Source organism: Hibiscus syriacus, unplaced genomic scaffold (assembly GCF_006381635.1).
Source record: "Hibiscus syriacus cultivar Baekdansim isolate YM2019G1 unplaced genomic scaffold, ASM638163v2 tig00110299_pilon, whole genome shotgun sequence".
Taxonomy (NCBI): Eukaryota; Viridiplantae; Streptophyta; class Magnoliopsida; order Malvales; family Malvaceae; genus Hibiscus; species Hibiscus syriacus.
The window spans coordinates 1,679,344-1,794,465 of NW_024062668.1; the positions used below are offsets into that span (position 1 = coordinate 1,679,344).

General features: G+C 33.1%; 1 protein-coding gene and 5 pseudogenes across 2 annotated transcripts; 2 read left to right on the forward strand and 4 right to left on the reverse strand.

The window, feature by feature from the left end:
* Positions 1–7,644: 7,644 nt before the first annotated feature.
* On the forward strand, positions 7,645–28,438 carry LOC120116537 (annotated as a pseudogene).
* Positions 28,439–28,851: 413 nt separating this feature from the next.
* On the reverse strand, positions 28,852–29,647 carry LOC120116604 (annotated as a pseudogene).
* A 3,347-nt stretch (positions 29,648–32,994) lies between these two features.
* On the reverse strand, positions 32,995–41,421 carry LOC120116536 (annotated as a pseudogene).
* A 12,859-nt stretch (positions 41,422–54,280) lies between these two features.
* LOC120116606 lies at positions 54,281–84,491 on the reverse strand (annotated as a pseudogene).
* Positions 84,492–106,019: 21,528 nt separating this feature from the next.
* On the forward strand, positions 106,020–108,191 carry LOC120116607 (annotated as a pseudogene).
* Positions 108,192–108,325: 134 nt separating this feature from the next.
* Positions 108,326–112,087, reverse strand: LOC120116538 (serine/threonine-protein phosphatase PP2A catalytic subunit-like). Of its 2 annotated transcripts, XM_039137005.1 has the most exons (11): positions 111,965–112,087; positions 111,725–111,781; positions 111,478–111,561; positions 110,983–111,054; positions 110,186–110,257; positions 110,023–110,063; positions 109,438–109,504; positions 109,081–109,272; positions 108,897–108,986; positions 108,721–108,828; positions 108,328–108,649 (listed from the first exon to the last, which is right to left on the reverse strand). In XM_039137005.1, the coding sequence occupies exons 1-11, from the start codon at positions 112,043–112,045 to the stop codon at positions 108,584–108,586; spliced, it is 930 nt and encodes a 309-aa protein (XP_038992936.1). In that variant the 5' UTR covers positions 112,046–112,087; the 3' UTR covers positions 108,328–108,583. The 2 variants fall into 2 exon arrangements, with proteins under 2 accessions (XP_038992935.1, XP_038992936.1); XM_039137004.1 differs by having other exon boundaries at positions 108,326–108,828.
* Positions 112,088–115,122: the final 3,035 nt, after the last annotated feature.

Consider the following 115,122-nt stretch of genomic DNA (forward strand, 5'->3'; position numbering starts at 1 on the left):
GGGTAATATATACATAATTGTATTGATCCATCTTTCTTTTTAACTAAGAACACGAGTGCACCCCACAGAAACAAACTCAGTCTAATAAGCTCCAATCAAGTAAATCATGTAATTATGCCTTTAGCTTTCTGAATTCGGTTGGAACATTCGGTACGGGACCATTGAGATAATTATTGTACCAGAAAAATATCAATCTTAAACTCCCCTCCTCGATCAGGAGGTAATCCAGGTAACTTATCATGAAATACATATGAAAACTCTCGAACTGTCAAAATATCTTTCAATCTAACTTCAAGTATTAAGTTGTCGATTACATTTACTTGAAAAGCTTAACAGCCTTTTAACGTCAATTTTTTGTCGTTATTGCAAGTATCACATTAAGCAATAATTTTGCTCTTTTTTTTACTACTATTGTTTCGAAACCATTCGCATTTTTTGGAAATAATCGCTTCTTGTGACAATCTACCCAACCATGATGTGGAGATAACCAATCATTTATTAGAACTAAATATTCATGTGTTCCACTCTTAACGGTAAATTGCTACTTTACTACTTGTAATTATTCTTTATACACTTTCTCACTTCTATAATCCTACTCAAATTACTATAATCTTGAAACCCTTCGATTCTTTCCGATCAAAAACTACCCTCTTTCAATCTCATTGTAATTCTTTTAGAAGGATAACATAATTATCATCTAAATCATTAAGAACTTAGCTTTCTTTAAACTTTTAGCGGATAATTTACTTAATGCTTACTCAGATTCTCTAATCCTAAGAATTTGGTCTTTAATCTATCACTCAAGATTAACTCAAATCATACATTTTTAAGCAACCTAATACTTAACTTACATAATTTTCAAAAAATTAAATTTACTTATAATAACTGCAGAATCAACAATAAATTCAATAATATATGGATCCCCATCAGACTCAACTTCTCTTGCAATCCTTTTTAAACCTTCTAATAGATTCCTCTAATTCAGTAACCTCATTAAACGTTGGGGCATTTCTTCCATAGAATGGAGAAAAATCCCTTACAACTCCAACTCTTCTAAGGCAAGATACTAAAGTCCTCCTGGTCTATTTAGATCGATTTCAATCTCGATCTTCTTTTTAGTATATCAACTTTCTTACCCTTATCCTTAGTTTCCAACATCTAACACATTTACATTTTAAAATTTCATTAGTAAAGAGCAGCATAATCGTTAATAAAAATCACCTTACCATACCAAATCAGTAATATCGACATCCTAGTGACATGTACACATTTTTAACATAAAATAAGCTCAGTTAAGGCTGAGAATCGGCTAAACCTACAGGTCTGGTACCAATACATGTATATATCTCGAAATACGAATTATAGATGTCACATCAATATTTCTACTTTCTTTGAATTGAAACCATTAAAATTTTGATCTATTTTAAAAACTCAGTTTAATAAATTATATCCATCTTGATAGTCGAGTAGTGTCGTAAAATTATAATCTATCATTCAAATCAAAATCAGTTCTAAGCAACAATTAGACAATGTAGTGTTGTTTCGCGACACTTATGAAACTGTCTAAATGTTGCTAACTTTAAAATCATTGGGTTTTTCCTCTTTAAAACATTTTATGATATAGTACTATTTAATCATATTATCATATATAATTATGCTAAATAAAATAAAACAGCCTTATTTTATTATTACAAACCATTGTAAATAGAAATCAAACAGATCTACCAAATAGATAACTTATACATGCCACTGAAAATCAAACTAATACTTGAGATGTCTTAATGATACAGTAGGTAGGTTGATTACCACAGAGATGCATCGGAGGGCTCCTCACTTCACATTCTTTCTTTTTTCTGAACCTACGCATGAAAACCATCACACGCTAAGCAAAACTTAGTGAGGTAGTATAACTAATTAAGGTGAGCTAAATTAAAATATCATAATAATAATTCAAAACATTAATATTAAATTCAATGAAATCGTTGAAATTCCAAACCGACTTATTCAAACGGATTTTGCTCGTCAAAAACCTGAAAATCATAATCTCAAAATTTTATGAGAATCATAGTAATCAACATTAATCATAATCAACATTTCAGAGTCATATTCCTCAGAAAAATTTCAGAAACTTTTACATTCGGACACATTTCAGAACTTTCGCTTTCAGATTTCATTTTTCATTTAAATACCTTTCTGAGCTTTTATCTTTCATATTTTTAGCCCAATATATATGTAAGATAATGTAAGGTATGTGAGTCAGACGAGTGTGCGCAATAAGCACTCCAATGTTATCATCAGAATCAGAATATGCACTCCAAGTGCAATCATATCATTTGCACCAACGGTGCTAGTCATAATGTACACAAATTTACCATATCATAATCATAATATCATAATCACTACACCTCATGAAATGCCAATTGTACCTATAATTCTCAATGCAACATACAATGAGTTTTCAGTTCATATCATATTCATTTATAGATCAACATTCCAATTCGGAATTAAATCATACTTTTTAAGATAAAACATATGATATTGACTTATCACAAGTCTTCCTCAATCAGAATAATTAAATAAATAAATTGTACTCACATTAATAATTTATATACAAGTCAAAACATAAGCCTCACTAAGCTTAAAGCTTAATTATTTGATTTATATTCGCTTCTTCACGAGTTATCACAATTTCATATTCCAACAGTTTGCACTACCTTAAAAATAAATATTATTAAGTACTTATATACACATTTAATAATTATTCCTTTTATACCAATAGAAATTAGACTTGAATAATAATCTAACCATATAAGGCACTTCTTCTAGTTCAACTTGTACAATTTATAGTGAATTTTCAAAATTGACTTACAAAAGTTATTTTGAGCAGAATATGTTGTCCTATTTTCTGACCTATCCTCGATTAAAATTTCATATCTTTTTTTATACTTCTCATAATTTGTATACGTTTGTTTTAAACAAAACTAGACTGCTATATAAATCTAACGGTAAAAAATATTCATCCCCTAATCATTTCTGTATAATTTCTGGTGATTTTCTAAACTTAATGTTCAGAACATAAATTCTATGCAGATTTCACCAATTTGCATTTTCAGCTTATTCACTAATTTTATTAATTCCCCAAATGCACTTACATGCATGAATCACAAAGTCACAACACATTAGGAGTCACTTCTTACCATAGCAACTCCGTCACTGGCTTCGCAAGTCAGTGTTTGCACAATAGCATAATTACGAAATAAATATGCACTCACTTTTGCCTCATTATCGAACATTCTCTATGATAATCTTCTTAATCCCGCACTTTTTCCTTTCCTTTCGAGTTACTTGGATCACTAGATTTATCGTGGTATGACGAAGTCATATAACAAAATAAAATATTCAAACTATACATTAGTATCGTACTAACATAATCTAGACTTATTAATATAAAAAGTATATAGAAATAAAATCGATACTTAATCGATATAAAACTAAATCATAAATCCATAATAATTTCAACTTTGTTATAACTCATTGGATTCCATAAATATTTATTTTCATCATTCACCTTTCCTCTTTTGTTAATTTCACAATCAAACCACTAATTATGAATTCTTTTTTAGAATTCATATCAATTTTTCCATTTAATTCATAATAGGCTTTCACCATTATTATCATTTCACAATAATTGCCAGATTTTCCAGCACTTTCATAACGTACTCAATTTAACACCTTAACATCCAAAAGCTTGTGATTTCATCCTCTATTTCCTTAGACTTTTCGAATTCCACCATTAAAATTTACCAAATTTGCAAATTGGTTCCAATCAACTCTCTAACTTAAAATTCCAGTATGTAATCACTATAAACCAATATTGAGTACCTCAAATTGCACATTTACACATTAATGTCCCACAATTCTCAAAATTTGCAAACTAACCCTTTTTCCATTTCATGGTTCCAAATGGATCCAAATTGATCTCCAAAGCTTATAGAACACATATAATATTAATACTTGACCATAGAAAATTTTCAACATTTTTCTTATATTTTTTTCATGGCCGAAAATCATAAAGTAGCTAGGGTAAACTTTTCATTCAATTTCAAGCATGAATTCAAGCTCCTATGATTTAATTCATGCTATTCTAATCTTCATAACATAAAATTCAATCAAAATTAAACCAATCTCCATAAACCCTAGCAATGGCTAAAACTTATTCATGCACTTTTAGATAATTTTAATCATCACTCGTGCTTGGAAATTAATCTACAACCTTAGTTACGCAAAAATCCCCCATCAAATCTTCAAAATCAAATATGTTCTTCAACCACCCAATTCATGAATCTCAACATCTAAGCATGATTTCCATGTAATTTTTATACCAAATGACAGAGAATTTCAAGAGGATTAATTCTCTATCTAATAGCTTAACCCAAATATCAATCGAATAAGTTTAAAAATCAATTTAAAAATTTTACCCCTCTAGCCATGGAGGTTCACGACAGCATTGAAGAAGAAAAGTTGATTTTCCTTTTTTTTCAATAATTATGGCTTAAAACACTTGGCACAAAACTAATATAATTGAATCTAAAATTCAATTAATGAGAAATTCCAACTTTGTCATTAATAAATCATGATAATTTCCAATTGCCATTGGAATATCTTCCAATAAAATATCTCATAGTCAGAAATAAACCAACTTGAAGTTGACATTCTACTTTAACCATACAATTTTCAAAAATTACAATTTAGTCAATTAATTTTTCCCTATTTCTGCTAAATAAAGAAAATTAACTTCAATTTAATTGTTCCACGCCAAATTTCATTGTTATAAAATATGGAAATAATATTTCCAACCTTTATCTAACTTCCTTTGAATTTTTGTAAAATTTTAGTTCGATCCAATTATCCAATTTCTTATCGGATTTTACTACTTAATGACATTTAATACAAATCCTGAATCAAAATTATGATTCCCATGAAAATTCTTATTTTAAGACAAACAATTCATTTACAGGCCAAAATATATAACTTTTAAAATTAGCTTTTTAATCCTTAAACTTTTCAAAATTTATACTTTGGCCACTAAACTTTTAAAACTTACATTTTGGTCACTACTAAAAATTTGAAGTATTGCAAATTTTGTTTAAGTGTTAATAGGAAAACATATAAGCTCTATCTTGATCAGTCGTGTCGACAAAGAACCGAAAGAATACCAAAAGGCATAGGAAAACATGTCATAAAGGCAGATGAAAACGTGCAACACAGGCAGACATATTGAAAATCAAAAAACAAAAGAAGAAAAAAAGATATGATATGATATGATATAGAAAAAGAAAATAAAGAATAACGGCTGTCGACAACCAACATTAAAGTTGGTGCCGCTACCAATCAATAAAGATGAAAAATAAAAGAAATAAGCGGCAAACGAATGAGAGAAAACTAGGTTTTTAGGTATTTTTTGCAATTGAGAGATATGTAATTAAGGTATGATATACCTAAAACATATAACTAAATTATTTAATGAAAATGTAAAATTCAATAACGGTAGAATAAATTTATCTAGTTTTGAAATCAAGTTTGAGCTGTCGAACTCATTAATTATCCCTAAATTATATACGCATAGCATCAATAGGACTTAATTTTTAATTTATTATGAGTTTGCCAAATACTTTTAAGGTTCGATTGGATGAGGAAATTTGATGAGGTGATTTTTTATTAAAATTTTAAAAATGAAATTATTTTTTGACTAAAAATAATGGGTATTTTTTGACAAAAAATAATGGGTATTTTTTGACAAAAATAATGGAAAATTTAAAAATAAATTTATCTGTTTGAGATTATATTGTATAACAACGATTATAACTATAAGCTACCATCTACATAGTAATGCAGGAATTATAAACATTGCAAAGACATAAAATTGTTTAAGGGCCGAAAGAAAAATATATATAACTTTTTATTTTAAATTTATAATTTTATAAATTTTAAAAAAAGTTAAAATATTCAATAAAATCAGATGTTTATAAATTAAAATCTTATCCACTCAACCTCACCCCGCCCGGATGCCAACCAACCAATTATTTTTATTACATTGATTCTTTCTATAATTATTTACTTTCATTTATAGGTAGAGTATAAATGACACTCCGATAATATGATGTTGCTTTGTTGAGTATTTTGTTGAGTCTTCAACTATTAAAAGTTATACAATGGTCATCCAATTATACATTATATTCTAAATTTGTCCTTTTATGTTGAAAATTGATGGAATTATGAATTGGATGTTAATTTTCTATATTAGATATGATAAAATATGATCTTAGGATTTCAAACGACTATCATATCTCAGACAGTATTTAACATTTAGCTCAAATTGTTGTTAATTTTGTAACTGAAATGATGAGTTTGGAACATAATAAATAGTTGGATGACCATTTTATAAGGTATTCAACAAAGTAATATCTTATAGTTGAGGGACCATTTTATAACTTTTAATAGTCGGAGGACTCAACAAAGCAGTGTCATATAGTTAGAGAACCATTTGTGTACTTTACCCTTCATTTTTTAAGGGTAAATTATGTGTTTAATACTTAAACTATCAGTTTTGATCTATTTTAGAACTTAAACGTCTAATTTTTTAAAATCATACGTAAAGTTTAATTTTTGTTTCATTTTAGTACATACAATTAAAAAAGTACATACAATTAAAAAAGTTAATTTTTGTTTCATTTTAGGATCTGTTTGTTTTACGTAAAATAATTTTCGAAAAATAATTTTCTCCTTTTCCAGTATTTGGTTGGAGGAAAATTGATTGGTCTACGTAAAACATATTTCTGATCAACAAAATTTTCTTTGCATTTTTTGGAAAATGACTTTCGGTCTGATTTTTTGTAAGTCATTTTATGAACTTTTCACTTCAAAAAATAAATACTTAAAATAAGTTTTATTTTATATATTAATATAATATTTTAATATCATTTTGATCAAAATATTATTTATAAAAATATTTAAAATATATTTATTAATATTTTAATCACATAATATTATATTTTAAATATTATAATAATATACTCAATTATATTATGATAATAGAAGATATTATTTTTTTATTTTAATAATTTCTAAAAGATTTTCAACTAGTGAAAAAAGATTTACACAAACTCTTCTAAACACCGTAAAATATTTTTCAGAAAATGTAAATCATTTTACGAAAAACATTTCATGAAAAATATTTTCAGTGAAACAAACGGACCATTAATACCCATGTTCAAAATATAAAGTTAAGTTTTAAAAAAATAAAAGTTTAAGTACTAAAACATACTAAAATTGATAGTTTATGTACTAAAAGAATTAAGTATTTAATGGCATGGTATAAAATGAAATAAAAATTAAATGTTATATATAATTTAAAAAATTATAAATATAAATATTAAAACTGATTAAAACTGAGGCACTAAACATCTAGTTTACCCTTCAGGTTTTTTAATTGTAAACACTAGTAGAAGGTTGCAGTCGTGAGTGGTGCAGCCAGCAGAAACAGAAAACCTGGGCCCCACGTAAGGCTGTCGGACGTCAAAATATCATCAATTCCCATTTGTTTAAACGCCAATAAAATACTAAAAAGGCTTAAAAATTGAATCTTTGTTGTATGTTATCTTCTCAGGCTTGAATCCGTCACTGTTCTTCGTGACCATTCGATTTCCCGTAAAGAAATTTATATCAGCTCAGATCTCTTCGTCTTTGATCATTCAACCCATCGGGTGAAAAGATGAGAGAAGTTATAAGCATTCATATAGGCCAAGCTGGGATTCAGGTTGGAAATTCCTGTTGGGAGCTCTACTGTCTCGAACATGAAATCCAACCCGATGGAATGATGCCAAGGTTCTCTCTTTTTCTTCTCATTTGTGATCAAAATCGAAAAACCCATTTTTTATCTACCAAATAAAAGTACTGATTTTGTAGTCCTGGAAAGTAGTGACACTTGTTTTTCCTGTTTGATTACAGTGACACCTCTGTGGGTGTGGCACATGATGCTTTCAACACTTTCTTCAGCGAAACGGGGTCGGGGAAGCATGTGCCTAGAGCCGTGTGTGTGGATCTTGAACCCACCGTGATCCACGAAGTTAGGAATGGTCATTACCGCCAGCTCTTCCACCCTGAACTGCTTATCTCCGGAAAGGAAGATGCCGCCAACAACTTTGCCAGAGGCCACTACACAAGTACTAAACTGTGGTTGTGTTTTGGTTGGTAGCTTTAACTTTTTGGTTGGTTTAAACTGTGGTGCTTGTGTTTTGCAGTTGGCAAGGAAATTGTCGATCTCTTCCTTGACCGTGTCCGGATGTTAGCTGATAATTGCACCGGATTACAAGGGTTTCTGGTGTTCAATGCTGTTGGTGGTGGGACTGGTTCTGGCCTAGGGTCTTTGTTGTTAGAGCTCTTATCGGTAGATTATGGAAAGAAGTCGAAGCTTTGGTTTACCATCTATCCTTCACCTCAGGTAACTAATAATGGATGATGTTTTGCCTTTGGAACTTTTTTGTAATAGCAATTTTCGATATCGAGAATGCTCATTTGTTGAACTTTGCAGGTCTCGACGGCGGTTGTGGAGCCTTAATTACAACCAATCATTTCCTTCTCGATAGGGTCGGAATAGGCCAGACCGGGCTACAGGGGCTTATGGTATGGTCTGGCCTAGCCTGGCCTATGTAATAAAAAGGCTAAAATAGACCAGACTTAGGCTTATTATTAAGCCTTATAAGCATGATAGGTCGATCTATTTAGAGTGATTACTTTGTAAAATGTGTCAAAGTTAGATTGACTTAATAGAGATTTTACTTTAAAATTAGTGACTAAACTGAAAATATTTTGTTAAACTATAGGATCTAGAAAATAATTAAGCCTAAATTTAATATATAAACCTAAAACTAAACAAACTCCCTTTCTCCCGTTTCTTTCTCTCTTCAATCTATCTCACTCTAATCATCTCTCACAAGCGAGTCCCCTACCATTGTTTCATTTATTTTTTTATTAAATGATCATAACAAACAAAGAGAAATATCAACAAAATAGAGCACAAAATAGAGCATAGACAGTATGGATGCCTAGACAGCAGCAGTATTTGATGGTGTGTTAGTGTAGGCGTCGAGAACATCAAGGTATGGTGCTTACCTTTAGTACTGTGCAGACAGGTATATGGGATAAAAATTAGTGTTTAAAATACTTATATTATTTTTTTGTACCAATATAAATATGTTCAACTAAATTAACAGTATATTAAAAATTAAATCAAATTATATATTAAGGGTTTGTTTAACCTATTATAGAATGTGTGTAATTTTTTTTAGTAAAAATAACTATCAAATGAATATTAAATGTTTATTGTGAAATAGGCTTTTAAACATGTTTTTAAACAGGCCAGGCCGAGCCAAAATAAAAATCTTTGACAAGCTACAGGCTCAGGCCTACAAAATTCATCGTAGGCCAGGCTCAGACCTATTAAAGCTTGGCCTGGCCTATTCCTACCCCTACTTCTCGAGCACACGGATGTGGCTGTGCTCTTGGACAATGAAGCAATTTATGACATATGCCGCAGGTCGCTTGATATTGAGAGGCCGACTTATACCAACTTGAACCGTTTAATATCTCAAATCATATAATCCTTGACGACTTCTTTAAGGTTCGATGGAGCCATTAACGTGGACGTTACTGAGTTCCAAACCAGTCTGGTTCCGTATCCTCCTATCCATTTCATGCTCTCTTAGCATACCACGAGCAATTGTCGGTTCCTGAGATCACTAATGTTGTGTTTGAGCCCGCTAGCATGATGGCAAAGTGTGATCCTAGGCATGGGAAGTACATGGCATGCTGCCTCATGTATAGAGGAGATGTTGTCCCCTAGGATGTTAATGTTGCTGTTGCTACTATCAAAACGAAGAGGACCATGCAATTTGTTGACTGGTAAGAAAATTTCATATCGGTTCACTAGCTAGCAATTTGGTTTGGTAGTTAATTGATATTAGTGCTTTAGGTTTGATTTATCTGAACCAGAATTCTGTTTTTCGAAGTTTATTCATGTAGTCTCACATGCTTTAGGATTGGTTCATTAATGCAAGCATATCTTAAAAGCTTTTTTGTTTGGTTGTACAGGTGCCCAACCGGCTTCAAATGCGGCATTAACTATCAGCCCCCAACTGTTGTACCTGGAAGCGATCTTGCCAAGGTGCAGCGAGTTGTTTGCATGATAAGCAATAATACGACAGTGGCCGAGGTGTTTGCACGCATTGATCACATGTTCGATCTCATGTACGCAAAGAGAGCTTTCGTGCATTGGTATGTTGATGAGGGCATGGAAGAAGGTGAGTTCTCCGAAGCCCGTGAGGATCTGGCTGCTCTTGAAAAAGAATATGAAGAAGTCGGTGCTGAAGGCATTGATGACGAAGAGGATGGTGAAGACTATTGATGTTTGTCGTAACCGATTTTCGTCTGGGCACAAAATATTTATTTGGCGGGAAAAGTGATGTGAATAAATGGTTTTGAAAATAATTTGGGAGTTGCCATCGGCCTTTTGGGTCAAGTAGGTCGAATACCTAAAAATTATATTTTAACAGAGTTTTTAAGAAAACATCAGTTAAAAGATGAACTGATCTGCGTTTATAACCAAAAATTCTTCCTTTTTAATAATAAAAAGGGATTCGTGGTCGGTTACGTTTAGAGAAGGATTAGCACCCCTACAATGCCCAAAATTGGTACTTTTTAATTATAAATTGTCTCTATTATTAGAAATTTAAAAATTCAAAATATATTTAATTTATAATCCTATTATTTCAAAATTATAATTATGAGAAAAAAATAATTTATATAAAATATTTATTTAATTAGAAATATCAGAAAATGACTTCTAGGTGCCTTAAGACAGCTCTTTTCTTCGATATTAATAAATATTAATATAATAATTTAAATAAAATTATAATTTTTTTATAATATTTAATTTTAAAATACCAGAATAGGACATCCAGTTGTATTAAGACCGGCCTTTTCTTCGATATTGAAAAATAAATAAATATTGAAATAATTTATGTAAAAAAATATAATTTATTATTTATTATATATATATTTATATGACTATATAATAATAAAAATAATATTTAGATATATAAACAAGTAAAAATACAATTAGAACTATATATCTAAAAGTAGTAAAATAAATGAAAATATTTAAAATTAGTGATTAAATTATAATAAAATTAAAATTAAAAACCTAATTTAATATTAATTATTTAAAATTATAGGGATTAAACATATCATTTTCCTTATTTATTAATTTGGTGACTAAAATAAACTTATACAAAATTCGAATATCAGATTAAAATAAATTAAAAATATATACTCATGATTAAAATATTATTTATTAAAATTAAGGGACTAAATATGTTATTTATCCTAAATATTTATAAATACGGTTAAGGGCTAAAATATAAATAAATAAAATTTAGAGACCAAATTAAAAGGATTATTAATTTGACTTAGTGACTAAAATGTAAAGATTACAAGTTAGGATGGTTGCGGACGGGATTTAACAAATAAAAATTACACAAATAGCCCTCCCCGAAACGACGTCATTCGGGAAGGGCTATTTAAGCTCGAAACCGGCTGGCCCGAAGGGCCAGCTCTCATTTCTTCTTTTTTCTCTCTCTCTCTTCTCTAAGAGAATGCAAATTCTCTCGCTTCTCTCTAAAATAGAGATAAGCTCTCTGGTCGGCAGTCGTTCGCCGGCGTTGACCCCACTGCCGGCCACCGCCTTCGGTGGCCGGAAAATTTTTTTTTACACTAAAGCGTAGATCGGACCGTCCTAATGACGGTTCCGGTGGTCTTTTCTTTTAAATAGCTCCCGATCGGAGCAAATCTAAGAAAATACATTCGGTTTTCGAATGTTTTTGGTGACGTCTAGAGGTCGGTGGTGACTCCGATCAAGGCGGTGGCTTCCACGGTTAGTTTCTCTCCTTCCTTTCCTTGCTAATTTAGTGATTTGCTTTCTGTTTTTTTTTTTTGTTCTCTGCTTTTGCTGGTTTTTCCCCTTCTTCTTTGCAGGTTGGGTGATGGCTTTATAGCCATCACCGGCGCTTGTCTCGGACCGGTCCTAAGGGTGGAGTTCGGTGAGTCACCGGGCTATGTGGTGACTCACCCCTATAGCTTGCAACGTGGGTGGGGGGTGTTGAAGCAGCAAAGCTTCTGGAGTCTTCAGCGAGGCGGCGGCGTCGTGGCTGAAGTGGGTTTGAGCATCTGGCAGTTGACCGTCGGCAACGGTCTCTGGCAACTGGAGAGGCAGCTGCGGCGCTAGGGTTAGAAACCCTAGCTGAAACCCTAAATGTTTAGGGTTTCAGTTTGGGTCTGGGCCGGTTGATTGGGCCTTCGATTTTTGGGCTTGTAATTATTATTATTATTATTATTATTATTATTATTATTATTATTATATTTTTTAATAATAATAATAATAATATATATAATAATTATAATAATAATAAATAAATAAAAATGGATAAAAAGTTAGTATCTTCAGCTGCCCCTCTTTGCTCATTCTTATGTTAACAAGAATAGGGCAAAGACAAAAAGATAAAAAAATTTATCCATTTTGACTTCACTTGATTATGATGGAGATGTTGAATAAATCATTCTCTTTCTTCAGATGAGTTCTTCTCATTATGAACTTTCCACTGGGGATGATGTTGACCTATTTCCTTCTATGATAGAGTCATTCAAAAGATTGAATAAACTCTTCTCATTATGAACTTCTTCTTTCTCCTTCAGATGAGTTCTCATTATGAACTTTCTCTGGAAAGGTTGATGCTAATCTATCTGCTTCTGTGATAGAATTATGCAAAATGTTGAATAAGCTCTTCTCATTGTGAACTTTTTCTTCTTCAGATGAGTTCTTCTCATTATGAACTCGAACTGGAAAAGTTGATACATCAAGTGATGGATTTGAGCAAATGGTTGAACAAATTCTTTTCATTATGAATTTCTTCTTCTTCAGATGATGAGTTCTTCTCATTATGAACCCTACCTGGCAATGTTGATCCATCAAACGATGAATTCAAACAAAAGGTTGAACAAATTCTTCTCATTATGAACTTCTTCTTCCTTATTCAGATGAGTTCTTCTCATTATGAACTCGACCTGGAAATGTTGATCCACCGAATGATGAATTTAAGCAAAAAGTTGAACAAGTTCTTCTCATTATGAACTTTTTCTGCCTTCTTCAGATGAGTTCTTCTCATTATGAACTTTCTCTGGAAAAGCTGATCCATCAAATGATGGATTTGAATCTTTGCTAAAATCTTTGAAATTCCTGTCAAAATTCAACATGGATAAGAATGAATGACAATGCACCTATTTTTGCAAATGCCTAAATATGATGCATGAATGTTAAATTATTTGATTTCAGATTGGTGAACTGAGTATTTCTTCAGTTGTAGAAACCTAATAAATCTTTCTTCTTCAAATCAGAGAATCTATCATCTTTGATAAATGTAGATGTAGATATGCCTGAATTTTTGCATAATGTCACCAAACCACTTGAGAATAAAACTCAATAGTATAGGCTCTTGAAAAGCTCGCACTCATGCAACATGTTGATTCTGATAACAACTCATCTGATTATGAAGTGATATTTCAAGATAATTTCGCAGATATCGATAGTTCTTTTAATAACGAGAAAATCTTGAATTCTGATTCTGATGAGGAGAGTAAACTGTTATACTTAAAAAGAAATGGGATTCTCAGAGGCTGAGGCTTCAATAGCCATGAAGAGATGTGGTTCAGATTCATCAATTACAAAATTGACAGATTTTATATGTGCTGCTCAAATGGCTAATGCTGCTGACACATTTTTTTCGGTAAAAGGTAAGAAGCCATTATGCAATGATCTCAATTACAAGAAAAGGCGAAACCTGGGGTATGATTTTTGGGAAAGGAATAAGCAGAAGAAGCTTGAAAAGAAGCTTCTTAATGAAGACGATCATGCAGTTCATCTTTTAATTCCAATGACTGGTTCTGTGGTTCCTACCAAACCAGATCAGATAACTCAAAGAACACTTCCAGAAGATGCTATTGGGTCCTCTTATTTCTACTATGATCGCATTCATCTTTCAAATTCAATGATTGATTCTGTGGTTTCATACCAAACCAGATCATATAACTCAAAGAACACTTCCAGAAGATGCTGTGAGCACATTCATCTTTCAAATTAAATGATTGGTTCTGTGGTTTCATACCAAACCAGATCAGATAACTCAAAGAACACTTCCAGAAGATGCTATGAGCACATTCATCTTTCAAATTAAATGATTGGTTTTTCGGGGTTCATACCAAACCAGATCAGATAACTCAAAGAACACTTCCAGAAGATGCTATGAGCACATGGCACTTGTTCCACTTGAATCTGATGAGGTGGAAATGCTTCTAGGTTTCTCTAGGATCAATGATACAGAGGTTGCCTTTTACGGTCTTGGCATACTTTTGAAAACAGATGTGCAAGAACTGAATGATGATCGGTTGGAGCAATTGATGAGTAGTTTTAACGGCCTTGACCTTGTTGTCGGTGGCATCCAGTGTAACAACCTTACTGGAAGAAATAAACATCATTCATGGGCTTGAAGATTCTTGTTGGTGCATTTACTTGCAAGGATTGCTACAACAAACTGTCTCTTCTGCTGCTCCAATATATTCCACTCTTTTCGAATCATGGAACGGTTTAGTTGACAGTAAAACTTGTCATCTTCAACTTTTGGAATACTGTAACCAATGTTACCCTATATAACCAGAGTGCAAATAATGACTTGTTCATGGCTTTATGATGGTGATGATTTGCTTACTTTGTATTCCATGCCTTTAAAAGTATTATCATAAAGTGATATTCAGAAATCTTTAACTTATTTCAAAATTATGTTAATTCATAGAAGAATAAATTGAATTTTTGAAAATAAATTGAATCTCAAATAAATTGAACTTGGAATTTATTAATAAATAGATAGAATTGTACTCAAAGTTATGGCAAGCACAAGAATGATAAAAATTCAAATTACTCAACAAATTATTAGCATAAGTATTTCTAAATTAATCAAATTGACACAATTTAGAGTAATGATGTAAGCTTTTGTCTGGAAGATCTCAAACGTTGTCAAAATGCTTGTAGATGTGAAGTTTCTCCCAAACTGTCAAAATCTTAAGAGAGTTCAATTGCCAGATGCCTAATATCAACATGCATTTGAGCCACCCTTTCAGGTTTTCAACTCAAATCCTTCCTTTGGTTACAAGATGCCCTTTGCGGGTTTTCATCTTGACCCCCTTTCTCTTTTCTTTTTTCTTTTCTCTTTTTTTTTCTTTCTTTTTTTTTCCTTTTTTTCTTCAAGCATAATATTTCTTGACAGAATCCAAGTTTATTGGATTTCTCAGAATTTTTCCATCCATTTCTGCCAAGATCAACGCTCCTCCGGAAAAGGCCTTTTTTACAACGTATGGCCCTTCCCAATTAGGCATCCATTTCCCACAGAAATCTTTATGTATAGGCAAAATCTTTTTTAGTACTAGACCACCCTCTTGGAATTCTCTTGGATGTACTTTCTTGTCATGAGACTTCATCATCCGTTTCTGATACATCTGTCCATGGCAAATAGCTTTCAATCTTTTCTCCTCAATAAGGTTCAATTGATCAAATCTAGCTTGGGTCCATTCGGATTCATCTAATTTTGTTTCTCTCAGCATTCAAAGCGATGGAATCTCAACTTTAATTAGTAAGACTGCTTCCATCCCGTAGACTAAAGAAAAAGGTGTTGCCCCAGTAGATGTTCGAACAGTAGTTCGGTATGCATATAAAGCAAAATGTAACTTCTTGTGCCAATCTTTGTAAGTTTTAGTGGTCTTTGTAATGATTCTCTTGATGTTCTTATTTGCTGCTTCAACTGCCCCATTCATCTTTGGACGATATGCCACTGAGTTTGCATGTTTGATCTTAAACTGTGCACAAAGTTCGGTCATCATTTATTTGTTCAGGTTCAGAGCATTATCTGTAATGATCCTTTCTGGTAGGCCATACCGGCAAACTATCTCTTTCTTTATGAATTTGCAGACTGTGGACCTATTAATATTGGCATATGAAGCAGCTTCAACCCATTTGGTAAAATAATCAATTACCACAAGGATGAAGCAATGTCCATTCGATGCTTTTGGTGTGATTGCACCAATGACATCTATTCCCCACATAGAAAATGGCCAGGGTGCTGTCATTACATGTAAAGGAGATGGGGGTACATGAATCTTGTCTGCATATATCTGACATTTATGACATTTTCTTGCATAATCAATGCAATCTGTGTGCATGGTAGCCCAATAGTATCCATATCTCATTATTTTTCTGGCCATGGAAAGACCATTTGCATGTGTTCCACATATTCCACTGTATACTTCTTCAATGATGCTTCTGGCTTCGCTGGTATTTAAACATCTCAATAGCATTTGATCATTGCTTCTTCTATACATAATCTCGCCATCAAGAAAATATCCAGCAGCCATTCTTCTCAAGGTTCTTTTATCAACTTCAGATGCATTTTGTGGATAACTTTGATTTTTGTTATATTGCAGGATATCATGATACCATGGTTTACCGTCTACCTCTTCTTCCACACTATAATAGTGTGCAGGAATTTCATATACTTGCATTTTGATTGGCATCATATCAACTTTCTTAGTTGCCTGAAACATAGCAGCTAATGTAGCCAAAGCATCTGCCATTTGATTTTCTTCTCGAGGGAGATAATTGAAGGTGACTTTCTCAAATTCTTTCACTAATTTGAGGATAAAATTCCGGTATTCCAACAATTTGGGATCTTTTGTTTCCCATTCACCTCGTAATTGATACACCACTAACGATGAATCTCCATATATCTTGAGACCTTTGATTTTTCTTTCTATAGCTGCTTTTAATCCCATGACACAAGCTTCGTATTCCGCCATGTTATTGGTGCAAAAGAAATCCAGTCTACTTGTAAAGGGATAATAAATATTTTCTGGAGAAATTAACACTGCCCCGATTCCTCGTCCCAAGGCGTTGGATGCTCCGTCAAAGTAAAGCTTCCAAAATGCAGATGCATCATTTGTTCCGACTTCTTCATTCATGGATATGCACAACAAATCTTCATCTGGAAAATTGAAACTCAAAGGCTGATAATCATTTGATACACGACTGGCCAGAAAATCAGCTATGACACTTCCTTTTATCGCTTTTTGGTTGACATATACAATATCAAACTCAGATAATAACATTTGCCATCTAGCCATTCTGCATGTCAAAGCTGGTGATTCCATTAAGAATTTCAAAGGATAAAGTTTGGATATCAGCCAAGTAGTATGATATAACATATATTGTCTGAGTCTTCGAGTAGCCCACACCAAAGCACAACATAATTTTTGTATTGGTGGATATCGAATTTCATAATCAGTAAATTTCTTGCTCAGATAATAAATAGCTTTTTCTTTTCTTCCAGATTCACCATGCTGTCCTAGCACACATCCCATCGAATTTTCAAAGATTGTCAAATAGAGAATTAACGGTCTATCAGGCATTGGTGATACTAAAATGGGGGCATTGGATAAATATTTCTTAATAATATCCAAAGTTTCTTGACATTCATCATTCCAGACTTCAGGATTGTTCTTTCGAAGTAATTTGAACACTGTATCACATTTGTCAGTTAATTGAGAAATGAACCGAGATATATAATTTAATCTTCCCAAAAAGCCTCGAACTTCTTTTTTTGTATTGGGTGGTGGAAGATCTTGAATTGCTTTTACTTTATCTGGATCAATCTCGATTCCTTTTTTGCTGACCACAACTCCCAAAAGTTTCCCGGAAGTTACCCCAAAAGTGCATTTAGCGGGGTTGAGCTTTAATTGATACTTCCTTAATCTCTGGGAAAGCTTTCTCAGATTTTGAATATGTTCTTCTTCAGTTCGGGATTTAGCAATCATGTCATCTACATATACTTCAATCTCTTTGTGCATCATGTCATGAAACAAAGTTACCATGGCTCTTTGATACGTTGCCCCTGTATTTTTCAATCCAAATGGCATCACTTTATAGCAGAATGTGCCCCACATGGTTACAAATGTTGTTTTTTCCATGTCTTCAGGATTCATTTTTATCTGATTATATCCTGAAAAGCCATCCATGAATGAAAACCATGTGTGTCCTGCAGTATTGTCCACCAAGGTGTCTATGTGGCGTAATGGAAAGCTATCTTTCGGACTAGCTTTGTTGAGATCTCTGTAATCCACACACATTCGAACTTTCCCATTTTTCTTCGGTACGGGAACAATGTTGGCTACCCATTCTGGGTATTTAGCTGCCTGTAGGAAACCTGCATTAATCTGTTTCATTACTTCCTCTTTGATCTGTAACAACATTTCTGGCCTCATTCGCCTGAGCTTTTGTTGGACCGGTTTATATTCTGGATTGATTGGAAGCTTGTGCATCACTATATCTGTACTCAAACCAGGCATATCTTGATAAGACCAGGCGAAGATATCTTTGAACTCTTGAAGAAGATTTATCAATTCTTGTTTTATATGGATTGTCAGAGTAGTACCAATTTTCACCTCTTTCATTTCTTCATCTGTTCCCAGATTCACAGTTTCAATCTCTTCTTTGTGAGGTAGAATTTGTTTATCTTCTTTTTCTACCAGTCTTAATAATTCAGTAGGAACATCACATTTTAGTTCATCCTCACACCCATTGATTTCTTCTAGACATATGAGCTGCTCTAAATTTATCTCTTGATTAAATTTAGGAATAAACATGCTATTAACGTTGTGACACCTGCAAATTTAAGTCGGACATATTTCCGAAAGAATATAGTAAATTTATGAAATAAATTAATGTAAAAATGTAAGAAAATGTAAAGAATGATTGCCATCTGAAAATTTTAAAGAAAATTTCTTATATTTAACCTAATTTCCTTTACAAGATAACAAAAAGTTTTCATACTTTTGAGCTAAACATAAAGATTAGTTCTGAATATTACTCTGTGTTAATATTAAAAACTATAGGAAGGTCTTCAGTGGTCTAATTATTGAGTGTTTCTCCAGGAAAACATGGGTGAATCCTATCCAAGTATTTGCCAGTCTTGTTGTCATTCCTGATCATGTTGATAAATAATCCATTCGTAGCTTCTTCAATTATGCTTTGATCTTTCGTCAACTTTTCTTCTTTAAAGGCCTCAACAAGCTGTTGTTCTACATTAATTGTTCCCCCTGATCTGAATGTGGTCTTCAACTGTGGGAAAAACATGTGTTCCCAAAGGATTTCTTTTCCTTTCAACCTTGCCTTTCTGTCTTCACATCTTCTTTTCATCTCTTTGTTCTTTTGCTGAAAATTGGGCTTAAATCCAAGCCCAAAACGATCTTTCTTCATCTTTATACTTACAGGAACTGAAATCCCTTGAAGATTCTTTCCTAAACCTTTCCCAGCTTTAGCTCCGATGCCTAAAGTTTGTCGTACCGTCATCTTGGTACAATCAGATAATCTGGGATATGGAATTTTGCTTCCTTCTGCAATAAAGGTTGCATTAAAAAATTCAAGAGCTCGGAAAGAACATTCGAGAGCATCATCATTGGTTTCAATATATGGAGCATCACTTGTTATAGACGCAATGATTTCTTCTTCAGCTCCTACGCATATTAGTTGTCCATCAACAACAAATTTCAATTTCTGATGTAATGAAGAAGGAACGGCTCCTGCTGAATGAATCCATGGCCTCCCTAATAAACAATTATATGTAGGGTGGATGTCCATCACCACAAAGTCAATATTGTACACGACTGGTCCGATTAACAACGGTATTTCCATTTTCCCAAGCACCTCTTTTTGAGTACCATCAAAGGCTCGTACTACATTCTGATAACTCTTCATGTGTGATTTATCCACAGGCATTCTTTGAAGTGTAACTAGAGGCATAAAGTTGAGAGCAGATCCATTGTCAATCAATACTCCTGGCAAAACATGACCATGACAATGTGTAGTGATATTCAAAGCTTTTACTGACCCCATTCCGCCTTCAGGTATTTCATCATCCGTGAACGTTATGTAATTGTCAGCGGCTATATGTCCCATAATTCTGTCAAGTTTATTGAGGGATATATCTTCAGGGATAAATGTTTGATTAAGCATTCTCATCAAAGCATTTCTATGTGCTTCTGAATTCATCAATAGATCAAGAATAGAAATTCTCGCTTGTTGTTTGTGTAGTTGTTCAACCACACTATACTCACTATGTTTCAGGAATTTCAAAAATTCTTGTGCTTGTTTTTCTGTTATAGGCTCATTGAATGCTGGAGGGGATTCATCATCAAATACTTTTTGGGGTATTACCATGGTTTTTCCTTTTGTTTTCACTTGTTCCGAGGCATTGGATGTTTCGGGAGAGTAACATCTCCCACTTCTTGTAAAGAAATCGACTTCACTCACTGCTTCAGATGTCGAACCCAGACTCTATATTTTCTCTTCTATTTTTTCTAGCGAAACAGATCCTCCTACCATTGAAACATTGGTAGTATAATTCCAAGGTACTCGGTGAGTATCCTTGTATGGAAATGGTAGAGGAGTGGTGATAACTACTTTCGGCTTTATTGGTGCAGGAATCGCCGTAGATGATTTCACATTAATGATCACAGGATCACTTGTTCTCTGACTAGGTTTAGAATCCTCTGATGAACAAACATCATCTTCTTTTTTTCCTGGTTCTTCTTCAAATAATTATATCTCTCCGCTATTCATCAATTCTTGCAACAAATCCTTAAACTTAGGACATATTTGAATTTCATGCCCCTTCTCTTGATGATATTCACAATAATTCTTGACTTCATTATGCTTTGGCCTGAATTGTTGTGGAATTATACCGGCTAAAGAGAGTTATTGAAATACCCAAACAAAAGGAGATTTAATTTCAGAAATGTCAGTTTTTGTTTTCTTTCTGTTCTCTTCCTGAATTGCATTCACGTTTTTATCTCCATGATTTGGCAATGGATGATTTGATGTAGATGGTGAATTGAATTCCAACTTTCCAGTGTTGATCAAATTTTGAACCACCCTTTTGAATGCCAAACAGTTTTCAATAGAATGACCCGTAATTCCTTCATGGTAAACACAGTGTGCCTTTACATCATACCATGGAGGGAATGGTGGTTGCATGGAAACCAAAGGATAAGGCCGTATGACATCTGCTTTTATTAACGAATCATAGATCTCTGCATAGGGTACTGGTAAAGGTGTAAAAGACAACCTTTCATTTTCCTTTCGAGATCCTCTGGACTCTGCTCGATTAGTGCTTGTTTCCTCTTTCTTAACCCTTGGTTGGGTTATTGTAACACTTTTCGATGAATCCTTGTTGTAAGAGTTTACATTGTTGATTTCATTCTCTTTTTTCCGGTACATAGGTCTTTTGGAACTAGACCCTTCATTTGATTCAATTTTGCCAATTTTCAAGACATTTTCAATGAGTTCTCCAGAAATGACCAAATCTGCAAAATTTCTGGTTGCATTCCACATTAGATGATTTAAATAAGGAGCTTTCAATGTATGGACAAATATTAATGTGGCCTCTTTTTCTGACAAAGGTGGTTGAACTTGGGCTGCTGTGTCACGCCATCTCTGAGCATACTGTCTGAACGTTTCGTTATTCTTTTTCTCTAAATTTTAGAGAGTCTATCTATCAGGGACCATGTCTGTTACGTGGCGGTACTGCTCTAAGAATGCTTTAGCCAGATCTTTCCAAGATCTAATGTTGGCTTTGGTCAATTGAGTATACCATTTTAAGGCTGGTCCTGTCAAACTATCTTGAAAGCAGTGAATTAACAATTTCTCATCTTTCACATATCCTGCCATTCTGCGACAAAACATAGTAATGTGGGATGAAGGGCATGTGGTACCGTCATATCTATCAAATTCGGGAGCTTTGAACTTGATGGGGAGGATTAGGTCTGGAACCAAACTCAACTCACTAGCGTCAAATCCATAGAATGATTCAGTTATTTCCACGGATTTCATTCGTTCTTCTAAGCTCTTGATCTGTCTGGTCAATTCTTCATTTACTTTTTCTTTTTCATTCAGCTCATTCAAATCTGGGATTAAATGCTCAGTATTAAAATCCCCTATTTTCACATCTGATATAAGTGGATTTTTGTTTGAAGATGCAGGATCCTCTTATCGATTTTCATGTGGTTTGGCTTCTTGAAATGCTGATGTGCGAGCATTGATTTGTATAGGTGTAGTACCAGAGTGATAAATTGGTTCTAGTGGAAAACCTAAAGGATACATAGGTTCTTGGTCGAAAGATACAGGATTTTCATGCATTTTTCCAATGATAGCCTGCCTTTTAAACATGTCTTCTATTTTCTGCATCATGCTGTCTTGTGAATTTGCAATACTGGCTTCAATTTTCTCCAGCTTCATTCTCATTTCTGCTTGTTCTTTATTACGTTGTTCCTCAATACATTGTATTTTATCCTCCATAATTCTCTTAATAGCTTGTCTAGTACCGTAGTGATGTTGTATTTCTCTTTTGGCCAGAATAACTGCGATTGAAAAATCTTCTGATATTATTATAAATTTTTTCAAATTTTAATTAATGAATTTTATCTTAATAATAAAAATTATACATAAAGAAAATAATGCAATGAATAATGAATGTATGCAAAATGCATGTATCCAAAAGGTATTGATCCAAAAAGTTAACTGTCATAGAACAACTTTCATCGGCATACAAAAGTTTCTTTATAATAGTTCATAACTACAGATAAGGCGTAGCTTTCCTATTAAGCTCTATAATTTCTTTCATTAGCCATGACACCTTCTTTCCGAACTTAGAAACTGGATCAACGTGATGCTCAATTATTTTAGCTTCAACAGCTAGTTCCCCAACATATCTAGCAACTTCGCTCATTTGTACCATGGCCTCGAATACCACATTTATTATTTCTTCACTTCTTTCTACATAGAAATCAGTTGACTTTTGCCATTGTTCATTAGTTCCTTCAAGAGTTTGCTCTAACTCAGTGATTCTGACTTGGCAATTGTACAGAGTTTTTTCAAGATCTCTAATGCATCTTCACAGTGAAGCACTTTCCTCATTACTTTCTTTGAGATCATTAGGTCCTAGACGAACCTTTTCTTGAAATAATGACTCTTCAAGTTGCAAAATGTAAGCATTAAACTCTGCATTTTTGTTTCTAGACTGATCCAGATCTTCTTCAAGTTTTGTTCGTGCTTCTTGCATTCTTTGATTAAGCTTCTGGATTTGAACATTCTTGTTTCTGCATCTTTGCATCCAATTGCTAGCCATTTCTTGCTCTACCTCAAGTTTGGTGTTGAAATTCTTTCTTTCCAGCTCCCATTTTTCTTTTTCGACATTGAACTCTTCAATCCTTTGGCCACTAACTTCAAGTTCGGCAATCAGCTGGTTCATTTCAGATTCAAATCCCTTGAACATGATATTTTTCTCACCCTCAAATTTATCAAGAATATCACTCTTCATTTCTTCTAAATCTTTGGCTCGATCCCTTTCTCTTTGCATTTCATTCATGATTTCGCGGTGTTCAGCTTTATGTTTTATAATTCGCTCTCTTCTGTCAACCTCAAAATCTTCCATTTTTTGCTTTCCTTTCTCAAGGCTTTTGAGTAGACGGCTATTCTTTCCTTTCAGATCTTCAACTCGACTTTTCTCGATGTTCAATTCTCTGGTCATCTGTACTGTTGATTGGCTTGGTCCTGATGCTTTCCGGGATTTATATAACTCCTGGTAATTTTTCTTTAATGCTCTAAATTCACCATCAACTTTTTCTTTGTTTTCTCTCAACATGGCACATTGTGATGAATGAAAGTCAATGTCAACACCCAACATAGCTTTATCTCGTCTCATTTGCTCTAATTCTCTCGACCAGCCTTCTCTTTCTGCTTCAAACTCAGCTCTCAGGATTTCAATCTCTGATGGAACCACCTTAATGCGATCTTCCATAGAGATATCCTCATTTTGATCTGGTAGAGGAATATTTTCATTTTTCCTGACAGATCTCCATTCCTCATAATCAGGAGTTAGCATTTCTTTTGCTGCTTTAGCTCGGATACAAAAAGTTGTTTTCCAAGCTGTAAAGGCTTCCATGATCTTTCTTTTATAATTTTTGCTGTGGAATGCGAACTCAGATGAATGTAATCCAGCGGTGACAGGTACAAATTGACGACCCTCATACTGTCTTATGACCAGAAGTGGTGCATATCCAATTCCTCCCCATAATCCGAGCAGCATTATCCAATTGTAATCACCACATTTATAAAAGAATTCTCTTTGGATTTGCCATGGGGCTCGCCAAACAATGTCATTGCTTTGCAGATTTTGAAAGGCATTAATCCACATATCTTTCTTAATTTCTTTCGGTCATTTTTGCTCCAGAAATTCTTTTAATGGTGAGTAATCCGTATTAAAGCACCGGTATGAAACCTTTTCTGTCCTCCAGAAATGGCTACGGATCCAAACATATAACAATTGGGTACACCCTGAGAATCGTCCACCTCCTAGCTTTCTACAAGCATTTAACGATCTGAAAGTCTCTGCTAGAATTGCAGAAGCAGGATTAATCTTTTTTGGTAGCTGCTCAAACAAATCTACTACTGCAGCTTCAATATATCCCAATACTTTTGGGAAGATGACCATACCATACATACCCAGAGCAAATAGATCGAATCGTACTTTAGTGTTGGATGACTCTGAATAAGTTCTTTAATGTTAATCCAAGCAATGCCTTCGCTTTCACCTTTTTGTTTTGTACGGGATGCCACCCATTCTTCTCGTACTCCGGCAATCTTTGCTAATTTAACTCGAAAGGTTTGAGTTTTAATTGACTTTGAATAAATTCGATTTTCCAAAGCCCCTTCTATATGTAGCAAAGTTGTGTATTCTTCAATAGTAGGGACCAAGTCCTCCTTATTGAGAGTGAAGCAATTATACCCTGGATTCCAGAATTGAATTAGGGCTCGAAGTAGGTCATCATCAACTTCAACATAGAGCAAATATGGGATGTCTCCGTAAGTCTGATAAAACTGCAACTTTTTGTTTGAGTCCCAACTTTCCCAAATGCTTCGCAAATCTTGCATATCATTTCTTTTTAGCGAAACTGGAGCATAACTGGCCAAGTTCGATACATAATCATCTTGCAGACTGTCTCCTCCTTGTCTTTGTAAGTCCTCAGCCCACTGTCTTACTTCTGAGTTTAGAATTATTTGATTTGAACACTTTTTATCCATGGATGAAGGCTTTCCAATGAGACAATTAACACGAGGATCAATGCCTTTTATCCTGTATGATGCTATGCAAACAAAAGAAATAAAGAACACAAAAAAAAGAAATGAATTAGTTTACATAATAAAGGAAAAAAAATTGATAATAATGTCTACCTAAATATTTCTATTTAAACATGCTTTCTTCATACTTTAAAAAATTTAAATTCACATGCAATTTATTCAGTAAGAAAATAAATAAATTAAAAGAAAAGTTAGAATTCATTTCTCCTGTGTGTACACCTATTTTGGACAAAATTTCGGCATGGCTTCAGATCGGAAGAGTTTCTAGGGTTTATTATATGCAGGGCTTCAGATCTAAGAATAAAGGTACCCGAATTGTCCTTGTTAGTGCCCCCTTGGGCTGTTAACCCTCAATCCTAGTCCATCACAGACTAAAGTGGATCGAGTTCAATTCGAGAGGATACACTTCTCTATGCCTAACACGGAGAATAAATTCTCACGAAGACATAGAGCATATGAACCCCGAAAGTTACTTACTAGGTCTGACACGGAGAATAAATTCTCACGAAGACGTCGCTTTCACTCCCACTTAAAAGGGACAAACTCAATTATAGAGCTTTATGTTATGCAATGCAAGTGTTGTGTGTGAGGAGAAATGTTCAAACCTCTGACAGAAAAAATAAATAATGAAATAAAATACTTGTAAATAAAATGAAATATAAATAAGGAAATATATAAATACTATGAAAATAATAAGTATATAAAAAATTTTGAAAAGAAAGAATTATAAATCAAATATATGAATTTTTTAATTTATAATTAATAGAGACAATTAATAATTGGTTTTAAAGTTTGACCAGTCCCCAGTGGAGTCGCCAAGCTGTCGTAACCGGTTTTCGTCCGGGCACAAAATATTTATTTGGCGGGAAAAGTGATGTGAATAAATGGTTTTGAAAATAATTTGGGAGTCGCCATCGGCCTTTTGGGTCAGGTAGGTCGAATACCTAAAAATTATCTTTTAACAGAGTTTTTAAGAAAACATCAGTTAAAAGATGAACTGATATGCGTTTATAACCAAAAATTCTTTCTTTTTAATAATAACAAGGGATTCGTGGTCGGTTACGTTTAGGGAAGGATTAGAACCCCTACAACGCCCAAAATTGGTACTTTTTAATTATAAATTGTCTCTATTATTAGAAATTTAAAAATTCAAAATATATTTAATTTATAATCCTATTATTTCAAAATTATAATTATAGAAAAAAATAATTTATATAAAATATTTATTTAATTAGAAATATCAGAAAATGACTTCTAGGTGCCTTAAGACAGCTCTTTTCTTCGATATTAATAAATATTAATATAATAATTTAAATAAAATTATAATTTTTTTATAATATTTAATTTTAAAATACCAGAATAGGACATCCAGTTGTATTAAGACCGCCCTTTTCTTCGATATTGAAAAATAAATAAATATTGAAATAATTTATGTAAAAAAATATAATTTATTATTTATATATATATTTATATGACTATATAATAATAAAAATAATATTTAGATATATAAATAAGTAAAATTAAAACATAAAAATACAATTAGAACTATATATCTAAAAGCAGTAAAATAAATGAAAATATTTAAAATTAGTGAATAAATTATAATAAAATTAAAATTAAAAACCTAATTTAATATTAATTATTTAAAATTATAGGGATTAAACATATCATTTTCCTTATTTATTAATTTGGTGACTAAAATAAACTTATATAAAATTCGAATATCTGATTAAAATAAATTAAAAATATATACTCAGGATTAAAATATTATTTATTAAAATTAAGGGACTAAATATGTTATTTATCCTAAATATTTATAAATACAGGTTAAGGGCTAAAATATAAATAAATAAAATTTAGAGACCAAATTAAAAGGATTATTAATTTGATTTAGTGACTAAAATGTAAATATTACAAGTTAGGATGGTTGCGGACGGGATTTAACAATTAAAAATTACACAAATAGCCCTCCCCGAAACGACGTCGTTCGGGTAGGGCTATTTAAGCCCGAAACCGGGCCAGCTCTCATTTCTTATTTTTTTCTCTCTCTCTCTTCTCTGAGAGAATGCAAATTCTCTCGCTTCTCTCTAAAACAAAGAGAAGCTCTCTGGCCGGCAGCCGTTCGCCGGCGTTGACCCCGTTGTCGGCCACTGTCTTCGGTGGCCGGAAATTTTTTTTTTACACTAAAGCGTAGATCGGACCGTCCTAATGACGGTTCCGGTGGTCTTTTCTTTTAAATAGCTCCCGATCGGAGCAAATCTAAGAAAATACCTTCGGTTTTCGAAGGTTTTTGGTGACGTCTAGAGGCCGGTGGTGACTCCGATCAAGGCGATGGCTTCCACGATAAATTTCTCTCCTTCCTTTCCTTGCTGTTTTAGTGATTTGCTTTCTGTTTTTTTTTTTTTTTGTTCTCTGTTTTTGCTGGTTCTTCCCCTTCTTCTTTGCAGGTTGGGTGATGGCTTTATAGCCATCACCGGCACTTGTCTCGGACCGGTCCTAAGGGTGGAGTTCGGTGAGTCACCGGGCTATGTGGTGACTCACCCCTATAGCTTGCAACGTGGGCGGCGGGTGTTGAAGCAGCAAAGCTTCTGGAGTCTTCAGCGAGGCGGCGGCGTCGTGGCTGAAGTGGGTTAGAAACTGGAGAGGCGGCTGCGGCGCTAGGGTTAGAAACCCTAGCTGAAACCCTAAATGTTTAGGGTTTCAGTTTGGGTCTGGACCGGTTGATTGGGCCTTCGATTTTTGGGCTTGTAATTTTTATTATTATTATTATACATATTTTTTTTAATAATAATAATAATATATATATAATTATAATAATAATTAATTATAATAATAATAATAAATAAATAAAAATGGATAAAAAGTTAGAATCTTCAATGTTCTTATGCAAAGATCTTTACTTTGAAGATCGGTTCAGTGTCCGAGGGTACTCCTACCTCCCTTTCCCGTGCCCTTCCGTATTGATTTATCTTGTGTAGCACTGCCTTCCTGCGTGTCAAATTTTATTTTGTTGAATGTTGTCTTCTTTGTTATCAAGGATTTGCCTACGGCCTGGCCTTCTGTATGCTGCCAATGAAGTAATCTTAAAGTTGTGTTAATTCTTCAATGTTCTTTTGTCATAAATGTTGCCTTCTATTTATGAAAGTGTGTCATTCCGTCTGTCTATATTTCATGAGCAATAAATTGCCTTTAATAATCATTCTGCTTGTATAGTACCTGTCATATTTATGGTTGCTGTAAGACTGTCAAATGGTTCCTAAAATCAACTTATTAGAGTCTGCACTTGTTATGAGAGTGCACTATGGAATTGTCATGAAAATGGTATAGGGACCATAAACTGAAATAGTTATAATTTTCATTTCAGACAGTGAAAATTGTTGTTTCAAGTTCTTCCTAAAGCAACACTAGAAACATACAACCTCAAGTTACTGTCTTTCGTGGTAGAAAGAATCAGCTCTGGCAGAACAAGTGGCAAAGTGTAGGAAGATCCCAGATAGCATCATCTGGATCAAATGCATTCTGGAAGTACTCATTAATCCCATTCATTGCGTATAAAGTTGCCGATATCTGTCTTTCGACCTTCAACCTTTTGAATTCCTGATGCTCTTGATCAATTCCTTGGGGCAATAGACTAGCATCTTGAGGAAACTCCGGTCCTTGGATAAATGGAATCTGATCAAGTCCTGTGGCGATAGGCCTGGTTTGACTGAACTGCGATGGGGCCGGTTCGAATTCCCTAATGAAATTGCTCAACTCCGGCCTATACGTGCCATCGAACATCTGGACCGAATTACATGTGAAACCATCATCCCCGACGCTGGACACGAAGCTATCGGTGCTACCAGCATGACTGATGGTGCCATTACCTCTAACAATAGTACTTGCTTTGATAGTGATTTTGTTGTTGGTGTTACTACAAGCCCCTTACCTCAAACTCTTCTTATGATCAAGCAGGTTCCTAATCTTTAACGAGAGACGAGAATCGATCGGAACATGAGTGGCGAAATTGATCCGCGTATTCGAACCCCGGAGAAGGCAAGCGGCTTCATCATAAGCTCTGGCAACTTCCTTGGCCGTCTCGAACGTCCCGAACCACATCCTTATCTAAAGCGTTGTGTTCTTGATCTCGGAAACCCATTTCCCCGAAGGCCGCTTCCATACTCCGACGAACTTACTCCTATCGATAGCTGCAGCTCTCTCCTTCAGTTTGCCCTTTGGTTGGCTTTGAACTTGGTGTTGCTCCATTGGAGAGAATGCTTTTGGCCATTGAACTAGGGTTTGGTTTTTATATTGAGTGGTTTGAAGTGGTGGGAGGGTTGTCTCACATTTTTGTCAGGATGTTGGGGATGTTGTTTGTTCCATTGTTAGGGACTGAAATCTCAAGGTTAAGTTGACCAAATCATATGATGATGATCTTGTCAAGGCTTGACACTTGGAGAAAGTTGGCTCCCACTAAAGCAGACTGAGTCTTTGGAAGGATCCAATAGGAAAGATGTAACATTCCAAACTACGGTTAATAATTAAATTGTAAAATTTCATAATTTGGTGATTAAAGTAAAATAGTTGAATAGATCAAGAATTTATTTTAAGATATTTTATGAAGGGTTATTAGTAATTATTAAAGGAATTAAAGGACAAAATGATCATTTGACTTAGAAATGATAAGATAAGGATATATATGGGGATAAGGTTGAGTGATTTCTCCAGAAATCTCTTCCTTCTTCTTCTTCTCCACCGTGAACCTAAGGGAATAAAGGTGAGTTTCTTTGTTAGCTGATTATTTATTGATTTTAAGTATGAGTTTTGATCTTTAGGTGATACTTAAGCTTAAAGAAAATTGAAGTTGTCTTATAATCAAAAGATTTGTAAGTTATGAGAGATTAAAGATAAGAAGTTTCTAAATGAATTTTTGAAAAAGAGTTGATAAAAGAACTTTGAGATGAATTTGACTTGTCATAAGTATGAAGAAGAAGTTATAAGTGTTAGAAGTAAGTTTGGATTACATGAAAAATTCAGTAAGATTCTTAGTTTTAGAATCTGAATGAGATAGGGGAGATAATAAGGTGTTGGAATGATAGAAGTTAGTTAAAATGGTTGTAGTTGAGTTGAGTGATATAAAAGAAGTTTTATATAAGCAAATTTAATGAAAAGTTGTGGAATTTTGAGGTGAAAAAGTCTTATCTGGGCAGGGTGTATCGGTACACTATGAATGAGTACCGATACACTAAGACCAATTTTGAAGGTGTATCGATACATTAAGGTGTGTATCGATACCTATGAATTTCAAATTGAATTTGGGTACCGATACACCAGGAGCGTATCGGTGCACTCCTAAAGGAAAATTTGAAGTTTGGTTAATTAAATTAGCTTAAGTTATTAATATCAAGTTATAAGGTTTAGGTTTCTGATAATTGTCTTTAAAAATTATATTTATGTAGATATAGAGCCAAAATGAGTTTCGAAACAATTGACAAGTAAGATTGATCAAGTGAAAGACAAGGAGATATAGGTGAGTGCAATTTAATTTGTATTTATGTTATTGATCAAACATTGGCTTGCGATGAGCCAGTGACAGAGTTATTATGGTAAGAAGTAACTTCTAAAATGTTATGTGATATATGTTATATGATATGAGATAGATGGTTACACATACATGTGGTATGTGATGGAAGAGAAGAAATATGCGAGCATAAGAGCAATGATATGAATCATAATGATAGTGCCCATGTTATGTGATATGAGAGCTAGGGGTATAGTTGGCATGCCAAGAGTCGAGGGTTACCTATGTTCTTCGGGACATATGGACTGATTACCTATGTTCTTCGGAACAAATGGACTGGTCTTTCGGGACATCGATTGAGCTGTGGTGACAACATAATAGTGCATAACATCAATGTACTCACATACCTTAAGTTCTCAATAATGTACATAAGCTTACAAGAGGTATTAAAAGCGTTGTTATTGTTATATGTTATCATGTGATTACTATTTACACTCAAGTACATGTGACATGATTGAATGATTTGTTTATATGCTCATATTTATAGGAAATGCATTATTATTATATTTTATGCCTCACTCAGTCTATGACTTAGCGTGTAAGTAATTTACACGTAGGTACTGAGAAAGGAGGATCAAAGCTAAGTTCAAAGGAACAACATATCTCCGCTCAAAGATCATATCAGAAGTAAATTACACAGTATGTCTTGTTATATGATAAATAGGTTGGCATGTAAATAAAGTCGGTAAATTAAGTATGTATGTTCTGATTGAGTTTTGTAATGTTTTAAACGTATTTATGTAAATGGTAACTTTATAGTGATGAAAGTTTAATAATTTTTATGAGTTTTATACATGTTGGGCGGAAATACTGTAGCAGTGCATCAGTCCACTGTAGCAGTGCATCGATACACATTTTAAATTCGATGTTTTTGTGCATCGGTACACTGTTCACGGAATTGTTCATTACTATTTGCACAGTATCGATATTATTCATACAATATAGTACTATTCATAAAAACATTTTTTGCCTTAGATTTGTTATAACGAACATAATTCAACAGTATATTATTGTATTTTCTTAATATAAGTCCAAATGCTCTGTTATTTTTTAAGAATATTGTTTTAAAAAGTCAATGTGACATCTCAGACTTATATCCAGGTCGGGTACGGGTTGGGGGTGTTACAAAAGAAACAACAAACAGAGTGGAATCTCAACCAGGCTGAATTAGAAACTGGAAAAAGTTAATTGCATCATATGTTCTTAATCTATGACCCTAGTATTAAATTAGTCCCCAAACTTCTAAATATTTTAATTTAATCCTTAAACTATAACTATTGTTCTAAATTAGTACTTAAACTTTTGAGCATTTCATTTTCATCTCCAAATTATGATCTTAATTTTAAATTGGTCCCCAAACTTTTTAAATATTTTAATTTTATCCTAAATTATATATATATACTAATCACATCTCTTGTTAATAAAACCATTGGGCCAATTTATATTACTATATGATTGAAAAAAATATTGGTTAAACTAAGGTTGAAACGGATTACATATTTGGATGAATTTTGGGATGAAATTGGAAGATCTAAAAGTACAGGGACCAATTTAGACTGATATTCATAGTTTAGGGAAGAAAATAAAATATTCAAAAATTGAGGACTAATTTAGAATGATATCATAGTTTAAGGATGAAATTGAAATGTTTAAAAGTTTAGAGACTGATGATGAGGGTTTTGGGCATGTATGAAGCAATTAACTCTTAATTGAATGGTGTTCTAATTTTACTCTTTATGCTGTTATTTAAACAGCTGAAGAAAACGTGAGTATTTTTAGATTTTAAAAATGAGTAAATTTAATAAAACAATTGCTTCCATAATCAATGACTAAACCTTTAGTTCAGGATTCATCCTTACTATGTACTAAAACTTGACATTCCATTATTAACCATAAATAAATAATGAGTAAGTAAATTTCTTGTATTCCATTCTGATAAATTGAAAACTTTTAATATTCTAAACCAAAGGATTTCAGCACAAAATGTCTATAAATTAAGAAGTTCTGAGAGAAGAAAATGGAAAAGGTAAACATGAGCAAACCCACAACCCAATATATTATTGTTTTTTGTGATCAAAACTGCAAACATAATGAAAGAATTACAAATCCAAATCGGGAAATCTTTGAAAAACTGAAACGAAGAAACACACGAGACCAAAACTGCTTCAAGAATAGTCTTCTCAAACCTCATGCTACCCACACCAAATCATCACTCGCTTCTTCTTCTTCTTCTTCTTCTTCTTCTTCTTTTATAGACTCAATACCCATATTATAAATAGATACCTTATACTATACAAATTCCATAATTAACTAAAATAAATAGCGGGAAGAGTTCATCTCGATCACCATGACTTTTCGCCCTCAATCACACCTTCATCACGCAAAAACAAAGGGAAAAGAATTTTGTATAATAATATGGTTCACATGCAAGAAGGATGCCTGTCGAGCAAATTTACTTGAACTATGCGGACAGGAGGGATTGCAGAGCGAGCTGTTGTTGCGGCTGCAAAGACGACCAAGTTAAGGCCAATGCTTCCGGTGGCAAAGTCTGCTGAAGCTGCTTCAGTAGATTCGCCATCCGACTTGAGGTTTGCTCTGTTGCTAAATCCTTTCCACATAAAACCTTCAATATAGTATATAGTTCATCAAATGCACCCCAGATACCGAACTACCAGATAAATAAGACCAGATGGGTAGTGACAACAGAAAATTTTCATTTTCAAGCGCACAGTTGTTCGAGCAAAGCCATTCTAAGAGCCTTTAGGATTTTGAAAAAGCAACTTAAAATTTTTACCTCAGCAAACACCGCAACAATCTTAGGAAGGGAATTATGGTTGGGACCCAAAACTTCATTGTCGGACCTGAACACACATACATTGTCAAATAATGGGCAGCGACGGGATATTGCGGCAAAAAGTGAACTTCTTAAACGAGATCAGCACAGTTAGAAGTTGATTTTACCTCTCAACCATTGAACAAAGTTGTTCATGAACGACTTTGGCTTCAATCAGATCACCTTTTATTGGCAAGCAGTTTAACCATGCAGGAACAACCTATCAAATACAAAGGGTAGCGTGTTCAAGACCAACCAATATTAAGAAAACAGAAATGAAGCATTAAAATAAGCTATATGAGTACACGACACAAGCAACCAGTTACTTTAGTGAAAAATGCAAAGCAGATTGAAAAGTGTAAACACGGAACTACTGAAATTGATCTGAAGTTAAAGAATATCGATATGTGATAGTAATAGAGATGATCCACAAGCCCCTCACCAGTCAAGCTCATGGGTGTCTTTCATTGGTTTGTCTGGATTCAGTTTGCTCATTAGACAAAAAAAGTTTATCGTACATGTTGAGTAATGCTTCAACAAATTATAATTTACTTGTCCATGTAATCTAATAAAAGGAAAAGCTGTGTTCTACATTAATCTACCAGGCATCAGATAATCTACAAGATATACCTCTGTAATTTCACAATTTACAAGAGGGGGTCTGAAAATCAAGGATTATATGTAAAATGTAAAATCATTGCAATGTCCGCATCCATCATACCGATTACTGAACGATTTGCAGTGACAAATCACCAATATTCCTATAACTAGTGGTTTTATAAACTAAATTTTTGGGTTAATTTAGTGACAGAGAGAGGGAAATGTTTGCCAGTGTTATTGAAAACCTTAGGGAAACCCCTCAAGTGTGATCAATCTACTTTTCAGAGACAATGACGCTTAATTTGACACAGCTATGCATACATAAAACTATGTGATACTTTAAAAAATGATTGCATGAACGTATATGAAACCCTTAAATTTATTAAGCAGCCACCAACCAAAACCAAAGAGGGAATAATGTGATTATCAATCTCACCAAGATTCTCCACTACCCTAACTAGAATAGCAGATAATTCTGCAATAGTTTCAGGCACAAAGATAGAGAACAGTGTATGAACCCAAACTGGCACTCTTTCTATTTTGTGCTTAGGGCTCATGGTACTGGTGTTAACAAACAATAGTTCATAAAAACATATTTGTTTTAATGCACGCAACAGATATTCATTTCATATCAAAAGGTCTAATCAACTTGGAAAGCTAATTTTATTGCCTGCAATACCTGAGTTGCATCAATACTGTCGCGGTGGAACAGACATATTTTTCCTAATGCGGAAACAGCATTATCATAAGCCATAACGTTTTCAGGTAGCAAAGCATTTGGATGTCCTATTACAGCATTTAACCTTGATAAAGCCTCTGGAAGAAGTCGCAAATAATATGTTATTCTTGCAAGAAATAATCTCCATAGACCAATCATGCAAAACATTACCTCCAACAACTGGCATAAATACAGGTCCACCAAATTCTGCACAAACGCCAAGTCCATATACTGCTGCCTGAACATAAAATTCTTACATTTATTACAATCTCAACAGTCTATGGTGCTTTGGATGCCAGAACAAGAAAATACAGACCTGTCGCACATCTGGGTTCTCATCATTGCAAGCCTCCAACATGAAAGGAAGATATGTTTCATAATATCTGTTTCAAAAACATTACAGCAATTATATCAAATGATACTCTATGATAATAATTAACATAAGAAAATTAGGCAACCTACTTTAGAGCTGCTTCACGACACTGTTCCACAACATCATCAAAAATACAAATCGCAACCCTTCTTTCTTCAGCTGTCTTATCTTTACCCTGTATTTAAACCCAAAAAGAGAGAGAAACATAAATGAGCATACTTCAGGAAAGAACATTTTTATTCTGGATGTTGCTTGACAACTGATTTTGAAAACAGAGAACTTTCTCAGAACTTACCCACATAGGTGTAAGATATGAAGATAGCTCATCAAAGAAAGGCAAGAAAGAGGTTTTAAACGTTTTGATCAAAGTTCCCAAGATTTCACCCACCTGGAAGAAAAATGCTCGTTAAGGCAAGAAATAGGAGGCTTTAATGGATCAGGACAGGAAAAATCATATAAAAAAATATTGTCCAGCATTAATGTGCTGTATCAATCAGAGATTTTATTTTAAGACTTACTTGGTAGAAAACTTCTTCCTCTTGTTCATTTTCGTCTTTAATTAACTCTCCCTCCTCAGCATCAAAGTCTTCAGCTTTAGCTCTTTCAGCTCTCTCACTTTTTCTGGTCGCACTAGCTGTGATTACTTGTTTTATCTCATCCACAATAGATCTAACCTGACTTTCATCTAGAAGAAGACCAGAGATCTGAAAGAAGAAAATTCTCAGACATTGCGAATAAAAGACAAAGGTCATGAATGAAACACTGAAATACTTTTTCGAGAACTTAGTCTATGTATCAACTGAAAGAAGAAAAACACAAGAGATCAGAAACAACCCAGGAGAATACTGGGGAGCAGTTTTAACAGGCACGACAGGTTTAATTCAGTAATTAGTTCAAATTATTAGCTAATATTAAAATGACATTGAGTTCAAGTAAGCATTCTAGTTTTATTTATTTATTGAGATATTTTTGCTTCTAATCATCAGTTGCCCAATAAAATTCATCCAAAGCAGAATAAATTCAAAAGAGATAAGGGTGAGCAGAATATACAATACAAAATTAACTTTATTTAAAATTAGTACAAACCTGTACACATTCATTCAATGCATCTAGCATGCTTGCGCATATCTCCATATCAGGTTCCTGCAAGAATATGGTAATTCAAGTTTTCATATAAAGAAAACAAAATATCAATAAAGCAAGCTTCAATGCATGAATTCTTTTAAGAAACAATAAGAACCTTATGCAATGCCTCCACTAGAGCTGGAATAATGTAATCAGACAATTGCTTTATATAGGTCTCATTACGCCCTTGAGCTATTCCCTTCTCCACAGCTAATTTTGCAGAACGTAATAATTCTGGCATGGCTACAAACAAAAAAAATGGCCAAGACAATTTGATAAAATCCTAACAAACTTGCAAAATATTTTAAGAGAAGTATCATAACTCTTCTACCTGAAACAGCTGCTTTTCTAACTTCTTCGTGGAAATAAAATTTAAGAAGAGGAACAAGAGTTGGAGCAACCTGCATCATATGTCCACCATTTTGTTATTATCATATTGCTAGAATACTTAACCAAAACAGTGAATAGAACACACCTGATCAATCCATGGAAAAAATCCTTCCTTCAACTCGTCAGCATAGCAACAAAGCATGTTACATGCTGTTGCCTTTTCCTCCAGGACACTAGTCTTGATCCCAATTCTTTTATCCCCAAGGGTAATGGTTTCCATACTGTGAACATAATGCCAGAGATAATCGTAAGATAACACAATATAACTTAGGGAAAAATAACATCCTATTTCTCTAAGCTAACCACTTGACATTTTCGATGAACATAGCTAGGCAGAACTCTGTGGCTCCAAGAGGTGTGGTGTGTTCACATGAGTATAGGCGTGCATTTCTCAGATCCTTTTGAGTTTCTACATAGCATAAAGAGAAGTAGAAAAGAGAGGAAAGAGGAGATAGAGCCTTGGCCTATATACAAATGACGGGGGAGGATAAACAAGATATACGCGAATGTATCAAAATTCAAGTTACTTATTACCATGATATTAGAACAGTAGAACGGTATGCCAAATAACATTGCTCAAAATAAAATCCTAATGCTATAAGACAACCATACACGGATGCTAGGATACTGTGTGTGTCCATGTGGTGTCCATGCACATGCTAGCATGAGTCTGTGACTCTGTCTCTCAGATTGCCCATGTTTGCAAACGTAAGAGACGAGATAAAGAGTTTTTTCACCTATACAGATGAGCGAGGAGAATAGACAAGATATACATGCATGTATCAACATTTATGTTGCTTTACTGGCATAACTAGTTAAAACAGTAACAAAGTATAACCTTTCATCACTAGAATACTCAATATCATTATCTGAATCTGCAGAAGTAATAGTTACATCTGGCTTCAGTTGAGCAGACTGGAGAAGGGGAGGCATTACAACACTCATATAAGGGAGGAAGTCTTGCCCCAAACACTTGCAGAGTCTGGCCCATGCCTGTAATAAGGTGATACAATCATAAGCAAGGACAATTAAATGTGAAAGATATTGTCTAAACATTTTCCGTCCTATGGGCATACTTGCAGCATGTAACTTGTTGTCGGGTCATCTGTTTCCATTTGGGATCCTTGCAATGACATAAGCACTTCCATAACCTTGCAAGAAGGAAAAAGAATAAGATGAAATGTCAGTTTGATTCGAGAACAAGGGAAGTAGGTGTGCATTCTCATTGAGAAAAAAGTCAAACATAAAAGTATGTTTCATCCCATAACAAGTATATGAGAAATGTGCATGTGTGCAATCATTCAATATTTCATTAGACTTAACTAACTACATGTGCTATAATCAGAGTAAAACTTAAATAAGAGATCAACTTGATGGGCACCTTCCTCTAGTGCAACCCAAATACTTCTGAGAAATGAGAAACGCGTATTTTTCTTTGGAAAGTGAAGGCAGATACATGCTCCAAATTGCTCCATTCAACTCCCCCTAACTAATGATATCACTAAACTCAAATACCTCGACCACCATGACTTTTGAGATATAAGAAATAACTAGAAGATGAAAAGAAAACAAATTGATGCATGACATAGTGTTTTCAGTCGTTAACGAACCTGCTTAGCATCATTTCTGAACTTCTCCTTTCCAACAGCCATTCCAACAAGACTAATACACTCCATGGATTTGGCACGAAGCATACGGCTAGATTTGTCAGTTGCATTGACCAAAATAGCTTTCAGGTAAGGCATAACTGCATCATAATATTTTTGGAAGTGCTCCTGCAAAACCCCATATTGTTAATCTGAGTCATCTTGGTACACAATATATAATGTAATAATCAATATAGGTTTCTTTCAGGTAAAATCTATACCTGAGATGAGTCGGCAACTGATGCCAAAGCAGTCAAGGCACCTTCTTGCACCATTTGTTTCCCATTCTGCATGACATAGCATATATTTAGACAAACAAAAAAATTCTCGACTTATAAAGTTAATTCATGCATTCTTGATGTGACATTTATAATTCTACCCATCATACCTGTAAAAGCACAAGCAATTTGCTAACTATTCCATCTAGGTAAGGTGTTAAAATTTCCGGAGTGCAGTTTTCACTGAAGTTGAGCACAGCTGATGCAGCATGGGCCTGTTCAGAGAGAAATATATATAGCAAAATAAACCCTTATATCAAATCAACAATAAAACCTTGAAAATAGAAGTACCTAATTGCCAGGAAAAAAGTTCAAAAATCTTAAGATTATGATACGACTCTTAAATTTTTTCACACAAAGAGAATAAGCTAAGTTTACTTCAGTTTCCTGAATAATATGCAGCATCCACTTCCCAATCAATTAATTCCCTTCACAATGTTATCAGGCTCTTGAAAAATGTATCACCATTTTAGAGGTTAATCAGTAAATATGATGGCAACACCTGAAGTCCAAATTCCATTTTTTCTTCCAAGAACAGGCAAGCAAGGGAATAGTACAATGAAATCTAAAAACTGAAAGATCATTATTTGATAATGTAAGATATCTTTTGGTCATTTAGAAATCTTGAATAATGACATACATGATAGAACCAAATAAGAACATATCCACTCAAACAAATTTTAGTATGCCTTGTCAACTTTAAAAGCAAGAAACTACAGAAACAAGATGGAATATAAAATACATAGGGGAGGGGGGTTATCGATTACATCATATATGCAAACACAGAAATAAAAAGGAAAGATAAGATGAACATTTTTTTCTATGTAAAGCAACAAAGGGAATACTAGCGTGAATCAAACCTTTAGCAACAGTCAGAAGCAAAACCTGGCATCCTGAAAGTAAATTATATATTTGTGACTAACCTGTACTCTAGGATTTTGGAAATCATCAATAGCAGCAGCTAAGGCAGGCAACACTCTTTGGTGATATTGGTTCTGCAAATCTGGACCCAAGTCGGTAGACAATTGCCCAATTGCATTAATAGCCGCCCACCTCACACGGGGATGAGGATCATTAAAGGAATTCAAGACCATAGAAACCACTTGTTCCAGATTTTTAACCATAACCTGCAAGTCCAGCAATAAATTAAAATACAAGCTTCCATCACACTCGAGACTACCATTACAAAGGAAGCAAATTTATTAGTTCATTTCAGGAGCTGGATGAACCAAAAATTTTACTAATAAACACTAGTACTCACAAAGTACATTGAACTAGAATATACCTTGGAACAACCCTCGGCAATCTGAGCAAGGGCAATCAAAGCCGCATGGTGCTTTTGCCACTCAGGAGCAGCCAAATAAGCCGGCAACTGCTCCGATGCAACAGGAACAATTGTATTTCCGCCTAAAGAAATTGCCAGACGGTCCAAACACTCCTGTCCGACAGCATAGTTGCTAGTTTCGACAGCATCCTCATCCTCAGTTTCCGCAGTATGCCAGGCTGCATTATCCTCAATATCCAGCAACATTTTCATCAAAATTGCAAACAACTTACTAATAAATTGCGGCAGCTTCCTCATCATTCCAGGAGCACGTTCTCTCGCTTCTGCCAATGTGATCACAAATTCTATTGCCAAGTGACGAGTACCTTCCTCTAGTGGTTCTGCCTCCGCAATCTGCAGCATGGACCCCACCACATCAACGAGCTGCCTCCTAAGAAACCGAGGCTCAGTCTCTGCCAACTCAATCAACAGCTCCAAAGCCTCCTGAGCGGTAGCCTCGTTGCCGTTATTCAAAGCCTCCATCAACGTCTTCAACATTGCTGGTAAAAGATCCTGAAACCTATCACGGTCAGACGAGCTGGTTAGACACTGAATAAAACTGAGACAGCATTCAAGGCAGCGATTTTGACATCAGCATTCGAGCTTTCACTCAAGCACTTGAAAAAGACAGCATGCAGATCCTTTATAAAAGGAGTCAACACATCTTCGGTATATTGACTCAGCTGCGCAAATATCAAAAAAGCAGACTCCTGCAGTCTAGGAGAATCGGAAGACACGCATTGAAACATAAACGGCAACAGCTCAGGCCAGCCGTTCTCCGGCAAAATACCGGAAGCAAGCTCCGCGATCGTATCACACAGCTTTCTAGACAGAGTCTGACTGGTTTCAGCTTGGATTTGAGACAAAAGTACGGATTTCAGAGAGGAGTGAGTGGCGCCGTTGAGACGAGGCCAAATATAGGAGTCGTCACGGGTCAATAGCTTACGGAGGAGGATAGTGGCCATGGCACGCGTCTGCGGCTGAGCACAGACCTGGAGGAGGTGGGCGAGGCGGAGGCAGAGGGCGTCGGGATCGGATTGCTTGCAGAGATTGAATAAAGCCTCGGCGTGAGAACGCTGTTCGTTGGATGAAGACATCAAGTGGGAGATTAAGGTCCCTAATGGAGCCGAGTCGGATCCCAAGATGATAGCTAGCTGGGATTGCTGGTCCATGGCGGCGGCGCCGGAAATGATGATCGGATTAAAATCAAGAAGATGATGATGTCTCTCTCAATCTGTCTCAGAGGCCGAAAGGCTCAGAGAGGGGTTAGAGGGTGGGAAAAGAGAGTAGCGAGGACTTTAAAGGTTTAAGAGAGAGCTAAGGGTTGGGAAGGAAAATGATTTTGAATTTTTCAGGTAACGGATAAAGAGTTTTATGTGAAATAAATAAAATTTTAAAATTAAATTTATGAGATTTTTATCTTTAATTAGATATTGATTTGATTTGATTTTAAATATATATTTATGATTAATTTTTTTAATATTGCAGTCGAAAAAATTGTTTGAATAGAACACTATCGAAATTATTTCTTTATTGTTACAGTACATCCTAAAGACGTGTTGCAATCCATACTACTTTAATATAAATTTGACCATATTTTTTTCATATTTCATTTTTTATTTAATTTTTAATCATTAGATAAAAAATTGAGAAAGTTAAATTGGGGGGATGCAGTAGGAGTTGCATGGTGTTTCATGCGATCTTGGGGAGACGCGGAGAGTCAGTGTGACTTCGATGTCTATTGTAACATTCATCTCATTCGAGTAAATATCTCTCAGGTGCCCTATTTGAACAATTTTTTTCCCGAATGCATTATTGCAAAAAAATACCCATATATTTAGACTTAATATTAGAATAGGTGTCTAAACTATACTTAAATTTTGAATAAATATCTAAATTGTTTTTGGATTCATCCATGTCTAACGTTATAAATGTTCTATTTATTTAGGTGCATAAGCCATCAACGGCGTTAATTTCCCATGTTAAGTGACATATATCACAATCTTGTGATTTTAAAATTTGTTTTTTTAAATATTTAAAATATTTTGATATTTATAAAAAACACTAACTTTTATTATATTATAAAATGACCCTAAAATCTTAAATCTAATCATAATTTGTCGTTTCCCACGTAGTCTCTGACATACTTCTAGTCATATGTTTTCATATTTGGCGTCGATTGGCCGTTGAAATCACATGGGATCATGATTTTCATCCCAGGGTTCGTGAGGTATAAAACAGTAATTCATCGTCGATCGGTCACGATTACATGGTGTTTTGGTCGTTCGGGTGAGGTGAGGTCGGGTGGAGCTTCGTCGACTGCAAAAGGCGACGACCAGCGTGGATTTTGGGCCTTGAAATTAAGATTTTCAAAGTTTTGGGGTTATTTCAAAATGTTAGTGTTTTTCTTTAAAATATATATATAATTTTATTTATTTATAATTTTAAATAAAAAATTTAAAATCACCATATTATGACATGTCTCACTTAAGCAGGAAATTGATGTCGCTGACAATCCGGGTACCTAAATAGGCAATGTTTGTGACGTTAGGCACCTAGATGAGTCAACAAATAGTTTAGGCGCTTATTCAAAAATTTAGGTATGGTTTGGGCCCTTATTTTGGTATTAAGCCATATATTTATATATATGATAAATTATATGGTAAACTACAAGTTTAGTACCTAATTATTGTAACGTATACGTCTTGTAATACGAGCAAGAGATGTCATATCAACATATCAGATATTTGTTGAACATAAATGCTTAAAATTTTATTTCTGTTTAAAACGCCCCTTTTACCATTTAAAATTCATTTTCTTTAACATGCATAGTCATAACGTGATAATTTATTGTTCCAAATAAAACTGATTTATACAGCAATTAGGCAGTTCCATGTTGTTTCATATTTACTTACTATTGCTTAATATTGCTTAATTTAAAATCATTTTTAATAACATTCATATTTCTCATTCATAAATACAATTATAACTAAAATTAACCATAATTAAATAGTCTTAAATTACTATTACATACCCTTTTTAAAATAAATATGATGAAACAACCCGACGGATCGATATAATGTACATGTCACTAATAAGTCAAAGTTAGGATGTCTTATTGATATTTTTTGTAGGTTTGATTTCCATAAGATGTTGGGAAGCTCTTCACTTTACATTCCATTTCTTTATTTGAACTTACGCATGAAAATTATCACGCGCTAAGTAAAACTTAGTGAGACAAATAAATATATTAGGGTGAGCTATATCAGTAGAATATCATAAATAATTTAGAACATAAAAAATAAATGTAAATAAAAAATTTTAAGTTTTCAAACTGGACTTTCCAAGCCGTTTTTCCTCATCAGAAACCTGAAAATCATGTTCTTATAATTTTATCAAATTTACGATAATCAACATCAGAAATAGTATACTTTGTATAAACTTTCCATTCAGACACTTTTAAGAACTTTTATATTTCATATTCATATTCTTTTCCTTACAATCACTATAAGAACTTTCCTTATTTCATTTTCATAGCCCACTGTATTTTATGAGAATGCAATGTATATGAGTCAGACGAGTGTATGCGCACAAACACTACACTTGTAATACCCCAAGTATTTGGTAGGTGATCATAGTGAAAGGATTTAAAATTTGGTGGTTAAATTGAGTAAATTGAAAAATATAAGGGATGATTTAGGAATTTATGTTTGAGACTTATTAGTAATAATGGAATAATGTAGGGGAAATTTGTTCATTTAGATTGAATAAATTTAATATTCATTTAATTGGGTTATTTAATAAAAGTGAATAGGAGAATATGAGGATAAGTTCTGTTGGTTCTCTCCTCTTCTTCTTCCTCACATCTCGAGCCCCCATAGCAAAGGTAAGGCTTCATCTAATTAGTTTTTCCTTTCGTTTTTGGATTGGTTTTAAAACCTTAAGTGTTATAAAGGCTTAAGGAAAGTTCAAGGAGGATTAAAACTAAACGATGAAGGATTTATTTTAGATTTAAGAAAATGGTTTTTAAATGATTTGATGAAATTTGGTCTGATATTGAAGTTTAAAGGTATATTTGACTTGCCAAAGAGGTAAATAAGAGATTAAGAACCTTATAAGTGGTTAAAAACATGTTTGAAATTTGGGTGTGATTTTAGTTTTAAAGGGTTCTTTGGAATTTTTGGATTTTATAGGGAGATTTATGGATGTAAGACAATTGGTTTAATAATGATGAGTTTAAGGTTATGATTGGTGATAAAAGTAAGAGATTTAGGCGAAATGTGGTAAAAATTGAAGTGAAATATGAAAAATATGGGTTAGGGTTTGGTATTGGAAGAACAGTACCGATACTATAGGGTTAAATTTGAGGAAAGAGGATGAACACGGTGAACAGTATTGATACTGAAGTGGGTATCGATACCAAGAGGAAGGTATTAATACCATTATTGAAAAATGGATTCCAAAATGCGAAAATGGTATTGATACTGAAGGAAGTATCGATACCATAGGAGGGGTATCGATACCATAGGAGGGGTGCCAATAATATTCAGCCTGTAAATTTAAGTTGGGATGAACTTTAATAGAATTCAAGAATAATAGTACTTTGAGTACTATTATTTCGTATAAATGTTGGAAAATATACTAACATTTGTATTGTATGTGTGTGAATATGGATGTTTGTGTAGATCGTAACCAAGCTCCTGAATCCAACAAGAAAAAGGGCAAGGATAAAGTTGTCAAATAGTTGGACATCAGTAAGTTATAATAGTGAGGCATACCAGGTGACTGCATTTATTGTACTTATATGAGATAAGGGTGACTTGCGATGAGTCAACCTTGAATGGTTGATTAAAGTATGTTTTACAGTATTTTGATATGCTTTCGTAACATTTATGGAATTGATACAAGAGTAATTGTAGAGTATGAACTGCTCTAAAATGAATAGATGAATGTTTATGTTAATGTGATCTACAAAGTTGATTGAATAGCCCATTGTATTTGCATTGAGATTCATAGGTGCATTTCAACATACACTGTATGTAATGGTTATCGATCGATTTTATGTAATACATAACAGTGCATTTTCGTAACAATATTGTGTACTTTTGGCACTAGATGTGCAATCATGGTATTATAATGAGTTTGGGAATCACCATTTTGTTATATAATTATGTATAAAAGTTATCAATCGATTTTGTTTAATGCATAATGGTGCATTTTCGTATCAATACTTTGTGTACTTTCAGCACTGTGTGTATCCATGGAATTCATAATAAGTTTGTGAATTTCCATTTCGACACTTCGGTGAAATGCATGTACCTTGCATTCTCATTTGGCATACATTGGGAAAATAATTGATTAAATTGGAAAATACAGATTGATAGGTATGTTGGTCATACTAAATATAGTTTATTAGGTTTTTGAATGAAGATTGGTTCACCAAGCCAGTTTATGTAATGATATGTTTTATACGATTTTCATTCGTATTTTGATATTTTATGATATGTTTATATTTAAGTACAATTCATTTTGTATTTCTATGCCTCACTAAGTAAATACTTAGTATGTGTTGATTTCACATGTAGGAAATAACAAAGACTAACGGAGTAAGGAGTACAGTGAACATCATCAATCAAAGGTTTCCTCATCAGTAACTGTAGGACATTTATGTCTACTTTTGAAAATTAAATGGCATGTATTTGGACTTATGAAAATGCTCTGGAATTGTATTCTGATTTATAATTTTTGTAATATGTTATAACATTAAGATTATTTTAACTATGGAAAGTTGACGAACGTTTTAATTATTATTATATAAAATGTTTTGTTTTAATTTAGAAACAAAATTTTACGGGTTACAAATAAGGAAATGTTTAAAAAGTCATGTAACACCTTGACTTATGTACAAAACGTATATGAGAAATGGGTCTTACAACACCATGTTATCACATAACCAGAACATATAAGCACACATAGTGCTATCACATCGAAAATGAGCACACACAGTGCTATCACGTCAGAAATCATAATATGTACACAAAGTACAATCACATCAAAAATATATTAGTATACTTTCAGGTAACACCACAGTATATCACTTCAGAAACGTAATATGCACACAAAGTGCAATCACATCATAATCAAATTATGAATACAAAGTGCAATCACCTCGAAAATATGCTAGTGTTGTAACACCCCCAACTCGTATCCGACCCGGATACGAATTTGAAGTGTCACATTGACTATTCAAAACATGTACTTTTATAAAAACCATAAAGAATTTAAAACTTTCATTTATTATAAGGTTATTCTTTTACATAAACATGTTCAAAACATTACCAAACTCCATCAGAGCATACAGACTTAATGGCTTTGTTTACATGCCAACATACTAAATTATATAACAAGACATACTTTACAAAATATTTCTGATCTGATCTTCGAGTGGAGATATGTTATTCTGCTGGTCCTACTCTTGATCATCTTGCTTATCAACACCTATGTGTAAGACACTTACACGTTAAGTCATAGACTTAGTGAGACATGTAAATACATAATGTAAACTAACAAATGCATGTGTGTATATATATATATATATATATAATACAACATCATTCTTGTATAAATACTTAAAATATCCTTAATATGCTTATCATTACTTATTTTATTATCACTAATACTTTTCTATCATATGAGCATATACTTGACATAAATATATAATATAAACTCTAAATCCCCAAAATGCATGAATCATTACTATAACCACAACATACACAACACATATCGTCTCATATAACAAATACACATATACATTTATTATTATTATCCTCATTCTTATTATCATATAATCCTGAACTTATCATTTATACACATCATATACACACAGATGTCATTTCACAAAGGAACACACATATTATCATAGAAAGTTATTTATTATCTTTAAAGCCCATGTATATTTTGGAGAACTTAAGGTATGTGTGTACATAGAGGTTGTGCACATATGCAATCACCAAAGCTCATATAATTCCCACTAAGGGCGCGTAGAATTTGTCTTGAATGACCACTATGTCCCGAATGACCACTATCACATATCACTTATGTCCCGAAGGACCACGAAGAACCCTCGACTCTTGGCATGTCAACTATACCTATAGCTCTCATATCACATAACATGGGCATTATCTGTTATATCATTTCATATATTCACATAGGCATATAGTTTATTTTCACGTAGCACATTTCCATATACTTATCATTCACTTTCCATATAGCTTTTCACATTTAATTGTATTCTTTTTCTCATAGCTCATAGTCAAGAGTCTTATCTCATAAACATATATACACATATACATGTTCTCATATAATTTATATCATTTCAATTATATATTTAACATAGCTTAGTACACTGATATATATTCACATAACTCATTTAACATACATAGCATATCATGTAACATTCTACTAGAGTCACATCATTTATCACACATACATACCTTCACACAGACCACATGTACATATGCACTTAACATCTAGACGTATGCCTTCACTCTTATACATTTAACATCATAACATTACCTACTTATGTTCCTGTATCCATATAGCCTAAAATCAAAATTAAACTTATCACAAGTCCTAATTCCCTTACGTAACCAAATCTTAAAATCATGTACTCACCTGGGTCTCAATGGACACTAACAAGCTCTTATTCTTTCTTGAATCTTACTCTGACGACCTATCTGAACTTTGCTTCCGATCGATGTCTACACGAATACACGATTTAATGAATGACGAGATTCAAATTTCTTAATACGATTCATATCAATATAAACTAATTAAAACTCCAATTTCAACTTTCCAACTTAAGGGGTATCGGTACCACCCTTACGGTACGATACCTCTACACTAGGGTATCGATACCCTTCCTAGGTATCGATACCAAAATTAGCTTTGAAGTTCTCTGGGTATCAATACCCTCCACTTAGGTATTGATACCTCTTCCATATTGTATCGATATTGTTCATACATGGATCGATACCCCATGTATCAATCCTCATAATTTGCCTTGTAGTATCGGTACCCCTTCAACAGGTACTGTTACCCCTTGCCCAGATTTTCATTTTTAAGCCCAAAAATTAACACTTTGCCCCCCCCCCAAATTATACTTGTTAACCTCCCCTTATGCCTTAAAACTTATTTATACATATATAAACCTTCTTTAAACACTATAACACTTCATTATCTTTCATAACTAACCATAATTCTTGAATCCAAGAATTTCATCAAACTTTCCATGTGTTCTAAATTCATTTCAAATGCTTAAATCTTCTTAATCCTTCTAATGAAAGTCAAATTTATCAATAGAACTTCAAAAACTTATTATACAAATAATTCACTTGGAAACCCCTTATATTAAATCCCTAAAATTTACCATTCTTTTAAGTTTCTATCACTCCTTAAGCTTCCATACCTTTTCTAATACCCTAAGAAACAAAACCAAACTTAATTTAACAGAAATAAGTAACTGATATCTTCTTTACCTTAAGCTATGTGTCATGGTGGAGAGGAGAAGAAGAAAGATGAAGAGAAGATTCTAGCTTTCCTTTTTCTCCCTTTTCTCTTCCACGTGGTTACTTTATAACCATAACAAATAATTATCTTGGTTATCAAATTACCATTATGCCCTTAAATCTTTTATATCTACAAAATAATCCTCTTAATTAAAATTTCCAATTAAGTCCCTAAACTTATAAATTTTCATAATTTGATCACCAAATTTCAAAAACTTATATTTTAATCACTAACCCAACTTTTGGGATGTTACAAATCTCCCATACTTTAAGAAAATTTGTCCTCGAATTTTCACTTAATAGCAAGATATAACAATCTTTTTTCCTATTAACCTTATACTCATATATAGTTCTCATTCAAAACTCTCTACATAAAACTTCAATGATTACTATTACTTGTACAAAATCTTGTTTTAAAAAGAAATTTGCTCATACTATATACAAACTTAACACAAATAATTCACTTGAAAACCATGCCCTAATAATCGATCTCTAACAGTTCATTACTTATCACCTCCAAATTATTTTCACTTCTTCTTCTAATTGTCATTAGCATGTAACTATATAAATCTCAAATCTATTCAAATCAAAACAACTTTACCACATTATTGAAATTTACCTTCCATAATATATGAATCCTCAAAATCTTCATTTGCGTCCAAATTATAAACTCGTGTAGTTGGATACCATCCTATTGAGTGAATGACTCAGATTGATTCCTTCTAATGCCTCTACCTCTACTTCTCTGAGATACCATAACATACCTCCCTCTCTGTACCGTATCATCAGTCATAAGTGGGCAATCTCGAATGAAATGTCCAACATCCCCGCATCTAAAACAGGCTCCTGAAATCACTCTACAAACTCTTGTATGATTCTTTCCACAATATGAACATTGCCTGGATTGACTGAGATTTGATCTTTTAGCAGTAAAAGCGGCTGATTCCAACATATCCTGAGTTGGAGAATCCAATTCTCTATTTTTCTTTGATGGCGAGGAACTCAACGAAGTACCCATTCTCTTATACTTCTGAATTTTCTGCTCTTTAAATCTCTCACTCTAAACTCTTTCTAGAGCTTTAGCTCGATTAATCATTTCTTGAAACGATGACAAATTCAAGGCTATCAACAACTCTCTTAGCCTAGGGCGCAAACCCTCCACAAACCAATCACATACATCCTTCTCAGTCGGAATAAGCTCAGCAGTAAAACGACTTAACTTGTTAAACTCATATTCATATTCATATACTGTATGTAACATCCTCCACACCGGGTTAGTGATCAAATTGTGAAATTTTAAAATTTAGTGACCAAAGTAGATAAATTGAATAGTTGAAAGATTTAATGGGAATGTTTCATGTAGGATGGATAAGCAAAGAAGGGAAATTAAAGGGGTAAATGAGTCTTTTGACAAGGAAACAATTAAATATTAGTTTATGGGATTTTATAAACCACGTGGAAGCTAGTGAGTAAGACCAAAAGTTTCCAGATTTTTCTTCTTCTTCTTTCCCGTGAGACCAAGCTAAATGTGAGTTTTCTTGTTAATCAAATTCTTGATGAATTTAAGGTTGCTTATTGATCATTAGATGATAACCTAAGCTTAAAATTTCACAATTTGATCACTAACCCGGTATGGAGGATGTTACACTGTATAATTCTCTTGTTTCAAATTCAGAAATTCTTGTTTCATTTCTGATATATTGGTCACCAATGTACTTACGCTGGAATTCTTCCAAAAAAAATAACCATGTCACTTGATCACTTCTTAATCTCATGGTGACATTTGTCCACCATATTCTAGCTTGTCCCCGCAACAGCAAAACTATTACATCCAATTTCTCCACGTCAGAACAGCAGTCTTCTAACATTAACTTAACATCGTTCAACCAAAGATCCGCAACAACTGGATCTTCCTCAGCTTCGCCCTTAACTCAGGTGCTCCCAAACCTGTCAATTCCTTAGCTATATTCATTCGAGGAGCTGAGGGCGTAGAGGGTTGAAAACGCGATAAAACAGCGTTTAACGTCCCGAAAAATAACCCTTGATCTCTCACTGGTACTATTGGAGGTGTTCACTCTTCACCATGTCTGGCCAGGGCAGGTGAATTGCTACTAACTTCAAGTCTATTACTTCTCCTTTCACTTCGAGGACTCTCCCGATCAGACATCTAATACATAACCATATAGCTTTATTAGCAAACAATATACTCATGACTCTATTAGATCAGAAACTTTCACTTTTTGTTGGCATGTATACCTTTTCAAAACACTTTTGACTTCGGTTTAAACCTAGAATCGGATAAACATTAGCTCTGATACCATTAAATGTAACATCCCCAACCCGTATCCGACTCAGATACGAATCCGAAGTGTCACATTGACTATTCAAAACATGTACTTTTATAAAAACCATAAAGATTTTAAAACTTTCATTTACTATAAGGTTATATAAACATGTTTAAAACATTACCAAACTCCATCAGAGCATACAGACTTAATGGTTTTGTTTACATGCCAACATACTAAATTACATAACAAGACATACTTTAAAATATATTTTTGATCAGATCTTTGAGTAGAGACATGCTAACATACTATAGCAGTACTGTAGCAGTGCATCGATACATAATTGATATTCTAAATTTTCACAGTTCACGGTACTGTTCATACGGTACTGTTCACTGTTCATACCATATTTTAATGTTCATAAAACGTATATTTTCTTAAATTAGTTATAACAAACATGATTTAACAATATATTATCGCATTTTCTTAAAAAGAGTTCAAATATTTTGATATTTTGTAAGAATATCATTTTTAAAAGTCAATGTGACATCTCGGACTCGTATCCAGGTCGGGTACAAGTTGGGTGTTACACGAAGGACCACGTAGAACCCTAGACTCTTGGCATGCCAACTATACCTATAGCTCTCATATCACATAACATGGGCATTATTTGTTATATCATTTCACATAGGCACATAGTTTATTTTCACGTAGCACATTTCCATATACTTCTCATTCACTTTCTACATAGCTTTTCACATTTACTTGTATTATTTTTCACAAAGCTCATAGTCAAGAGTCTGATCTCATAAATATATATACACATATACATGTTATCATATAATTCATATCATTTCAATTATATCATTTAGCATAGCTTGTTACACTAACATATATTCACATAACTCATTTAACATACATAGCATATCATGTAACATTCTACTAGAGTCACATCATTTATCACACATGCATACCTTCACATAGACCACATATACATATGCACTTAACATCATAACATTACCTACTTATGTTCCAGTATCCATATAGCCTGAAATCAGAATTAGACTTATCATAAGTCTTAGGGTCTGTTTGTTTCACTGAAAACATTTTACGGAAAATGAAATCTGGAAAATGTTTTACAGAAATGTAAAACATTTTCTAGAAAACATTTTCCACTGTTTGGTTAATTTTCCTGAAAACTGTTTTCAGAATTTGTTTTTAATGAAGAAACTATACATATTGAATATGTTTTATTATTTATTATTTTTTAAAAGTTGCTTTTTTTATATATATAATTATATTTTATAAAAATATGTATTTTAAAAAATATTAATAATTGATTAAAAATATATTATAAAAGTTTATAAATCCTAAGAATGTTTAATTAATAGTACACCAAATTAAAACAACAATAATACATAACATTGTACTAATAATAATATTATCAAATTAAAACAACAATAATATACAACCGTAATAATACATAGTCTAATTCATAATTAGTGCTACAACACATCAATCCAACAATACAAATACTGAAGTCTATACTACAATACATTAGAGTTAAAATGTTGTCCAAGTCATAAATTATTATACACCACATTTAAAGTTTACATCTTAACCTTGGGTAAACTTTTGAAGCCAAATTTTCCTATGCTTTGTTTTTTTAGCCAAGAAAGCTTTGGCCTCAAGCTCATTCTTGGCTAGAAAATCGAAGACCTCACAAAGAAAGTCGTCACCAAATCCTTCTTTCTCCATTGACATAACTTCTTCGTAAAGATATGGTGTCCTATCCTCGGTAAATTTTTTGAGTGCTTCAGCAATCTCACCAAGTTTCTCACCTACAAACTGAATATGATCATGCTCGACGTTTTCTTGGACATTCTTCCTTTTACGTTTTGATGTACCAGATGAAGATATGTTTGCTCTTTCCTCATCGACATGTTGAGTGTCGAAATTTAATGGTATTGATCCTTCATTAATATCATCCAAGTCTATATCGGCAAAAGTTCTAGCAAAACTCCCTGTTTCCATATCTTGACCGACAACAAGAGCCATCTCATCATAAGAATCAATTTTTTTGTTCAAAAATTGACCATATTTCGGGTGTGCCTGTTAAATATTATACACAATTAGAATAACAAGTATAATTTAACTCTCAAGTAAAAATAGTATATAGAAATTACCGTACTATAGCGTCATATGTCACTCCGTCACAGGTTATCATTTTCATGTTGTCGTCCCATCCTAATCCACTGTTTTCATGAATTGTACATATAGTTTTCCATGTGTTTTTTACAGCCCTCAAATGATTTTCCACGTGTTTAGCGTCACATTGGACTCCAAATTTTTCAGAAATAGATGTTTCAACTCGCTTTATAGAAACTGATTTGAAGGTATTAGATGGCTTATTACCTTTTTGTGCCTCCTCTGCAAGTATTTCCAGGAAATGACGTTCCATTGGTTTTGTCCACCTAAAATTTTTTGATGTGCTCATTGCTAATAATCATATAAATTGAAAGCAATTAGACAATGGAACACAAAATTTTAAAACTTACAATAATAATGATTAAATTTCAAACATAACTGAAAACATAACATTATCTATTTCATAGTATAACAAACTTAAACCAACAACCTAAAAATAAAATTGTCAACATCCATAAAATTTAACTTCAATGTTATGTCTTTGCCCAAAAGTGTCGACTATGAGAGCAAGGATTGACAAGTACAAAATCTAACCCAATAGATACAATTAAATACGCTAAATGTTAACCAGAAGTCGTATACATGCATATATTTTCAGTTCCTACGTAATGATGCCATCCCAAAATATACTAAGGTAACAATAAATGATGGAACGCAAATTTTAAAACTTACAATAATATATAAATTTCAAACATAACTGGAAACATAACATTATTTATTTCATAGTCTAACAAACTTAAACCAACAACCTAAAAATAAAATTGTCAACGCCCATAAAATTTAACTTCAATAAAACAGTAGCAAGTTCAATTTCCAACAAACTAAAAACAACAATATCCATCATACGTAATATACAAATACTTGGAATAAATATCAACTAATTACATATTTATATTTATATAATCAATCCACATAGCTTCTGCAATTTCATCTCTTTTACTAGCCCATTCTCTAGCTTCTTCTCTCTCTTCTCATTGTGTAAGCATTGATGTTATCGAATAAGGCTCAGGTTCCTCATACATTCCTTCATTAATTATATCATTAGGATCAACTCCCATTATATGGTTATGAATGATAGTACAAGCCAAGACTACGTCTATCTGTGTTTGAAAATCCCAAAATGGTTCAGCATCTAACACACGAAAACGTTTCTTTAAAATTCCAAACACTCGCTCAACAGTTGTTCGCAATGATGAATGACGAAGATTAAAAAGTTCCTTCGCATTTTCTGGACGATGATTACTGAACTCTTTTAAATGATATCGAACACCACGATATGGAGAGATAATTCCATTTCGGATGCCATATCCAGCATCAGCAAGATAATATTTACCTACAATTTAACAAACTATTATTATTACTTAATATATTATGCGTTGAAATTAATTAATTAATATTATTAAAGCTAATTATTACCTTCTGGAATACTAAATCCTCTTGGGCGTGTAAGTGCATCAGTTAAAATACGAGAATCATGTGCACTGCCTTCCCAACCAGCTAGAACATACAAAAATTTCAGGTCAAACTTAATGGCAGCTAATACATTCTGTGTCGTTCCCCCTTTACGACTACGAAACCTTCCTTGAATGTTAGGTGGAACAGATGCACGAATATGATTTCCATCTAATGCTCCCACACAATCTTTAAAGTATGGGTAAAACCTTGAATTGTTTATTATTTCAGGAGGAGTTGACTCATCGGGTAACCTAATAGCTAATTTATATAACTTCATAATAGCCCTCAACACAATCCTAAAGTAACGGTGAATTGTCTCAATTGATCTATAATATCTTGATCCAATCACTCAAAATCTTACATTATGACCAATTATATGTAAAAATATGATAACTTGCTCCTTAACATTCATCGATCTTGTCGACTGTAAAAAATTGTTCCTAGTAAGGATGTCACACAAATTAAAGAACGCAAGTGGTTGCATTCGTATTATGTCGATACAATTCTGATCACCTGTATATAAAATACTATTGATGTAATTTTCTCTTTCATCATCTCGATTCACCTGACATTGATGACTTATTTGCTTTCTAGATTTTATTCTGTGAATCCAAAGAGCCCCAAAAGCCAATGCTGAAGCAGCAACTCCCACTATGGTTTTATGAATAGAATTATGTTCCATCTACAAAGAAATGATCGTAATAATTTATGAATACTTGAACTGCAAAATAAATACTTGAGGTAGTTATGGAAAGATTATCTCACATTATTCTTGAGGTAGTTGATAATGGTGATTGGAAAGTTTTAAAATTATCTACAAAAGTCACTAATATTAGTATCTACTTTGATGCGCTACTGTTGTTTCTATCTATTTTTTTTCCAACTAAAAGTAAAAGCTTTTAATTATCTTGTTGACATTTACAAAGTTAAATCTCAGGAATTGGCAACTGGATTGCAGATGAAGCGTTATACCAAGTTAGTGCACCCTTTATATACAAGATTGATTGTTGCATATTTTAAGATGTTTAGGATAAACCAATGAAATAAGCTCTTTTGTAATCTGGATATGGAACGTTTCTTATGCATAGTTTTGACATATCCAAATGAAAATTCTACAATATTTGTTGCACTAAAAAACTAGAGTTTCCACTTGAGGTTGAGATTACCATAAATATACTTTTCATTGTTTTATCCTTGACATTGTTTTTGGGAAAACAAGTAATGATCTTAAAGTTCCATTTCTAGATAGCTTGTTCAGTCTGTTATTTAGTTTGAAAAGTTTTAGAGAAATAGAAAATATTCAATTTAGATTCACTGGTCCTAGAAGGTTGATATGATACAATTGTTTGGGGAGGGGTAGTCTTCTCATTTCACAATAACTTTATTCATGAAGGGCTTTGTATAGAGAGAATACAAACATCACAAAGGCTTAAAACACCATGGAACAAAACAGAACAATTCTTGTGTCCATTGTAGACAGAATAGTAGATGGGTTGAGTTGATGGCATCCACCCAACCGACCAACAACAAAAAAAACACTATAAATTAAAGTTTCATAGCTTCTGATAAGTATATTGAGAACCAAAAAGTAAAGGTAAATGATGATTTCTCAGTTGAGATTAAACAAACCCATATTGAAATTTCACAGAAACTATAAACAAAATCAGAAATCGAAGAAACTATAAACAAACCCAGATTGAAATTTCACAGAAACTATAAACGAAATCAGAAATCGCAGAAGTGAAATAAGGAAAAAGAAAAGGGAGATGAAGAAATGATACATACTTGAGAAATGAAATCTGCGCGCCTCGCCGGTGTGAAGGACTTCAAACGGTCGCCGGTGTGGAGCAAGCGACGGGAGAAATCAATCTTGGTCTTATCTGTGTGGATCAAGAGAAGCTTGGAAAACAACTTACCCTTTTAGAAATGGTAAGTTGAAATACCGTGGATTTGCTGAGTTTTCCCTTGACCGTAAAATATTTTACGTTGACTGGGAGTTTTAAGCAAACCAAACACCTGAAAACGGGGAAAACATTTTCCGTAAAATGTTTTCCCCGTTCCAAACAGACCGTTAATTCCCTTACGAAACCAAATCTTAAAATCATGTACTCACCTGGGTCTCAATGGACACTACAAGCTCTTGTTCTTTCTTGGGAATCTTACTCTGGCGACCTATCTGAACTTTGCTTCCGATCGATGTCTACACGAAACATGATTTAATGAATGACGAGATTCAAATTTCTTAATACGATTCATATCAATATAAACTAATTAAAACTCCAATTTAACTTTCCAACTTAAGGGGTATCGGTACCACCCTTACGGTACCGATACCTCTACTCTAGTGTATCGATACCCTCCACATAGGTATCGATACTGTTCATACAGGCATCAATACCCCATGTATTCAATCCTCATAATTTGCCTTGTAGTATCGGTACCCCTTCAATAGGTATCGATACCCCTTGCCCAGATTTTTCATTTTTATGCCCAAAAATTAACACTTTTCTCCCAAATTATACTTGTTAACCTCTCCTTATGCCTTAAAATTTATTTATACATATATAAACCCTCTTTAAACACTATAACACTTTATTATCTTTCATAACTAACCATAATTCTTGAATCCAATAATTTCATCAAACTTTCCATGTGTTCTAAATTCATTTCAAATGCTTCAATCTTCTTAATCCTTCTAATGACAAGTTAAATTTATCAATAGAACTTCAAAAACCTTATTATACAAACAATTCACTTGGAAACCCCTTATATTAAATCCCTAAAATTTACCATTTTTTAAGTTTCTATCACTCCTTAACCTTCCATACCTTTTCTAACACCCCAAGAAACAAAACCAAACTTAATTTAACAGAAATAACCAACTAAAATCTTCCTTACCTTAAGCTATGGGACACGGTGGAGATGAGAAGAAGAAATATGAAGAGAAGATTCTAGCTTTCCTTTTTCTCCCTTTTTTTCCCACGTGGTTAATTTATAACCATAACAAATAATTATCTTGGTTGTCAAATGACCATTATGCCCTTAAATCTTTTCATCTCTACAAACCAATCATCTTAATTAAAATTCTCAATTAAGTCCTCGAACTTATAAATTTTCATAATTTGATCACCAAATTTCAAAAACTTATATTTTAGTCACTAACCCAACTTTTGGGATGTTACAAGTGTACCTTCAGGTAACACCACTATATATCACAATCACTCCACCTTATGACATGTTGTTTGTGCCTTAAACTCTCAATGCAACATACAATGTGCTTTCACATCATATTCCATTCATTCCATAATCAATATTTCAGATTCATAATTATTTTTTACTTTATCATCGTTAAAACATAACTTGGGAAGTTCATATCCTAAATCATTCATAAAATATTTGCATAAACATAATAGAAATATTTCATAATCAAAATTAAATCTTACTTTTAAAAACATATGAAGTTGACTTATCGCAAGTCTTCCTCAATTAGAATAATTAAATAAATAAACATCATTCACTTTAATACTTTATATAAGTCAAAACATAAACCTCACTAAGATTTAAGCTTAATTCTTTGCTTTTGATTTGCTTCTTCACGAGTTTATCACAAATTCATATTCCGACAATTTGTCCTACCTTCAAAGAAATATTATTCTATACCATTATACACATTTAAAAATATTTACTTACACCACTGGAAACTAGACTCAAATACGATTCCAACCATATAAGGCAATTCTTTTAGTTCAACTTATACAATTAATAGCGAATTTTCAAATTTGACTGATAGAAGTTGTTTGAGCAGAATATGTTGCTCTATTTTCTGACTTATCATCGATTAAAATTTTATATCTTTTATTGTACACCTCGAAATCATTATTCGTTTGTTTTAAACAAAACTAGACTGATATACAAATTCAACACTATACAATTTCAATCCAATACTTTAACATTTAAAACCTTACAATTTCATCCCAAACTTTCTTAACTTTTCAGTTTCAAACACCCAAATTTGATAAAATTGAAATTTGTCCACAACTCAATATTTAAACTAAAAAATCAGCATATAACTAAAATTTCCAGCTTTGATATTTCTCATTTTAAAATAATACCAACATGTTTTCAAAGTCACAAACAAGTCCTTAATGTTTTGGGACTTTTCGAATTTTCGACCTTAAACTTTACCAAACTTACAATTTGGTTTCAACCAACTTTATAACTTAAAATTCCAGCATTTCTACTATTAAAATTCAGCATTAACACTCTAACTATCACATTTATGCAATAAAGTCCCACAATTCTCAAAACTTGTATATTATCCCTTTTACCAACTCAAGCTTCCAAATTGATCTCCAAGTCTCATAGAATATTTCTAATAACATTTCTAGGCCATAGGAAAAATTTTTATAATTTTCCCTAATTTCTTCATATGGCCGAATATTTCAAGTAGCTTTAGGCATGATTTCTATTCAATTTCAAGCATGAATTCAACTTTTTAACATCAAATTCATGCTATTCTAATCATAATAACATCAAATTACATCAAAATCCAATCACTCTCTAATACCCTAGCATGATCGAACATCATATAAGCATATACAATTAATTTTAATCATCATACATGCCTTATGATTAATCACTAACATCAAAAACATAAAAATCCTTCATCAATTCTCAAAATTCCTAAACCTTACATAAACTCTAATTTTCAATCTCATGAAATATGCATGTTCACCATGTAATATTTATACCCAATGATAGAGAATTTCATATAGATTAATTCTCTATCTAATAGCTTAATCAAAAAATCAATCATGTAGGCTTAAAAATGAATTTGAAATTTTTCCTTACCTTACCATGGAGACTCACGGCCAAGCTTGATGGAGAGCAAAAATTATCATGAAATTTCTAGCAAATTTCATGAACATTTGGCATTTAATTAACTTAATTGAATTTTTAATTTGGGAAATTCCAAAATTACCATTAATGAATCTTGATAATTACCAAAGGCCATTGAATTATCTTCCATTAAAATATTCCATAGTCAAAGATGAACAAACTTGACTTTGACTTTCTACTTTGGCCATGAAATTTTCAAAAATTCCATTTTAGTCATTAAAATTTTCACTGTTCGGACAAATCTGAAAAATTACCCTATTCTGAACTAAATTTCTCTGATCTAAAATAGGGAAATAATATTTCCAACATTAGCTAATATCCTTCTAATTTTCATAAAATTCTGATTCGATCTGATTATCCGATTTCTATACCGAACTTTAACGCTTTATAGCTTTCAACACAAATCTCATATCAATAATCTGATTACCATAAAAAATCTTGGTTTAAGCCAAACTGTTCATATACATATTAAAATATATAACTTTTTCAAAATTATATTTTTAGTCCATAAACTTTTTCAAATTTATATTTTATCTCCTAAACTTTCAAAACTTTCATTTTAGTGACTAGCGAAAATCTGCGGTATTACAATTATCATTTTTATTCCGTTTTGATCACTTAATTATTTTTATTTCAAAATCATATGTAATATTACATTTTGATTTCATTTTGGTCACTCGCGATTATAAAATTAATGGTGATATTGAAATGTCACCGTAAGATAATGTCACATTATTATTGAAAAAAAATTGATATAAACTACCGATTTCTAATCTATTGATTGATTAATCCAGATCGAGTACTGTATAGTCGATTGCAAATTTTTGATGTACTCAATCGTTGGATGTGATATCAAATTACGCGAATGAGACAACAAATCGACAATAAAAAGAGGGGGGAATAAAGACATAAATAAAAATAAAAATATTTTTTAAACATGTATACCACCACTAATACTTTATCGTTTTACACTCTTAATCCTCCACTAAATTACGTTGTTTGGCATCCTTTGGTCTCCACGTTTTCACTGAAATGAAAAATGCTATCCATATAATTTGAAGTCCAAACTAAAGTTCAGTGATAGATTTGATATTGAATCTGAATAGTTAAGATTCAAATTATTAATTTTTCTTCGTACCAAGCCATTTACATCCTTAGTATCAAGCAAAAACTTAAATTTAGAGGTGTATCTTTTGTTTTATAGTACATGGTACTGGGGCTATTCTATCGACAAAATTGGCCCATTAGGGCAAATGGAAAAGAAATTAACTAAATAGGTCACCCAAAGGATCTACGATATTTACTACACTGTCAGGATAAGTGGATTCTGTGTGGGCCAATAATTTATTGTTTTTATTGTAACTCATCACGTCGAGATAGCGAGTCCTTTAAAAAATTATTTTTATTTTAATTGAAAAAAATAAAAATGAGAAATTAAAAAAAAAGGTGAACTCATCACCTCGAGGTGAAGAGTTCCTTCGAATTCAAAATTACTTGACGTTGGTCAATGGGCAGTTGCAACGGTCACTTGCAACAGTCACATGGAACTAGTCACCTCGAGGTGATGAGTTCCACCGGATTTTAAAACATACTAGTTGTTTATAGCCATTACAAATGGGTTTATAAATAGAGGTTTGGGGTTTTAATTTTTCATCAAAGCCTGAATCCAAAAAAAATTGAGGGAAAAACCTATTTTCTATGAAAAATCCCAAAAAATGGCTTCCCAAGCAGAAATGTTGCTCCTCGACAACGTCCATGTTTCGTCGATCGAACTTCGACTGGAAGAAGAATGTAGTATTCGTCAACGCGGGATGACTTCAGGAAATTCGCATCAACGGATGCTGATATACATTCAGCAATCCAATCTATTTCTAGCTATATTTTTACGTGGCTTCAAGTTGTACCTGACATTGATTGAGGCTCTGATCGAACGTTGACAGTCGGAGACACACACTTTTCATTTCCCGAGTGGTGAAGCGACAATTACCTTGGAAGATGCCACTTACAAAATATGTGTTCTTGTCAATGGAGCCCTGGTGGTGAGGCAGAACGCATATGACCCATCGATGGCCACTATCCAAGGTCATGGAGAGCTTTCGGGTATAGATGATGGGGTTGGAGACCAAATTTCAAGTGACGGTAGACTCTACCGAGGACGAAGTTATTTTTACATCACGGGCATATCCATCCAACTGATCGGAGGGGTGTTATTACTGGATAAATCTGGTAATTTGGCACATACTTAGTATCTGCCAATATTAAACTTCGTTGAGTGTAACATCCCAAACTATGGTTAGTGACCAAATTATAAAGTTTCAGAATTTGGTGACTAAAGTAGAAGAATGGATTAGTTCAGTGATTTATTTGAAAGTATTTCCTAAAAGTTATTAGTAATTATTAAAGGAACTAAAGGGTAAAATGGTCATTTGATCATTTAAGGGAATTAAAAATGTGATAGTGGGGATATATATTTTTACACGTGGGAGTGTAGGAAACCAAAAACAATGTTTCCAGAATTCTCTTCTCCTCCTTTCTTCTTTGTGCGTGAAGCTCCAGCTCAAAGGTGAGTTTCTTAATTAGTTGGTTATTTGTTGAATTAAAAGTTGGGTTATGATTCTTAGGTGATACTTAAGCTTAAGGAAAGCTTAAGTTATCTTAAAATCAAAAGATAAATGAGTTAGGGAAGATTAAAGATTTGGAGTTCTTGAGTGAATTTCCGGAATATAGTTGATAAGTTGAACTTGAAGTTAAATTTGACTTGTCATCAGCTTAATTAAGAAGTATTAAGTGTTAGAATTGGATTTGAAACATGTGGAAAATAGGGTATGATTCTTGAAGTTCCTAAAGAGGAGAGGATATTAAGGTTAAAGATGAGATAAATGAATATTAATGAGTTTAAGTATGTATATATAAGTTAGGAATATGAAAGGGGTTGAAATATAAAGGATTTAATCCATAAAGAATGAATTTTCGGGTTCAAAAAGAGGATTCTGGGCAGAGTGCATCGATGCATATTCATAGTGCACCGATGCATCAAGGTTAAAACCCAGAAATTGTTTGAAGGTGTATCGATGCACAAGTAGTGCATCGATGAACTCTTTTAAAATAAAAACATCTAATGCAATTAGTGTATAGATGCATAAGGCATGCATCGATGCATCCCAGTAATAAACATACATCGAATGTATTTTGTGCACCGATGCACAAGTAGTGCATCGATTCATCGGTAGGGAATGCATCGATACACTGTGCAGTGCATCGATGCATACCTTCACTAAAAGATGAAATGGGCTTTTCTTTTAGCCTAAGAAGTGACAATTTAGAAGATATCAATTAGTATACTGATATGTATCAATGTATTATTATGATGTAGATATAGAATGAAGCTTGTTCCGGAACAATCTAAGGATTAAGATTGATTTAAAGGAAACAAGGCTGGTGAGTGCATATTCTCTAGTATATGAGGTTTAATGGAAAATAAGACTTGCTATAAGGATAATGAAATGATAGGTATATGTGAATATATGTATTGATGTGTTTTTGTATGTATTGTAAGATTATATGTTTATGTGATAACATGATGAGATGACAATGATTTACATATCATATGAACATATGAGAAATGTTATGAGCTATATGAAAGAGAAAGTATATGTGATACGTGAAGGTGAATCATATGTTTATATAAATATGAACTCATATGAGAATTGACATGAACTACGTGATTACATGTATATGTGAATGAAACCATGAGCTTATATGAATATATTATATGGTTACATGAATATGTAAAAGGATATAAAAGATAATGCCCATGTTATGTGTCATGAGAGCTAGGGGTATAGTTGGTATGCCAAGAGTCGAGGGTCTATGTGGTCCTTCAGGACATATATGTATTCTTTGGAACATGTGTGAAGTCTGGTGAGACACATACTTGATCCTTGGCATATGTATATGATTCTTAAGGAATGATATGTGGTCCTTCGGGACATATATGTATTCTTTGGAACATGTGTGAAGTATGGTGAGACACATACTTGATCCCTAGTATATGTATATGATTTTTAAGGAATGATATGTGGTCCTTATGGACATTATTATATGGCACTACGGTGCAATTCTACGCGGCACTCCGATGCAATTATATGCGGCACTTCGGTGCAACTATATGAGTTGTGGTGACAGCATTAGTGCACAACCTCTATGTACTCGCATATCTTTAGTTCTCACATGTGTATCATGGGCTATTAAATAGATAATATTAATAAAAATGAAGATGATATTATAGTTGCCTGGGTGTACGTGTTTTATGATAGTATATATGGTATATGTTATATGATATACATGAGTACAGGTTAAGGTATATGTGAATGAGTATAATTGATTTAAATGATGATATAATAATAAGTCTATAAGATATATGATATGGACATAAGAGATCATAGGAACATGAGATAAGAGATATGAATGATAATGACATATATGTATGTATATATATTTGTTACATGTAAAAGTATGAGTTGTATGAAATGATAGTAGTAATTGTTTATGTATGATTATTAGTTACAGTTTACCTTATATGTTTATTGCCTCACTAAGTCTTTGACTTAACGTGTAAGTGATTTACACGTAGGTTTTGAGAAGAGTAAAGAGCAATGAGGAGCAAGACAGATCAGTTCTCCTTACTAAAGGTCAGATCAAAAAAGAGCTGAATAATATGTATTTTAGTATATAAAGTTCTAGTTGGCATGTTTTCAAAAGAATATATTGTTTAAGCTATGAACAGTTTTATAAATGTTTTGAATAGTTAGATGTAAATAAATAAGTGAAATATACACGCTCTGATTGGTTTTGTAATAATAAAAATGACTTTTATGTAAATTAGTCATTTATATGTTATAAATGACTAGTGCCTAGATTAAAAGAGTGTTATACGTGTTGAAAGGGTTTTTTTAAAAAAATGGTTATCGACTTAGTTGGAATCAGTTGTATTTCAAGTTAAAAGTTCAAATTGTATGAAATTCAGACTTACTTAAGTAGTAGAGTTTGGTTATGGATAATTAAATGAGAAGTTAAAGATAGATGTGAAGTAAGATACGAAAGTGGAGGAATGGATTAAGTGTTTTGCTAGAGATTAAATAATGTGAAGGATAAGAAGTATTTTAAATGTATCAAGTGAGGTAGATACTGTTTTTTTTTATTTAAGATGGAAAGAGTTAGCGTTGGCTAACAAGATTATGGAACGGAATGTATTGGAATTACAAGATTTCAAGATATGGTATGTTATGATAACTAAATATGAAGCGAATCTGGATACAATTGTATACTGTGATTATAGTAAAGTGATAGAGTGAAGAAGTGAGGATTCAAATGTTTGAGTAAAACTAAGGATTGATAAGAAGAGTTTAAGTATGGGTACATCAATGATCAGTTTATAAATAAAGGAAGTTAGAATGTTAAGCTTGAATAATGGAAGTGACATGGTGTATGAGATTGAATGTTTATTTGATTAGTTGAGTAAACTATTGTTGAAATAATTCTGACTGCAAAGAATGTATATGAATGGTTCGATGAAGGTTTACGTTTTAGATTGGAAGAACCGATGTTGACTAACAGAGTTATAAGATAGTAGTGTATTAAAGTTAAAGGATTAGAAGAATATTTCAGGGTAAGCTAATTATATATGGTGTGGATTGAGATATGGTTATGTATTTTAATCATTGAAATGAAAAGTAATAAAGGAGACAAGGCATAATATTGTATATGAATGAGAGCATGGGTTCGATAAGTGAATTACATTGGGTTGATTTCAACTAAAATGATGTTTATGATTAATTTGATCAGTGCTTATGCCCTAGATTGAAAAGTTGTTACTAATTAGCTGTAATGGCATGGATGTTAGAGTTATAAGCTTTGAAGGAAAGATAAAGTAAGTTAATCAAATGAGATATGAATATGGATGTGGTTGTGTATGTTGATCATATATATATGATATAGGCAAGGAGATAAATATTTATGTGTTTTAAAGAAAGTTTTGATGGAAGAAAATACAAGTAAGATACGATAAGAATGAGGTTCTGTATAAGTGAAGTTGATTAGTAAAGTTATAAAGATATAATAAAGATTGGTAATCAGAGATGAGTTTAAGTGATAGGAAAAGAGTATGTGAACATGAAAGAAAGATAAGATTGGTGTATAAGAAGATTTTGATTTATGAAGGAAATGAAAGGATGAAGTTTAAAGAATCAGATGTGATAAAGGTTATGTTAAGATATAGATTATAAGTTTAACTAGAAGTAAGAAAGGTATGTCAGGTGATATGAGAAATTGTTTAGTTATGCAAAGTGTATGTTTAATCAGTTATGATGAAGATTTAAGGTTGTGTTTCTTGGTCAAGTGGATGTAGTCAGAGAAATGAAGAAAGATTTATATGTATTAAGGAAGTTTTGGAGTCAATCAAGTAAGGATGAAATAAAAGTTTGGTTATTCTTGCAAGACAATTGAAGATTGACAAGGAATTTGATTGATTTATGAGTTTGAGTAATAAGAATTAATGTTATTGTCTATCTGATAAGTGACATGATAGGAGATACAAAGTAAAAAGGTAGTCAAATAATTGAAATGATAAGAACCAAGTTATTAATGATGATAGAAAAGATTAAGTTCAGAAAGCAGCATGAGAACGTTAGAAGATATGTTATTCTCAGGATGTGCAATGAAAATTCAAGGACGAATTTTTAAAAGGGGGGAGATTTGTAACATCCCAAACTATGGGTTAGTGACCAAATTGTAAAGTTTCAGAATTTGGTGACTAAAGTAGAAGAATGGATTAGTTCAGTGATTTATTTGAAAGTATTTCCTAAAAGTTGTTAGTAATTATTAAAGGAACTAAAGGGTAAAATGGTCATTTGATCATTTAAGGGAATTAAAAATGTGATAGTGGGGATATATATTTTTACACGTGGGAGTGTAGGAAACCAAAAACAATGTTTCCAGAATTCTCTTCTCCTCCTTTCTTCTTTGTGCGTGAAGCTCCAGCTCAAAGGTGAGTTTCTTAATTAGTTGGTTATTTGTTGAATTAAAAGTTGGGTTATGATTCTTAGGTGATACTTAAGCTTAAGGAAAGCTTAAGTTATCTTAAAATCAAAAGATAAATGAGTTAGGGAAGATTAAAGATTTGGAGTTCTTGAGTGAATTTCCGGAATGGAGTTGATAAGTTGAACTTGAAGTTAAATTTGACTTGTCATCAGCTTAATTAAGAAGTATTAAGTGTTAGAATTGGATTTGAAACATGTGGAAAATAGGGTATGCTTCTTGAAGTTCCTAAAGAGGAGAGGATATTAAGGTTAAAGATGAGATAAATGAATATTAATGAGTTTAAGTATGTATATGTAAGTTAGGAATATGAAAGGGGTCGAAATATGAAGGATTTAATCCAAAAAAAATGAATTTTCGGGTTCAAAAAGAGGATTCTGGGCAGAGTGCATCGATGCATATTCATAGTGCACCGATGCATCAAGGTTAAAACCCAGAAATTGTTTGAAGGTGTATCGATGCACAGGTAGTGCATCGATGCACTCTTTTAAAATAAAAACATCGAATGCAATTAGTGTATAGATGCATAAGGCATGCATCGATGCATCCCAGTAATACACAAACATCGAATGTATTTTGTGCACCGATGCACAAGTAGTGCATCGATTCATCGGTAGGGAATGCATCGATACACCATGCAGTGCATCGATGCATACCTTCATTAAAAGATGAAATGGGCTTTTCTTTTAGCCTAAGAAGTGACAATTTAGAAGATATCAATTAGTATACTGATATGTATCAATGTATTATTATGATGTAGATATAGAATGAAGCTTGTTCCGGAACAATCTAAGGATTAAGATTGATTCAAAGCAAACAAGGCTGGTGTGCATATTCTCTAGTATATGAGGTTCATGGAAAATAAGACTTGCGATAAGTCTATTTCCAAAAGTGAAAAACATGAATTCATAGAAGTATGTATTTGTTATGATTTATATGTGTGCATGAGTATATGTGTTATTGATATGAATATGGTAAGTAAAAGGGATTAATGGTGATGATAAGAATAATAATAAGGATAATGAAATGATAGGTATATGTGAATATATGTATTGAGGTGTTTTTGTATGTATTGTAAGATTATATGTTTATGTGATAACATGATTAGATGACAATGATTTACATATCATATGAACACATGAGAAATGTTATGAGTTATATGAAAGAGAAAGTATATGTGATACGTGAAGGTGAATCATATGTTTATATAAATATGAACTCATATGAGAATTGACATGAACTACGTGATTACATGTATATGTGAATGAAACCATGAGCTTATATGAATTAATTATATGGTTACATGAATATGTAAAAGGATATAAAAGATAATGCCCATGTTATGTGTCATGAGAGCTAGGGGTATAGATGGTATGCCAAGAGTCGAGGGTCTATGTGGTCCTTCGGGACATATATGTATTCTTTGGAACATGTGTGAAGTCTGGTGAGACACATACTTGATCCTTGGCATATGTATATGATTCTTAAGGAATGATATGTGGTCCTTCGGGATGTATATATATTCTTTGAAACATGTGTGAAGTATGGTGAGACACATACTTGATCCGTAGTATATGTATATGATTCTTAAGGAATGATATGTGGTCCTTATGGACATTATTATATGGCATTACGGTGCAATTCTATGCGGCACTCCGGTGCAATTATATGTGGCACTTCGGTGCAATTATATGAGCTGTGATGACAGCATTAGTGAACAACCTCTATGTACTCGCAAATCTTTAGTTCTCACATGTATATCATGGGATATTAAATAGATAATATTAATAAAAATGAAGATGATATTATAGTTGCATGGGTGTACGTGTTTTATGATAGTATATATGGTATATGTTATATGATATACATGAGTACAGGTTAAGGTATATGTGAATGAGTATAATTGATTTAAATGATGATATAATAATAAGTCTATAAGATATATGATATGGACATAAGTGATCATAGGAACATGAGATAAGAGATATGAATGATAATGACATATATGTATGTATATATATTTGTTACATGTAAAAGTATGAGTTGTATGAAATGATAGTAGTAAATTGTTTATGTATGATTATTAGTTACAGTTTACCTTATATGTTTATTGCCTCACTAAGTCTTTGACTTAGCATGTAAGTGATTTACACGTAGGTTTTGAGAAGAGTAAAGAGCAATGTGGAGCAAGACAGGTCAGTTCTCCTTACTAAAGGTCAGATCAGAAAAGAGGTGAATAATATGTATTTTAGTATATAAAGTTCTAGTTGGCATGTTTTCAAAAGAATATATTGTTTAAGCTATGAACAGTTTTATAAATGTTTTGAATAGTTATATGTAAATAAATAAGTGAAATATACACGCTCTGATTGGTTTTGTAATAATAAAAATGACTTTTATGTAAATTAGTCATTTATATGTTATAAAAGTTTTAAATTACTCACTATTTTATACAAGTACGTGTTTTAAAAGGTCAATGTGACACCTCGGATTCGTATCCGAGTCGGATACGGGTTGGGGTGTTACATTTAATGGTATCAGAGTTACGGTTTAGCCGATTCTAAGCATCAATCGAAGTAAAAAGTGTTTTAAAAAGTATACATGCCAACATAGAGTGAATAATTTCTGATCTGATAGTGTAAGGAGTGTATTGTCTTGCTAATAGAATTAAAATGTTATGTTATATTAGATGTATGATCATGAGAGCTTCCAAAGTGAAGCACAAGGCAATAGACTGAAGGTAATAGCATTCACCTGCCCTGTCTAGGCAGGGAGAAGATCGAAAAACCTCAGGAAGTGCCTGTATAAACTTAGAGAATGTCTTCAACATGTTGAAGAATATTCTGATGAATTTTTAATTTATACTTCTTTAACTTATAGAATGAATGTATTGAATTAGTTGAAAAAGTTAAGAGCACCCAAGTTCAAGGATGGATTTGAGGAAGGTTCTGTTGTTACAGACCTATGGTTAGATGATATGATAGAAGGTTTTCATTTCTCCAAAGAGGAGAAATTAAATTGAGTAGTTTCGTTACTACTTTGGCAAGTTAGAGTATGGTGGACAATTGTCACCATGAGAATGTCAAAAGATCAAATGATGCTGTGACAATTTATAGGAGAGTTCAGAATAAGTGCATCAGTGACAAGTGTATGATATATATATATATGAAGTCAGAGTTTATAAATTTGAGGCAGAGGGAAATTGTAATGTGTATGGACAAGAGTATAGTTTGATAAGTAGAGTGAAAGTTTGTGAAACTAATTTGAATGAAAATGATGTTTGCAAGTGATGTGTAGAGGGCTAGTGCCTAGATTAAAAGAGTGTTATACGTGTTGAAAGGGTTTTTTTTAAAAAAAAGTGGTTATCGACTTAGTTGGAATCAGTTGTATTTCAAGTTAAAAGTTCAAATTGTATGAAAGTCAGACTTACTTAAGTAATAGAGTTTGGTTATGGATAATTAAATGAGAAGTTAAAGATAGATGTGAAGTAAGCTATGAAAGTGGAGGAATGGATTAAGTGTTTTGCTAGAGATTAAATAATGTAAAGGATAAGAAGAATTTTAAATGTATCAAGTGAGGTTGATACTGTTTTTTTATTTAAGATGGAAAGTAGCGTTGGCTAACAAGATTATGGGACAAAATGTACTGGAATTACAAGATTTCAAGATATGGTAGGTTATGATAACTAAATATGAAGAAAATCTGGATACAATTGTATACTGTGATTATAGTAAAGTGATAGAGTGAAAGAAGTGAGGATTCAAATGTTTGAGTAAAACTAAGGATTGATAAGAAGAGTTTAAGTATGGGTACATCAATGATCAGTTTATAAATAAAGGAAGTTAGAATGTTAAGCTTGAATAATGGAAGTGACATGGTGTATGAGATTGAATGTTTATTTGATTAGTTGAGTAAACTATTGTTGAAATAATTCTGACTGCAAAGAATGTATATGAATGGTTCGATGAAGGTTTACGTTTTAGATTGGAAGAACCGATGTTGACTAACAGAGTTATAAGATAGTAGTGTATTAAAGTTAAAGGATTAGAAGATGATTTCAGGGTAAGCTAATTATGTATGGTGTGGATTGAGATATGGTTATGTATTTTAATCATTGAAAAGAAAAGTAATAAAGGAGACAAGGCATAATACTGTATATGAATGAGAGTATGGGTTCGATAAGTGAATTACATTGATATCAACTAAAATGATGTTTATGATTAATTTGACTAGGGCTTACGCCCTAGATTGAAAAGTTGTTACTAATTAGCTGTAATGGCATGGATGTTAGAGTTATAAGCTTTGAAGGAAAGATAAAGTAAGTTAATCAAATGAGATATGAATATGGATGTGGTTGTGGTTGTTGATCATATAGATATGATATAGGCAAGGAGATAAATATTTATGTGTTTTAAAGAAAGTTTTTGATGGAAGAAAATACAAGCAAGATACGATAAGAATGAGGTTATGTATAAGTGAAGTTGATTAGTAAAGTTATAAAGCTATAATAAAGATTGGTAATCAGAGATGAGTTTAAGTGATAGGAAAAGAGTATGTGAACATGAAAGAAAGATATGATTGGTGTATAAGAAGATTTTGATTTATGAAGGAAATGAAAGGATGAAGTTTAAAGAATCAGATGTGATAAAGGTTATGTTAAGATATAGATTATAAGTTTAACTAGAAGTAAGAAAGGTATGTCAGGTGATATGAGAAATTGTTTAGTTTTGCAACGTGTATGTTTAATCAGTTATGATGAAGATTTAAGGTTATGTTTCTTGGTCAAGTGGATGTAGTCAGAGAAATGAAGAAAGATTTATATGTATTAAGGAAGTATTGGAGTCAGTCAAGTAAGGATGAAATAAAAGTTTGGTTATTCTTGCAAGACAATTGAAGATTGCCAAGGAATTTGGTTGATTTATGAGTTTGAGTAATAAGAATTAATGTTATTGTCTATATGATAAGTGACATGATAGGAGATATAAAGTAAAAAGGTAGTCGAATAATTGAAATGATAAGAACTAAGTTATTAATGATGATACAAAAGATTAAGTTCAGAAAGCAGCATGAGAACGTTAGAAGATATGTTCTTCTCAGGATGTGCAATGAAAATTCAAGGATGATTTTTTAAAAGGGGGGATATTTGTAACATCCCAAACTATGGGTTAGTGACCAAATTGTAAAGTTTCAGAATTTGGTGACTAAAGTAGAAGAATGGATTAGTTCAGTGATTTATTTGAAAGTATTTCCTAAAAGTTGTTAGTAATTATTAAAGGAACTAAAGGGTAAAATGGTCATTTGATCATTTAAGGGAATTAAAATGTGATAGTGGGGATATATTTTTACACGTGGGAGTGTAGGAAACCAAAAACAATGTTTCCAGAATTCTCTTCTCCTCATTTCTTCTTTGTGCGTGAAGCTCCAGCTCAAAGGTGAGTTTCTTAATTAGTTGGTTATTGTTGAATTAAAGTTGGGTTATGATTCTTAGGTGATACTTAAGCTTAAGGAAAGCTTAAGTTATCTTAAAATCAAAAGATAAATGAGTTAGGGAAGATTAAATATTTGGAGTTCTTGAGTGAATTTCCGGAATAGAGTTGATAAGTTGAACTTGAAGTTAAATTTGACTTGTCATCAGCTTAATTAAGAAGTATTAAGTGTTAGAATTGGATTTGAAACATGTGGAAAATAGGGTATGATTCTTGAAGTTCTAAAGAGGAGAGGATATAAGGTTAAAGATGAGATAATGAATATTAATGAGTTTAAGTATGTATATGTAAGTTAGGAATATGAAAGGGTTGAAATATGAAGGATTTAATCCAAAAGAATGAATTTTTGGGTTCAAAAAGAGGATTCTAGGCAGAGTGCATCGATGCATATTCATAGTGCACCGATGCATCAAGGTTAAAGCCCAGAAATTGTTTGAAGGTGTATCGATGCACAAGTAGTGCATCGATGCACTCTTTTAAAATAAAAACATCGAATGCAATTAGTGTATCAATGCATAAGGCATGCATCGATGCATCCCAGTAATAAACAAACATCGAATGTATTTTGTGCACCGATGCACAAGTAGTGCATCGATTCATCGGTAGGGAATGCATCGATACACTGTGCAGTGCATCGATGCATACCTTCATTAAAAGATGAAATGGGCTTTTCTTTTAGCCTAAGAAGTGACAATTTAGAAGATATCAATTAGTATACTGATATGTATCAATGTATTATTATGATGTAGATATAGAATGAAGCTTGTTCCGGAACAATCTAAGGATTAAGATTGATTCAAAGCAAACAAGGCTGGTGAGTGCATATTCTCTAGTATATGAGGTTCAATGGAAAATAAGACTTGCGATAAGTCTATTTCCAAAAGTGAAAAACATGAATTCATAGAAGTATGTATTTGTTATGATTTATATGTGTGCATGAGTATATGTTATTGATATGAATATGGTAAGTAAGGGATTAATGGTGATGATAAGAATAATAATAAGGATAATGAAATGATAGGTATATGTGAATATATGTATTGAGGTGTTTTTGTATGTATTGTAAGATTATATGTTTATGTGATAACATGATTAGATGACAATGATTTACATATCATATGAACACATGAGAAATGTTATGAGTTATATGAAAGAGAAAGTATATGTGATACGTGAAGGTGAATCATATGTTTATATAAATATGAACTCATATGAGAATTGACATGAACTACGTGATTACATGTATATGTGAATGAAACCATGAGCTTATATGAATTAATTATATGGTTACATGAATATGTAAAAGGATATAAAAGATAATGCCCATGTTATGTGTCATGAGAGCTAGGGGTATAGATGGTATGCCAAGAGTCGAGGGTCTATGTGGTCCTTCGGGACATATATGTATTCTTTGGAACATGTGTGAAGTCTGGTGAGACACATACTTGATCCTTGGCATATGTATATGATTCTTAAGGAATGATATGTGGTCCTTCGGGATGTATATATATTCTTTGAAACATGTGTGAAGTATGGTGAGACACATACTTGATCCGTAGTATATGTATATGATTCTTAAGGAATGATATGTGGTCCTTATGGACATTATTATATGGCACTACGGTGCAATTCTACGTGGCACTCCGGTGCAATTATATGTGGCACTCCAGTGCAATTATATGTGGCACTTCGGTGCAATTATATGAGCTGTGGTGACAGCATTATTGCACAACCTCTATGTACTCGCATATCTTTAGCTCTCACATGTGTATCATGGGCTATTAAATAGGTAATATTAATAAAAATGAAGATGATATTATAGTTGTCTGGGTGTACGTGTTTTATGATAGTATATATGGTATATGTTATATGATATACATGAGTACAGGTTAAGGTATATGTGAATGATATAATTGATTGAAATGATGATATAATAATAAGTCTATAAGATATATGATATGGACATAAGAGAGATCATAGGAACATGAGATAAGAGATATGAATGATAATGACATATATGTATGTATATATATTTGTTACATGTAAAAGTATGAGTTGTATGAAATGATAGTAGTAATTGTTTATGTATGATTATTAGTTACAGTTTACCTTATATGTATATTGCCTCACTAAGTCTTTGACTTAGCGTGTAAGTGATTTACACGTAGGTTTTGAGAAGAGTAAAGAGCAATGTGGAGCAAGACAAGTCAGTTCTCCTTACTAAAGTTCAGATCAGAAAAGATGTGAATAATATGTATTTTAGTATATAAAGGTCTAGTTGGCATGTTTTCAAAAGAATATATTGTTTAAGCTATGAACAGTTTTATAAATGTTTTAAATAGTTATATGTAAATAAATAAGTGAAATATACACGCTCTGATTGGTTTTGTAATAATAAAAATGACTTTTATGTAAATTAGTCATTTATATGTTATAAAAGTTTTAAATTACTCACTATTTTATATAAGTACGTGTTTTAAAAGGTCAATGTGACACCTCGGATTTGTATCCGGGTCGGATACGGGTTGGGGTGTTACATTTAATGGTATCAGAGCTACGGTTTAGCCGATTCTAGGCATCAATCGAAGTAAAAAGTGTTTTAAAAAGTATACATGCCAACATAGAGTGAATAATTTCTTATCTGATAGTGTAAGGAGTGTATTGTCTTGCTAATAGAATTAAAATGTTATGTTATATTATATGTATGATCATGAGAGCTTCCAAAGTGAAGCACAAGGCAATAGACTGAAGGTAATAGCATTCACCTACCCTGGCCAGGCAGAGAGAAGAGCGAAAAACCTCAGGAGGTGCCTGGTATAAACTTAGGGAATGTCTTCACCATGTTGAAGAATATTCTAATGAATTTTCAATTTATACTTCTTTAACTTATAGAATGAATGTATTGAACTAGTTGAAAAAGTTTAGAGCACTCGAGTTCAAGGATGGATTTGAGGAAGGTTCTGTTGTTACAGACCTATGGTTAGATGATATGATAGAAGGTTTTCATTTCTCCAAAGAGGATAAATTAAATTGAGTAGTTTTGTTACTACTTTGGCAAGTTAGAGATTGGTGGACAATTGTCACCATGAGAATGTCAAAAGATCAAATGATGCAGTGAGAATTTATAGTAGAGTTCAGAATAAGTGCATCAGTGACAAGTGTATGATATATATATATGAAGTCAGAGTTTATGAATTTGAGGCAGAGGGAAATTGTAATGTGTATGGACAAGAGTATAGTTCGATAAGTAGAGTGAAAGTTTGTGAAACTAATTTGAATGAAAATGATGTTTGTAAGTGATATGTAGAGGGCTAGTGCCTAGATTAAAAGAGTGTTATACGTGTTGAAAGGGTTTTTTTTAAAAAGTGGTTATCGACTTAGTTGGAATCAGTTGTATTTCAAGTTAAAATTTCAAATTGTATGAAAGTCAGACTTACTTAAGTAATAGAGTTTGGTTATGGATAATTAAATGAGAAGTTAAAGATAGATGTGAAGTAAGATATGAAAGTGGAGGAATGGATTAAGTGTTTTGCTAGAGATTAAGTAATGTGAAGGATAAGAAGTATTTTAAATGTATCAAGTGAGGTAGATACTGTTTTTTTATTTAAGATGGAAAGAGTTAGCGTTGGCTAACAAGATTATGGGACGGAATGTATTGGAATTACAAGATTTCAATATATGGTAGGTTATGATAACTAAATATGAAGCGAATCTGGATACAATTGTATACTGTGATTATAGTAAAGTGATAGAGTGAAGGAAGTGAGGATTCAAATGTTTGAGTAAAACTAAGGATTGATAAGAAGAGTTAAGTATGGGTACATCAATGATCAGTTTATAAATAAAGGAAGTTAGAATGTTAAGCTTGAATAATGGAAGTGACATGGTGTATGATATTGAATGTTTATTTGATTAGTTGAGTAAACTATTGTTGAAATAATTCTGACTGCAAAGAATGTATATGAATGGTTCGATGAAGGTTTACGTTTTAGATTGGAAGAACCGATGTTGACTAACAAAGTTATAAGATAGTAGTGTATTAAAGTTAAAGGATTTGAAGATGATTTCAGGGTAAGCTAATTATGTATGGTGTGGATTGAGATATGGTTATGTATTTTAATCATTGAAATGAAAAGTAATAAAGGAGACAAGGCATAATATTGTATATGAATGAGAGTATGGGTTCGATAAATGAATTACATTGGGTTGATTTCAACTAAAATGATGTTTATGATTAATTTGATCAGGGCTTACGCCCTAGATTGAAACGTTGTTACTAATTAGTTGTATTGGCATGGATGTTAGAGTTATAAGCTTTGAAGGAAAGATAAAGTAAGTTAATCAAATGAGATATAAATCTGGATGTGGTTGTGTATGTTGATCATATAGATATGATATAGGCAAGGAGATAAATATTTATGTGTTTTAAAGAAAGTTTTGATGGAAGAAAATACAAGCAAGATACAATAAGAATGAGGTTATGTATAAGTGAAGTTGATTAGTAAAGTTATAAAGATATAATAAAGATTGGTAATCAGAGATGAGTTTAAGTGATAGGAAAAGAGTATGTGAACATGAAAGAAAGATATGATTGGTGTATAAGAAGATTTTGATTTATGAAGGAAATGAAAGGATGAAGTTTAAAGAATCAGATGTGATAAAGGTTATGTTAGATATAGATTATAAGTTTAACTAGAAGTAAGAAAGGTATGTCAGGTGATATGAGAAATTGTTTAGTTTTGCAACGTGTATGTTTAATCAGTTATGATGAAGATTTAAGGTTATGTTTCTTGGTCAAGTGGATGTAGTCAGAGAAATGAAGAAAGATTTATATGTATTAAGGAAGTATTGGAGTCAGTCAAGTAAGGATGAAATAAAAGTTTGGTTATTCTTGCAAGACAATTGAAGATTGACAAGGAATTTGATTGATTTATGAGTTTGAGTAATAAGAATTAATGTTATTGTCTATCTGATAAGTGACATGATAGGAGATATAAAGTAAAAAGGTAGTCAAATAATTGAAATGATAAGAACCAAGTTATTAATGATGATACAACAGATTAAGTTAAGAAAGCAACATGAGAACGTTAGAAGATATGTTCTTCTCAGGATGTGCAGTGAAAATTCGAGGACGAATTTTTAAAAGGAGGGAGATTTGTAACATCCCAAACTATGGGTTAGTGACCAAATTGTAAAGTTTTAGAATTTGGTGACTAAAGTAGAAGAATGGATTAGTTCAGTGATTTATTTGAAAGTATTTCCTAAAAGTTGTTAGTAATTATTAAAGGAACTAAAGGGTAAAATGGTCATTTGATCATTTAAGGGAATTAAAAACGTGATAGTGTGGATATATATTTTTATACGTGGGAGTGTAGGAAACCAAAAACAATGTTTCCAGAATTCTCTTCTCCTCCTTTCTTCTTTGTGCGTGAAGCTCCAGCTCAAAGGTGAGTTTCTTAATTAGTTGGTTATTTGTTGAATTAAAAGTTGGGTTATGATTCTTAGGTGATACTTAAGCTTAAGGAAAGCTTAAGTTATCTTAAAATCAAAAGATAAATGAGTTAGGGAAGATTAAAGATTTGGAGTTCTTGAGTGAATTTCCGGAATGGAGTTGATAAGTTGAACTTGAAGTTAAATTTGACTTGTCATCAGCTTAATTAAGAAGTATTAAGTGTTAGAATTGGATTTGAAACATGTGGAAAATAGGGTATGATTCTTGAAGTTCCTAAAGAGGAGAGGATATTAAGGTTAAAGATGAGATAATGATATAATGAGTTTAAGTATGTATATGTAAGTTAGGAATATGAAAGGGGTTGAAATATGAAGGATTTAACCCAAAAAGAATGAATTTTTGGGTTTAAAAAGAGGATTCTGGGCAGAGTGCATCGATTTATATTCATAGTGCACCGATGCATCAAGGTTAAAACCCAGAAATTGTTTGAAGGTGTATCGATGCACAGGTAGTGCATCGATGCACTCTTTTAAAATAAAAACATCGAATGCAATTAGTGTATAGATGCATAAGGCATGCATCGATGCATAAGGCATGCATCGATGCATAAGGCATGCATCGATGCATCCCAGTAATAAACAAACATCGAATGTATTTTGTGCACCGATGCACAAGTAGTGCATCGATTCATCGGTAGGGAATGCATCGATACACTGTGCAGTGCATCATTGCATACCTTCATTAAAAGATGAAATGGGCTTTTCTTTTAGTCTAAGAAGTGACAATTTAGAAGATATCAATTAGTATATTGATATGTATCAATGTATTATTATGATGTAGATATAGAATGAAGCTTGTTCTGGAACAATCTAAGGATTAAGATTGATTCAAAGCAAACACGGCTGGTGAGTGCATATTCTCTAGTATATGAGGTTCAATGGAAAATAAGACTTGCGATAAGTCTATTTCCAAAAGTGAAAAACATGAATTCATAGAAGTATGTATTTGTTATGATTTATATGTGTGCATGAGTATATGTGTTATTGATATGAATATGGTAAGTAAAAGGGATTAATGTTGATGATAAGAATAATAATAAGGATAATGAAATGATAGGTATGTGAATATATGTATGAGGTGTTTTGTATGTATTGTAAGATTATATGTTTATGTGATAACATGATGAGATGACAATGATTTACATATCATATGAACACATGAGAAATGTTATGAGCTATATGAAAGAGAAAGTATATGTGATACGTGAAGGTGAATCATATGTTTATATAAATATGAACTCATATGAGAATTGACATGAACTACGTGATTACATGTATATGTGAATGAAACCATGAGCTTATATGAATATGATATGGTTACATGAATATGTAAAAGGATATAAAAGATAATGCCCATGTTATGTGTCATGAGAGCTAGGGGTATAGTTGGCATGCCAAGAGTCGAGGGTCTATGTGATCCTTCGGGACATATATGTATTCTTTGGAACATGTGTGAAGTCTGGTGAGACACATACTTGATCCTTTGCATATGTATATGATTCTTAAGGAATGATATGTGGTCCTTCGGGACATATATGTATTCTTTGGAACATGTGTGAAGTCTGGTAAGACACATACTTGATCCCTAGTATATGTATATGATTCATAAGGAATGATATGTGGTCCTTATGGACATTATTATATGGCACTACGGTCCAATTCTACGCGGCACTCCGGTGCAATTATATGTGGCACTTCAGTGCAATTATATTAGTTGTGGTGACAGCATTAGTGCACAACCTCTATGTACTCGCATATCTTTAATTCTCACATATGTATCATGGGCTATTAAATAGATAATATTAATAAAAATGAAGATGATATTATAGTTGCCTGGGTGTACGTGTTTTATGATAGTATATATGGTATATGTTATATGATATACATGAGTACAGGTTAAGGTATATGTGAATGAGTATAATTGATTGAAATGATGATATAATAATAAGTCTATAAGATATATGATATGGACATAAGAGATCATATGAACATGAGATAAGAGATATGAATGATAATGACATATATGTATGTATGTATGTATATATATTTGTTACATGTAAAAGTATGAGTTGTATGAAATGATAGTAGTAATTGTTTATGTATGATTATTAGTTACAGTTTACCTTATATTTTTATTGCCTCACTAAGTCTTTGACTTAGCGTGTAAGTGATTTACACGTAGGTTTCGAGAAGAGTAAAGAGCAATGTGGAGCAAGACAAGTCAATTCTCCTTACTAAAGGTTAGATCAGAAAAGAGGTGAATAATATGTATTTTAGTATATAAAGTTCTAGTTGGCATGTTTTCAAAAGAATATATTGTTTAAGCTATGAACAGTTTTATAAATGTTTTGAATAGTTATATGTAAATAATTAAGTGAAATATACACGCTCTGATTGGTTTTGTAATAATAAAAATGACTTTTATGTAAATTAGTCATTTATATGTTATAAAAGTTTTAAATTACTCACTATTTTATACAAGTACGTGTTTTAAAAGGTCAATGTAACACCTCGGATTCGTATCCGGGTCGGATACGGGTTGGGGTGTTACATTGAGTGTCGCAAAACCAGTTGGGGCTCGACGATTTTTGCCTTTCTGTACCAGGAGCTTTGCAAGGTTGCAATCGTTTAGTAGGATAATATTGCTACAGTCGTAGGCTTGGTATCAGTTGCCTTTTTCATGTCGATTACAACAGTCCCCTCGAGTTTCCTCTTGTCGGAAGGTATTTTTTTTTCTTAATTTTTTTCTTTTTTATATTTTATTTTTATATATTTTTAATTTTTATTTTTACATTTTTTAGATGACGCCATAAAATAACTAAGACGAAGTTGTTGGGTGCCACTACAAAAGATGTACGGATGAGGATCGACATCGCAGATCGATATGCGGTATAAATTTTTCTTTCATTATTTTTTTCAATAGTTTAGCTTGATATATATTAATTTTAGTATTTAATTTTTCATAGTTTTCTTGGATTCCATATATTGACGAAGAGGTCTATCGGTTATTGTCACTAGACTTTTTCGAGGGGGCCAATGTATGGTGTGTCATGACGCCGTTGCTTCATTTTACGATTGTTTAGTGGCACGCCATTGATAGAGTATTTCGACAGTTTGCGTCGCATCAGTCAATTCCTATGCAAATCAAAGAGATGTATGTGCATCATCAAATTGATATGCATGGAAAACATTCGGAAAATTGGTCGGCGATGTACACTCCCTATATCGAGCAATGGAATCAACGTCACCTATCGCTCTCCTCGTGTTATAAGATTACATCGGTGGACTTAGATTTCGACTATTCTCCCTATCTCCGAAATTACAAAGCAAATGAGAAACTATATCTCACGACACCATAATAGAGTAGAGAATGGGAACAACATCAGGCCAGATTCTCCAAGTCCAAGAAGAAATCATCGACGTCTTCGTTTTCTGCTTCAGCATCTGCAGTTGAAGATTACTTTAATGTATCTCAAGCTAGTTTTGGTTTCCATAACTCATATCATTTATAGTCAACGAAGATACGGGTCAGGCTGAATGGGATTATATCATATATAGTCAATGAAGTAGCCAAGTCGAATCAGCAACGGCAATAATGGCGTCAAACAACATAAGCCCATCCCCGTATTCTGAAGGTGCGTCTCAGAGTGTGTTAAGTACACCTCAATTTTTTCAACAATCACCCAAGATGAAGACGATAACGACGACGACGACGATCGAGACAGACCCCGACGTACTCGACAATCCTTGCAGCGTTATCATTCGACAACTCCTCGGTATCGTCAAGAACTTAGAAAATATAATTGTAAACAATTTTATCTTAATAAAAAAAATTTAATTTTATTAATTAATTTATTTTTAAAATTTTAATTTATTTTTTAAAATTTATTCCGGAGACCCGTCACAAGTGACAGTTGCAGCTACCCGTTGATGAACTGTTATAAAACGGCTAGAGAAACAGGTCTGCATAATTAAAAATATTCTGCTCTGTAGAGAACAAGTTCTGTGAATATCGATTGCCAAAACTGCTCAATATACTTGTGTTTTTTGTGTTTTCTTATCATGCATGTGGTTGCGGATTTCTTTTTTGGGCTTTAGATCATGATGCCCTTCAAAATGGTGGAATTTGTAGTTTAATCATACGAGAAATGTCAGTATTGCTTGAAAGCATAGCTGATATTGTTTTCTTTCTGTTCCAAGTCCTGTCCTGTTTGTTATTAAAAAAAAATTGTTCTGTGATAGTTTTGCTGTTAATGCAAATGGATTAGGAGATAAGATTGTAACAGAAAACACTGCTTTGAGAGATTGCTTGCGTGTCTGTGAGTGATCTTATCGTCTACGGACACTCGGACAAGCACCGGAGTCAGAAGTATTCTTTTCCTGGTAATCTTCAGTGGTGGCTTTTGTAAGAACTGAATTAATCTTTATATGTGTGCTGGCTAAGTTAGCTTGTCTAGATATTACTGAGGCTTGAACATCTGACCTTTGCCCTACAACAAAGGCTTGGAATCACAAGTTGGATGTTTTTACGGACATTTTCCTAGAATTATGTCATCTTATGAGACATTAACAAAAAAATGTGTACATGGGATGTCGTTTCTAAGAACAATGATGGCCTATATCATATTTTCTATTCACACCAAAGGATGAACTAACTAAGAATGTACTCTCTGCCTGTGATATGTTAGCTTCAAGTGTTCCTTTTAAAATAAGGGAGGACTGCAATCTGGTATGGTTGCTTCTCTGGAATATTTATTTTTCCGTCCGAGTGCACGGATAAACTTAGGGTTCATTTCTTCAGTGGTTAGCTCTAAGGCCACCAGCAGCTAGCACTTCTTTGAGACATTATCAGTTGCAGCCAAATCCGAAATTGGAGTTTCGAGGTGTTGTTCTTCGTGCAACCAATCCGAGACTTGCTCGGCTGCTCCTGTAGTCCGCTTGCATGACAACTGAATAATGTTCCGAAGAAGTGGCTTCCTCCTCCATCACATAACCATCCTCCAATAGCAACAATGCATGAAAGCTATTCGAGATCTCAAGGTTAATCGGTTTTCAGTGAAGGCTGAGCCGCCTATTCGACTTGGGGAGTTCAAGTCTGCACTATCTTCTTGTTCCTCCAGTCCAGATCAACTACCCTATCGATCGAGTCTGTGTCAATGATCTCTTCAACCTCGAAGTTAAAGTCCTTGACCGATGAGTTGCATCTGTGATGGTTACTGATTCTTTGTTTGCCAACCAAGTTTCCTTCCTCATCCACTGGAGTCATCTGAATGTAACAAAAGAAGCACTGTCAGCCATCCTCAGCACATTCTTTTCATTTGCAAAAAAAAATGAAACACAAATACATTTTTTACCTTGACATTAGTAAGATCTACATTGTTCTCCCTTAGAAATGAAACGAAGTCATTGAGATTTTCTTCTAATGGACGATAGTGACCGCTGTGAGGCCAAACTGCCTGTTGAACAAGTAACAGCAAAAGCTTAGATAATAACCGGCACCAAGTAACCGGTAACAGCTCAATGATAGTATGGATAGCTATACCTTGAGGACACCGTTGTCGATGACTAATCTTCCGGAAGCAATAGTGGCACCTCCGGCCAAGAAGCTAGAATGTTGAAATGTACCCTTTTTCTTCACGCCAACATACAAGATCTTCGACGTGCTGAGGACGAAAATCCACTTGGCATCGTCCATTTCGTCAATCGTATGGAGAAGCTTCCCCGTTTGCTTGTATACGAGCTTTCCGTCCACCACAATAACTTCATAAGGCTTCCTTTCTATCTGTATAGCGGATGATTGATTGTTTGAGTAACGTTTTGAATATAAATCCAGAGAAACTTAGGTAGAAGAAATAGATATAAAGACCCACCGGACCCAGATATTTGATGCACTGCAGTTGAAGCTTTGATCTTGGACATCTTTCTATATGTACTTCTTTCCCTTCCCCAATGTCCAGCCTGCATTTGCAAAACAAATTCATCAATTTCTTCAACTCTGAATCAAAATATCTCCCTAGTGAACAAAAACAAAGAAAATTACCAGTAAAAAAAGGGTTCTTGACTCTGAGAATGGAGCCATTGTTTATAATAAAAGTGTAAATTGTGTCCATACCGATGCCTCAGGTCAATCTGAAAAACACATAAAACTTGAATAACTAACAAAGGTCATTGAACCATGTTAATTTATAGAAAAGTTCACTTACTGCCTCGAGCCAGTCTTGCAAGGCAAGCTTTTGAGCCTTGTCATTCTTCGATAAACCTTTCCCAACCTTGGCAGCAGTGGCGCATTCCATTATTTGGAAAATGGTTAAATTTAACTTAATGTGTTAAGAGAAAAAAAATTACAATTTTTGCATACTCATTAATTTTTAAAAAAAGAAAATTAAAATTTTAGACCTATTCTTAAATTTGTGGATCCACCGCTTGGCAGCCCTTGTTCTCGCCCTCAACCATCGCGAAATCGCAGTTTCATGTTTACCGATATAGAAAAACGATACGGAACTCCTCTTCAGCTGTGCAAAATCCAAGAGCTTCCACCTACATTACACCAAACAATTGCATTAGAAAAAATAAAACAAAAGAAGCTGTGCATAGAAATGCAGACATATACAATGCAGACATATACACAGCTACACCAAGTCTGTTCCACAAGAACTGCACAATCTGCGAGCCTTCTCCTTGTTCGAAAACTCGTGTTCGAACTCTCTGAATCTAAACTAATGGAGCTCACTCCCATCTCTCTGAAACATGCAAAAAAGAAGGTGCTTGAGATTCTTCTCTAATGTTTCGGTTTTTCTTCTACCAGTTGACCATGAAACACAGTTCGAAATCTGGGTGCAAGAACCGAAGTTGCCATTGGTTACTTCGGACCTGTTCGGATATCGCTTATATATTTGAATATTGAGGCAGTACAAAGTGTTCTGGCCTGAACACGGCTTTGTCCTCGGTTCGTTTTCTGACACGCGAGCTGGTTGGGCTGCTTATTATAATTATTTGTATATAATTGAGTTCTTGAGAATGTAGGGAATTATTTGTAGGGAATTATTTATAGGGATTATTTTTCATTGCAGACGCACATATTAAGATTGTATATGAAGACTGTTCATCTATGTATTTATTTATTTATTTATACACGCATTTGCATCTTATCTTTATTTTTAATTTTCTGACTGCCGGAGGTCTTCCACGGAAGCTGCTCTCAACCTGGCGTTGGGTTCAACCTACTATCCTACCTCCCCTTACCCATTGCATATGGTAATCAAATGGTAATCAAGGTTTTGTTGTTGAGTTCTTGAGAGTTTAATCCATGGTAACTAAACTTTCAATTTTTTCAAAACTTAATGTTAAATTTTGAACGTGGTAACTAAAGTTTTTAACAAAAAGTACTAAAATAAAACAAAAATTAAACTTTAGGTATAGTTTTGAAAAAAAATTAAAAGTTTAAGTTCTAAAAGTAAAACAAACTAAAACTGATAGTTTAAGTACTAATTACGTAATTTACCCCTTTATAGATTTTAATCTCAAACATACAACATGAACTGAGTGACATCCATTGTAAATGAATTGTTGTTATTCCTTGAAGATCTGAATTAGAATATCATAGGTTAAAAAAAATTAAACAAATATTATCTTATACTTACCCAGATTAATAAAGAAAATAATCTCAGGCATGCAGCATGCATCCAGCAGAAGCTTTTATTATATATTTATTAAAAAATATTAATTTTTATTTAATAAAAATAAAGATTTAATTGAAAAAAATAATATATGAAGGACTATTGTTGAAATTGTCCCTAAATATATAAGATAAAATTAAATTTTTCTCGAGTTGAATATTTTTCACCCTAAATCTGAACTCTATCCGAACCTGATTTTTTTTTTTTTAAATCTGATATGATCGGATAGGTCGAGTCGAAACTTATCTGGTTCAGGTCTTATGTCCATCCCTATTGATAACTCGTCAAAAAAGTTTAATTTATGAAAAAAATTGATAGTTTTGAAACATGCTATGTAACAAAAAGAACTAGAAAAATGAGGTAACCAATTATATTTCCCACAATCCCAGCCCACCTATTCCAAATTAACTATTTAAACCGATTTCTTTAACAAAGTGCTATCCTTTAAACTTTTTTAAAAATATTTTTAAAGTAACCATACATTAGAAAATACTATAATAATGCGAAAGAAAATTCAATTTATAATTGAAAAGTGGTACATATATTGTAAGTGCATGCATATAATATTAATATTTGAACATCGAAGATCTTAGATAAGGGAATTCAACTTTGTCACCCAAACTGTAAACGTAATTTTGTTTTTGACCATGTGTCCTATAATTCACAAAACAAAATATAATTTTATCATAATTTATAAATATTATTAGAATTTTATCCAAATTTTATATTTCAAATTGAAAAGCAAATCTTTTAGGCAATTAGGCTGTGGCCTAACACTCTGCCCCTGTCGGTCCATTTTCCATATCCACGTTTTGGAAATTATATTATATTTAGGGTAAATTATGCATTTCATGCCAAATTATTAGTTTTGGTATATTATAGTACATAAATAATTTTTTTCAAAATCATAATTAACGTTTAGTTTTGTTTCATTTTACTACCTCACCGTTAAAAACTTAACGGACGAGCTCGTCAGCCATTGTATCTACAGTCACCAGTCGACGCATTTATTGGTCGATGAATCTCAAACTTCCTAACACATCTTTTCGATCCTCTGAACGTGATTCCGACCTCCGTTTCACCGAAAAAATGCCTCAATCTCCCCAAATGAATGATGAACTCTTCGACTTCTTTATCATCTGATCTCCATCGTCAACCGTTCGATGGGCCCAAAATTAGGCTATGTTAGTTGGCTCGTCATTCTCTCGTGGTCCACCATTCAGATCAGTTGTCTGTCCACCAGAGTTATGCCATGTGTGCCCGTCCATTGAGTTTTCAATGGCGAATACTAAAATGAAACAAAAACTAAAAATTAAGTTTGATCTTGAAAAAGAATTAAAAATTTAGATACTAAAACATACTAAAATTAATAATTTAAGTACTAATTACGACCTTATCTCCTTTTCGCCCCTCGCGATAGCTAAGTCAGCCTCACTCAAACTCGTGCTAGTGTGGGAAAGTGTTGGCAAGGAAACGAAGAAGACAAGTAAAGAGACTTTGTGGGAAATCTTGTTTATATGCTTGAATGCTTACAACTCTTGGATGATTTGCAAATGAGGAACCTACACCTATTTATACTATCCCACCTCCTCAATGGACGGTGGAGATTGACTTTATCCTACGGTTGGGAGAGATTCTCTAGAATTCTCCACATTCTGTACCTAACATGGAATACTTTAGATAATCTCTAGAATGCTCTAATATGTACAAGTATGTTCTACAATACTCTACATATGTATAAGCCTTGAAGGTTCTAGAGTAATCTACACTATTCTATTAAACCTCCAAGACTAATGTGGCCCAAAATAGCCCAAGGTGTGGGAAAAGAGCCCAATTTCGTGACATCCTCCCCCACCTATTTCGACGTTGTCCTCGTCGCCTCGTACTCTCTGAGATGTTCTTCGAACTGCCACAAGTCTTCGGCTAGTTCCCATGTTGCCTCGGACTCTGGTAGTCCTTTGAACTGTTGTGGCAAAAGCTTCACAAGGACTAAGTCTCCAACGGTGAACTCTCGATGTCGCCTCTTCTTGTCCGCCCACTTTTTCATCTTTTTCCTAGCTTTCTCCAAACATGCGCAGGCGATGTCGGCGTTCTCCTCCCATGACTTAGCCATCTTGGTGGCTCCAGGACTTTTACCCTCGTTAAGCGGCATTGGCAATGTGTGCGGCGTGAGCGGTTATTGTCCGGTCGTAAGCTCGAATGGGCTCCGGCCTGTGGCTTCACTCCGCTGCAGGTTATAGGAGAATTGGGCGACATTTAGCAACTTTGTCCAATCTCGCTGGTTGGCACTCACGAAGTGCCGCAAATAACACTCCAACAAGGCGTTCACCCGTTAGGTATGCCCATCAGTTTGAGGGTGAAAGCTTGTGGAGAAATTTAACTCGGTTCCAAGGAGCTTGAATAATTCTGACCATAGGCGTCCGGTGAATTGAGGATCTTGATCACTGATGATGCTCCTTGATAAGCCCCAATCTTCACGACGTTCTTGAAGAACGGTCGCGCGGCCTCCTTAGTAGTGCAATCCTTGGGGCATGGTATGAAGGTCCCATACTTAGAAAATCGGTCCACGACGACCATGATCGACCCATATCCCTTGGATTTGGGCAATGCACTATTGAAATCCAATGTGATCGAATCCCAAGGTCTTTTGGGAACTGGTAAAGGTTCGAGTAATCCCACCGGCTGTTGGTTTTCCACTTTGTCTTATTGGCACACAAGATAAGTCTTCACGTAAAGCTCCACACTATCCTTCATCTGAGGCCAAAAGTATGTTGTTTCTAACAATTCCATAGTGCACTTTTGGCACATATGACCGGCCCACTTGGTGTCGTGGCACTCTTTAATAAGATCTCGCCTTAAGTTATCCTACTTTGGAACATAGATTCGTCGTCCCTTGGTGTAAAGTAGACCTTCCTCTACCCAAAACCGTTGGGTTTTACCTTCTCTAGCCAACTTTATCAATTCTCTTGCCATTGGATCTTGTTCAAGGCCTTCTTTGATGAGTTCCAACACGATTCCCTTGGCTAAAGAGATCGCGGCAAACTTCGTCTTTTGACTTAAGGTATAGGCTACGACGTTGGCTTTGCCCGGCTTGTATTCCAACTTGTAGTCGAACTCGGCTAGGAAGTCCTGCCACCTGGCTTATTTCGGTGACAGCTTCTTCTGAGTTTAAAAGTAACTCATCGCCACGTTGTCGGTCTTGACGGTGAAGTGTGCGCCGAGTAAATAATGTCTTCATACCTGCAAGCAATGTATGATAGCCGTCATCTCCTTCTCTTGCATCGTGTATCGCCTCTCGGTGTCGTTCAGCTTGTAACTCTCAAATGTTATCGGATGTCCCTCTTGCATTAGTACTCCCCCGATAACGAAGTCGGATGCATCGGTATGTACTTCGAATGGTTTGGTAAAGTCGGGTAAGGCCAAGACAGGTTCTTGGCTCATTGTTGCCTTCAGGTCCTCAAAGGCCTTCTGACATTGTTCTTACCCTACTCTCACACCAATGCGTCGAAGAACAAGGATAAGTACCCAGCCAAAGGTGGGGGAGAATGGCGGGAGAATAACCAATGCAACTGAGACCGAGATCACCGAAAGCCACAGACTAAGGAGGGAGATCGAGATCGACGTCCGGGCCGAAGGGACTACGAAGAAAAGAAAAAGGCCTTCATTCCTAAAGAGGATGTTTACCCTTATTTAATCAGTTGGGATTAAACAAATGTTGGAAAATCGCGAGGGAAATCCGGACAAACGAAATACAAACTGTCAGTTCTGGGGATCTCCATGCAAACCAGATTAAGATTGGGTACCTTGAACCGTACAAGATGATACGATGATTACGTGTCATCTTTCGATTCGACCACGTCGTGTTGTCCGATCTAAGAGATACAGCCCTAACTAACACCCTATTCTTCTGGTTTTTGCAAAATGGCTAATCATTAGGTAATGAACTGATTTAATTGATTAATTAATTAATTTTAGGTGTGGAAACATTTAATTCTATGCCCTAATCTTTAGCTAAGCTCAATGTGACAGCCTGCCGCAAATAATTAATGCGTTTGGGTGGGATTAACATAAATAAAAACAATTAAATAATTTTGGAAACAAGTTTCATTAATGAATGAGTATAGCTCATTTTATAATCACATAATTCGTTCATTTAAAATAAAATTTAAATTCTCTTTCTTTTTTGTCTTTATTAATCGATGACGGTATCAACTTTAATGTTAGCGACATATCATCGATATTCTTTATTGTCATTTTCTTTTCTTATATCACAATTCTATTTCCTTATTTTTTTTTATTTTTAATAAGTCTGTTTGTATGTCACGTTTCATTTGTCTTTATGACATGATTTCTTATGCTTTTTGATATTTTTTTTATTGTTTGGTCTTTTTGTTAGGATTTATGAAGCTCAAATTGACAACCGAAAATTGCCAAGAACGGGTGATTTGACTTTTTGAGAGATTAGGGAGTAAGGAGTAAAAGGATAAGAAAAATGCACAATGATTTATAATGGTTCGACTTCTCAACTAAGTCTACATCCACTACTTAAGCTCCTCACTTAGGATTTTCTAGCAGATCCACTAATTTGTTCTTTCTTTTTTATGGACAAAGAGATAACATTTACAAACTCTCTAGTTTTTCAAAGGCTTAGCTAGAACCAAAATCCATTTTACAAAAGGAAAGAAGAGTAAACAAAGAAACATCTAAAAGATAGGTGTTTACAAAATTAAAGCTCACTAAAACACAGATATTTACAAAAGAAATTAAATAAAGAGTGAAAAGCTCTTATCTTGTGTTTGATTGCTTAGATAAGTGTTCTAACCCTTCTTCAAGTGTCTTGAACTTGTATTTATATGTTGGATTAAGGTTGTGGTCGTTTCTAACCGTTGGGGATTATTTTTAGTCGTTTGGGGATGTTTTCTCTGCAAAAATAAACTACACAAGACAGGGAGTATTTGTACTCCATTAATGAGTATCGGTATTTCCTTTAATATATTTAAATAAAACTAGTTGTTACTAGTCGTTGGGCCTGACGGTATCGATACTGAGACCATGATATCGATACTACTATGTAAAGTAGTATCGATACTCCTTTGAGTATCATTACTATTTTGCTTTCAGGAATTTGAGTAAGTTGGTAGTATCGATACTATCTAGAGAGTATCGATATTTCTCTTACATTTGGTATCGGTACCATATGAACATTATCGATACTTTATACATGAAAAACTATTTTTGTGCCTAAATTCAAGGTTATGGACTTTGAATTATTTTTGAAAACTTTGAACAAATTCAATTCAACTCCAAAAATATTTTTGCCTTAATTTGTTATATCAAAATATTATAAAACATGGTTCAACAATATACCCTTTTTATATAACAAAACATTTCAAAATTTATTTTTGGCAAAACTCCCCCTTAATAAAACATTTAATGAAAAAGAGACATATTTTGGAAAATGTTAAAGCTCTCCCCCTTTTTCATGGAGAAATTGAATTTTTCAAACATATATTTCCCTCTTTTTTGTTATATAAAAATAATTCAAAATTTTAAGGTACAAAACAAAAATGGAGAGTAAGTAGTAATTTTTAACATTAAAACCATTTGAAAAATCAAAGTTGCCCCTCAATAAAAGCTTTCCAAACAAGGATTTGACTTTAAAATCATGACACTTAAAAGACATTAAATTTCAACAAAACTGAACAAACAAGTTAGTAGCACAAGAAATTCAATATATCCAAGTCTAAAATACTTTATGCAAAACCAATTGTTGCATTTAAATGCATGTGTATAATGCTATCAAAAAATGTTATGCAAAAAAATTGATATCAATTGTTAGAGAGATATCATTTGCAATAAATCACATGCATAAACATTTAAATTATGGTCAAAAATTAAAATTTGTAAAATCAAAGTATTTGAAAAATTGATATCAATTGTTAGAGAGATATCAATTGCATTTAAAATCAATTTTGACCAAAATTTATTACGATGAACTAAAAATTATGGAAAATCATTAAATCTTTAAAATGTCCATCATAACACCTTTTAAACATACATGAGCTAGAAAACATAAAATCATTTAAAATCAAAACTGATGCATGCTTAAAACTAAATGAGAAATCAATTAATCAAAGCAAAAATATTAAGCTTAGAGGCTACCCATTCCTTTTCAAGTGTGGCTAGAGCATTTGAATATCTTCACTTTCATTACCATTGCTCACACACACCTACAAGAGACATTTTTTTGGATTTTGGTATCCTAATTACTTTGAATCCTTGAACATTAGTTATATGCCCCTTGTTCCCTTAGGAACCCATACTTGTCTAATTTTAAAAGATTATTTTTTCTTTATGGGACAAGTATGTTCCAAATGACCAAGAAAATAGCAATGTGCGCATTTTGTCATTTTTAAAACAGATGAATTGTTTTTCGAAATGATTTATTTTTCTTTTGTTAAACATTCAAGATTAACTTTCAAATTGTAATACCCCAAAAATTCAGATAATTACCAAAATGAATATTTTGAAAGTTTGATGGTCAAAGTAGAAAGTTGGGAAAAAGTTGAGTTATTAGTGAATCAAAGGTTATGAGTTGGATTGAGAATAGATATCAAGTCCATAAAATTTGATAGAGTTACCTTGTGAAGGTAAATATGAGAAAATGGATTGTCTAACCTTCCATGTTACAATGAATTATTGTATAGATCGAAATTGATTCTCAAGAACTTGAAAAGTGTCAAGTTCGTAATGATAAGAAAAAGGAGTAAATTTGTTTACTAGTGTGATTTTAGCATTAATTGCTATGAAGTTATTGCTACAAATTTATCAAGTTTTCTTATTGGATGATGTGAATATCGAGTGATATTATAGACCCATAGGTCACGGTCATGATACAAGTGTTAGTCAGACAAATAGTAAATGTTTGATAAAGATTCATGATCTTATGTTACCGGTGAATCTTATGGGATCATCATTAACGAGTTGTAGATCATTTTGATCATGAGTTGGTTGTCTCTACAATAAGGTTGGGTTAAAGGTCGCAAGAAGCGATTAATTTAGAAAAATGTGGAGAAATTAAAAATTTTAATGATTGATGAAAAAGTGAAATTGTCACTAAAGTGATATCAACAATGGTTATGATTAAGATAATGTAAAAAGGATGCATAGTTTTTCTAGCTAAGGTGATAGATACTCAAGTATCTAAAGTAAGATCATATGATATTTCCATAACTCGGGAATTTCCATATGTCGTTTTAGATTTATTATTATGGGTTACCTCCAGATTGAGAGGTGGAATTCAATATTAATGGTTATCAAGGCATTGATCTTGTATTTATGGGTTCGTATCGACTGGTTGAGATTGAGTTAAGAGAATATATAACCAATTGCAAGAACTGCTAGATTGAGGATTCTTTAGACCACGTATTATACCTTGGGGCAAACCAGTATTGTTTATAAAAAATGGATATATGCAATTATGCATAGATTATTGAAAAGATTATTGATAGTTAAACAAAGTAACTATCATGAACAAATATCCTATTTTGAGGATTGATGACTTGTTTTATCAGCTTAAAAGGTAAATATGAGAAAATGGATTGTCTAACCTTCCATGTTGCAATGAATTATTGTATAGATCGAAATTGATTCTCAAGAACTTGAAAAGTGTCAAGTTCGTATTGATAAGAAAAAGGAGTAAATTTGTTTACTAGTGTGATTTTAGCATTAATTGCTATGAAGTTATTGCTACAAATTTATCAAGTTTTCTTATTGGATGATGTGAATATCGAGTGATATTATAGACCCATAGGTCACGGTCATGATACAAGTGTTAGTCAGACAAATAGTAAATGTTTGATAAAGATTCATGATCTTATGTTACCGGTGAATCTTATGGGATCATCATTAACGAGTTGTAGATCATTTTGATCATGAGTTGGTTGTCTCTACAATAAGGTTGGGTTAAAGGTCGCAAGAAGCGATTAATTTAGAAAAATGTGGAGAAATTAAAATTTTTAATGATTGATGAAAAAGTGAAATTGTCACTAAAGTGATATCAACAATGGTTATGATTAAGATGATGTAAAAAGGATGCATAGCTTTTCTAGCTAAGGTGATAGATACTCAAGTATCTAAAGTAAGATCATATGATATTTCCATAACTCGGGAATTTCCATATGTCGTTTTAGATTTATTATTATGGGTTACCTCCAGATTGAGAGGTGGAATTCAATATTAATGGTTATCAAGGCATTGATCTTGTATTTATGGGTTCGTATCGACTGGTTGAGATTGAGTTAAGAGAATATATAACCAATTGCAAGAACTGCTAGATTGAGGATTCTTTAGACCACGTATTATACCTTGGGGGCAAACCAGTATTGTTTATAAAAAATGGATATATGCAATTATGCATAGATTATTGAAAAGATTATTGATAGTTAAACAAAGTAACTATCATGAACAAATATCCTATTTTGAGGATTGATGACTTGTTTTATCAGCTTAACAGGTAAATATGAGAAAATGGATTGTCTAACCTTCCATGTTGCAATGAATTATTGTATAGATCGAAATTGATTCTCAAGAACTTGAAAAGTGTCAAGTTCGTATTGATAAGAAAAAGGAGTAAATTTGTTTACTAGTGTGATTTTAGCATTAATTTCTATGAAGTTATTGCTACAAATTTATCAAGTTTTCTTATTGAATGATGTGAACATTGAAATTTTCATTTGAGATGGAAAATGTTGTAAATGCTAAAGAATAATTTCTATGGATCCTTAAGAATGAAATAAGGAATTCTAAAGTGGAAATAGTCAATTCTACTTGATATCGAGTGATATTATAGCGGAAGACCCATAGGTCACGGTCATGATACAAGTGTTAGTCAGACAAATAGTAAATGTTTGATAAAGATTCATGATCTTATGTTACCGGTGAATCTTATGGGATCATCAATAACGAGTTGTAGATCATTTTGATCATGAGTTGGTTGTCTCTACAATAAGGTTGGGTTAAAGGTCGCAAGAAGCGATTAATTTAGAAAAATGCAGAGAAATTAAAAATTTTAATGATTGATGAAAAAGTGAAATCGTCACTAAAGTGATATCAACAATGGTTATGATTAAGATGATGGTTGCTTCTCCTTTGACCAAGCTCTTGAGAAAGGATGTTTCATTTGCTTGGATTTAGAAATGTCAAGAGAGTTTTAAAAGCTTTAAAGAATATTTTAACGGAAGCACCAGTGTTGGTACAACCGAAATCAGACAAAGAGTATGTGGTGTATAGTGATACATCTCATAATGGTTTAGGTTGTGTACTTTTACAAGAAGGTAGGGTGGTAGCCTATTCTTCTCGACAATTAAAGGCGCACGAGAGGAATTATCCTACTCATGATCTTGAGTTAGCAGCAGTAGTTTTTACTCTAAAGACTTTGAAATCAAGTCAGATGGATGGTTGTATTATCGAGGAAGAATCTGTATTCCACATAATAATTAATTGAAGAAAGATATTCTTTCTCAGGCACATTATAGTCCACTGACTATACATACAGGTGGGAACAAAATGTATCATGATGTAAAGAGTCATTTTGGTGGCTGTGTATGAAAAGAAACACTACTAAGTTTGTTGCTACATGTTTGACATGTCAACAAGTAAAAGTTGATTATCAAGTGCTTTCGTAATTGTTGCAACTGATTTCTAATCAAGAGTGGAAATCGTAAAGAGTCACCATGGATTTTGTTATAGGGTTATCTTTGACAACAAATAAAAAGGGTTCCATTTGGGTGTTAGTGACCAATTAACTAAATCGGCATATTTCATTTCGATGTAATTGGACTATGCATTGGATAAATATACAAAGTTGTATATCAAGGAGATAGTTCGATTACAAAGAGTATAAGTGTCCATTATATCTGACAGAGATCCAAAGTTTACTTTAAGACTGGGAAATATTTGCATAAAGTGTTTGGTATTTGATTTAATTTCAGTATGATTTTTCATCCATAGACGGATGATAAGTCAGAAAGTACTATTCAGATATTGGAAGATATGCTGAGTGAATGTTTGATTGATTATAAGGAATCATGGGAAAAGAAAAGTATTTTTTCTTAGTAGAATTTTTCTTCAATGACATTATTAAATTAAGCATCAAGATAACTTCGTGTGAAGTTTTATATGGGAGAAAATGTTGAACACCATTGAGTGGGTTAGAGTTAAAAGATCGAAATTTTGTTGACCTAGATTTTTATTGAAAGAGGTTGAGGATGAAGTAAAAATAATGTCAAGATGACATTGGATCGACAAAAGTCTTATGTAGACTTGAAGTGAAAAAAAATATTGAATTTCCATGAAGGTGATAAAGTTTTTCTTAAGGTATCGCCTTAGAAAAATATTTTGCGCCCAAAACACAAAGGAAAATTAAGTCTAAGATTTATTGGATCTTATGAGATATTAAAAAGAGTTGGACTGATGGCTTATCAGTTAGCATTAACTCTTGAAGTAATTGAGATCCAGTGTTGGACAAAGTACACAATAAATATTTTGAAAGTTTGATGGTCAAAGTAGAAAGTTGGGAAAAAGTTGAGGAAATTAAGTGATAAATTTCCTAAAAAGAATTTTATTCTATAAATAGATGGTTTACTCTTGAGAGTGGAGTTTTATAGAAATCATATTTTTGGAATTGGAATTTTAGTAAAGAAAAACTAGAAAGGATTAAAGCCGGTAAGAAAATCGGTATTTCAGATCGAATTGGAATTTTACAAAAAATTTGAAGGATGTTATAAAATGGTTGGAATTATTATTTTAATATTTTGGATTAGAGAAATTTGGTCTGGAAATGTGCAAATTTTCAGATTTAACCGAAACAATGGAATTTAGTGACTAAAACGTAAATTTTGAAAATTTAATGGGAAAATTCAGAAATTTAAAGTCAAAAATATTTCATCTTTGACTTTGAAAGATGATAAGGATGAGGTGTATAGGTTTTATGGTGAATATGAAAATTCATTAATGGCAAAAATGGAAATTCATATTGATTTGAATAAAAAAAAATCCATTATACCATGTGATGGATTATTTAATATTAGACTATCAATAATATGGAGCATTTTCAGCTTCTTCCTCATCCAAGCTTGCCGTGGGTTTACTTCAAAGGTAAGGGAAAGATTCAACTCAAATTTCAAGCAATATACTTAGGATTTTGAGTAAGTTGTAAAAAGAAAATTGTTATATGTGAAAATTCTATCTTTTGGTACCAATATTGTATGATAATCTTGTTGGTGTTCAAAGATCTCAAATCTAAGGGTTTGTGTTCATATAAAGGGTCATGAAATTAATGATGGATCTTGATGTTTGTGAGGTAGTTGATTCATATTCTAGCATGAAAGATGATTAGAACATGTTTAATCTTTTTAGAACTTGTTCTTTAAATTTCGGCCATGAATGGTTTGAGTGAGAAAAATTATGGAAAAATTATATATGGGTTGGAATTGATAAAGGAAGTTTTCTACAAGCTTTAGAAAAATTGGGGATCATTTCGTAAGTTTTGAAAAGTTGGGGATAAATTCATAAATTTTGGAAAATTGATGAAGAACCTAGGGATATAGTTAAAAGAAACAGTTAGATTCTGAATTTGGCAATAGGTTCAAAAATTCACCAGAAATTATATAAAAATAATTTGGAGATTACTTTTATATATTTGTGTTCATATATCTATCTAGTTTTGTTTAAAACAAACGGGGATCAATTTCAAGGTGAATACAAAAAGATATGAATTTTTAACTGAGAAAATGTCAGAAAATTCGGACAGCAGATTCTGCAAAACAGATTATGTTGATCAACTTTGAAAATTCACCATAAATTGCAAAAAAATGAATTAGGAGGATTTCTTTATATGGATTGATTCGTATTCGAGTTTAGTTTTCAACAGATTAAACGGAATTAAATTCCAGTGTGTATATCAATACATAATACGGATTCTTTAAAGGTAGTGCGAGTTGTCTGAATATAGAGTTATTATGGGATATGTTTATGTTATTACAATACCAACATATGTATCGTTATGAATTGGTGATTTATGCAGATTGTGATTGATTTGTAATCGAAGCAAATCAAATATAAAAGGACTTATGGTGGACAATAGTGAGGCTCATATATTTTGAAAGATATAAAGTGTCAAGGTGAGTGCAATACATGCATGAAATTATACATGGATGTTTTATACATCATTAGGAAGACTTGCGATAAGTCGACCTTGTTTTATCAACATGATATTATATCATATTTTTATAAATTGACATGATATTGATATGTCAGAGATTGAAATTATAATGCATTGAGTTTGAAAAATGTGATATTTTACCATGAATGTTATTTCGGGTATGAACTGCCCAATGTTAAATATTGATAATATACTTTGTCATGGATGGATCAAATAAAATAGACTGTATGCCCAAGTCAGTTATTTAGGGACAGGGTATAATTGGCATGCCATAGAGTCCAGCAGCAGGCTGCATACGGGATACAGTAAAGGATACCTAGTGTATATGGTGGATATGACCTTATGTGCCATACGGAACTATACTTAAGAATACTTAGTACAGATGGTAGACATGACCTTATGTGTCATACGGATTAGCACTACGGTTCTTATAGTTGACTCGTGTACCCAGGGTCCTCAGGGTTGTATATTGGGCTATTGTATATGGTTTATGGTTTATTGGTTAATAAATGGTAAGTTTTGCAAATAAGCTTACGAGTTATTAGAATGAATGGCAAGTATTTTGGAAAGAATATTTTTATATTCAGTTATGATATTTTGATCATGGTAAAATATTGAATATGCTATTAGCATGGTTTTATGTCATTGGATTTGAAATCTAAATTCATGCATGAATTGTACTGCACTAAATATTGTTTTAATTGCCTCACTAAGTTTATACTTAGCGTGTGATGATTTTCACGTGTAGGTAAAAAGTCAGTAATGGAATAAAGAGTTTAAAGCGTCGTCAAAGATCGAGAAGTATATTTCAATATCAGTAAGACATCCTAAGTTGAAATGTTAGTTTTATTAGTGGCATGTAATTATAAATGTTTTATTTGTTTTGTTAAACAAATTTGGAAAAAAAATGGAATTTTTATGAATTTATATGTATTTTTCGAAAGTTACTGTAGTAGTTATTGTAGCGGTTACTGTTCATTGCTACAGTAACCACGTTTAACAAAATTTTCCCGAATATAAAAGGGAAACCGATTCCCCTACTGTTCATCGCCACTGTTCACTGTTCCCGGGTACTGTTCACTATTTTAAAAAAAATCTTTTGAATTAAATTGGTTACAACGAAACATGATTTATATGATATGAAAATTTTATAATATCATTTACCATTTTAAGCAAATATATTTTAAATCACGGTTTTAATTTTGAAAAATGTTTTCAAAATTCGGGTGACATCTATAATCTGTATAGGTATAATTATACGGGTTATGGGTGTTACACAAATCAAGATTTTCTTTTTCCAAATCTTCAATTTTGGTTTTTTAAAGCTCAAAATCATTTTTTCAAAAATTTCATTTTACATTTCAAAATCCAATTTTACTTTCAAAAGAGAATCATTTTCAACCTTGAATTGTGAAATCAATTTCTTATATTTGGAATTCATGGTCTCAAATTCCAAATACAATTCACCATAGGCAACTTGTAACTCATCAAACGAATAAGAATTTAATTCACTAGAGTTCTAAGTTACCATTAAATCTTCATTGATGGCCATAAGGCATAGGTTGACTACTTCATCTTCTTCATTGGAGTCATCTTCATCACTCCAAGCTGCCAAAAATGCCTTCTTCTTACTTGATCCCTTCTTCTTTAGGAGGGGACAATCATACTTGACATGCCCCGTTCTTTGACAATTGAAACACACCGGGGGACTCTTTTTTTATCGATTCATACTTCACTTCCTTAGAAGTCATGATTCTCTTGAATCTTTAGAAGAGCTTGGACATCTCTTCTTCTTCATCGTCGTCTTTATCCACCTCTTTATTTGATTCTTGATTGCTCTAATTGGTGGATTTGAAGGCAATGCCTACCTCATTCTTCTTGTTCTTCATCATCTTCTTCTTCCTTTACCATCAACTCATGAATGAGAAGAGAGCTAATAAGCTCATCAAGAGTGAATGACTTGAGGTTCTTAGCTTAATCGTTATCTTCTTCGATTGTCACAACTTTGGAAGAGATTAGATCATATTCCTCACAAGCTTCTCATTAGGGATTACTTCTCTAAATCCCTTGAGATCATTGACATATTGATGTCTTCATCTAGTTTCATCTTGAAATTCTCATAGTTATGGTTGAGAATACTGATTTTGGTTTCCCTCACTCATTGGTTCCTTCATGAGTGACTTGGAGCTTGTCCCAAATCTCATTGGCATTAGAACAAGAGAAGATTCTTCCATATTCATTCGGGCAAAATGCACAAAAGAGGATGTGCATAGCCTTAGCATTGAGTTAGAACTTCTTCCTCTCTCCATCACTCTAATCATCTATCTCACCGGCTGGAATAGAGTATCATATCATGATTGAGTTCCAAGCTCCTAGATTATTTGCATGAATAAATATCATCATCATATTCTTACAATAGGCATAGTTTGAACCATTGAAATAAGGTGGCTCGTTCACCGATTGAGAGTCTTCAATGTAGTAAGAATCGGAGGACGAAGTCATCTTCTTGTCGATTGAGTTAAAAATTAGTAGAGCTTCTTCAAGGATCATCTCAAGGTGATTAAACATTCTAATGAGTCTAGCTCTGATACCAATTGCTAAGATTTATGAAGCTCAAATTGACAACCTAAAATTGCCAAGAATTTGTGAATTGGCTTTTTGAGAGATTAGGGAGTAAGGAATAAAATGATAAGAAAAATGCATAATGATTTATTGTAGTTAAACTTCTCAACTAAGTCTGCATCTACTACCTAAGCTCCTCACTTAGGATTTTTCAACAAATCCACTAATTTGTTCTTTATTTTCAAGGACAAAGAGATAACCTTTACAAACTTCCTATCCTTTTAAAGGCTAAGCTAGAACCAAACCCCCTTTTACAAAATAAAAAAAGAGTAAACAAAGAAACCTCTAAAAGATAGGTGTTGAAAACATTTTGATGTTTCGATATAACAAATTAAGTATAAATGAATTTTAAGATTTTACAAATCATTTCCTAAGTATATTCGATTCAATTATTCGAATATTAAAATATTACTCCAAGTTTTTCAAATGTCAAAATCAATCCTTACTTAAAGTGTAAAATTATGTTTTAATCTCAAAATATTTTTAAAATAAATATTACAAAGTATTTCGAGCCTTAATCGAGCCAAAAATAATTTTTAAATAGAAGGGCTTCAAGAAAAACCATATGGTATCGATACCCCTATGCCAATTTTGGCTCCGATAAAAACAGAATGCTCGGATGGTACCGGTACCCCCCATATGGTACTGATACCCCTAGTCATTTAACAGTCGAAATATTTTAATTTTACACTGCTGGTACATATACCCTTTGAAGGGGTATCGATACCACCCACGCTCCTCAACTATTTTATTAATTGTTTTCACACAATAACAGCTCTATTGACTCCACTAATGATTCCCAACGTTCAGAAGTGATCCAATGAGTATTTAAACAAGCTTAGGAGCCATTGATCAATAACAATCAACGAGAATTGAGAGAGAATCAAAGAGAAAGTATCAAACCCCAAGTTTGAGCATTTTCAAGCCTATTTCATTCAATATTCATTTTTGCTTACAAGAACACTTATTGTACTCAATTGTATTATTCTTGAGTGTTCTTTCTTTGTTCTAGAATTGTGCAAACATCTTGCCTTGTGAGGTTTTTCTGTAAGTTTGCGAAATTTGTATTGTTCTCTTTGGGAGAGAGTGTTCTCAAGAATTTGGGGTATAATTCTTGAGGGATTTATAAGGTTACTCTTTGTCCTCAAAAGAAAGAAAAATTAGTGAATTTATGGAAAAGCCTTAGTATGGATAGCTAAGGTAGTGGATGTAAACTTTGGTTGAGAAAGTCGAACCACTCTAAATCATTGTGCAATTATTTTCTATTTTCTGTAAAAGCTTCCACCGAAATTTTTATTGCCAATTCACCCCCTCTTGGCCGATTCGTTGATCGATTAACTCAACAATAGGTGTTTACAAAATTAAAGCTCACAAAAAAACAACTATTTACAAGAGAAATGAAATAAAGAGTGAAAAGATATTCTCTTGTGTTTGATTGCTTAGATAGGTGTTCTACCCCTTCTTCAAGTGTCTTGAACTTGTATTTATATGTTGGAATAAGGTTGTTACCATTTCTAGCCATTGGGGATGATTTCTAGCCGTTTGGGGATGTTTTCACTGTAAAAAAATTGCCCAGGACAGGGAGTATCGGTACTCCATTAATGAGTATCGGTACTTCCTTTAATATATTTAAATAAAACTAGCTGTTACAATTCGTTGGGCTTGACGGTATCGATACTGTGACCATGGTATCGATACTATTATGTAAAGTAGTATCTATACTCCTTTGAGTATCGGTACCTATTTTGCATTCTAGAATTTGAGCAAGCTGGTAGTATTGATACTACCTTGAGATTATCGATACTTCTCTTACCTTTGGTATTGGTACCATATGAATAGGATCGGTACTGTTCATATAGTATTGATACTGTAAGAACAGTAGTGGTACTTCGTACATGAAAAACTATTTTTGTACTCAAATTCAAGGTCAATGAACTTTGAATTATTTTTGAAAACTTCGAACAAATTCAATTCAAGTCCAAAAACATTTTGTCTTAATTTGTTATATCAAAATATTATAAAACATTTCAACATTTTTTTATTTATCTTTTTAAGAGATTATTTAACATCGCCACGACTGATCAAGATGATAATTATATGATATTTTGTTGATTTTCCCTGCTTTGGACCTTCGGATGAGATTTGAACACTCAATTTGCATTCATGGATAGCTTCTCACATCACTCGAGTTTGATTTACGATTTGTGGGTGGTCTTTCAATAGATCGATTATCTTTTATGGTTCGCTTGATGATGCATTCATATATATTTGTATCAATATTTGTTCGAGTTTCTTGGTTATATTTTAATCTTTCCTTGTATGGTTCTTATATAATCTTAAGTTGCTAGTTTGTTTAAATAATTTTAGGAAGTTGTCCTAATTATGTGTTTAATTTACAATTATGATTGTAAATCTTCTTCGTAACTTGAGATATTTTTTATTTTGAGTAAAATTAGTTGTTTCTATTAAAAAAATATTGGGCTTGTGACAAAAGGGTAACTTATGGTCACAATCAAATGTGGCCTTTAAGCATGGTTATTATTTGGTATTGCTAATATATGAAAAATAATATTTTAGATATTTTTTATATCAATGTATTAATTAATAATTTTATAAATATTTAAAAATAAAATGTTTAGTATTTAACTTGTTACATTATAGCACGAATCAAGCGACCTCGGTAGTAAAAAAGATATTGTTATTCTTTGAGGTCTCGAGTTCGAACACCAGGAATGTCAGGGGTGTGAGCGTTCAATGTCAAATGATTGAGAGTTATCTTTCAACATATATTGTCTCATACTTACTCCAGATTAATTAAAAAAAAACTAGTTACACTATAAAGTTATATGCTTGTTTTAATATTTTGAGTGATTATAAACTAGGGTAAACTACTTCAAATACCACTCACTTTAGGCTCGGGCTCATTTATTCCACCAACATTTCAATTTTGATAATTTTAACACTAACGTTTAAGTTTAACTACAATTATATCACTCTGTCGTTAATGGAATAATGGCACAATGACATGACATCTCCGTGCCGTGACGTTGCTGACGTGACTCTCTCACCAAAACGACGTCGTTTTGGCATGATTGTGTTTGGTGCTAAAAAAACCAAAACGACGTAGTTTTGTTTGATAAAATTTAGTAAAAATATGCTTTTGAAGGGATTTGAACTCAAGACCTCTTTCGAATCAAAAAACAATGTTTAACCACTGCACCAACTTAAAATTTTAATTTAATTTTACAAACATAATATACATAACATGAGTAATATTCCAAAAGTTACTTTCTAGAAATCCCATGAAATTATTAAAATTCTCTAAAAACTCCTTAAATTCCAGAAAATCTCAAAAACTCCTAAGTTTCTAAAAATCTCAAAAAAATATAAACTCTAGATCGTAATCCCTAAAAATCATAAGATTCATTTTTAGGGAGTTTATTTCTAAGAAAACCCATGAAATTATTAAAATTCCCAAAAAATACCTCAAATTCTAGAAAAATCTCAAAATTTCCTAAATTTCTAAAAAATCCAAAAAAAATCATCATAAGATTCATTTTTTAGGGAGTTTATAATTTTTGGTGATCCCTAAATTCATTCAAAAAAATAAATCTTATGATTTTTAGGTATTACAATTTAGAGTTTATATATATATATATTGAGATTTTTAGAAATTTAGGAGTTTTTTTGAGATTTTCTAGAATTTAAGGTGTTTTTTGAGAATTTTAATAATTTCATGGGGGTTTTTTTAGAAAATAACTTTTGGAATATTGACTCATATTATGCATATTATGTTTGTAAAATTAAATCAAAACTTTAAGTTGGTGTAGTGGTTAAACCTTATTTTTTATTCAAAAGGTCTTGAGTTCAAATCCCCTCAAAAGGATAACCTTACTAAATTTTCTCAAATAAAATTACGTCATTTTGGGTTTTTCAGTACCAAATACAGTTATGCCAAAACGACATCGTTTTGGTGATGGAGCCACGCCAACAACGTCACGACATAGAGATGTCATGTCATCGTGTCGTTAATCCATTAACGGCGGAGTGGCATAATTGCATTTAAACTTAAACGTTAGTGTTAAAATTAACCAAATTGAAACGTTGGTGGCATAAACGAGCTTGAGCCTAAAGGTGAGTGGTGTTTGAAGTAGTTTACCCTATAAACTAATATATATTATTGGTACTTTTCTAATCAACAAATCCACTTTGCAAACACAATTATTTTAACTCTAAACCTCAAGCGACAATAACATTCTTTTTAACTATTGAGATCATTCAATGAATTTAAGTTATATCGTTTTTCTACAAGTACCATCACTTAAATCGTTAGATAAAATATTTAAAACATCATTTAATATTAAAATTTATCAAGTGATCTAAATAATAAAAAAAACAATATTCTTCTTAAAAAATCTGAATTTAGACAATTGCATGTCCAGAATGTGTATGTATTATCTTCGCCATGCAACATTTAGACCATCAAATATTTTCCAAAGTTCAGTCTAACGAGCATCTTATAAAATCAATTATATAATGAAAACTAAAATCTGTAGCACGTTTTTAGTTCCATGGTGTAGTGGTTAGCACTCTGGACTCTGAATCCAGCGACCTGAATTCAACTCCCGGTGGGACCTTACATTTTTCCATTTTTATACTTATATGATTATATCAATGGCCGTAACTGATGATGGACGGTTAAACCATTTAACCCTCATGCTGGTGCAAAAAATGTAAGAAAAATGGACACATCACGTGGCTCAACCTACTTCCAGTTGTTTACCTACTTCGCATCGCTTTCTTACCTAACCTTTTATTGGTCTTAATTTGCAGTGCGGTAGAAGACGAAGACAAAGACACCGGGCAGTCATGACACAAGCACCATCAACGAACCGAGCATCACGACCTCCGGCGGACAGGCGTCGGAGCATTAAACTTCGACGAGGCCCAACACATCCATCAACTCATAAAACAAGAAGTTTCCAAAGCAAAGGCAGGCCAATTACGGGCAAGAGAGATGTAGAGAGAGGTGGTGAGTAGCAGAGTGCTGAAGCCGAACCACCCACATGCACTCCACCAGTTCGTCTATTACTCCGTCTATGCCCATTGGGATGCTTCCGTTCATGGCCCTCCTCTTTACTTCTTCCCTTCTCTGCACTCTCTCTCTCTCTCTTTCCCTTTCCCTTTTCTCTACTTGTTTAGCTAAGTTTACTAAACCCTTTTTTTCCCCAGACATGAATCTAAGCTTACAAACATGGACGAATAATGGAAACTCACGGTCCAAAGCTCTTGGGAGCTTCATACTGAGGTAAACTACAAGATCTCTTGCTGAGTTGCTGTTATTCTCCTTGTTCCTTATGGAGCATGCAACACAAACAAATTAACCACTTCTTTCTCCTGGTTGAATGATGGTTAGGTTTACTGGTCGATCATACTAAAAGAGATTGCGGTTACGTTTCGTGAGCCGCCCAAGTGCATCCTGGATTATACCACTGATAAATCAAGACCCGGGGGAATTTGGCTTCCCGGTTCCGTTTTGAACATCGCCGAATGTTGCTTGTTATCCTCGAGTCATCTAAGAAAAGAGGACGATAGTTGTGCAATCGTATGGAGAGACGAAGGCGACGATGATTCCGATGTGAACCGTATGACACTTAAACAGCTTCGAGACCTAGTCGTTTATGCTTTCATTTACTTGACCTGCAAGCATTGCAACTCTTATTTCCTAAGCTTATTTTTGATTTACAGGCTGGTGGCGAATGCACTGCAGGGAAGTTTCGGAAAGGGTGATGCAATTGTCATTGATATGCCGATGACAGTAAATGCAGTTATTATATATCTGGCAATAGTTTTAGCCGGACTCGTCGTTGTATCTATAGCCGATAGTTTTGCTGCCGAGGAAATCGCGACGCGTTTGCAGGTCTCGAAGGTGAAGGCTATCTTCACTCAGGTGTTCTTCCAATCCTGTAGGAAATCTCTGCTTATCGGTTCACTCCGGCTTATCTGCCAATAGATTCCGCGATTAACATACTGTTCTCGTCCGGAACCACAGGTGGAAATTTTTTCGATTTATGATCTACATTCAGTACATTTTCGTTACCAGTTTGGAGATTTTCATGTATGCTATATTGGACTTGACCAGGGGAACCTAAAGCTATTCCGTGGACACAACTCTCTCCAATTCGCTGTTCTTTTGAAGCATTAATTCACAATGATGTCGGAGTCGGAGATGTTTACTGCTGGCCTACGAATCTAGGATGGGTGATGGGACCGATTTTACTCTTCTCGTGCTTTCTAACCGGTGCAACCCTTGTTCTCTATCATGGATCTCCTTTGGGCCGTGGTTTCGGGAAATTCGTTCATGATGCAGGAGTAACTGTTTTGGGCACAGTGCCAAGTCTACTGAAAACTTGGAAGAATACAAAGTGTATGGAAGGCTTAGACTGGACAAATCTTTCCCTTATCCAAAAACCAAACTTTTGCATCGGTTAAAATTCTCGTAATCGGTTTTCTACGGGTGCAGATCTTTTGCTAGCACTGGAGAAGCCTCTAATGTCGATGATGACCTTTGGCTTTCATCTAAATCTTACTACAAGCCTGTTCTTGAATGTTACGGGGGCACCAAGCTAGCATCATGTTACATCATGGGAGTCCGCTGCAGCCACAAGCTTTCGGAGCGTTTAGCACTGCATCGATGATAACCAATGTAGTCATCTTGGATGAGCATGGAGTTCCCTATGTAAGAACTTAATCCGAAAGTTGGTGCAGTTTCCTTTGCAACAATTTCTAATAGAACTTGATAATTCCCCAGATTACATATATAACACATATGACTGGCCTTTGTGACAGCCGGACGATAAAGCTTGTGTCGGTGAAGTTGATTTATTGCCTCACTACTTGGAAGCAACTGATAGATTGCTTAACGCTGATCACGAGGATGTTTACTTCAAGGGAATGCCGACATTTAAGGGAATGGTATGGTTTTTGGATTCTGTGGTCAATAATAGTTCTGTCGAATGCTCGATGAAGCGGGGATTACAAAAAGAAAGATTGCTTAGAACAATGTTCAAGCAACGACCGCTTCGTACTCTCCCCTCGACGAATGCTTCGACCAGCTATCTTATGATTTGATACATGTTCTTGACATCCCTTAGGAGGCATGGGGATATCCTCAAGAGAATGGTCGGAGGCTATCTTGTTGTCCAAGGAAATCTGATGACACAATGAATCTTGGTGGCATTAAGGTATTCCACCCTTCCTCCCTCCAATTGTAGCCTTGTAATTTAAGCAAACTATATCATAAATTTGCAGACAAGCTCTGTTGAAATCAAACGTGTTTGTGACAGCGCGGATGAAAGCATCTCAGAGACTGCTGCAGTCAGTGTGGCACCACCCATGGTGGTCTGGAACTGTTGGTGATTTTCGTGGTTCTAAAGAAAGGGTTTGATCAACAACCGGGGAAGCTGAAGACGGTGTTATCGAAAGCCATTCAAACCAACCTCAGCCCCTTGTTCAAGGTTCGGTTCCTCGATGTTTTAACATCTTTTCATTCATATGTAGTTTCGGCAACCAAGCATCACCATATAACTCGATCAGAATTCTCGGATTCAAAAGTCAAAATTAAAGTCGTTTTCAATTGCGTGAAAAAATACAAGCATATTGATATTTTATCGATAACAGGTGAACGGTGTGAAGATAGTCCCGGAGTTTCCCCGGACTGCTTCAAACAAATTGCTTAGGAGAGTATTGAGGGACCAAATACAGCATGAACTGTCTGTCAGAAGCAGGATGTGAAGTGTATATATATATATATACCACGTGGGATGTTCTGAAATTGAATTTTTATTAAGCAGGATGAATTTTTATTGAACTATGTATAAAATAATTTGCATAAGCGTCAAGTAAAACTGTAACTTTTAGGCATGATCATAATGCACTACGAGTTGGGATTGAGTAAAATCATATGGATTAATCATTAAGAAAATGTTCTCAGCATCCTTCTACAGATCCTCAACACTCAAAACGGATATTATTCTACAGATGAAATAAACAAAAACCTCACATTCTGCCAGAAATGATGCGTTCGCCCCCACAGTGTTGGGCTCAGCTCTTCGACCTCGTCTTTGTAGAACCATAATTGAAGGAAACAAAGCCTCATTGGCCACAAGCAGCCTTGCTGTGACCGAACAACCACCATTGCAGACAGCCAATCTTTATCTTAAGTTTTGAAAGGAGCTCTCAGCACAACCTCACTGCAGAGCGCTGGCCACCAGATACAGAGGCTCATCAACTCGGCGGCACTTCCCTTTACAGGAAGTATTCAGGTGTCCTGCGGGTCACATCGGGCTCTCCTCTCCTCGGAGCTGGCTCAAACTGCAACAACACAATACTTGTAAACTGTTTATATACGGATGTGCTAGCAAATATATACATAAAGCTCTCACCTGAATAAATGTATGACCCTTGCAGTCATCAACTTCCAAGATGGAAGCCATGTTTCCACATCGATAGCAATAATTAGGTGCACTGAATATAGTAACAAGGTTTTGTTCCTGCCAAAAGGAGTTAATGATGGGAATTGCACAAATCTGATATCAGCACTCAAAGAGTAAGTAAATACATGACCCCAATTGAATCCTTCCATGACCAGCTGATGTGCCCTGGCAATAAGCTTCAAATTGTTTTTACGGTTAAATTGCTCGGATATGTCCTGGAGTACCGTAAAAATTAATATGGTATAGCAAATTATGAAAAAAAATATATCCTTGAAAACTAGAAAAGAAAGCTAAAGAAATGAATAATACTTGGCCAAAGGTATATCCAGCACCCCTTGGGGAAATGCCCCAACCACATCGATCATCGGGGTCGGACCACAATAGATCACACATGGGACCTTCATGAGGGACTTCTTGAGCGCGGTCAAAGTTACGTATGTTATCCAGGGTTTCAATTGCCGGAGACAACCCACCATGGAGACAGAAAATTTCAGATTCGACCTTCAGAAACCCCAAAAGTCTGCCGCTTAGAATCAATCATTAACAAAAGCCAAATGAAAACATAACAAAAAGAATACATTTGCAAACCCAAGTTAGTGTTCTAATTTCAAGCTAAAAGTTCACAAAAGATCATAGCAAACATCAAACAATAAATAATATACTAACCAATGCTGTTAATGGAAAATAATCAAATAGATCAGTGAAAGTCTTCCAAACATTTGCAGTGCCATATCTGCAATCAAAATAGAAAACATACCTTCAAATAAGGACCAGTAATTCAATAAAAGAATAATTAAAACAGAACCATCATAATGTTAGGAAACTATTAATTGTTTTCTGCAAATATAAACAACGATAAATTTTCAAAACCAGAATTACATGTTAAGTGAATCCTGCCTTCTCAAAATACTTAAGAACCCTTTAATGTTAGGCAACTTCATTGCAAAATAAGCATATATGTACGTGTCTATATATGTACATCTAGATCGAAATAACTTAATCAAAAATTTTCTTACACCAGCATATCACTAATTCCCTATCATAGTACGTTACTTGTTTTCTATTTATCATGTTAGGTTCATGCATGAAAGCTGTCCACATTGACCGATAAATATAATCGGGTTACCTTCCAAGCAGTCCCAATAGACAAATTAAGCCTTTAAGCCTAATGAACTTTAGAAATCACAATTCACACATGCACACAAACACATATATATAGAGAGAGAGAGAGCAAGATTATAAGATACTCACTTCCTTAGACATTCATCATAAAAACCATACACTTGAGTAATCTGCATTTTAAATATAAAACCATCAAGTAGATAAATAACTTGCAAAGGAAAAAGAGAATGACAATAATTTTTTTTACAAAAAAGATATGTGTAATGAACAATCACTTAGAAACATAACAAACCTGACGACTCTCATGATTTCCCCTCAGAATTGTAATCCGTTGGGGGTAACGCACTTTGATGGCTACCAAGAGCTGAATAAAAGTCAATCAGAAACAAATTATAAGTTGAAACCTCAGCACTGCCCAAATAACTGGAATGAATTAAGGTTCTGAACAAAAATAATTCATAGAATGAAAAATCACCACAATTATACAGGTATATGTAAGACTCCACCTTAAGTTGGTTAGATTAATTATGTTAACAGGAAAAAATTCAACTTATTGATTATAGTTTCATTGTTTTCTTGTTTGACTCCCATACATTGTTGATGAATCCGCATAATATTGAATATCACGTTTCATTATTTTTAGCTTTTAGTTAAATACTTATTTCATGTTTTGAACATCATATTATTTCATACGAACAAAGATTGAGTATCGATGATGAACATATTACAACAAAAAAACTCATACAAACTTGTTTGAGTAATGATGTTTTCAGCTAAAAAATACTAAGCATGTGGAGATCTTTATAATGCTAACATCCACCACCTAAGATGAAAAAAAATACAAAATATGTGGCTTCTATTTAAATTCATCGTACAAAGAACCTTATTAATCAGAAGAACTGCCATTAATATAACTTTAGAGAAAATCATGTAGCCATCATATTTCTTTAAAAATCACTACAAACTTAAATCAGCAAAGAGAAAGTAAGTTCTTAATAGAGATCAACACTAGCTGAAAAAAAATCAGTAAAAGAATAAATTATTCCAGGTTGAACAGATTCAAAAAAAGCTGGACAACTCAATACTTACTGTTACAGTTTCAACCGAATAGTAACCACGATCAACATAATCTCCCATGAACAAGTAATTTGTGTCTGGACACTGACCATAAATTTTGAACCAAAAAGTAAATGTTAAAAATGAAACAATGAACTAATGGAAAAAGAATTAACAGCAGTGGAACAACAAAATCAATTCAAGCTTAGAAGGTATGAAAGTCATTTTGATCCCAAGAAATCATTTTACATTACTGGCATCTTTGTTCAAAAGCATGGAAGTCATTTTGATTTCATGAGTATTATTTTAAATTACAAGCATCGGTGTTCAAGTGAATAGCCTATTCCATACAGATTAGTAATGGAAAATCTATAGAGCAGGAGCATGGTTACACATGCATGATGGTAGTTATCATGATTTATGAATGCCGGACAAGAAGAAAACAATACATGTCTTCTTTTTCAAATCGTTCATAACAGTTAGAATCACATTTGATACACAAATTAGCAGCCTCAATCAGAAAATCACCTTCCCTCCGATTCGAAAAAGCTCTGCAAGATCATGAAACTGCCCATGGATATCACCACATATTGTAACAGGGGTTTTAACAGGCTGTCCTGCACCAAAAATAAATAAATAAATGGAGTCACAAGAATCCCGCCATAGATGCAATGCTGCTGCAAATAAAAATAAATGAATCGAGAAAACACAAACCGCCATTAAAAAATATGATATTGGGGAAACAATAAAAGAAACAAAATAGAATTAGATACACCTGAACATTGCTTTCGTTCCTTAAAATCTCCTTAGCCTTGTCACATAGCTGCTTAATCTAATTTATGAAGTTGAAAAAAAAAACAAAATAAGAACAGATAAGCAATGAATTCAACCAAATATAAAAAAAAATACACACACAAAATGGATCAATGAAAAGGAAATCGATTATCCACAGATCAAGAAGCAAATAAATCGATTCCGAATAGATCCATTCCATTTTAGAATGAAAATGAAATACCTCTTGCTCCGATAAGGGCTTACACTGCATCAGCTGAGAAATATGTTTGTCCAACTTATCAGGTGAATTTGAATACTCCATGTTTGTTTTAATTATCCTTAATTCCAAAAAGTTCTCACGACTTACTTTTTCATAATAAAAAAATCCAATTTTTTTTTCAGAAAGAGAAATCAAATAGGAGAAAATTAAAATTTCTGGAGAGAAATAAAAAAAAAAAAAGAAAGGGAGAGATGGTGAGATGGTGAAGAGGCTAATGTTTGTTTGTGAAGGACGAGCAGAAAAATTCAGTTAAGATTTGTTTAACTGATTGTGTAATTTGATCAATTCAATTGATTGCTTGGATATCTGATTTAGATTGATTAAAGGATTCAGTTATGACAGGTTAATTGGATTTATTTATTTTGGAAAATATCATCAGAGGTCCCTGTACTTCTAGAAAAAACTAATGTGACCCTCCGATTTAGAAAATAAATTAAATGCGGCTCTTTGATCAATATTTGTCGTCGTTAACCATTATGATACTGGCATGACAGTTCAATATACTGACATGACGGTCCACTGTGCTAACGTAATAGTTCACTGGTTGATAACGTGACAGATGACATGACATATGGTCTAAACTAGTAACTCAAACATGACAGATGGACTATCACGTTAGCACTGTGGACTGTAATGTCAGCACTGTGAACAACCAACGACGGAAAAACATTAATCAAAGAACCATATAGATTTATTTTCTAAGTTGAAGAATTACATTAAAAGAAAAAATAATACAAAATCCATATTAGTTTTTTTAAAAGTATAGTAACCTACTTTTCGCCATTTATTTTTTTACCAATAATCAAATTAATTAATTTTATTCGAGTATGTTATAAAATTAAGGTTTTTTTTTCAGAAATAGGTTAAAGCATATAAACTGAAAATTAGGAAAATTAGGGATTCGCAAACTCCGGTACCCGGATTTTTGGGTACCCAAAATATCCGGGTCGGTGATTTTTCGGCCCGTGTCTTGACCTGAATGTTGCGGGTATTCGATAATCGGGTATCTGAATTTTGCGGGTATCCGGGTTTTTTTCCTTCAAATTATTAATTTTAAAAAATATACACAAATTTAAATGTTCGGAACTTCGAATTACATACTTCAACATCCGAACATAAAATTTAAAAGTTCGAAATACAAAATCTAATAATCTATAATATAAATAATCCATTATATTATATATATATATAATCCATAAAATAAATAAAAACTAACTGTATACCCGGAAAAACACAATTTTGTGACCCGGGCCTGATCTGAGAAATGTCTGGCTAGATATCCAACCCGGTCATGTAATTTTTTTTAGAAATTACCCGATTTTTAAATGTTCGGGTCGGTGAGTCAGGTCAACCGGATCGAGTATTTTTTCTCACCTCTTCAGAAAACAGTGTTATGAACAACAGTAGCGGAGATACAATCTGAATATTTATAATTGAAATATAAAAATATATTACTAAAGGGAGTCCATTGAGTAAGATCATGAGCGGAGTATTGGATTATTGGTGATGCGCCAGATAAGGTGCACATAAATACGAAGATGAGTGCTCAAATAGTTATTGTATTTTAATAAGTTTTGGGATGGATTGAGGGGTTCTGGTGCTGTCTATTCCTAGAATTTTTAAGTTATTTTATACTTTAAATTTTTTTATATTTTATATTAATTATCTAATTTCACATCTTTTAAAATTTTAAAATTTTATATTTTTTTTCAATCAATAATATTTTATAGTGTAAATAAGAAGATGCCTAGATCATCTGACGACCTCTAGAAGATGTCCGAACAACCTAATAACGACTTATGAACTACACAACTCACAGGATCATATATAACAGGGGAAAAATATCTTATCTTTCACCGTATTTTTTCCGAATTCGTCATATCTTTCATGCATCTTTCTAAGATCATCAAATCTCCTTATGTCTTTATCCTTACATTGTAGCAAACACCCTAATTGAAAAAAAAATTCCTAACACTTTATTTAAGTCATTATTTTTTCCAATGCATTGTCTAAGAAATTTTATTATTATTCATGTGTTCTAGGTAAATTTGTTTGGATGATGTGTTGAAAAAAATCATAAAGGTGGTGTGAATTTTATTTGTTTAAATAGGTGAATGTCAGTGTCGAAAAAGACGTTTGGATTATATGATGTTTTTGACAAAAATGCAAGAAAAATACGACGTTTTTCATATGTTTGTTTAGTTAAAACATCGAGTCTTTCATGTGTCTTCATAAAAATACCGGGTGGTCTAATTGTCTTTGACACTATACTATAGATGCAACCGTATTTGAGAAAATAAAATCCAACGATCTCTACTTGGGATTTTTTTACTTTTCGACTTGAGTAGTTCTGTCAAGCTGATATGATTAATTAATAAAAATAATATTAATTTATTATTTATTCAAATGGTATCCTAAAAAGTTTATTTAAAAGAATAACGGAGTACTGTTTTAGTAAAGAGATGCCATCCTAAAAAGGTTATATAAACTCATGAATTAATATATATATATATATACATATATAATATGAGATTTAATATGTAATAAACATTTTCTCGTGTTGTTTTAGTATTTTTTATTTTAAAAAATTTAATGAAAAACACTTCTAAAATAATTTAAATATAAGAATAATAATATAATTTGAAATTTTTATTTATAATTTTTCTAATACATTTTGGTTGCTTTCAACTTTTGTAGAAAAGCAAATGGGGCAAGGAAAAAGAAAATGATGTGATTGAGCATAAATTTAAGGCATGCTGTTTCTTAATTTGTCTTTAACCGTAATTTTTTTATTTATTAATTCAACAACACAATATATTTTGGTTTAAACTTTAGAAATTAAAATCTGTCAAATTCGTAATTTAAGGAGTAATTCGGGGGATAAACGTAATTTTAACAGCACAGTAAAATCAGTGGTGTAACTTACCAAATTTGGGTGCGTTTTGAGACCACTCATTCCCTCTTAGCCGCAAATTTTGTACGGACATATCTAATTTATATGAAATTATTTAGTTCAATTATTTTTCATAAATTTAATTCTAAATATAATTTAACGCGAACTAAGTTATATTGATAGTAAATTTTTTTTTTCTTTCACTTGATTAATCTGAATTAATTCA

Coding starts and splice junctions, on each gene's coding strand:
- LOC120116538 (XM_039137004.1), bottom strand. CDS start 112,045: ATGGAGTATTCAAATTCACCTGATAAGTTGGACAAACATATTTCTCAG. Junction 108,987..109,080: donor CTGGATATACCTTTGGCCAA/GTATTATTCATT, acceptor ACGGTACTCCAG/GACATATCCGAGCAATTTAA. Junction 108,829..108,896: donor AAGGATTCAATTGGGGTCAT/GTATTTACTTAC, acceptor TCCTTTTGGCAG/GAACAAAACCTTGTTACTAT.